The sequence below is a fragment of the Palaemon carinicauda genome, unplaced genomic scaffold (assembly GCF_036898095.1).
Source record: "Palaemon carinicauda isolate YSFRI2023 unplaced genomic scaffold, ASM3689809v2 scaffold16, whole genome shotgun sequence".
Classification (NCBI taxonomy): Eukaryota; Metazoa; Arthropoda; class Malacostraca; order Decapoda; family Palaemonidae; genus Palaemon; species Palaemon carinicauda.
In genome coordinates this window covers 296,121-418,016 of record NW_027169147.1, presented here as the reverse complement: position 1 = coordinate 418,016, position 121,896 = coordinate 296,121, and the positions used below count along the sequence as shown (strand labels likewise).

The 121,896-nt window shown below is 44.3% G+C and overlaps 2 protein-coding genes across 2 annotated transcripts; one reads left to right on the top strand and one right to left on the bottom strand.

Annotated features, from left to right (window-relative positions):
* The first annotated feature begins 14,690 nt into the window (after nt 1-14,690).
* Nucleotides 14,691-18,100, top strand: LOC137635685 (uncharacterized). Its single transcript, XM_068368138.1, has one exon. It carries the CDS (start codon nt 15,342-15,344, stop codon nt 16,941-16,943), a length of 1,602 nt encoding a protein of 533 aa, XP_068224239.1. The 5' UTR covers nt 14,691-15,341; the 3' UTR covers nt 16,944-18,100.
* Nucleotides 18,101-19,427: 1,327 nt separating this feature from the next.
* On the bottom strand, nt 19,428-92,519 carry LOC137635682 (zinc finger protein 665-like). The gene is made up of 3 exons (XM_068368135.1): nt 92,412-92,519; nt 91,796-91,842; nt 19,428-22,268 (listed from the first exon to the last, which is right to left on the bottom strand). Exon 3 carries the CDS (start codon nt 22,045-22,047, stop codon nt 20,227-20,229), a length of 1,821 nt encoding a protein of 606 aa, XP_068224236.1. The 5' UTR covers nt 22,048-22,268; nt 91,796-91,842; nt 92,412-92,519; the 3' UTR covers nt 19,428-20,226.
* Between the last annotated feature and the right edge of the window lie 29,377 nt (nt 92,520-121,896).

Genomic DNA, 121,896 nt, shown 5'->3' with positions numbered 1-121,896 from the left:
ACAATACAGTAGCTAGCATTCCTGCAGTAAAACAATACAGCAGTTGGAAAACTACAGTACATAATGATACAGTAGTATGAAATTTCTAACATACTCTGTGAATCCTTTCACAGTCCATTGTTGAGACCATTTGGAGAATGTTGTGGTGAAGTATTCCTTCAACATTCTGATGTATCCTAGATCATCGGGACACCATTGATTACCCTTCAGTATTAATATTCTACAAGTGGTGGAGTTAGTGTTAGTATACACTGACTCCGGCTCTACGTACGAGAGTTATTCCCTAATAAGGAAATGGAAAATATTAATATTGTAGGAGGTCATAACAATTGCCTGGAGGGGAAACACAGACATGTATCTTTCATATTTCCTTGTTAGCTTACTATCCTAAGCTATAATAATAATAGTAATGTATACTATTTTATGCAAGTGAAAATTTATCAGCGAGATAAATTACCCCATACTCATTTTACTCTTTCTTTCCTTACAGGAAGATGCTAAGGTGAAGTGTGCAGTCCTGTTCTGCAACCACAAAAGCAGGGACTTTTGTGACCACAAGATGTGTATGTCTCATGGCCCCTGCTCCATTGCTACTAAAACCCTGAGGTATTGGGATCCGAAGGGTTGCACCGTCTTCTCGGCCTTGATGACCGATGGTTTTGGTGATCCTGAGACGAAGGAGTCGAGGGATACTACGAGGGAAACGCTTCGGAAATGGGTAAGAGGGTTCCAGAATAATTCTCCGGGACCTTACCTGCCAAACGAAGCTATGAGATGCCTTCTGTTCCCTAAGGCCCAATCCAACGCGGTTGTGCTTCAGGCACAGGTCAATCCTCCCTTCATCCAGCTATCGATAGAGGCTGACATTAATAAAGCTCTTGAAGGCATGGATATCCATTAAGAACTGATGTCGGAGGTGTCCTCAGACACCGAAAAGGATCTTCTACAAGAAAATCCTGAAGAAGAGGTGGCCCAGTCACCCGCAGAGGAAGAAGGATCCGCATCAACGATAACGGAAGACCCTCAGTTTTCTGTGACAGCATATCAACTTGTGCCGTCAACCTCTTCGGCCCCAACTCCTCATTTGGATCCGCTGATAAACAAGGGCGAGGCGCTCCTGGAGCAGCTGCAACAGATGATGAAATTGTTCCGCAAGGACAAGAGATAAGGAGAGAATTCAGAGAAGCGAAACGCTTGGGCGTTCTCAGAGGCTCCCACAAGCCTATCATAGTCTCCGACTTACCTCAATGCTCTGAAACCAACCCCTGGAGGTATGCGGAGTATATGACCATGATGAATGGGAAACTGTACATCTCTGAGAAGATGGGGGCCAAACCCCTCGAAGACCTCCAATTCTGGCCTAACATTTCGGCTTACCCAGAATGTTACGTGAGATTGCGGGATGAACCAGCATCTCGAGAGGAGACGGAACCTAAGGAGGTCATGATCTTTGAACATGACAAGGCGCAGGCTCTCTTGACTAGTACCCTAAATAAAGCCGGCTATACCAACTCGAAGGTTTCAGCTTTGAGCAAGAGGCACCCTACCTTCCTTGCTCCTTCCTCCAGAGCTTTCCCCTTTTCGGCCAAAGCTTTCAACTGCGTGCTGAAAGCAGTTGACGCGGGCAAATCATGTCCTACGCTAGAGGAGTGCAGACCATTGTCTCTAGCTCTGCCTACCTGCGAGAAGGAATGGAACGAGGTTCATCTAACCTTCTCAGTCTCAAAATTGGATCCAGAGATAGCAGCACAACAGTTCAACGAGAACCTTCAAAGTTGTCGGAACATCTTCTGAGAAGGGAACAAGAGACAAAAGAGAGACTAGCTGCCTCTTTGTCTCTCCAGCACTGTTTGGAGATGTGTGCAGGCCTTTCAAATACCCCAGATATGTACATGGTCCTAGCCAAGATGCACATGGCTACCCTGGTTAAGGACATGTATGCTTTCGTAAAGGCCAGGAGGGCCTGTAGAGAGCATGTGTTTGCCAATGCAACGGTTAAACATGAGCCCAGGAAGTTGATCACTTCATGCATCTGGGGCAAGGACCTCTACCCAAGTGTTGGTCCAAGAGGTCATTGCTAAAGCCGCCACAGAGAATAGGAACCTTCTCCAGAAGTGAGGCATGTCTTCCAAGAGGAAATCATCCTCTGACGCTGGTCCCCAACCCAAGAACAGGAAGACAAAGAAGCCACGTGTGTCTCACAGACCTGCACAACATCCTACTGTCACCATGACCACAGTCCCCCAAATGGTTGCCCAGCCACAAACCACCTTCCAAATGGTGCCCCAGCAGCTGGTAGCTCAGTTGCCAGTATTTAACCCAGGCTTTGAGAGGTACACCACTACCTTTTGCTCTAAAGGCAGAGGCTCTAGAAGAGGCTCCACAAGAAACCCCTCAAGGGATAGAGGAGGACGTGGTCAGGGGAACAAACCCTCTGGAACATCTCAGCAATGAGATGCTCCAGGTAGGAGGAAGACTCTTCCACTTTCGGGATCGTTGGACCTTCGATCCCTGGGCCCACAGCCTAATCAAGAATGGACTCGGGTGGAAATGGAACAAAACTTCACCCCCTTTTCCTCAATTCTTCCAACACTCCACCCCCTTATTGGAAGAATATACCTTAGAACTCTTGAACAAAAAGGTAATAAGGAAAACGAAGTACATCAAATTTCAGGGAAGGCTGTTTTGTGTTCCCAAGAAAGACTCAGACAAACTCAGAGTCATTCTAGACTTGTCTCCACTCAACAAGTTCATCGAGAACAACAAATTCCGAATGCTAACCCTACAACACATAAGGACCCGGTTACCAAAAGGGGCGTACACAGTCTCAAAAGACCTGGCAGATGCTCATTGGCACCTACCAGTCAGCCGCCCCCTCTCCTCCTACCTAGGATTCAGGCTACAGAAGACAAACTATGTCTTCACAGCCATGCCCTTAGGACTAAACATAACCCCAAGAATATTCACAAAACTTGCGGACACAGTTGTCCAACAGCTACGCTTAGAAGGCATTCAGGTAGCGGCATACATGGACGACTGGCTGGTGTGGGCAGCATCCAAGACAGCTTGTCTGCAGGCAGCCACGAAGGTGATTCAGTTCCTGGATCATCTGGGCTTCAAGATCAACTACAAGAAGTCTTGCCTCTCTCCAGCTCAGGAGTTTCAATGGTTAGGAATCCATTGGAACTTGCAGTCACACCGCCTTTCCATTCCACCGAAGAAGAGGAGAGAGATTGCGGGATCTGTCAGGAGCCTACTGAAATTCAACAAGATTTCAAGATGCCAACAGGAAAGAGTACTGGGCTCTCTCCAGTTTGCAGCAGTGACAGATCCAGTGCTAAAAGCACAACTAAAAGATGCGTCAGGAGTCTGGAGAAGATACGCATCAAACGCTCAAAGAGATCAACAGAGATTGACACCGACCTTACTGCGATCGCTTCTAAGGCCGTGGTCAAAGGTCAAGAGCCTGACAAGGACAATTCCCTTACAATCACCTCAACCTTCAGTAGTCATCCACACAGATGCCTCACCAGAAGGATGGGGAGGCCATTCCCATCAAAGGAAAGTGCAAGGGAACTGGTCGCACTAGTTCAAGACCTTTCCCATCAACATTCTGGAAGCCATGGCAGTCTTCCTAATGTTGAAGAAACTATTCCCTCACAGATCAACTCACCTCAGGCTGGTCTTGGACAGCGAAGTAATAGTGAAATGTCTGAACCGACAAGGCTCGAGATCGCCTTACATCAATCACGTGATGTTAGCCATCTTTCGCTTGGCAAGGAAGAAAAGATGGCACTTATCAGCAGTTCACCTGCAAGGGTTCCGCAATGTGACGGCAGACGCTCTATCCAGGCAAAAGCTGATAAAGACAGAATGGTCACTGGATGCAGACTCATTCTCCTTCATCTTGGAAAAAGTCCTGGAACTGCAGATCAACCTCTTCGCAACGAGCGACAACAAGAAACTACTTGGATATGTGGCCCCTTACGAGGACCCTTGGGCAGAAGCGACGGACGCCATGTCCCTCGATTGGAACAGATGGAATCATATCTATCTGTTCCATCCAACAAATCTCCTGCTGAAGGTCTTCAAAATGCTGAGATCCTTCAGGGGAACAGCAGCAGTAGTGGCCCCCAGATGGCCCAGGAGCAATTGGTTCCCTCTAGTTATAGAACTGAAGCTGAAGCTGTTTCCTCTACCGAATCCAGTTCTATCCCAGCTGGTTCAGAAGTTGACTGTCTACGCTTCATCATTGAGAATCTAAAACCTACATCTCATGATTTTCTCGCCTTAGCAGCCAAGAAAAGGTTCGGGATCTCAAAAGGCAACATCGACTTTATAAAAGAATATAAGTCAAAGTCAACCAGAAGACAATACGAATCATCTTGTAAGAAGTGGGTTTCCTTTGTAAAAACAAAGAGACCGACAGAATTCTCAATAGACTTCTGCCATTCCTTCTTCATCAACCTTCATGAACAAGGCCTGGCTTCCACCACAATAACTACGTGTAAGTCAGCTCTGACAAGACCTCTTCTTTACGCCTTCCAGGTGGACCTGTCAAACGAAATCTTCAATAAGATTCCGAAAGCATGCACTAGACTGAAACCAGCAACCCCTCCAAAGCCCATATCATGGTCCATGGACAAAGTCTTACACTATGCTTCAAATTTGAACAACGAAGATTGTACCCTAAAGGATCTAACACAGAAAGTGATATTCTTGTTTGCTATAGCCTCAGGGGCTAGAGTTAGTGAAATAGTGGCCCTATCTAGAAACTAAGGCCATATTCAGTTCACAGAAGAGGGAGAACTGAATCTTTTCCCCGATCCTACCTTTCTCACCAAAAACGAGCTGGCCACCAAAAGGTGGGGTCCTTGGTGAATCTGCCCTCTGAAGGAAGATGTCTCTCTATGTCCATTAGTGTCTTAAGGTCTATCTTTGAAGAACTTCAGACTTCAAGGAGGGACAGCTCTTCCTAGGCGAAACCTCAGGATCAAACTTATCCCTAAAACAACTGAGGGCAAAACTCACCTACTTTATTCGCAGAGCGTATCCTGACAGTACACCCGCAGGTCACGATCCTAGAAAAGTTGCTTCCTCGTTGAACTTCTTTCAACATATGGACTTTGATAGACTCCGCTCATATACAGGGTGGAAATAACCTACAGTTTTCTATAAACATTACACAAAGCAAGTGCATAAAATAAAACACTTTGTGGTGGTGGCAGGTAGTGTTATAAAACCTGTCGTTTAGTGCTGCGATGGACAGTGGACTGTTTTGGGACTTAACAGTGTATTGGGTGAACAGGTATTAGCACTTTCGAGTGTAATACCCTTTAATGAAAATCACTATGGTGATTTTTGGACTGTTCTATATAAGTGCAGAATCTAACCAATAACACCAGTGCCGTGTGAACATTTGTACACAGTGTTGAAACATATCCAACATCTAAGTGAAATCAATTAAGTAATTTCTGAACGGATAATTTACGAAGAAAAAACTCGTAAAGAGCGAACGCCAACCTAATGGGGAGGGTACTAAACTATAATAAAACCCCGAACGCTATTCTTCGTAACAATAAAAATGGACTCAAAAGCGACATAAGTACTTAAAAGTAGCATCGGTTCAAATAAGGGCACCTGGCCAATAATCTAACTTAGGATTAAAAAGAACCTAGCATGACAAAACAAGACCTCTAGGGCAAGTAAACAAGCGATAACAATGGCCGCGTAGGACGCGGGGCGGCAACAAGCCAACGCACTAAAACACTCGCAATAAGTAAATAAGGCGAACAAGCCCGGGTCACAAATAATGCCAAAACAATATATGGTACTTAACATTGGTGCAGGAGGAAGGAGAACTTCAGCCATAGCGAAGTAATCCAAAACAAGTGAAAACACAAAGCACAAAACAACAGGGGAAGCGTCGCTGATGAGTCCAAAAAGAAGGATGTGTAGATGGCGCTCGAGTCGGGCGTCAGTGGTGTGGATCAGGTGAGTTTGGTTAGTGACGCTGTAGCGGCTCACCGCTTATTGATGAAGGATTTATCTAAATGGAAGACGACCTGTGAATAGTGGTTTTCACACGCCCTATCTTTATACACGACGCCCTTTGGGTGCTCGCGCGAGGTAGTAACCTCTGCATTCCATGCTTTAACTTTCTCTGGTATATTTGGAAGTATTTATATCAGAAAAGAGATAAGAAGGACCTTTTCACCGGGCGTCACAGGAATCTCCCCAGAAATAGATTTTTCCTTCGTCAAAATCCCTTTTCACAATAGTGAGTGGCATTTACAGATGATCTAACATATATGTATTTCTTCCCTTACAGGTTAAAAATATATATACCCAGAGATGTAGCTATGTTACAAAGATTCTTTTTGGGCTCAAGCCATGTCGTCCTGATGAAAGTTCCTATAAGTAGCTTCCTAAGGGATATATGTACTACAGTGATATTCCCAAAGAATTTTACCTTTAGGTATCCAGAATTCTAACTCCTGGAGCGAATATCCTTAAATTTCTCTCAAGGATATCGCATAATATCAGAGGACGTATTCTTGACACGCCACATAGCAATCTGCACCCCTAATAGCGTTAATGCTTCGAGGGGGGAAGTGGCAGAATAGAAGGGGAGCCGTATCAAGGTTACCCTTGTTCTCATACTATTGAGAATCACAACAGCGCCATATCCAAGATGGCAACCATTCCTTATTTTGTAGCAATTTCGCTCGGTGGTATTCCCTGTTGATCTGACATTTTCGATCAATTTCCAAGGATATTATTATGCTTTCTCCAGCTTCTTTCGCTTCTGAGAAGTTGAGTATTGAATCTTTACAATATGTGTTTTTAGTTCCTGTCTCACATTGAAATTGAAGTAATTTATTGTGATTATGAGCTAGGCCTGTTACCGGAGGCGCCATGGGCGCTGTCGTTCGTTGGGTGTGTTATTTAGTTAGTAGAACGACATTCCCGGTTTTTAAAAATAGCATTAATAATTCATTATGAAGCTATTTAGGCATTTTTATAATTGTAAAGATATCTAAAAGCATAAAAATTTTCCTTTTCCTGCTTCGATCGTATATGTCAGAGTTTCGGTGATATAGGTAACCGAGATCTCGCCTTGCGTAGGTAACCTAACCTAGGCAACATATACTTTCGACATTCCCCGGTTACCCTTGTGTACTGGTTATCAATTCATTGGAGATAGATATCTCCTGAAATTATTATATAACCGATATTCGTCTCTATTAGAGATTTAAGGGTAATCCCTCTTCCCTCTGAGTGTAGCCTTTGGCTACAACCCTAATGGGTCGGCCTTCAATTTTTAATTCAGGCATGACTAACCTAGGGTTTTTCTATCTCGTCCCTTAGCTACAGATGGCAAGTTTTGGGATTCGGTCAGGAAATCCGAGTATTTAGTCTTGTGTCGGCAGTCGGCTGGCAGGGTGAATAGTCATTCCCCTGCCAGCTAAGCTGCCGGCATAGGAGGCTATCCCTCCCTAGGCTACACCTGAAGTGGTTGTATGATGCCGCCATCTTCTCCCTGTGGCCAAGTAGACTACTCCTATGCTCGCTGACCCTAGGCTGAAGTGTAGTATCTTCTTAGGCCTAGGATGGCGTGGCACTGGAACTCTGTTTCTCCCTTGTTGAGAGGAGGTGGCACTGCTGCCATCCCCTTAACTGTATTGGCACACCCTAGGCTGGAGAATAGATGATTCTCCTGCTGCCTGGGATGGTGCCGATACTGAAACAGAGTTTCTTTAAGGTGTTTAGGTTTGGCAAAATTGCCAGCTCCTACCACACCTCATATAGGACCCTTTTTCCTCCCCCTCTGTCCTTTCATGGTATCGGTATCCTGCAACCTTACCGATGCTGGTGAGTTGCCGGTGACGGCCAGACTCCCTCCCCACTGCCGTTGTCTGGATGCTGGCGGCTATGACAGCTGCATGCAGCCATGACACCTGCCAGCGGCCAAGTTGGTTGCCGGCGACCATGTGTCTTTCATCTGTCGGCGGATATGACGGCTGGCGGCGGCGATACATACTGCTAGTAGCCATGCCAATTGCCGGCAGCCATGACGGCTGTCAGCGGCTGGAGGCAGCCATGATGACTGGGAATGGAAAGTCTCTTCTGTCTCTAAGGTTCTTCAGTTCTCCCTTGAACTGCTAACCACAAGTTCTATTGCCGGAGTAACGCCGGCCAGACTGGCACAGATAGGTGCTGACTCAGCCGGCAGCATGACGACTGTACTAGTACTGCCGGAGGCTAGCCTACCGGCAGTGTGTCGGCAGCACTTTGCGGGCAATAGTACTATGGCTGGATGGAAGCCTGAATGTTACATTCTCCCCTTCCATTTGAACCTTATTTCTGGGGAAAGGCAGTAAAATTAGACTTTACATCCTTAATTACTGTATACACAGTAATAGGTAGCCTTCACTCCATGCTATCTCTCTCACCTTTAGCTATCATGCTGTATGTGCCGGCAAGAACTAGCTATGCCGGCTGATCTACAGTATATGTTTATACAGGTAGTCGGTATATTTGCAGTGTAGGATATACTGCAGATAAAAAACTACTGTATATATTATGATAGTAGTTATCTCCAATATATCTTGGGTATCCCTACCCCTGTATTTGCTGAGCCCAATCCTATATTGAGAGAATATAACTTCTTCAATATTCTGATTAGAAATCAGTTTTTTAGATCACCTTACAATATTAAATATTTCAATGGCTGGGGTGTTACACTCCTAAGCCTTAAAGTGTGGAACCCTTATCTTGAGTCTCCCTGATCAGGAAACTCTATGATTTAATATTGTAAGGGAGGTCACAGCAAATAGGTTGGGTGGGATACAAAAATATATGTCTTTTATTTTTCTTAGTCCAGTTAGCATCATGCCAGCTGGACTGTGCCATCAGATGCTTGCCACAAAGGCAAAACGATGGCTGAACTACTTTATATATAATTATACAGTAGCCAGTAATTTGCAACATAGCATATGCTGCAAATAGAAAACTATAGTATGATTATACCGTAGTTATTTCTAACATATCTTATGTATCCTTGGTGAGCTTCTGCTGGTACCGCTCCTATATTGAAAGAATAGTATTTCTTCAATATTCTGATTGAGGGATCAGTCATCCTTACCCCAGAGTTAGAAATAAAAAGGGACAGTGACATACACTTTTTTACCCTTAAGAATTAGAACCCTTTTAGTTGGAGTTACCTCGGTAGAGGAATCTCCCCATAGCTAACACTGAGGGGAGGTAACAGCAGTTGCTTGCATGGGATACACAAGTATGTGTTTCCTACTATCCCTTTATAGCTTACTGTCCTAAGCTACTTTGTTAAAAAATGACTTTTACATATTGATTATCAGTGAGATAATCAATTATACTCATTTTGTTCTCTTTTCTTTACAGGAAGAACACCAGATGACTTGTGCTGCAGTCTTCTGCAAGATCAAGAGTGAAGGTTTTTATGGTCATAATACTAGCAGGTTTCATGCCCCCTGCAATATTATTTCCGAATCCCTACGTTATTGGGAGCCCGCAGGTTTGTAATGTATGTCAGACCTTATTGTCCGAAGGTTTCGAGAATCCCAAGTCTACAGAGACTAGGGATACAGCTCAAGACAAATTACGCAACTGGGTGAGAGGCTTCCACAAGATCTCTCCGGGACCTTACCTACCTAATGATAGGATGCGTAAGCTACTATTTCAGAAGGCAAGTAAGGAAAATGTGGTGCCCCAGGCACTAATTACATCTCATGATGGCCAGATAGCCTTTGGGAAGGAGGGCAGGAAGTGCCCAGGGGAAGAAGGGAAAAATGTCGTGTCGGAATTGTTTCCGCCTATGCCGGCTCTAGAGCCATTGACGTCGACATCCTTATCTTCTACCCCTCTATTAGAGGGAATGGACCAAGTATGGGCACATGTGAATAATCTATTAGAGAGCTTTCACAAACAACACAAAAAGCAGGAAGTAAAATGCAAGATAGAGCCTAGTAAAGCTCCACCTGTCACTTCCCAAGGGTCATACAAACGACCCATGGATCAAGACCTCCCGACATGCTCCAAAACCAATCCCTGGAGGTTTGCGGAGCTGACGTCGATTTTAAATGGCAAACTCTACATCTCGGAGAAGATGGGTGCTGTTCCTTTGGACAAAATCCAATTTTGGCCAACCTTTGACGCTTTTCCTAATTGTTTTGTTCGACTGAAGGATGAATCAATGTCAAGAAAAGGAACGAAATCGAAGTAAGTCGTGATTCTCGACCATGATAAGACACAGGCTATCCTGTCAAGTAGCCTGGAAAATGCGGGTTACTCGGTGTCGAAGGTATCTACACTGGGTAACAGGCACCCTTCCTTTCTTGCTAACAGGCACCCTTCCTTTCTTGCTAACAGGCACCCTTCCTTTCTTGCTCCTGCTTCAATTTCATTCCCCTTTCATTTAAATCTGTAGAAGATTAGATGCGGATGTCGCCAGTCGACAATTTGACGAAGTTCTCCCTAAACTATCAGTTTCTCTTGTATAATGAACAAGAGACAAAGGAGAGACTTGCAGCCTCCCTATCCCTACAAAACTACTTAGAGTTTCGTTCATCCCATCGGAGTACCCCAGACATGCTCATGGTCTTAGCCAAAATGCATATGCTACCTTAGTAAAAGACCTTTACGCCTTTATGAAGGCTTGGAGAGCATGTAGGGAGTTTACATGAGACAAGAAAGCTAATATCTTCCAACATCTGGGGTAAAGACCTCTTCCCAGATGAGGTAGTTAGGGAAGTGATTAAGAATGCCACCACGGAGAACGTAGGTCTTCTCCAAAAGTGGGGCATCCTTTCAAAGAGAAAGTCTTCCATGGTTGTGGGTCCCCAACCTAAACGGAAGACGGGAAAGTCCGGAAATATACTTTGGGCTGTTCAACAACATCTCACGGCTGCAACGAACGTGATGCCACAGGCAGGTGGTCAAAAATTTAATACTACTGGTCATTCAAAGTGTGGGATATGGTACATTGGTAGGAAGTTCTATTAACCATAATAATTACCTGGAACATAGATGAACAATTGTTAGTAATTATTTCTCAGCTGATCCCATCTGATGTCGTCAATATTGGCTTGATGGGTAATAAAACGTTGGTATTCTAAAAATACGTTTAATGTATAAAAGACTACATTGTACTGTGTTTACTCTGTGACAGCTAACTCCCAAGTGTATATGGAGCGTCTTACACAATCTGCCAAACCAAAACATTGCTAAACAAAAGAGCATCGCTCTGAAAAGACTTAAATCCTACTCCAGTACAAATCATAAAGAATCACATCCTATCTTTGAGGTAATCAACAAATGTTTGAATCCTAATACCAAAACAAATCATTACTCTTATGTACAAAGCATAACATGTCTTATTCATGCAATATGATGCAATGTTGCGCAATACCTGCAACACTTGAAATAACATAGTACATTACAATAATACATAACACGAAGCATAGAGATGCTTCTGGTAGGAGGGAGGTTCCTTCAGGATCGTTGGACCTTCGATCCTTGGGTCCAAGGCCTAATCAAGATGGGACTATGATGGGAAGTAGAAATGCCTCCACCATCATTTCCTTAACCCCTCCTACAGTCCAAAACCCTCCTGGAGGAGTATACCTAAGAGCTCTAGAGCATACAGGTGGTAAGGAAACAATAATCCATCTTATTCCAGGGAAGGCTGTTTGGTGTTCACAAGAAGGACTCAAGAAATCTCAGAGTCATTCTGAACTTGTCGCCAATCGGCAAATTCAAATAAAACAGCGAGTTCAGAATGTTAATCCTTCTGAACCCTTGGACCCTGTGTCAAAAGGGGGTGTTTGTAGTCTTGCCAGACCTGAAAAATGTCCCTTGGCAACTTCCAGCCAATCCCGCCATCCACTCCAATCTAGGATTCAAGTTACAGAAGGTAATGTATATCCTAGGAAAGATACATGTTGGGCTAAACAGTCCTAAATATCTTCATAGGATTGGCAGACTTTGTCATGCAATAACCAAGCCTAGAAATGGTTCAGGCAACAATGTACCTGGACAAGAAGTTGGGGTGGGCAGCACCGGAAGTGGCTGGTCTATGAACATCCAAGGAGATGAACCGGTTCCCGGAACATCGCGGATGCAAGATAAGCCTCAAGAAGTCTCAATTTTCTCCAGCTCAAAGGTTTCAATGACTGTAAAATCATTGAAGTCTGTAGTCACACCAACTCTCCTTTTCCATAGGAATATAAAAGGAGATTGTAAGGTCGGTCAAGAGACTCGGGTAATCAGTCAGATTCCCAGGATGTTAACAAGGAGGAGTCCTGAACTCTCTCCAGTTCGCAATAGTGACAGAGCACAGCTGAAAGATGCGTCAAGAGTCTGGAGAAGATACGCATCGAACGCTTGAAGAGATCTAAAAAGACCAATATAGGTGCTTCCTTAATCTCTTCTCTAACAAAGGTTCAAGTCCGAAAGTCCCAAGACCATGTTGGTCCTGTCAGGAGTGGGGAAGCTCTCTCCACACAGATCAGACTTCCTTTGACTGATCTGGAACACAGAAGCGATAATGAGACATCGCAAGCGACAATGCTAGAAAATGTCTCATACGGTATAGGTAACGTTAACCATCCCTTACCTAAAGGAATGGCACCTATCAGCGGTTCATTTACAACCGATCCACAATGTGATAGTGGATGCTCTATTTCGGCTAAAGCCAATAGAGTTGGAATGGTCCACGGACGCAGACCTATTCCCTCCCAGATGGGATAAAGTCCCAGAACTGCAAATCGACCTCTTCATCACGAGCGTCTTCAAGAAACTACCACGATATGTAGCCCCATATGAGGACCCTCTAGTGGAATTAACAGACATCATGTCTCTGGTATAGAAGGGATGGAGTCAGATATCCTGATTCAGCCCATCCAATAGCCTGCTGAAGGTCCTCAACATGCTGAGATCCTTCCAAGGGGGAGTAGCTCTATTGGCTCCCAAGTAGCCCAAGAACAATCTGTCCTCTTTAGTGAAGGAACTGAAGCTGAGGCTGGCCCTAGTTCTGAACCCAGGAATATATTAGAAGGTTCAGAAGTGATTGCCTTCAATTTATCCCGGAGAACCTGAACCCTTCATTTCACGATTTCCTTGCCCTTGCGGTTAGGAAAAGATTTAGGATCTCAGAAGGCAATATAGAATTCTTAGAAGAATACAAATCTAAGTCAACGAGAAGACAATAAGAGTCTTCTTGGAAAAAGTGGGTTGCTTTTGTTAAAGCAAAAGGACCGAAAGAAATTTCAAAGAATTTCTGTCTGTCCTTCTTTGTCCACCTTCATAATCAAGGCCTGGCGGCCAACACGATAACTACGTGCAAATCAACCTTGACTAGACCTCTTCTATATGCCTTTCAAGTAGATCTGTTGAATGAAATCTTTAATAAGATTCCAAAGGCATGTGCAAGGCTTAGGCCTGCACCACCACCAAAGCCCATCTCATGGTCTTTGGATAAGGTCCTACATTATGCCTCATCTATGAACAATGAAGATTGTTCCCTTAAGGATCTAACTCAAAGTTATTTTTCTGTTCGCTATAGCCTCAGGGGCTAGAGTTAGTGAAATAGTGCCCCTATCTAGAGACAAAGGCCACATTCAGTTTACAGAAGCGGGAGAACTGAACCTCTTTCCTGATCCAACCTTTCTTGCTAAGAACGAGCTACCCACTAAGAGGTGGGGGCCCTGGAGAATCTGCCCTTTGAAGGAAGATGTCTCTCTATGTCCAGTAGAGTGTTTAAAGGTCTATCTTCGTAGAACTTCAGACTTCAGGGGAGGACAGCTTTTTAAAGGAGAAACCTCTCGATCAAACTTATCCCTGAAACAACTGAGGGCGAAGCTCACCTTCTTTATTCGTAGAGCAGATCCTGACAGTACAGTACTCCCACAGGTCATGATCCAAGAAAAATTGCTTTATCACTGAACTTCTTTCAGTATATGGACTTTAAGCGTCTTCGTTCATTCACTGGATGGAAATCATCCAGAGTGTTTTACAAACACTATGCTAAGCAGGTCCATGAACTGAAGCACATGTGGTGGCGGCAGGTAGCGTATTAAAACCTGCCGTCTAATTCTGCGATGAACGGTTAGTTGACTGGGACTGTCAATTAAAAGGAGAGGGGGGTCATCACTTGTAGTGTGAACTCCTTTTGAATAAGTGTTACCATGGTGACACTTACTCTGTTAAAAATCCCAGGTGTGGAATTATACAGGTATAGGTCCAACTCGGCCCATAACCATCTCGGCCCATTCAATGTAACCAACTCGGCCCATCGCCTGTGCCAAGTCGGCCCATTTGTGATAGCCAACTCGGCCCATTTTTGACAGGTCAGATCAGATCAAATGAAGTCGTCCAGTATAGCTTTTGCAACAGCACACGCACAGCAATATCCCGCAATGATAAGTGTAAAGGTTTTATTATTCATTTCCAAACATTATTTAATGGCTATAATAACAACTGCATTTAGAAACAATTATTGGACAACTCGTTTCCCTAAACATTATAAATCCTTTGGTTGTTGTTAAATTGTTTGAAAAGAAAGAAATACTGAGAGAGAGGGGACCGGATGGAGGGAGATACACACGCACACATACATACAGAGAGAGAGAGAGAGAGAGAGAGAGAGAGAGAGAGAGAGAGAGAGAGAGAGAGAGAGAGAGAGAGAGGCTGGTTAGGAACCTTCTTTATACAAGCACTTAAGTGTCTCTTAAGTGCCTCATTGCCTCATTGTAATAGTTGTTTCGTATATGTAGTTCAAGGCTTTGAATAATTTTCGAAACTGAACCATAGCTTATATAATTGATATGGTTATGAACCTACTGCTAGACTTCAAGCAGCTAGGACAACATGGCTGACCAGTGCTTGATATGCTGTGAAACTATCCGTCCCCGTCAGGTAAGAAGATTTACCTTTAAAGTAAATAAATAGTACTCCAATGACATATATTTTAATTTGTATAGAATTTTGGCATTATGCCAGTCACTGGGGTACTAAGGCCATTCAGCGCTGAAATAGAAATTGACAGTAAAAGGTTTGAAAGACGTAACAGGAGGAAAACCTCGCAGTTGCACTCTGAGACAATTGTTAGGTGTTTGTGGACAGTAAGAAGGAAATGTCATATATTAACTTTGTACTCACAATGTCATGTGTAACGTGTTCTTTACATATGACAGGAAGCACTGCAATGTGATGGATGTAGCTACTGGCAGCATCGGACCTGTGGAAGTGGGATCACCCGGGAGCAATACAGGGCTGCTGTTAAAGAAGGTTATATTGACTGGATGTGTCACATGTGTATTCAAGAAAATCAGAGTCCGGGGGAAACTTGTGTAGTTTCGAGCGCAAACACGGAATATTTTGAGGATGCAGTGGCAATGAGTAATGTGAATACCGAGAGTCTAGATTCATTTGAAGGTGGAGTGTCAAATATCAGTGGTGCTTCTTCAATTGAGGATCCTACACCAATGGTAATGTCCCCCTCAAGGGAGACAGTAACATATGAAAAGATTGAATCATCTTCACAAAGAGGAAATTCGAAACTTATTGACAGCACCGGCTACTCTTACACACTAAAAAGAAAAAATAACGTGAGTATTCATTGGCGGTGTGTGGTTAGAAACAAAAAAATCTCATGCATGGCGGCAGTAAAAGAAGTGGGTAACACTTTTATTAGAGGGCATGCTGAACACTGCCATCCACCTGAGACCAGCTGTACTGTAAAAAGTAAGGTGTGTACACTCGTGAAGCAAAAGGCAATGGAAGACGTCTTTCGGCCTGCTTCTGATATTGTTGACGAGGTACTTCGGGAGCAAGTAAATCCTACCATTCCTGTTTCATGTCTACCGGCTCCATTTAATCTTGCTAGGCAGGGAAATCGTAAACGGAAGGCAAATCGACCACGAGAACCACAAGACCTCGATTTCGAAATTAGCGATGCCCACATTCCTGAACACTTTTTGCAACGGGACATTACTGTCGGAGAAAGACGGCATTTGATATTTGCCACAGATGATCAACTTAAGTTACTATCTAAAGCGAAGCAGTGGTATGCTGATGCTACTTTTAAAATAGTACGCAAACCATTTACACAACTGTTCAGCATCCATGCATTTGTGAAATATGATGGGCAATTGAAGCAAGTTCCCCTTTTGTTTGCGCTTATGTCAGGAAAAAGGTGCAGAGACTACAAAAAAGTTCTCTGTGAAATAAGAGAACTGATAGGTGGGCATGCCCTTAAAGTTGAAGAAGTTTTAATTGACTTTGAAGGCAGTGTATGGCGTGCTATTCCCGACATTTTACCAAATGTTACGATCCATGGTTGTGCTTTCCACTGGGGCCAGGCTGTATGGAGGAAAGTGCAAGAATTAGGCCTTCAAAGTTCTTACACAAACGACGTCGGCACTTACAAGTTTTTAAGGCAGTTGTTGTCGCTCCCATATATGCCACAGGAACATATAGAAGAGCTTTTTATCAGGTTTTATAGGAAAGCTGCAGGGGTGAATGAACTCATAAGCCTTTTAAATTACGTGAAAAAGACGTGGATCAATTCTGCAATATGGCCTCCTCACACGTGGTGCGTCTTCGGTCGGAGCATCAGAACAAATAATGATGTTGAGGGATGGCATAACAGAATAAACTTAAAGGCAAGGAAAGGAAACTTAAATTTTTATTTACTTTTAAAGCTCCTACATGATGAGGCAAACATAGTTAATTTACAGGTGTGGCTGCTGTCAGAAGGGAAGGTTTTGAGAAAGCAGCAACATAAGTATAATAAACACCACGGCCAACTTGTAAAACTATGGGACGAATATAATAATAATGAAAGATCGGCCAGACAATTACTGAAGGCAGTTTCTCATCATATTGCTGTCTATGTTTCGTAATATGTACATTATTACTTTTAGAAGCTTTTAGCAATGTGCTTTACTTTTTATTATCATATTATTTAACAAAGACTACTCTTTCTATTTTCAAACTGTTTTTACTTACCTCAGAGATTTATTTAGCAATGTGTTTTACTTTTTATCATTATATTATTTATAAAGACTACTCTTTCTATTTTCAAACTGTTTTTACTTACCTCGGAGATTTATTTACAAAGTTACTTGGAAAGAGATAAACGAGACTTTTCTCAGGTCTGATCTCGAAATAGAACAAAACATAATAAAAGAAAATAACACACAATATAATGATATAAAATAGCTTTAATAACATAAATTTGGATGTGGGCCGAGTTGGTATATAGAGGGCCGAGCTGGTAGTGGGCCGAGATAGCAATGGACCGAGTTGGTAGTCAAAATGGGCCGACTTGGCGATGGGACGAGTTGGCGATGGGACGAGTTGGACTACAATAATTATACAGATAGCATTAGTTCCGTGTGTACGTAGTACACAGTGTTGATAGAATGTAACCGGTACAGAATTTACGAAGAAAAATTTTATTATAAAATTTTTTTCAATCAGAGTGGCCCTCACCATATCTTTTCCTTTCAAGAAAGAAATATAAATTCTGTATATGTTACGTGTATAATTCCGTTATCATGCTACATTCGTTTGACTGGTTAAGTCATTTAGTCATTTATTGGGAATAAATGTCTATTAGAATGTATTTGCGTCCTAATTCGCCTGACAATTGCATGTGTAAAATGGCAGTTCTTTATCTTACTAAAGTAAGTATTCTTCATATAGTTGTATGTTCACAAACAATAGATATAAGAGACACTGATATTGATTCGGCAATATATACAAACTATGAGACGGTTTGTATATTTAGTGTATCCTTATGTTGGTTCATACAATATATGCTAACCTTGAGGCCCCTTTCCTACTGTCTAGTATGACTCTTCCCTGTAGAGGGCAGGAAGCACTAACATCGTTTATGATTAGTGAAGATGACGGATAACGGTAACCTCATTTGTCTCAATTGGTCCATATGACCATAGATATGTTGTCCCAAGATTAAGGCACTCATGAAAATCAACAGATACATTAATGCTCTGGTACGCTTCCATCAGGATGACATGGCTTGAGCCCAAAACACGGATTTTGAGCGAAGCGAAAAATCTATTTTTGGGTGAGATGGCCATGTCGTCCTGATGGACCCACCCTTCTTTTATAAAAAGAAAAGACCTTCACAGTATCCCTCCCGAAGTACTGTATCTGTAGCACCTTGCTCAATGCTACAAGGAATGTTCGCCATCTTAGATATGGCGCTGTTGTGATACTCAATAGTATGAGAACTAGGGTAACCTTGATACGGCTCCCCTTCTATTCTGCCACTTCCCCCTCAAAGCGTTAACGCTATTAGGGGTGCAGATTGCTATGTGGCGTGTCAAGAATATGTCCTCTGATATGCGATATCCTTGAGAGAAATTTAAGGATATTCGCACCAGGAGTTAGAATTCTGGATACCTAAAGGTAAAATTTTCTGGGAATATCACTGTAGTACATATATCCCTTAAGAAGCTACTTATAGGAACTTCCATCAGGACGACAGAGCCATTTCCCCCAAAAATAGAATTTTCGCGTCCGTTTTTATGATACATTTTGCTTTTTGCATTTTTATATTTGTCTATAAAAATAAAATACATATAAATGTATCTGTGCCTTTCATGAATACGAATAAACGATCCAAAGCCCTTTTTTTTTTTCTTAAAATAATATGCTTGAGAGTAAAACCTCTGAAAGAACAACCTGGTAATCTTTACAAGTTCCACATTGTTCTTACAGAATACAAACTTTGACGCCTTATAGTCGATATCGACAATTTCCCTGCAGGGGGCAGGAAGCCCTAAGTTAGTTCCAAAATTAATGTCTTATATATAAGGTCTGGGAGACCATATAAGGAACTCAGTCAAAGTAAAGGCACTTATACAAACCCACATATGTAGTACTTTCAAGTAATTCTCTGGTAAACTTCCATCAGGAAGACATGGCTGAGCCCAAAAAACAAATTTTGAGCAAAGCGAAAAATCTACTTTTGGGTAATATGGCCAAGTCATCCTGATGGACCCTCCCTTCTTTCAAAAAGGAGTATACAACTATGTAATGAAAGACCCCACCCGAAACTATTCTATCTGCGGCTATCCATGCTTAAATGCAACAAGGAATAGTTACGCCGTAGTAGTACTGGGAGCGGAGCCACCGGGTAACCTTGATAACGGCTCCCCTTCATTTTCGCCACTCTTCCCCCTCTAAGCGTAAAATCTATTCGGGGTGAAGATTGCCATGTGTCGTATCAAGAAATACGTACCTTGATATTATGCGATATCCTTAAAATTTATATTAAGGATACTCGCGCCAGGAGTTAGAATTCTGGGAACCTATGGTTAATTCTCTGGGAGTATCACTTTAGCCAAATATCACTTAGAAAGCTACCTAAAGGAACTTTCCATAAGGACAACATGGACATATCACCCAAAAAAATAGATTTTTCGCTTTGCTGAAAATACGTTAATAATGCTAAAACAAGAAATTTGAAAATACTTTTTATTTTTCCTAACTATACAAACCTGGAGCTCTTTACACTGGAGCTGCCTTTTGGGAACAGCTGGAATTAGCTGTAAAACTTTGAGCTACTTAGCGAAGGGAGAGCAAGAGTTGGACCAACCACCCTGCCCACACCAGCACTTGTATCTGAACTTCACTTTGCAATTGGGGCAAAACTTCCTGGGGGGAAGGTGATGGCAGGACCAGTGTGTGTTCAGAGCTTCATGATTGTATATAGGAAAAAATAAAAATGATTTCCAAATCTGTCATTTGTTACAGTGCTATATACAAACCCCTACGATCTTTACAGTGGAGACTCACCGTTAGGTGGGTGTAAGTCCAAAAAACTAACTGGCTAGTGCCTGACCTGAGGTGCTACTCTAAGCTTAGCATAAGCGGTTTAGAGGCACCATGTCACCTCGTCGACTCTGAGAGCTAACGGCCTGGGCAAACGTGCGAAGGGGTGTGAACTTTCATCTGTAATCTCTGCTGTTTTTTCTTTTTTATTCCAGATCACAATATCAGATTTTATAGCAGCTCCTTCTATGATGATTCTTGAGGAAACCTTCCGACCAAAAAGCTTTACCACAGTCCTTGCACTTGACTGGTTTCCCTTCCATGTGAGTTCTTCTTAAATGTTTATCGAGTCTTTCTTTTATATCAAATGTTTTGCCACATTCATGACATTGGAATAGATCTCTCATGTGATTTCTTATGTTTAGTGAAACAGTTTTTCGAAGTAAAGAATTCGCTACAGACATTGCACTTGTATGGCCTCTCTCCTGTGTGAATTCTTAAATGTTTAGTGAGAGATTGTTTTGTAATAAATGTTTTGCTACAGATATCGCACTTGTATGGCTTCTCTCCCGTGTGAATTCTTAAATGTCCAGTGAGATGGTGTTTCAAAGTAAATGCTTTGCTACAGACATCACAATTGTATGGCTTCTCTCCCGTGTGAATTCTTAAATGTTCAGTGAGCCTTAGTTTTGTAGTAAATGTTTGGCTACAGACATCGCACGTGTATGGCTTCTCACCCATGTGAGTTCTTAAATGTTTAATGAGTCTTTGCTTTATGGTAAATGCTTTGCAACAGACATCGCACTTGTAAGGCTTCTCTACCGTGTGAATTCTTAAATGTTTAGTGAGAAGTTGATTCATAGTAAATGCTTTACTACAGACATTGCACTTGTAAGGCTTCTCTCCCGTGTGAATTCTTAAATGTCTAGTGAGAAGTTGATTCATAGTAAATGCTTTGCTACAGACATTGCACTTGTAAGGCTTCTCTCCCGTGTGAATTCTTAAATGTCTAGTGAGATGTGCTTTTGTAGTAAATGTTTTGCTACAGACATTGCATTTGTATGGCCTCTCTCCAGTGTGAATTCTTAAATGTGCATCGAGATGTGCTAATCTAGTGAATGTTTTGCTACAGACATTGCATTTGTATGGATTCCCTTCCATGTGAATTCTTAAATGTGTAGTGAGATTTTGTTTTGAAGTAAATGTTTTGCTACAGACATTGCATTTGTATGGCTTCTCTCCCACGTGAACTGTTAAATGTCTAATGTGAAGTTGTTTTGTAGTAAATGCTTTGCTACAGACATTGCACTTGTAAGACTTCTCTCCCGTGTGAATTCTTAAATGTTCAATGAGACGTCCTTTTGCATTAAATGTTTTGCTACAGACATCGCACTTGTATGGCTTCTCTCCCGTGTGAATTCTTACATGTATAGTGAGATGTGCTTTTGTAGTAAATGTTTTGCTACAGATATTGCATTTGTATGGATTCCCTTCCATGTGAATTCTTAAATGTGTAGTGAGATTATATTTTAAAGTAAATGTTTTGCTACAGACATTACATTTGTATGGCTTCTCTTCCATATGAATTCCTAAATGTCCAGTGAGAAGTTTTTTTGTAGAAAATGCTTTGAAACAGACATTACATGTGTATGGCTTCTCTCCCGTGTGAATTCTTGAATGTAATGTGAGACTATATCTATCACGAAACATTTTCCCACATTCACTGCATGTGCATTGCTTTCTAGCTAGAGCATTGGAGTCAACATTACCAAAGATCCTTTTTTTCATCTGCTTCTCATTTATTTGATTCACCTCTTGATTCAAAATATCTTTTTGTAATAATTCTCTTCCACTGATCACACATGAAAGTCTTCCCTTATCTTTTCCTTTATCCTCTTTCACAGCTGTTCCTACGTAAGTGTCTACACTTTCCTCCTCGTTGACGTCCCCTTTACAACTTAATGAACCGTTTTCACTCAATGATGCATCGTACTCGTAGGAATTTTTCAAGTTGCTTTCGCTGGAATCAAATATTTCTGGCTCTACTTTGACTTCCATTTTTGGATCCAAGAAAAGAGCGCCATCATTAAAGAGAGCAACACTGCCAGACATATCATTATTTTCTGGATTGACTGCAAGTGAAAGTGGATCTTCAATTTCACTTTTCATTGAAAATTCAAAAGGTGGTTCAGAATTCATCATCCTCTCCCTATCACAAAATGAAACACCCCTAAATATTATTTTCAATAGACTTCAAAGAGGAAATTTAGACTAAACTTCCCATTCTCAGACATCATACGGTACAACATATACTTCCAACATGACCCTTTCTTTTCCCGTCTTACGTCTCTTGCATATACCTTCGGTAGCTTACAAACTTTAGCAGCAAGAGGTGGATGATTCCTTCCTTTGGGATGAAAAGTCTGAAATAATAGAAAACTATAATCAGCTGGAGAAGATTACAATGAAAATATGAAAAATTTATAAGTAATTTGTATATTTCATAAAATACAAATCTTTAACCCTGGATAGGTACGGTGGGTCGTTCGCGACCCCGAGCGTCAAAAAAAAACAGGTTTTTCTCACGTGACTCAGCCCCGTGACTGAATTTGTGGGTGATCGACCTGCAGGAGGTGTCTCCCCTACACGCTCTAGTAGTGTCCAGATGTGCATTGCTGTAGCTGTACTCCTTCCCCGATTTCTGAGACGAGTCGGGGTCGTTCGCGACCGAGTTTACCCTTCTAAGGTAGTTTGCATAATTATCAAAGTTATTACGTATTATGAAATTGTCGTAGAATGGTGCAACTTGTATAGGTTATCAGTTGTGGAAAGTGTTGGTGGATTGTTTGGCTACCATGTGCATGATTTTTTTTTTAGTTAAAATGTCGTTCATCACCACGAGGACCATTTTACCGCGATTGCCCCTTTTTCATTTTTTTTCATTTTTTTGCCAAGTCATTTTTCCGTAAGATATTGCCAAATAGTGTCGTAAAACTTTTGCTTGTTTAGTGTTGGAAAGTGTGTCTAGATGATCTGGCTACCCATGCATGACTTTGTTTTTGTCAGATACGACGTAGTTATTGGTATATCGGGTATTTAACTGCGGTTACCAATTTCTGTTTTTTTTCAATATTTGTAAAAATTACTACGTAGTAAGGAATTGCCGTATATTATTCATTTTTTTTTCATGTTTATGTGTTAGAAAGTGTGCCTTGATGGTTGGGCTAACACGTGCATGTCTTTTTTTTTATCTGAGATGCCGTATATTAGAATGTCGGGCATTTTACCGCGAGTACCCCTTTTTCATTTTTTTTCATTTTTTTGCCAAGTCATTTTTCCGTAAGATATTGCGAAATAGTGTCGTAAAACTTTTGCTTTTTTAGTGTTGGAAAGTGTGTCTAGATGATCTGGCTACCCATGCGTGATTTTGTTTTTGTCAGATACGACGTAGTTATTGGTATATTGGGTATTTAACTGCGGTTGCCAATTTCTGTTTTTTTTCAATATTTGTAAAAATTTACTACGTAGTAAGGAATTGCCGTATATTATTGATTTTTTTTTTTCATGTTTATGTGTTAGAAAGTGTGCCTTGATGGTTGGGCTAACACGTGCATGTCTTTTTTTTTATCTGAGATGCCGTATATTAGAATGTTGGGCATTTTTCCGCGAGTGCCCCTTTTTATTTGTTTTGCATTTTTTTGCTTAGTCATGTTACCGTAAGGAATTGGCAAGTAGTGTCGCAAAACTTATATTTTTATAGTGTTGGAAAGTGTTTCTAGATGATCTGGCTACCCATGCCTATTTTTTTTTTAGCCAGATATGGCGTATATATAAGTATGTGTTCGATTTTCCTGTGATTGCCATTTTTTCGTTTTTTCCCATTTCTTTCAAAATTACTACGTACTAAGGAACTATCACAGAGTAATGATTCATTTATATGTTTATTTGTCGGAAAATGTGCCTTGATGGTTTGCCTAGCACGTGGCTGAAATTTTTTTTTTCTGAAATGCCGTATATTAGAATGGCCATTTTTCCACGAGTGCCCCTTTTTATTTGTTTTGCATTTTTTTGCTTAGTCATGTTACCGTAAGGAATTGGCAAGTAGTGTCGCAAAACTTATAATTTTATAGTGTTGGAAAGTGTTTCTAGATGATCTGGCTACCCATGCCTATCTTTTTTTTTTTTAGCCAGATATGGCGTATATATAGGTGTGTTCGATTTTCCTGTGATTGCCATTTTTTCGTTTTTTCCCATTTCTTTCAAAATTACTACGTACTAAGGAACTATCACAGAGTAATGATTCATTTAGATGTTTATTTGTCGGAAAATGTGCCTTGATGGTTTGCCTAGCACGTGGCTGAATTTTTTTTTTCTGAAATGCCGTATATTAGAATGTTAGCCATTTTTCCGCGAGTGCCCCTTTTTATTTGTTTTGCATTTTTTTGCTTAGTCATGTTACCGTAAGGAATTGGCAAGTAGTGTCGCAAAACTTATATTTTTATAGTGTTGGAAAGTGTTTCTAGATGATCTGGCTACCCATGCCTATTTTTTTTTTAGCCAGATATGGCGTATATATAAGTATGTGTTCGATTTTCCTGTGATTGCCATTTTTTCGTTTTTTCCCATTTCTTTCAAAATTACTACGTACTAAGGAACTATCACAGAGTAATGATTCATTTATATGTTTATTTGTCGGAAAATGTGCCTTGATGGTTTGCCTAGCACGTGGCTGAAATTTTTTTTTTCTGAAATGCCGTATATTAGAATGGCCATTTTTCCACGAGTGCCCCTTTTTATTTGTTTTGCATTTTTTTGCTTAGTCATGTTACCGTAAGGAATTGGCAAGTAGTGTCGCAAAACTTATAATTTTATAGTGTTGGAAAGTGTTTCTAGATGATCTGGCTACCCATGCCTATCTTTTTTTTTTTTAGCCAGATATGGCGTATATATAGGTGTGTTCGATTTTCCTGTGATTGCCATTTTTTCGTTTTTTCCCATTTCTTTCAAAATTACTACGTACTAAGGAACTATCACAGAGTAATGATTCATTTAGATGTTTATTTGTCGGAAAATGTGCCTTGATGGTTTGCCTAGCACGTGGCTGAATTTTTTTTTTCTGAAATGCCGTATATTAGAATGTTAGCCATTTTTCCGCGAGTGCCCCTTTTTATTTGTTTTGCATTTTTTCGCTTAGTCATGTTACCGTAAGGAATTGGCAAGTAGTGTCGCAAAACTTATATTTTTATAGTGTTGGAAAGTGTTTCTAGATGATCTGGCTACCCATGCCTATCTTTTTTTTAGCCAGATATGGCGTATATATAGGTATGTGTTCGATTTTCCGGTGATTGCCATTTTTTCGTTTTTTCCCAATTCTTTCAAAATTACTACGTACTAAGGAACTATCACAGAGTAATGATTCCTCTAGATGTTTATATGTCGGAAAACTTTGTTTACTTTTTTTTTTGATTGAATATCATCAAATTTTTTTAGCTAAAATATTATATTGTTTTACATTTTTTTTTTTCGATTTTATTTCCCTTCAAAAAATTTTTTTTGGGTCAGAATTTTAATTTTATAGTCTTAAAATAATCGACAATTATCCAGCAACCCACCATACAATTTTTATGCATATCCAATAATAATTAGATTAGTAAATAACACCTTGAAATTGACATACCCTTCCTACATTTCAAGTGGCAGATTAGGGAGTCTGAGTCAGTGTGGTTGGCGGCCATTTTGTGGACATATCCGAAGCGTAAGCTGCCCTATCTATATATATTCTTGTTCCCTATAGAATTTGTGATATTTTGGTATATTTTTACCTGCATAAATATCATATTATATATTAAATATATGCATTTTTTTACGAAATTTCTAAGTACTCAAAAAATTACCTTTAGATATGGCCCCTGATATAAATGTAATTTACAAAATAATGAAGATTTTTTTACATATTTCTATTTTAGGATAACATATGTTTATTCCCTAAAAAAATTAGCCACTTCCTATTTCATTTGGGTACCCAAAAAAATTCATGAAATTTGGACAAATTTTTTTGGCCAAAAAAAGTTACCCTTTTTTTCTCATTTCAGATCTTCACCTCCATGGGTCTGACTTCATCCAAAATACATCAAGATGTGTCCTAAACATTCAAGAATCAATTCCTAAAAGGATTTGTGTATATATGTATAAACTTTTTTTTTATGAATTTTTATGTCAGGTCTTTTTTTTTTTCTACTTAATTTTTTAAAATATTTATAATAAATAGTTTTTCTGCAGATGAGTAGTATTTATCTTTACAGTTGTTTTAAGCATTCATTGAAGTTTTTTTTGGCAAAAGAAAAAAGGAGGTTACTGCAAAAACTGATTTTTCAAGAATTTTTTTTTGGCGTCGGGGTCGTTCGCGTCCGAGTATACCCTTAAAGGGGTGTCCGAGGAGCGTACCTATCCAGGGTTAATTATTTAATGGGGATTATCTTTCAGAGAAGCTGGAAGATTAGCCATTAGGACTTTAATGCAACGTGGCAACCACCCACCCACTAGGTAGTGGGAGGGTCGAGGGGGTATCCGGGATAACCGGGTACACCAACTAACACATTAGTGATATGTCACCATTTTTCATTGCAGGAAGTTCTTACGGGGGAGAAGTGATGGAGGGACAATTTGTATGATTAGCTAAAGATATGACAAATTCGTAGATAATTTGTATTTTACCTAACGATACAAACCTTGGCTATTTATCTACGGGTATTACTTTCTGCGATGCTGAAATAACGAGCCATTAAATTTTAACGAGGATTAACTACCCACACCGCTAGTTAGCGGGGATAGGGGAGGGTAGCTTGCTACCCCCCCCCCCTCTCACACCCCTGTGCTTGAGCTCACTTTGCTTGGAGGTAGGACTTCAAGGGGGATAGCGCTGGCGGGCAAGTTTGGTTAAATAGCTAAGGTTTTTATAGTTAGGAAAAATACAAATTATCTGCAAATCTGTCATTTGTTCCGTAACTGGAATACAAACCACACTATTTAATAGAGGTGACTCACCCATTAAGAAGGGTGGACATCCCAGCCAATCTGGCTTTTGGCTTTACCCAGGGGCTCCTTATCTGAGTGTATCAGTACTCAAAAAATAAGGAGTCCCTGCACCTCTCTAAAACCTTGCTATGTAAGGTCCATGGCGTACGCAAGCTGTGTGTTGAGGTATGCAGAAGTGTGACTGTCCTGGTATAGTTATTCTGAGTTCTTTAGAAGGAAACTGTGTAACTAGGACTTTCCCACTTATGATTTGCTCACAGCCTGATTCAAGGAACAATTAATTACAATGCAGCACGCTAAATTAATTGTGTATTCATTGCCAACGTATTTTTAAAACCTTTTTATTTTAAAAAAATTCCATGATAATCCATATATGTTTTGCTACGTAACGTTTTTTTATAATCTTTTCATTTTTCTGAACTGACTCGAATTCCTCCTTCCTGGGAATCGTGATTGAGGGAACAGGAAGACTTGGAAGGAATTCCTCTTCCTCATTGTCCATGAATAAATTGCTCACCTAATTATCGCCATTCATTTCTCTTTCTTTTCCCCGATGCGATTATAATACCAGCAGACCTAAAGGGCTGCGAGTTTAGGTCACTCAAATGAGACTTCTGAAATTTCCTGGGTCGCATAATTTCTCCATGTCGAATGTTATTACTTATGATCTGTTCTATTATGCTAAAATCTGTTTTCACTTATATAACGGTAATTGTAATGTGCACATTCCTTTGCTCTTTAATGCTTGTTTGTTTGTTCTGATGTGCAATTATCATTATAATTGTTATTCAAATTTATTCTTTATTATTACTACTATTTTATTATTATTATTATTTTCCTCTTCTTTGTATGAGGACGCAACAGTATTAGCCTTAATACTAGGTACACAAGGGAGCATGGTTTACCTGCAGTGGTTTGAGGTCACCTATGCATAGAACACAGGATGCTGCTTTCCCCAAGAGAGGGAAGAATGAAGAAAAGAATAAGGGCCAGTCAAACCTTTTCATTCACGCAGACTAAAACCGGGTAAGAATACCTCTCAACCCTCTGCTAGTTGTCCAATAAGGAGCTTGAGGTTTTAAACCAGCTGTTGTACAGCCAACACACGACCGATAGAGAACGTATCGGGTCTCCTGTGGGTTATGTCTTGCAAGTAGTGGGATGTGAATGTGGTCTGACGATTCCACACCCCAGCTTGAAGAACCTGCGTCACTGAGAAGTTTCTCTTAAATGCCAGGGACGTAGCTACGCCCCTGACATCATGAGCTCTGGGGCGACGTGACGGAGAAGGGTCTGGATTCACTGCATGGTCTATGACCTTGCAAATCCACGCTGAGATGGTGTTCTTGGTGACCCTCCTTTTGGTCCTTCCTGTGCTGACGAATAGTCCAGACACACGAAGATGGGCTGTGGCTGTTCTCTTAAGATACAGCCTCAAACTCCTCACTGGGCATAGTAAGAGATGGTTTGGGTCATCTGTTACAGTACGGAGACTAGAAATCCGGAAGGAGTTGAATCGTGGATCCGCTACTCCCGGGTTCTGAGTCTTAGCAATAAATTCAGGAACGAAGCTGAATGTTACTCTCCCCATTATTATTATTATTATTATTACTAGCCAAGCTACAACCCTGGTTGGAAAAGCAAGATGCTATAAGCCCAAGGACTCAAACAGGGAAAAATAGCCCAGTGAGGAAAGGAAATAAGGAAATAAATAAATGATGAGAATAAATTAACAATTTATCATTCTAAAAACAGTAACAGCGTCAAAACAGATATGTCCTATATAAACTATTAACAACGTCAAAAACAGACATGTCATATATAAACTATAAAACGACTCATGTCAGCCTGGTCAACATAAAAACATTTGCTCCAACTTTGAACTTTTGAAGTTCTACTGATTCAACTACCCGATTAGGAAGATCATTCCACAACTTGGTAACAGCTGGAATAAAACTTCTAGAATACTGTGTCGTATTAAGCCTCATGATGGAGAAGGCCTGGCTATTAGAATTAACTGCCTCCCTAGTATTACGAACAGGATAGAATTGTCCTGGGAGATCTGAATGTAAAGGATGGTCAGAGTTATGAAAAATCTTATGAAACATGCATAATGAACTAATTGAACAACGTTGCCAAAGATTAATATCTAGATCAGGAATAAGAAATTTAATAGACCGTAAGTTTCTGTCCAACAAATTAAGATGAGAATCAGCAGCTGAACACCAGACAGGAGAACAATAATCAAAACAAGGTAGAATGAAAGAATTAAAACACTTCTTCAGAATAGATTGATCACCAAAAATCTTATAAGACTTTCTCAATAAGCCTATTTTTTATGCAATTGAAGAAGACAGACAATGTGTTTCTCAAAAGTAATTTTTCTGTCGAGAATCACACCTAAAATTTTGAAAGAGTCATACAAATTTAAAGAAACATTTTCAATACTGAGATCCGGATGTTGAGGAGCCACCGTCCTTGACCTACTTACAATCATACTTGAGTTTTGTTAGGATTCAACTTCATACCCCATAATTTGCACCATGCACTAGTTTTAGCTGAATCTCTATTAAGGGATTCACCAACCCCAGATCTACATTCAGGGGATGGAATTGATGCAAAGAGAGTAGCATCATCTGCATATGCAACAAGCTTGTTTTCAAGGCCAAACCACATGTCATGTGTATATAGTATGAAAAGTAATGAGCCAAGAACACTACCCTGTGGAACACCGGATATCACATTCCTATACTCACTATGATGCCCATCAACAACAACTTTTTGAGATCTATTATTAAAAAATCAATACTAATGCTAAGAAACGACCCACCCACTCCATACTGTTTGATTTTTAAAACAGGGGCCTCATGATTAACATGGTCAAAGGCAGCACTGAAATGACAAATTCATAGATAAATTGTATTTTTCCTAACTATACAAACCTTAGCTATTTGATAGGGGTATTACTTTCGGCGTAGCTGAAATGATGAGCCATTAAAATTTAACGAGGGTTTACTACCCACACCGCTAGTTAGCGGAGGTAGGGGAGGGTAGCTTGCTACCCCTCCCCCCCTCACACACACCTGTGCTTGAGCTCACTTTGCTTGGAGGTAGGACTTCAAGGGGGACAGGGCTGGCGGGCAAGTTTGATTAAATAGCTAAGGTTTGTATACTTAGGAAAAATACAAATTATCTACGAATTTGTCATTTGTTCCGTAACTGGAATATAAACCACGCTATTTAATAGGGGTGACTCACCCATTAGGAAGGGTGGATGTCCCTGCCAATCTGGCTTTTTGGCTTTGCCCGGGGGCTTGTTATTTGAGTGTGTAAGCACCCAAGAAATAAGGAGTCCCTGCACCTCGCTAGAACCTTGCTACGCAAGGACTGCGGCCTACACAAGCTGTGTGTAAAGGTATGAAGAAGTGTGACAAGTCCTAGGAAGTTGTCCTGAAGTTCTTTAGATGGGAACTTATAGCCTAGGACTTTCCCAATGCCACCTCGTCAGGGCATGGGGACGTAACAGTATTAGCCTTAATACTAGGAACACAAGGAAGCATGGTTTACCTGCAATGGTTTGAGGTCAGCTATGCAGAGAACCCAGGATGCTGCTTTCCCCACGAGAGGGTAGGATGAAGAAAAGAATAAGAGGCAGTCAAATCTTTTCATTCACGCAGACTAAAACCAGGTAACAGTGCCCTCAACCTTCTGCTACTTGTCCAATAAGGAGCTTGAGGTATACTGTATAACCAGCTGTTGTGCAGCTACCACTGGACCGATAGAGATCGTATTGAGTTCCTGTGGGTTACGTCTTGCAAGAGAAAGGTTGTGAAAGTCACCTGGAGCATTCACATCCTTTCTTGTAAAACCTGCGTCACAGAGTAACCTGCTAAGAAGGACCAGGGGCATAGTTATGCCCCTGACACTTAGTCGTCATGCCGAGATGATGTTTTGGCGATCCTCCTCTAGTCTCTCTCAGTGTTGACAAAAGGAGGGGCCCGGGCAGGCTGTTGCAGTTTTCTTTAGGCAAGGTCTCATACCTCACCCTGAGGTACAGTAACGGATGATCTGGATCGACCGTTACCTAGTTGAGACTTGTGTAGGATCCGTCACCTCTGGAGACCGTGTCTGGTGACATACTCAGGGACGAAACTGACGCTTGCCTTTCGCCCTTCTCATTAATGGGCGATGTCGAAAGAGAGACCATGAAGTTCCTTAACTCGTATGGTTGCTGTCCGAGTGTGAAGGAACATTGTGTTCTTAAATCAGGAGGAAATTTGTTGCCTGGTGAAGTGGAACACAAGGAGGTCCCTTTAGGGATCGGAGATTGAACCGTGTTCTGAGAGGAAGGTCTCAATTCCGACTGGGGAAAGGCAAGTAGTAAGTCCATATGAGTTAGGAAAAGTCTATAAATGAAAGGGTGTCCTTTTCTTTCAGTATGAAGGTGAAGGATCAAGGTTGAGTGATCATCTTTACCTATCGAAACTGAATAGGGGATCTTTTCCTCTTGCATATACCTGATGATTCCGCTATTGCTGGAATCGAAGTATCGAGAGAAGAGACACTTTCCCATGACGCCCACCCCACAAGACGTGATACTACCTGGAAGACTGATGCTGAGGAACTCCTCCAGTATCTATACATCCTCTTCGCAAAGAGGTATTGGGTAGTCTTCAGGCATACACTAATAGCAAAGCTATAGCTTGTAGTAGGTGTCGAAGTGGGTTGTCTGATATGCGGAGAGGGTTCTCTTGGAGGCTCTATCAGGAGCTGCAAAAGGTTTGGAGACCTTTCTGCATAATGCCATAGCGGAGCTAGGAGCATCCTTGATAGGTTGACCAATGTTCTAGCCTTGTTGAGTGCCCTTCTTTAGATAAAACAGGGACGAGATGTAAACGTCACTGTTGTACCCACCGTTGTTGCCAGAGAGTCTTGGGGTCTAGGGCTGGTGAGCAGCGGTAGCCTGAGGTTCAGGGGCATTAAGAACAGACCCCCTAGTTGTAGGACCTCGTAAAGTCGGGACTTTGTCAGCTACATGGCGATCCAAAGTCCATTCGGTATACCTATCTGAGATGCTGTGCACAGATTGTTGGCAAGCCTGTTCTTCCAGTCTGGAATGAAGCGGGCTGAAAGTGGTACCGAACGGGCTTTGGCCCATCTTAGTGTTTATACTATTAGATGGGAAGATTCTACAAGCCAGATCCTATTTGCTTGTCGATGTGAGTCTCTATGTGGTGTGCGGTGTGTCGTCCTTCACATCACTGAGTGGTCTGTTAAGAACCGATGAGGCTGTTGAAGGAGCGGAAAGTTGGCCTTCATCTTTTAAGAGATCTAAGTGAAGGTAATTTCGGGCTCTGTCCAGAGGGCTGAGGTCGTGTGGTGCAGCACTATGGTCCTTCCTTTCTTCTTTTTCCGCTTCCAGTCTCCTGGAATGGAAGTCGTTCTCGTTTCGAGAAGTTTTGGTGGAGATTGGTGTTAAGAATCATTCCCAGATACACCAGTCTCCTTGGAGGGAAGTAGGGAAGATTCCGTAGGTTTACCCTGATCACTGGATCTTGGTAAAAAGACTTCAGAAATTCCAGTGTTAATGCAAGGTTGCAACTGAGTCTGCTAAGGTCAGTCAGTCGTCCCGAGAGAGCGGAGACGGAAGCCGATCCTGTGAGACCAGGATGGGTGTAATGGAAAGACTGAAGCACAGTGCCTTGAACTGGTGTTTCTTATTTGTCTAGACTGAATTTCCCAACCTTCCTAGATGGATGGTTTGGACCTGGGAGTAAGTGTCCTTAAGGTCCAGTGTGCATAAGAAGACCTGAGGTCTTAACCCTCAATCGAACTCCAACATGGAGTGGGCATCGACCCAATGGGACAGCTCCTTGGGGATCCTTTTGTATGGAAGATTGTCGACGCTGGAGTCTTGGCTCGTGTCGTAAAGGAACAGGAGCGATATCCAGTGTAAGGATTCTTCTCTGAGAGAATTCTTTAGAAGGAAGGCCACGCTTAGCCTTACCACGCGCCCTGATGGGATTGATGCTATTCCTTAGAATAGAATTAATCTGGCGAATGTTAATCACTGATTAACCGTTGGGCTGTGCAGTTGGAGAGTGCTCGCAAGTAGTTCCCTGTTGGCAAGACGTTGATGAGGGTTGTCGAACGTTTACTGATCACTTTAGCGTAATGGTAAATGGCCAGTAGCGAGAAGTATGTTGTATAACTTCTGATCTAGGAACTACAGGAAGCGGTTGACTAGTAAGTTCGAGTCACGAACTGCTGGCAAATAACAGATGACCATGAATCGGTGGTCTGTGCACCGATGGTGAATTCGAGAACAGCCAGCTGATTATGATCCCTCCTGTTTGGGCTGGTCAGAGATCAGCGAGCTGAGTTCAATGATCGAAGAAGGATGAGCTGCCCATCGGTGATCTAGTGATCAGCAAGCTGATGACTGGTTATTGACAAGCAATCGATGATTGGAAATGCTAGCAATTGGAGATCGTTAGTCATTGGGGGGACTAGAGGTCACAGATCAGCATTGAACTAGCAATTGGCGATCTGGTGATCGGCGACCTAGCGATCAGTAAACTGTGAAGTAGCCATCAGTAAACAGTGATCTAGAGATCAGTCTGTTGATGCTTTCCTGTTTGCTGCTGCTGGTCTGTCAAGGAAAAAAGAAACTAGCAGAGACAGGGACCAAGGATTCCCCGATTCGATTCCCTTGTAGGATGGAATCTTCGGGATCTTGAATCCTCTGCGGAGCCTTATTCCTCTTTTCCCGGTGGCAATGTTTATGTGCTTGCGGGGAGGAGTGGGGCAATGGTGACCTGTCCAAAAAGTTTTACTCCTTTTTACTGATAATTGCGCGCGTAGGTGAATCTGGAGCGATGGCACACAGGATGGTGCTGGTGCTTAATATCTGTCTGGAGAGCAGGCAAGCGCTGGTTCTTAGACAAGAGCTGGTGCATTGGATTTGCGAGCCTTGACTTTTTGGCAAAAGCTGGCGTATGAATCCGGGGACCGTAACTGCGCAGGAGGGCGCAGGAAAGTGAGGAAGATTGCTGGCGTGCCGTAAGGCACTGTGTAGTTTGTGCATTCTACCTAGAATGCTACGAAGCGTGTGATTGGTTGCGCAAGAGTGGGAGCATTGGCGCGTGCGTGAGAGTAATACGTGGAGATTATTGGCACGTGCGTGCGGAAGACCATCGGCACCCGCACGTTGAAGACCGGAAGGCTGTGTGCTTGCACTCAATATTATTGGAGCGTGCACACACGAAGGCCGTCGGAGCGCGCCCGCGTGTAAGGTCGTCGGCGCGCGTGCAGGGTAGACTATTGCGCGCTTGTTGGTGCTAGTATGCTTGTTGGTGCTAGCGCGTGTGGAAAATCATCGACGCGGGCGCGGGAGCCCATCGACACCCGCGCGCAGAAGATTGTCGGCACGTTTTCGCGTACCAGAATGTTGGCACGCGCGCGTACGAAATTGTTGGCGCACGCACGGAAGATCGTCGGCGCTTGCGCGTGTATGAAAATGGTCGGCGCTTTCAAGCGGATGAAGATCGTCGGCGCTTGCGCGCGTAAGAAGATCGGCGAGCGCGCGCGTGCGAAGGTAGCGGTGCGCGCGCGGAAGATCGTCGGTGCTTGCGTGCGTAAGAAGTTCGTCGGCGCTTGCGTGCGAAAGAAGATCGTCGGCGCTTGCGCACGTAAGAAGATCGTCGGCGCTTGCACGCGTAAGAAGATTGGCGAGCGCGCGAGCGCTTCACACACTAGTAGGTTGAAGGGTCAGCTGGCAGGACGATCAGGAACTGGGATGTGCCCTTTAAAAAAGGGCGAGCATCCCCCCGATGAGGACTGTAAGCAAGTCCAGGACCGAAGTCCTTCGTTGCCGCGCAAGGTTGCGTTGGTGGATCGGTAGGTCAGCTGGAAGGACGATCAGGAACTGGGATGTGCCCTTTGGAAGGGCCAGCATTCACCGATGGGACCGTAAAAGGTCTGTGTTAGAGTCCAGGACCGAAGTCCAAAGGATCACGTTGCAGCACAAGGTTGAGGTAACTGGAAAGTCTGCTTGATCATCCAAGGAAGAGTCTCTATGAGAGGCCTCTCCCGCGAACGAGAGAGGTGGCTACTTCGTAGAAGAGACTTGAAGACACTCATGATGACGCTCCTTAGGGCCGTTGGATCAGCAAGCTGACCTTATCAGTAGCGATCCTCTGAAGAGGAGTCTCTATGAGTGGCCTCTCTCACGAAGGAGAGAGGTGACACTTCGTAGAAGAGACCTGAAGACACTCGTGGTGACGCCCCTTAGGGCCGGTGGATCAGCAAGCTGACCTTAGCAGTAGCGATCCTCCGAAGAGGAGTCTCTATGAGTGGCCTCTCTAGCAAACGAGAGAGGTGAACACTTCGTAGAAGAGACTTGCCAAGACTGTGCCCACCCCTAAAGGAAGAGAAACTCAGCAAGGGGGGAGAAAAGTCTGGCCGAAGGGCAGCCACCGTAGTCGAAGGCGATGAATTTATTAAGGTATGGGAAGTTCTCCCTCTGAAGGGAGAAAACCTCACACCTGGGGAGGAAACCTCCCTCGGAAGGGAAGTTGTCCAACCCCTGGAGGCGAACCTGGCATGTTGTCATGGTAATACTTCTAAGAGAAGGGATAACGCCCATGACGACGTCCTCTGAGGGACGGCAGCGACAGCAGATTCCCCAGGCATGAACAGGACAGCTCTGCTTCGTTGGCACTCTTTAGTCGAACGAAGATAAACTGCATAGTTATCTGGGAAAAAAAAATTAAATAATTATTTTAACAGAAATTCCCAGGGAGGAACTCCGAAGAGGAACCCCGAGGGAATAACATAAAATAAGAATCAAGTATGCGCCCTCCTTCCCCAGATGACATCCACAGGAGATGGGGGGGGGGGGAGCGGAGTAACTGTAATAAAAACAGACTTATAACAAAATTATAATTATGTTATTTTGATTATAAAATAAATTTTTGAATATACTTACCCGGTGATTATATAGCAGCAACTCTGTTGCTCGACAGACAACTCTACGGTAAAAACTCGCCAGCGATCGCTACACAGGTTGCGGGTGTGCCCAACAGCGCCATCTGTCGACCAGATACCCAGTTCTCAATGTAAACAAAGACTCAATTTTCTCCTCGTCCCACTGCGTCTCTATTGGGGAGGAAGGGAGGGTCATTTAATTTATAATCACCGGGTAAGTATATTCAAAAATTTATTTTATAATCAAAATAACATTTTTCAATATTTAACTTAGCCGGTGATGATATAGCTGATTCACACCCAGGATGGTGGGTAGAGACCAGTAATATATGTTTACACTTTTATGAGCTAAGAGTTTTTTATTTCATTTTAAAAGTTATCAAAATAACAAAAACAAAATAAATAGGTACCTGGTAAGGAAGTCGACTTGAACAATTACTCTGCCTTTTAAGTACGTCTTCCTTACGGAGCCTCGCGATCCTCTTAGGATGCTGATCGACCCCTAGGATCTGAAGTATCAAGGGTTGCAACCCATACAACAGGACCTCATCAAACCCCTAATCTAGGCGCTCTCAAGAAATGACTTTGACCACCCGCCAAATCAACCAGGACGCGAAAGGCTTCTTAGCCTTCCGGACAACCCAAAAAAACAACAACAAAAACATTTCAAGAGAAAGATTAAAAGGGTATGGAATTAGGGAATTGTAGTGGTTGAGCCCTCACCCACTACTGCACTCGCTGCTACGAATGGTCCCAGTGTGTAGCAGTCCTCGTAAAGAGACTGGACATCCTTTAGATAAAAAGACGCAAACACTGACTTGCTTCTCCAATAGGTTGCGTCCATTATACTTCGCAGAGATCTATTTTGCTTAAAGGCCACGGAAGTTGCGACAGCTCTAACTTCGTGTGTCCTCACCTTAAGCAATGCTTGGTCTTCCTCACTCAGATGTGAATGAGCTTCTCGTATTAACAGTCTGATAAAGTAGGATAAAGCATTCTTTGACATAGGCAAAGATGGTTTCTTAACTGAACACCATAAAGCTTCAGATTGGCCTCGTAAAGGTTTAGTTCGCTTTAAATAGAACTTACGAGCTCTCACAGGGCATAAGACTCTTTCTAGTTCATTGCCTACCATATTCGATAAGCTGGGAATATCGAACGATTTCGGCCAAGGTCGAGAAGGCAGCTCATTTTTGGCTAGAAAACCAAGTTGTAGCGAACATGTAGCTTTTTCTGACGAAAAACCGATGTTCTTGCTGAAGGCATGAATCTCACTGACTCTTTTAGCTGTGGCTAAGCATACCAGGAAAAGTGTCTTTAAAGTGAGATCTTTCAGGGAGGCTGATTGTAGCGGCTCAAACCTGTCTGACATGAGGAATCTTAGTACCACGTCTAAATTCCAACCAGGTGTAACCAAACGACGCTCCTTCGTGGTCTCAAAAGACTTAAGGAGGTCCTGCAGATCTTTATTGTTGGAAAGATCTAAGCCTCTATGCCGGAAGACCGATGCCAACATGCTTCTGTAGCCCTTGATAGTGGGAGCTGAAGGGGATCGTCCTTTTCTCAGGTATAAGAGAAAGTCAGCTATTTGAGCTACAGAGGTACTGGTCGAGGATACAGAGACTGACTTGCACCAGTTTCGGAAGACTTCCCACTTCGATTGGTAGACTCTAAGGGTGGATGCTCTCCTTGCTCTAGCAATCGCACTGGCTGCCTCCTTCGAAAAGCCTCTAGCTCTCGAGAGTCTTTCGATAGTCTGAAGGCAGTCAGACGAAGAGCGTGGAGGCTTTGGTGTACCTTCTTTACGTGTGGCTGACGTAGAAGGTCCACCCTTAGAGGAAGACTTCTGGGAACGTCTACTAGCCATCGAAGTACCTCGGTGAACCATTCTCTCGCGGGCCAGAGGGGAGCAACTAGCGTCAACCTTGTCCCTTCGTGAGAGGCGAACTTCTGCAGTACCTTGTTGACAATCTTGAACGGTGGGAATGCATAGAGATCCAGATGTGACCAATCTAGGAGAAAGGCATCTATATGTATTGCTGCTGGGTCTGGGACTGGTGAGCAATAAATTGGGAGCCTCTTGGTCATCGAGGTTGCAAAGAGATCTATGGTTGGTTGGCCCCAAGTGGCCCAAAGTCTCTTGCATACATCCTTGTGGAGGGTCCATTCTATTGGAATTACTTGCCCTTTCCGACTGAGACAATCTGCCATGACATTCAAGTTGCCTTGGATGAACCTCATAACTAGTGTTATGTCTAGACCTTTTGACCAGATGAGCAGGTCCCTTGCGATCTCGTACAACGTCAGTGAGTGGGTCCCTCCTTGCTTGGAGATGTACGCCAAGGCAGTGGTGTTGTCCGAGTTCACTTCCACCACTTTGCCTCGAAGGAGAGACCTGAAGCTTTTCAAGGCCAGATGTACTGCCAGCAGCTCCTTGCAGTTGATATGCATGATCCTTTGACTCGAGTTCCACAGTCCTGAACATTCCCGACCGTCCAATGTCGCGCCCCAGCCTACGTACGATGCGTCCGAGAAGAGAACGTGGTTGGGAGTCTGAACAGCCAGGGGAAGACCCTCTCTGAGGTTGATACTGTCCTTCCACCAAGTCAGACAAGACTTCATCTTTTCGGAAATGGGGATCGAGACCGCTTCTAGCGTCTTGTCCTTTTTCCAGTGAAAAGCTAGATGGTATTGAAGAGGACGGAGGTGTAGTCTTCCTAATGACACAAAAAGTTCCAGGGATGATAGCGTCCCTACCAGACTCATCCACTGCCTGACTGAGCAGTGTTCCTTCTTCAGCATGTTCTGGATGCATAACTGGGCTTGGCTTATTCTGGGGGCCGACGGAAAAGCCCGAAAAGCTAGACTGTGAATCTCCATCCCTAAATACACAATAGTTTGGGATGGGACCAGTTGCGACTTTTCCATATTGACAAGGAGACCCAATTCCTTTGTCAGATCTAGAGTCCACTTTAGATCCTTCAGACAGCGACGACTGGAAGAGGCTCTGAGAAGCCAGTCGTCCAAATAAAGGGAGGCTCGGATGTCCGATAAATGGAGGAATTTGGCTACATTCCTCATCAGCCTCGTAAACACAAGAGGAGCTGTGCTTAGGCCAAAGCACAGGGCCTGAAACTGGTAGACCACCTTTTCGAAAACGAATCTCAGAAAAGGTTGGGAGTCCGGGTGGATGGGGACGTGGAAGTAGGCGTCCCTTAGGTCTAATGAGACCATCCAGTCTTCCCTTCTGACCGCTGCTAAGACTGACTTTGTGGTCTCCATGGAGAACGTCTGCTTTGTGACAAAGACATTCAGAGCACTGACGTCTAGCACCGGCCTCCACCCTCCTGTCTTCTTTGAAACCAAGAGGAGGCGGTTGTAGAATCCCGGAGATTGAAGGTCCGAGACTTTGACCACCGCTCCCTTCTCTAGTAAAAGAGACACTTCCCGTTTCAAGGCTCGTCTCTTGTCTTCCTCTCTGTACCTGGGAGAGAGATCGATGGGAGACGTTGCTAGAGGGGGTTTCCGTACAAAAGGGATCTTGTACCCCTCTCTGAGCAACTTCACAGATTGTGCATCTGCGCCTCTCTTCTCCCAGGTCTGCCAGAAGTTCTTGAGTCTGGCTCCCACTGCTGTCTGAAGAAGCGAGCAGTCAGACTCTGCCCTTAAAGGACTTGGATCCTTTCTTCTTCCCTCGTTTCCCTTCGGCACGAGCACCTCCTCTGCTGGAGGCTCTGCCACGAAAGGGCGGAATAAAACGAGACGCTGGAGTGTCCATCCTTGGTCTAGCTGACAAGGTAGGCAAAGGGGGAGCTTTGCGAGCTGAGGACGCAACAAGATCGTGAGTGTCCTTCTGCACTAACGAAGCGGCTATTTCCTTAATCAGGACTTCTGGAAAAAGGCACTTGGAAAGAGGAGCAAAGAGAAGCTCAGATCTCTGGCACGGTGTAACTCCAGCAGAAAGGAATGAGCAGAGATTTTCTCGCTTTTTAAGGACTCCGGACACAAATGAAGCAGCAAGCTCATTAGACCCATCACGTACGGCCTTGTCCTTGCAGGACATAATGAGCAAGGAAGTCTCTTTATCTGTCGAAGAGATCTTCCTGCTTAGGGCTCCTAGACACCAGTCTAAGAAGTTAAAAACTTCGAAGGCCCTAAAGATTCCTTTCAAAAGGTGGTCCAGGTCCGAAGATGACCAACATATCTTTGAGCGTCTCATGGCAAGGCGGCGGGGAGAGTCTACAAGACTTGAGAAGTCGCCCTGGGCAGAGGCAGGAACTCCCAAGCCGAGAACTTCTCCCGTGGCATACCAGACGCTCGATCTAGAAGAGAGTCTAGCAGGGGGAAAAGCAAAGGCTGTCTTCCCTAAACTCTTCTTGGACTGCAACCATTCTCCTATCACCCGCAAAGCTCTCTTGGACGAGCGTGCGAGGACGAGTCTAGTAAAGGCAGGAGTGGTAGACGGCATGCCTAAAACAAACTCTGAAGGCGGAGAACGAGGAGCCACAGAAACAAACTGGTCAGGAAACAGCTCTTTGAAAATGGCCAAAACTTTTCTAAAGTCCAAAGAGGGTTGAGTAGACTTAGGCTCGTCCAATTCTGATTGTGGTTCATCTATATGTGCAGCAACATCATCATCAGAAAGTTCCTCATCCGACAACTGATGAGGAAACGGCAACGGAGTGGGTAACGGCTGGTTCGCTGAGTCCGGTCGCACTGGTGCATGCGTGACTGAGCCGGACGCAACGTCATGGAACTGCTGCCCAGTCTGTGAGCTGGCAACAACCATGGTAGCGCGGGGACGCACAGCGTCTACTCCAGACTGTCTAGACTGATGTGGGTGCGCAGTGGAAACCACACTGGGTTGCGGAGGTTGACGCACCGCGTCAAAACAAAGCAACTCTGACGGTTGTTGAACATCCAGAACGTCAACGGCAACCTCCGTGCGTCGCTTAACGTCAACATGCGGCTGGCAGATCAAACTGGAACGCATGGGTGGAGGAACTCTCTCAACTGGTGTGCGTGAGAAGGTTACCTCAGCGTCCACAGGACGCACAACCGATCGCATGGAGGGTTGTAGGCTAGGTACTGCACTAGCTGGTACGGCAGCAACCTTCTCCGCACGAAAGTCCTGCATCAGAGACGTAAGTTTAGACTGCATGTCTTGCAGTAGAGACCACTTAGGGTCTACGGGAGCAGGTGCGGCGACAGACGGTGTTACTGTCTGAAGCGGTACCGCTTTGCCTCTCTTAGGCGGTGAGCAGTCATCGGATGACGGCAACGAGTCCGAACTGACCCAGTGGCTACAACCGGGCCGTTGGACTTCTGCTGAAGGGACCGATTTATGTTTTAACGGTCGCGAGACCTTGGTCCAAAGTTTCTTGCGAGAAACACCTTCAGAAGACGAGGTATTAATGGGCTCTCTCGTCTTAGTTAGGTAGGAGCGATCTTGGGTAGGTACGCCCGATACCACGGAGGGAACGTCTGTTCGCTGATTAAAGCCTCTCGAACCCATGCGTCGTACGACATTGCTTCTCCCCTGGACTTGGGAGCTTGCAAGAGGTCCCGGACTAGGAGGACGACAGGCTCGAACAGACGAACCCTCAAGCGCAACACTGTCCACAACACTATCACTTGGCACTTTAGCACTTCCCACTGCACTTTGGCACTTAAGCTCCTTCACATCCGCCATGAGCTGATTACGGTCACTAGCAAGAGACTCAACTCTCTCACCCAGAGCCTGGATGGCACGCATCATATCAGCCATCGATGGTTCCTGAGTGCTAGGAGGGGGGTTAGGAGCAACCACTACAGGGGAAGGAATAGGTTGTGGGGCATGAGGAGAGGATATATCAATAGAACGAGAAGAACTTCTCCTAACTCTATCTCTCTCTAGCCTACGTGTGTACTTTTGAAATTCGATAAAATCGAATTCCGAAAGGCCAACGCACTCCTCACACCGATCTTCCAATTGACAGGTTTTATCCCGACAATTGGAACAAACAGTGTGAGGGTCGATAGAAGCCTTCGGAAGACGCCTAGAACAGTCCCTAGCATTGCATTTCCTAAATTTGGGGACTTGTGAAGGGTCAGCCATTTTGAATTGGTCAAGGGAAATTCCAAAAAACGATCAAAAAGTCATCAACAAAGAATCCGTTATCAAAAAGAGTTCAAGGATTTGTGTGAAGAAAAACCCTGCACAGCGAAAGCTCAAAACTAGAATATAGTACTTCACCAATTAGATGTGAAAAACTCCAGTTTAGCAACAGCGAGTAAAGTACGTATTGCCGACACGGCGACAGAGAGAAAATTGAATCTTTGTTTACATTGAGAACTGGGTATCTGGTCGACAGATGGCGCTGTTGGGCACACCCGCAACCTGTGTAGCGATCGCTGGCGAGTTTTTACCGTAGAGTTGTCTGTCGAGCAACAGAGTTGCAGCTATATAATCACCGGCTAAGTTAAATATTGAAAAATGTTATTTTCATTAGTAAAATAAATTTTTGAATATACTTACCCGATAATCATGTAGCTGTCAACTCTGTTGCCCGACAGAAATCTACGGTCGGGATACGCCAGCGATCGCTATACAGGTGGGGGTGTACACAACAGCGCCATCTGTGGTCAGGTACTCCAGTACTTCTTGTCAACACCACCTCAATTTTTTCCTCGGTCCACTGGTTCTCTATGGGGAGGAAGGGTGGGTCAATTAAATCATGATTATCGGGTAAGTATATTCAAAAATTTATTTTACTAATGAAAATAACATTTTTCAATATTAATCTTACCCGATAATCATGTAGCTGATTCACACCCAGGGTGGTGGGTGGAGACCAGCATACATGTTAACAAAGAAGCTAAGTATCCCGTATTTTATTTTATTAGTTATTCAAAAATAACATAAAATAAATAAGTACCTGGTAAGGAAGACGACTTGAACCATTACTCTGCCTTTATTAAGTACGTCTTCCTTACTGAGCGTAGCGGTCCTCTTAGGATGCTGAACGACTCTTAGGTGCTGAAGTATAAAGGGCTGCAACCCATACTAAAGGACCTCATCACAACCTTTAACCTCGGCGCTTCTCAAGAAAGAATTGACCACCCGCCAAATCAACAAGGATGTGGAAGGCTTCTTAGCCGACCGTACAACCCATAAAAAGTATTCAAGAGAAAGGTTAAAAAGGTTATGGGATTATGGGAATGTAGTGGCTGAGCCCCCGCCTACTACTGCATTCGTTGCTACGAATGGTCCCAGGGTGTAGCAGTTCTCGTAAAGAGACTGGACATCTTTGAGATAGAATGATGCGAACACTGACTTGCTTCTCCAATAGGTTGCATCCATAACACTCTGCAGAGAACGGTTCTGTTTGAAGGCCACTGAAGTAGCCACAGCTCTCACTTCATGTGTCCTTACCTTCAGCAAAGCAAGGTCTTCTTCCTTCAGATGAGAATGTGCTTCCCTAATCAGGAGCCTGAATTAGTAAGAAACTGAGTTCTTAGACCTTGGAAGAGAAGGCTTCTTGATAGCACACCATAAGGCTTCTGATTGTCCTCGTAAAGGTTATGACCTTTTTAGATAGTACCTAAGAGCTCTAACTGGGCAAAGTACTCTCTCCAGTTCGTTCCCCACCAAGTTGGACAGGCTTGGGATCTCGAACGACTTAGGCCAAGGACGTGAAGGAAGCTCGTTTTAGCAAAAAACCGAGGTGCAAGGAACATGTAGCCGTTTCAGATGTGAAAACTATGTTCCTGCTGAAGGCGTGGATCTCACTTACTCTTTTAGCTGTTGTCAAGCACACGAGGAAAAGAGTTTTTAATGTGAGGTCCTTAAAAGAGGCTGATTGGAGAGGTTCAAATCTTGATGACATAAGGAACCTTAGGACCACGTCTAGATTCCAGCCTGAAGTGGACAACCGACGTTCCTTTGAGATCTCAAAAGACCTAAGGAGGTCCTGTAGATCTTTGTTGGTGGAAAGATCCAAGCCTCTGTGGCGGAAAACCGCTGCCAACATACTTCTGTAACCCTTGATCGTAGGAGCTGAAAGGGATCTTACGTTCCTTAGATGTAACAGGAAGTCAGCAATCTGGGTTACAGTGGTACTGGTTGAGGAAACTGCATTGGCCTTGTACCAGCTTCGGAAGACTTCCCCTTTAGACTGATAGACTCTGAGAGTGGATGTCCTCCTTGCTCTGGCAATCGCTCTGGCTGCCTCCTTCGAAAAGCCCCTAGCTCTTGAGAGTCTTTCGAAAGTCTGAAGGCAGTCAGACGAAGAGCGTGGAGGTTTGGGTGTACCTTCTTTACGTGAGGTAGACGTAGAAGGTCCACTCCTAGAGGAAGAGTCCTGGGAATGTCGACCAGCCATTGCAGTACCTCTATGAACCATTCTCTCGCGGGCCAGAGCGGAGCCAACCAACGTCAGCCGTGTCCCTTGCGAGAGGCGAACTTCTGAAGTACCCTGTTGACAATCTTGAACGGCGGGAATGCATACAGGTCGAGATGGGACCAATCCAGCAGAAAAGCATCCACGTGAACTGCTGCTGGGTCTGGAATCGGAGAACAATACAACGGGAGCCTCTAGGTTATCGAGGTAGCGAACAGATCTATGGTTGGCTGACCCCACAGGGCCCAAAGTCTGCTGCAAACATTCTTGTGAAGGGTCCACTCTGTGGGGATGACCTGACCCTTCCGGCTGAGGCGATCTGCCATGACATTCATATCGCCCTGAATGAACCTCGTTACCAGCGTGAGCTTTCGATCTTTTGACCAGATGAGGAGGTCCCTTGCGATCTAGAACAACTTCCACGAATGAGTCCCTCCCTGCTTGGAGATGTAAGCCAAGGCTGTGGTGTTGTCAGAGTCCACCTCCACCACCTTGTTAAGCTGGAGGGACTTGAAGTTTATCAAGGCCAGATGAACCGCCAACAGCTCCTTGCAATTGATGTGAAGTGTCCTTTGCTCCTGATTCCATGTTCCCGAGCATTCCTGTCCGTCCAAAGTCGCACCCCAGCCCGTGTCTGATGCGTCCGAGAAGAGACGGCGGTCGGGTTTCTGAACAGCCAAAGGTAGACTTCCTTGAGAAGAAAGCTGTTCTTTCACCACGTGAGAGTAGACCTCCTCTCTTCGGAAACAGGAACTGAGACCGTCTCTAGCGTCATGTCCTTTATCCAGTGAGCAGCTAGATGATACTGAAGGGGGCGGAGGTGGAGTCTCCCTAACTCGATGAACAGGGCCAGCGATGAAAGTGTCCCTGTTAGACTCATCCACTACCTGACTGAGCATCGGTTCCTTCTCAGCATGCTCTGGATGCATTCTAGGGCTTGGTAGATCCTTGGGGCCGACGGAAAAGCCTGAAAAGCTCGACTCTGAAGCTCCATACCCAGGTAGACAATGGTCTGGGATGGGACGAGCTGGGACTCCTCAAAATTGACCAGGAGGCCCAGTTCCTTGGTCAGATCCATAGTCCATCTGAGAATCTCCACAGCGACGACTTGTGGGAGCTCTTAAAAGCCAGTCGTCTGACGGAGCCGGACACAAGATCATGGTACTGCTGCACAGTCTGTGAACTGTCAACCATGGGGAAGCGAGGAAGTACAGCGACAACCCGAAACTGTCTAGACTGTCTGGGTCGTACAGACAACTCCTTATCGGGTTGCTGAGGTTGCCGCACTGCGTCACAACAAGTCACTTCTGCTGGTTGTAGAACGTCTTCCCAGTGACACACTGACTCCGTAAACAAAAAATCCTCTAACAAGGACTAAGCTTGGACTGCATGTCTTGCAACAAAGCTCAAGGTCTATGGGAGCAGGTGTGGTAACAGACGGGGTTAGCGACTGAAGCGGAACCATTACCCTCCCTGGAAGCATGTTATGCTTAAATAAAAGTCCATAGGAGGCTAAGCAGCTTAAGGCTCCTCTCCAAATGACAGAGTCCTCAAGGGAATATCAGAAGGAGGGAGAATAGCACTTTCTCATCTACAGGAACCATATCCGAGAAAAGCTAAGTTCTCTCAGTGAGGGTTTCACTGGTGCAAAAGCAGCAGACCAGAAGGCAACGTTATGAAACTGCTAGACAGTCTTGTGAGTTGGCAACAACCAAAGATGTGTGACTGAGGAGCATGCGGTAAGGTATGCAGAGCATGCTGTATGCAGAGCATGCTGTATGTAGAGCATGCTGTAAGGTATGCAGAGCATGTTGCATGGCGTGCGGCTTATGCTGCATGGGATGAGGCTCATGCTGCATGGGATGAGGCTCATGCTGCATGGTATGAGGCTCATGCTGCATGGGATGAGGCTCACGCTGCAAGGGATGAGGCTCATGCCGCATGTGTTGAGGAGGATGCCGCATAGTATGAGGCTCCTGCCTCATGGGTTGAGGAGGTTGCCGCATAGCATGAGGCTCCTGCCTCATGGTTTGAGGAGGATGCCGCATAGCATGAGGCTCCTCATAGCATGAGGCTCCTGCCTCATGGGTTGAGGAGGATGCCGCATAGCATGAGGCTCCTGCCTCATGGGTTGAGGAGGATGCCGCATAGCATGAGGCTCCTGCCTCATGGGTAGAGGAGGTTGCCGCATAGCATGAGGCTCCTGCCTCATGGGTTGAGGAGGATGCCGCATAGCATGAGGCTCCTCATAGCATGAGGCTCCTGCCTCATGGGTTGAGGAGGATGCCGCATAGCATGAGGCTCCTCATAGCATGAGGCTCCTGCCTCATGGGTTGAGGAGGATGCCGCATAGCATGAGGCTCCTGCCTCATGGTTTGAGGAGGATGCCGCATAGCATGAGGCTCCTGCCTCATGGGTAGAGGAGGTTGCCGCATAGCATGAGGCTCCTGCCTCATGGGTTGAGGAGGATGCCGCATAGCATGAGGCTCCTCATAGCATGAGGCTCCTGCCTCATGGGTAGAGGAGGTTGCCGCATAGCATGAGGCTCCTGCCTCATGGGTTGAGGAGGTTGCCTCATAGTGCTGGAACCCGGCAACTCCCGATGCGGCAACTCACGCATGAAAGCAGGAGGCGCAGCAAGAACATGCGTCTGGCAGGGTGGACTGCGCATCGGAGGTGGAGCTCTCACAGGTGGAGGGTGGGAGCAGGCAGCCGCAGTATCTGCTGAGCGCACAACCTCGGCGGGTTGTAGGTTAACAGGCTACATTGTCAACCTTCCTGCATGATACTCCTGTATGAAGGAGCAAGCTGAGACTGTATAGTCTGCAGCATGGACCACTAGGGTCTATGAAAGACAACAACAAACGGAGCTACTGTCCGTTGAGACTGAGGGTCTAAAACAGCTGGTGCGGCAACAGACGGAGTTACTGCCTGTTGCGGTACCACCTTGCCTCTCTGGGAGGTGTGCAGTTGTCGTACTGCAGCAAGTCCGAACTGACCCAGTGCTAATGGCTACACCTAGGAGTTGGACTTGCGCGGAAGGGACCGACTTGCACTTAAAAGCTGCAAGATTTGGTCCATGGTTTCTGCGAGAAACCTCTTCCGCAGACGAGGAATAAATGGGCTCTCTCGTCTTTGTGTGGGTGGGGTGATCACGTCGGCTACGTGAGTTGGTTACACCCGAAACCACGGAGGGAAACGTCTGTTCGTCGATCAAGGCCTGATGAACCCATAAGTCCTTCGACGTTACTTCTCCCCTGGGCTTGGGAGCTTGTAAGAGGTCCCAGACTAGGCGAACAACTGGCACGAACAGACGAACCCTCGAACGCAACACTGTAACACTTTGCGCTTATCACTTTATCACTTTTGATTTTCTGTTTGCACTTATTTCACTGAACTCGAAACTTTAAGTGGTTTGTACCTGAAACACGCAATTCTATCCTTCATTAAAAGTTAGTAATTGCGAAAACAGTATTACAATGTAACAGAAAAACATAATGAAAGATAAATAATTCAGTGGCTGGAAAAGAGACTAAACACTAGATCAAATAAACTACGTTTAAAATCTCTCACCGCATAAAGCCTGGGAACAAGAATAAAACTCTAGAAACGTTTACCTTCTTCCCCTAAAGAGACTAGGGAGAAGAGCAAAAACGATAACAACGTTACCCGCTTGAACGAAACGTTTATCCTCCTCTCTCTCCCTCCGTCTCTATCTCTGTCTCTCTCTCTTGACTTAGAACCTGAGAGATGAGCCCAATTATATATATCGTTAAAACATATTATTGTTAAAGGAAAAAAACTGAAAGATTTCCCAAATAAAAAGTTCCTTTATTAGAATTAAAACCATTTAAGCTAAGAAAGAATGAACAAAACGCTAGAATCGGTTTACTCTTACTGCAACGTGAAACCGTGAATACTCTCTCTCTATCGTAACGATAGAGCGCAAGTTGAACGTTCTGAACGTCAACAACTGCAGAGACAAAACAAAACGTTAGTTCAACTTTGAAAACAGTACGAGACTACCAAAGAAATTCTTTCAAAAACATTAAAATAGCATAAAATGTTAACAGGTAAAAACGAAATGACGGGCTCAATGTTAATTAACTTCGGTTCCAAGAAAAGACCGCCTACTATTAGGAAAGGTCACATATAAACAAACATAAAAATCAATTTCAATAAGTTTATAATAAAAGGAAGTTAATCGAAGAGGCCTGTAAAAGGCGGAGAGATATAAAATAAATCTATAACTTTGTTAAGCAAAATAAAGAAAGAGAGTCTATACTCTCTTCGACACCAACACTTCCGTCTAAGGGAAGGGTCGGCCATTTAAAACTGAAAGAGAGTTCATACTCTCTTCGTCACCAAAATTAAATCAAATTAATTCCAAAAACTTGCTAAGCTAATGTTAAAGCTTCCTGAATAGCGAAGGCTAAACTCTAGAGCAAATACATCACCAAATCGTGAACAATAACTCCAGAATCAATAGCGTATCCATGTAGGTCTTGCCGGCGGCACGACAGAGGAAAAATTGAGGTGGTGTTGACAAGAAGTACTGGAGTACCTGACCACAGATGGCGCTGTTGTGTACACCCCCACCTGTATAGCGATCGCTGGCGTATCCCGACCGTAGATTTCTGTCGGGCAACAGAGTTGACAGCTACATGATTATCGGGTAAGATTAATATTGAAAAATCTAAATCATCTAAGAATATTCACTAATAGTGAGAACCACTGACCCCACGAAAGGAAGTGTTCCCCGAGGAGAAAGCTGAAAAGTTAAAATACAATTAGATTTCACTAAAAATAATTGAGACAAACAAACGGAATAGCAACCTAACCCGCAACGGGAAAGGAGCTTCCGTAATAGTACGTAGTTGTAGTAAAAGTGAACGACCTCGAGTAGAGAGAGACTGTAGTCAATCTTAAAAGGCCACATTCCCTTTGCTCAGAATCCAAGTTTCCCGTAGGAAAAGAGGAAAAGCGAAGATAATAGATGATTGAAGAGGGTCCAGGTGATGACGATTCCCCTGCGGCGGCCGAGTTAACGGATATATGTCGACGGGAAGACCGATGGACCAGGGGAGAGGCCATTCCCCACGAAGTGGAACTGTGCTGGCTTTGCTACGCAAGTGACGTCGTATATCACACACACAACACAAACACTGAAAAGAAAACTCACTACATTTCTATACACATATATATACATAAACATTAAGAATGTTTATATATATATATATTTACAAGCTGATCCCCCTGCCGGGCCCAGTTCTCTCCCAACAGGTACAGAAGTCGACTGTCTTCGCTTCATCACTGAAAGTCAAGGACCTTCATCTCATGATTTTCTCTCCCTAGCCGTGAAGAAAAGATTTGGGATCTCGAAGAAAAGTTTAGACTTCCTCGAGGAGTACAAAACAGAGTCTACCAGAAGGCAATACAAATCTTCCTGGAGAAAGTGGGTTTCCTTCGTCAAGGCAAAAAATCCTACGGAAATCACCATTGATTTTTGCATGTCCTTCTTCATTCACCTTCATGGACAAGGCTTAGCGGCCAACACGATTTCCACTTGTAAATCGGCCTTGACTAGACCACTCCTATACGCCTTCCAGATTGATTTGTCCAGCGAAATCTTCAATAAACTGCCAAAGGCATGCGCTAGACTACGCTCAGCACCTCCACCAAAACCTATCTCCTGGTCCCTGGACAAGGTGCTCCATCTTGCTTCTAGCCTGGACAACGATTCTTGCCCTCTGAAAGACCTGACTCAAAAAGTTATTTTCCTTTTTGCTCTCGCCTTGGGAGCCCGAGTCAGTGAAATAGTGGCATTATCAAGAGAAGAGGGCCATATACAATTCTCCGACACGGGAGAACTTACCCTCTTCCCCGACCCAACGTTTCTCGCAAAGAATGAGCTACCCACCAAGAGATAGGGCCCCTGGAGAATCTGCCCCCTGAAGGAAGATGTCTCTCTATGCCCAGTGGAGAGTCTTAAGGTCTATCTTCGAAGAACTTCAGACTTCGGTGGAGGACAACGCTTCAAAGGAGAAACCTCGGGTAGTGACCTGTCACTGAAACAACTAAGAGCGAAAATCACCTACTTCATTCGCAGAGCGGATCCTGACAGTACACCCGCAGGTCATGATCCTAGGAAAGTCGCCTCTTCCCTGAACTTCTTTCAAGGAATGGATTTCGAAAGCCTCAAGAGCTTTACGGGCTGGAAATCATTGCGTGTGTTCTTCAAGCACTATGCGAAACAGGTGCACGAAGTGAAACGTTTTGTGGTAGCTGCAGGTAGTGTAATGAAACCTGCTGCTTAAATCTGCATAGAACAGTGAGTTATTTCGGGACTCTAACTCTACGGGTGCCTGTGTTGACCCTAACGTGATACATAGTGATTCAATGAACACTTAGTGTTTCTAATAGACTGTTCTTTATCAAGGTGAAATGTCATAGAAATTTTGCACGTGTGCCACATGCTCTCGAGCATGGAGTGTTATTTGAAATCTAAAAGACTGGCGTTCCCCCGGGAACTTGTGTTTCTAAAAAGCAAATTTCCTTTTCAGACTCAAGATCATCGTCTTTCTATATTTCTATGTACATTATTCATTATTATTGTAAATAAATTCTATAATCATTATTGTAATTAATTTCTATAATTACTTGCAATCTTAGAAATAAAATGTCTATTTTATTTACCATGTGCGTCTCCTTTCGCTCCTATTCTTTATTAAGAAATATATGATTGTTATAGTTTCATTTACCCCTTTTCCTCTATTGATAACGAGAATAATATAAGTATTTTATATTATATACTTACCTAATGACTTAATAATGTTCCTACACGAATATTAACCTTCGATCTGTCTCCGAGACCGGCATGATCTCTCCACCAGGTGAGTAGTTCTTTAACCGATCACTTCGAGATATTCCTCTTGTCCACCAGGACTTCCCTGCCAGCGGATCAGGAAGCTAGAACATAGTAGAACCTCTGGTAAGGACATCTACTAAGATTGTCACAGTCTCTACGGTCACCAGACCATAGGAATATTGCTCGAAGACCTAGGCACTTGGATTGGGGAAAAATCCACGATACATTAATTCTCTGGTACACTTCCATCAGGACGACATGGCTTGAGCCCAAAAAACAGATTTTGAGCGAAGCGAAAAATCTATTTTTGGGTGAGATAGCCATGTCGTCCTGATGGACCCACCCGTCTGTTCCAGTTCAAGCCTTCCAGGCCCCTCCCTGACATACTGTATCGTGGAGATTGGTAGGAGCTGAGCTCAGGAATAAAGACGGACGTGACGTCATTAACAATGGCGCCCGTTTGTTTACGTCTCGAGTACCAAATGTAGCCACGAATGAGAGTAACTTTGGAATGGCTCCTCAGTTACTCAGTCACCTTTCCATATTGAAGCGTTAACTCTATATGGGGTGCAGATAGCCATGTGACGTGTTAATACATGCGTCCCCTGCTGATATACGATATCCTAGAGGGAAACCTTTAGGATACTCGCACCAGAAGTTACAATTCTGTGATAACCTTTAGTTTAATTCTCTGGGAATATCCACTGTAGTCAAATATACCCTTAGGAGGCTACTGAAGGAACCTTCCATCAGGATGACATGGCTATCTCACCCAAAAATAGATTTTTCGCTTCGCTCAAAATCCATTTATTAATATTATTAACCAAGCTACAACACCTCCATAGAAAATATGATGGAAAGGCACGTTTTCTGTGAGCCCGGTAGGGGTGTAAGTAAGATAGCGGCCGCCTGTATGTATCGTGAAGGCAGACTATGAATACGGCCGTGTAAGGGGGGTCGCAGGGGGGCATTAGCACCCCCAATAAGTAAGTAGGTTAGGACACGGCTTGTAGGTTAGCTTAGGCTAGGTGGGAGAAGTTTGGGTTAGTTGTTGTCTATTTTCTATACACACAGGAGGAAATGGCCGCTGATATAAAAAGGCTACCTCCGGTAAGTCCTGGCAAATAAAAACTCCAGTGTTTTAACCGTGTTTCATTAGTATTACTCGGTAGTTAACCCACCATAACTAAAAAATTATAGCTTTCCACCAGAAATCATTATCAAAAACATTCAAAATACCTATAATTATGTTAATATTTCGATAGAATCTAATGGATTTTGCTTTGTTCGCGAAAAAAGAAAAACTTCAAGCTCCTATGTACTGGCAAGCGGTACATGCAGGGTGGGACTTTATCGAAATATCCCCATAATTACACCATGCACCCGTTTTTTGAAGCCATAAAAGATATTGTTTTCATGGTAAACAATAGATACTTTACAAGGAAACTGGAATGAACGAGTGCTGGCTAGTTTGGTATTTTTCTCTATATGTTTAATAGGGGCTGGGGCATAATAACTTACATATTGGTCTATTAAAATGTGAAATATGTTTTTCACTCCAAGTCCATTGTTTACATCTGAGAGACAGAAGGGAACTTTTTGCGCATACATTGTTTCCCATGGGTTTGGGGAGCTTTCTGTACATTTACTATGATGTATTTGTCAGCTGGTTTCTTTATACCAATTAAGGGATTTTGACGAAGGAAAAATCTATTTCTGGGGAGAGACCTGTGGCGCCCGGTGAAAAGTCCTTCTTGTATACCTTTTCTGATAAAAACCTTCCAATTATACCAGAGAAAGATAAAAGCATGGAATGCTGAGGTTACAACCCTCGCGCGAGCACCTTTTGGGTGTCGTGTATAAAGCAAAGGCGCGTGAAATCCACTATTCACAGGTTGTCTTCCATTTAGTTAATTCCTTCGCCAAAGGGATGGGCCGATACAGAGGCACTAGACACACCCCCATCGCCGCACCACCACGCCACGACGCGAGCGCCATCTGAACAACATCCTTCTGTATTGGCCATGATGGCTTGGAAAGGAAAGGGTGGGATCGTGTAAAATAAGGGGAAGGGTTTCACCGGGCGCCACAGGTCTCTCCCCAGAAATAGATTTTTCCTTCGTCAAAATCCCTTTTCTGGGTCGAACCTGTGGCGCCCGGTGAAAATGTACCAGAGAATGCCTTCCAAGCCCAACAATAACTACTAATTTAATAAGGGGAGAGAAACAACACCATGTAAAGAAAATCATATATAATTAAGGTAAGTAGGCATAAAATATAAACTAGCCCAGGGCATAGTGAGAGTAAGGATAAACAAACATGATAACAAGGAAACCTCTGAGTATCAGAGGAAAACATGCAACAAAACTGACATGGCTAAGAATATCCCAACTTTATAACAAGGGAAAACAATAATAGTTACAATCATATTAACCTAATATGTAATACACTTAGGGCTAACGAACCACCAAGGAAGCGGCGTCGTGGTGCGAGTGGCGGGTAGGAGGGAGAAGAGAAGAGATGGATGAAAGGAAGAACAAAAGATCAATGGGGAGAGATAAGGCTCCCAGCTGCAACCGTTGGGTATTTAAGAGCCTGTAAGTTCTTTAGATAGTGGCGTTTGAAGACCATAGGAGATTTCCAACCCGTGTACTTCTTAAGGTTATCAAAGTCCATATTCTGGAAATAGTTGATGGAGGTAGCTATCGATCGGATATCATGAGCATGGGGAAATGATCCCGGATTGGCTTGTTTAATGAAGTATAGGATCTGTTGCCTAATGCCACGTATGGAAATGGTACCTCCTTGTTCTCTGATAAACAAGGGGCCAGACGATCGGGTAGCAGTCCTGGCTAAAAAGGCCCTGAGAGTGGTGACCGGACATAGAGAAGTATCTTGGAGAAGAGGAATAATCTTCCAAGGGGACCACCTATTTTGGGGGTCCTCGTTCTTAGCTAGGAACGCCCTGTCTGGTGAAAGAAGTACCTCGCCTGAAGGGAGGAAATCCATGTTCTCTGAGTTTCGTGAGAGAGCTGCTAGTTCTGAGATTCTGGAACCCGAGGCCAAAGCTGTTAGAAATAAAGTCTTCCTAAGAAGAGTGATATAAGAGCAGGATTCGTTGTCCGTGTCGGAGGCCAGTTTGAGGACATCATTTAGAGACCAAGAGACCTTTTGAGGACGGACCGAAGGTCGAAGCCTAGCACATGCTTTTGGAATAGACGAGAAATAAGACTCCGCCAGGTTAATGTTAAACCCAACCAGGAAGACTTTCCTCAGAGCTGACTTAATGGTGGTTATAGTGCTAGCTGCTAGGCCTTTGTCAAAAATGGACCTAAAGAAGGAGATGGCTAAATTAGGAGTCATAACCGAATGGTCTGAAGTCCTTAAGAAATCCGCTAGTTTCTTAACCGCCGAATCATATTGGCGAATCGTTGAGTCCCTTTTGTCTGATTCTATAAAGAGGACATTATCTGGGTCGATGTTTGCGTCCCTACGTGCCGCAAACTTCATGAAATCCACAAAGTTAGGGTTTTGGCTATCCTTGAGGAATCTGACACAGTCCGTGTTTGGACCACCTGGGTCAGTTTGGGGAATGGGATCCGGAAGGGACGGAGTTTCAACTCGAGGAGGAGAGGAAACCAACTGCTCTTTGGCCAGTGAGGTGCCACTAAAGCTACTGCCCCGTTGAAGGAGCGGAGTTTGTGCAAGACTTTCAGTAGAAGATTCACTGGAGGGAATAAGAAGATCTTCTGCCAATGGTTCCAATCCAGGGTTAATGCGTCCATGGCATAAGCCTGAGGGTCCAGGTTCGGTGTCACATAACACGGGAGTTTGTGATTGAGTCGGGTCGCGAATAGATCTACCTGGAGACCTGGAACCAGCCTGAGTATCCACCGGAAGGAGTGCATGTCCAGGGACCACTCCGATTCCAGTGGGCTCGTCCTGGATAATGCGTCTGCTATCACATTCTGGACTCCTGCTAGGCGAGTTGCTGACAGGAACCAGTCTTTGTCGGCTGCCAAGGTGAAGATAGTGACCAGGATCTGATTCAGGTTGGGTGATTTGGACCCCCCTCTGTTGAGGCAGTGGACTACGGCCGTGCTGTCTGAGACTACTCTGATGTGGGTCGACCTCGGAGGGGAGATTCTCTTCAGGGTCAAGAACACCGCCATGGCTTCGAGAACATTGATATGGAACTGTCTCATGGCGGGTGACCAAGAGCCCTGACACATCTGATGTTGGGAGTAACCCCCCCAACCACTCAGAGACGCGTCGGTATGAATTGTCACTTGTGGAGAGGGGAACTGTAGAGGAACCGACTTGGAGAGGTTCCTCCGATCGGACCATGGTTGTAGTCTCATTTTCAAGACAGAGGGGATCTTCGAGGTCTTGTCTCTTAAAGGTATTGTCGCCCTCTTTCTCCAAACTCGATTGATGTCTTTGAGTTTGGCTTTTAATAGGAGATCGGTCAGTGAGGCAAACTGGAGTAGGCCGAGGACTCGTTCTAAAGCTCTTCTGGACACCTGTTTGTGTTTGAGAAAGTTCCTGACCTTGGAAGCTATCTCCCTCACCTTCTTGGGAGGAAGGGAGAGCTTGTGCTTTGAGAGGTCCCAACGGATGCCTAACCATTCGAAGAGGCTTGATGGTTGTAGGCGGGACTTCCGGAGGTTGACTTGGAAGCCCAGTTTGGCGAGAAAATGGAGTACCTTCGACGTAGCTCTTTTGCATTCCTGGTGCGACTGGGCCCAAATGAGCCAATCGTCCAGATAGGCGACGATTTGTATCCCTTGGTGTCTGAGTTGCTCGAGCACCGTCTCCCCCAGTTTCGTGAATACCCTGGGGGCAATGCTGAGACCGAAGGGCATGACTTTGAATGCGAAGGCTCTCTTGCCGAGACGGAAGCCTAGGTAAGGAGAGAAGTTTCGAGCTACTGGGACATGATAATAGGCGTCGGTAAGATCGATAGAGGTGGTGACGGCCCCACGGGGAAGTAAGGTCCGTACCTGAGAGATAGTCAGCATACGGAACTTGTCGCAAAGGATGTAAGAGTTGAGCTTCGACAAGTCCAGAACTACCCTCAACGCCGACGAGTCTTTCTTCGGGACTGTAAACAGGCGGCCTTGGAATTTCAGGGATCGAACCCGCTTGATTGATCTCTTCTTGAGTAACTCCGCAGTGTACTCTTCCAGGATGGGAGTGGGTCTCTGGAAGAAGGTCACCGGTGGAGGAGGGGATCCCTGTGACCATTTCCAACCCAAGCCCCTTGATATTATGCTGTGAGCCCATGGACTGAAGGTCCAATGATCCCGGAAGTGATAAAGTCTCCCTCCTACCGGCATCACATCATTGGAAGGGAGTGAACTTAGGGCCCCTCCCTCCACGGGAACCCCTTGTTCTGGGCCCGCCGCGTTGGCGGAACTGTCCTCTACCTCTGGAACTCCCTCTTTGGTATCCACGAAAGGAACCGGAGGGTTCGTAGGCAGGGTTGTATGCAGGTGAGGGCATCCAAGAGGGGTTGGGCTGTGTACCAGGGGGAGCAGCGAGGTAGACTACCTGCTGAGGAGGCGCCTGTTGTCGAGAAGTCGAGGCCGCGGAAGGCTGTGGGGACGAGGTACCCCGGGCCACTTTGTAAGGACTAAACCTCAGCTTCTTCTTGAAGAATGTGTGTCTCTGGGGTTCGAACCTCTTTTTGGCTGAGAGACCCCACCTTACCTGCAAATTCTGGTTTGCCCTCGCTGCGTCCTGAAGAACCTTATCCACCTCGGTCTGAGGGAAGAGGGTCTTACCCCAGCAGGAGGAAGCTATCAGTCTGTTCGGCTCATGCCTGATGGTGGCCTCCGACAGAACGAACTTCCTGCAACTAACCCGTGCTGACCAGAAGTCATGGAGATCTATTTGGTAGGATAGCAGCTGGTTCTTTGTGGCGACTCTGAACAGCGTTTCCTCTGGGTAAAGAGATGCAAGGGACTCCATGGAGGTGATGGATTGGAGGGACCTAGCAAGTCTAGTACGGGTCTCGAACTCAGTTTTGAGAAGAGTCTCTATTAATCTGGGAAGCTTCTCAGAGAAAAGAGTAGAGGCAAAGTCCGGGTCTAGTTTCCCCACCGTGAAGGTAGAGGCCGCAGCATCCCAGGCTGCCGAGGAACCCGGAATAAGCAAAGAGGTGGGGTCCGTCTCCTTGAGAGCCGGCATGGAAGAGCCTTCTTTGATGGCCTGTATAGTCAGCTCTGTGACTTTGTCTATGAGCGGCAAAGAGATGGAGGCCGCTGTCGTAAAAATAGTGTAGGAACCCTTGTGAGGGGTGAGCTTGGAGTTAATACACCCCCACTCTGATAGTGTTCTGGCCCAGATAGCCTGGGCCTGCTCTTTTGGAAATATGACCGTTTCCTTCGGTACCTTGTCCATACGGACCAATGCATGTTCCTTTAACCGTACAAAACCATTGAACGGGAATGCTAGGCCCGGGGGATAGAACTCCAGGTCCTCTAGAGGGCGGGTGCCCATGCCCTCCAGAGTTAGGGAGCCATCTACGAATGGAGCATGCAAAGCAAACCGCCAAGGATTGTTTTTATCGAAGGGCGGCAGCTTCGATGCGTCTGGGGCAGAAGGGGGAGGGAACTGAGTTCCGGCGCGGATCAGAGTAGCCATCATATCCTTAATCTCTGTTATTGCACCAGAGTGATGTTGAACTTGATCCCTGACCAATCCTTTGATCAGTTGGATGGGGAGGAGATCAGCCCAGGGTACCTGAAAGTCACCCGTTGGTTTTTTCTTGGATTTGGTACACTTAGACTTCTTAGGAGTAGTGGTTTTACGAGGAGCAATATGAATATCAGGAGCTGTCAAGGGTCCGGGGACCGGTGACGTTGATACTGGCAAAGCTGAAGTCTTATAAGTTCGAAGTGGCTTCACCTTGGGTCGTACGGAGGCAGAGGGATCCCGAGGAGAAGCCTTAGAGTTATCAAAACCTAGAAAGGAAGAGGTAGAAGAGGGAGTAGGAGAGAAAAGGGTTTCCACCAACTCGGCACCACTTACCTGCTCGTCCCTGGGTTCTACGTCTATATCCAGACCAGCCATGTCCATCGGTACGAGGGTTTCGTCCTCCACGGAAATGGTAGCCCTGACTTCTTCAATTAAAGGGGCAGCAAGGTCAGGAGAGACTGCAGCAGTAGTCGAGCCTGGGAAGAGACGGGAGGCCATATCCCCATCGAGGAGATAGGGTGCGCCAGACGGGGCATTCCTGCCAAAGCCCGACACCCACGGACGAAGAGTAGCCCTTGCTGACCGAAGAGAGACATCATCGGCCTGTAAGATTTGCAGTGATTAGTGATGGAGGAGGGGGTTTGCCCTCCCAAATATACTGTGTATATCATAATCATGTCTATATTAGTGTCTGCCAACGAGAAATAAGGAACAAAGGGAAAACCCACTTACATCATCATTCAGCAGAACTGACGACAACTCGTAACAGAACGAGCACAAATCCGGGAACCACACTGGGTATTGGGCCTGTCCCGGTTCCTGGATAAAGGGAATGGAGCAGTGAGCATGAGACCGGCAGAGGTCATGCCCAACGGGGTCGCTGAACGAGGCAGAGCATCCTTCAGCAGTACAACGGGCCTTCTGTAAAAGAAAGGAGACATGAGTCTGGTGATGCTTGAAACTCTGATAAGGGATAAAAACCTATTATTTTAGAGTTCTGGCACTCACTGAATTACCTAAGCACCCATATTGCATTGACCAAACAACTGACTATTAACTTTAAGTTGATACTGCCCCATACCATTGTTGGCACTTTAAAATTCAATTGTCTGTATATTTGTAATGCACCCAATGTCTGTTAATGACATAAGGATAATAAGCTTAAAGTAATCCGCCGACCTCCAAGGGTCGGGGAAGCAGTGACATGCCCTTAAAATAAATACAAACACCAGCCTTAGCTAAAGGCAAGGCAAATATAAGTGTGAAGTGTATGGGCGACCTCCGGTGAAGCCGGAGCTCCGGTGAGGCCGGATCGTAATGAAATGTCCTGAATAAAGGAGCCTTAGCTAATTAGCTAAGGCAACTTTAAGTGTGAAGTGTTTGGGCGACCTCCGGTGACGCCGGAGGATAATGAGATGCCCTGAATAATTCAATTGTGGCTAATAATTCAATTGTGAAAGATAAAAAGCTAAGTCGTAGCTAAAGACTAAAGCTTAGATTATAGTAAAGCGTATTTACGATCTCCGGTGAGGCCGGAGGGAGAAGAAAGGTCCTGAATAATTATTGTGAATAACAACACAGTTGTAATAACAAAGGCTATTGTGGATATGGCCGTGGCCTGAGACCGAAGTAAGGGCCACCGGAGGGTCGTATCTAAACAATATGAAGCCCGTCCCATGTAGTAAACAATATAAATATAACAATAGAACGAAAGTTATTGAGAATCCCTCGTGGCGGAGTATAACTCAAGGCGGAGTGGAAAACGTTCATAACTACTCCCGAGCCGTAACGGGGAGAGGACGAAACACGGACCAAAATAACGCTAACAATTGAAAAGTCACGAAAAATAAATAACTCGTAAGTTATCATCCACCCAGAGGGGGAGAGGTGAGGGAGGGAGAACCCGCTGAACGCACAAAACGGAAAACGGGAAATCCGCTCCCCCACCGGAGCTAAGAAAGAAAACGAGAGAAAGGGGTAACTCGTGACTGCGAACAGAAAACGGGGACCCCAATCTCTCGCTCTCTTGGACACAAAAACAGGACTAAAAATCACAAAACACTATTATAAACGTATAAAATAAAAATGTACATCCATATAACACTACGATCGAAGAATAGCATCCGTTAAAACTTAAAATAAATAGCACAGTCGAGTGACGAACGCCTCGGGCGGTTACTAAACAAAAACAAAGCTAAATCGCTATCTCGTTCGTAGGCTGGACTTACTAGCAAAAAGTACCATGAGCATAAATACACAAAAAAATAAAAATAATAACGGTTCTAAAGGCATAAGGCCAGGGACTTAACCAAGAACCTAAGTGACAGAGTACTAAACGGGCAGATAAAGATGAATTCCCAAACAAGTGAACAAACAATGGCCGCCATGAAAGGCCAGACGGGAATAATAAAACAGACTATACTGGATATAAAACAAAAGCCCGGTACAATAAAATACTGTCAAAACAAACTATGGTACTTAACATTGGAATGTGTGAAGATGGAGCTTCGGACATGACAAAATAAATCCACGATAGATAAAAAAGACCGAGAGCACAACAAAACCATTCAACACTTTGTATTCCAAAAAGAAGGATGATGTTCAGATGGCGCTCGCGTCGTGGCGTGGGTGGTGCGGCGATGGGGATGTGTCTAGGGCCTCTGTATCGGCCCATCCCTTTGGCGAAGGAATTAACTAAATGGAAGACAACCTGTGAATAGTGGATTTCACGCGCCTTTGCTTTATACACGACACCCAAAAAGGTGCTCGCGCGAGGGTTGTAACCTCAGCATTCCATGCTTTTATCTTTCTCTGGTATAATTGGAAGGTTTTTATCAGAAAAGGTATACAAGAAGGACTTTTCACCGGGCGCCACAGGTTCGACCCAGAAAGGGTAATTAGCGAATGATTGTTTGAAGTTGGAAAGATTGTTGGTATATTTGAGGTTGTTTGTTTACCTTTTTAGCTAGGATAGGGTGGTGATGAATGTCTTGGGCGAAAGCATGGGATCTCGAACGATAGAAGGAGTCGGTTCTGCATTTTTTTGTTCTTCGGAAGCCGGCTGTTTAGTGTTTTTATGTTCTGAGCCGCGATTCCTCCTTTGGGGAGAAGATTTATTTGAATTTGACTATTGATGACCTGGCTTACTTAAGGAACTTGTGTTTAGAATGCTCTAGTGGATTGATCAACTGTTGACGACCTGGCCTGTTTATTACAATTACGATTTCGATTGCTTATTGATGAGGATGATGATGACGATATAGACTGCCAAATTAAGTGAGGCAGTTATAGCAGCTTGTGCCAGTGTTACGTCTGCCAGGGAGTTGTGGCTTTGGCCGAAAAGGATTGTCGGCCCTAGTGTGGATAAAGAGTTCCACACATAAACAAATATTGATTTATTTCTGGGTTGTGGTATACGATTGGGTTTAATATTAAGTGATTTATTTAGTGTGTGGGTAAGTGTCTTTCGGTACTGTGTGTGGGTAAGTGTTTTTCGGTACTGTGTGTGGGTAAGTGTTTTTCGGTACTGTATGTGGACTGACGGTGTTGGGTTTATGTAAAGGATATTATTTTTTTTCGATTATTGGTGAGTTCTGTGTACCCACACACACAGCTATATATATAAATATAAAAGTGCTATTTTTGTCTGTTTTTGTGTCAAGTTTAATGATTTGTGTTCTGTTTTTGGTTGCGTTAATATAGTTTTAAGGCTATGTTTTGTTTTCATTTTCCTTCTGTCCAAGAGTCTAGTTTGAAGTAAAGTAAGGGGAAAGTTTGTGTTGTGGGATATTTTGGAAGTAAGAGTGATCAAGGGTGTGGGGGTTGTGTTTTGTTGACATCCCGCTACATAAATTTGGCGCCCGAACAGGGACGACTGTTGAAGGTGGGATTGAAACTGGACTGTTGGACAAGGGTAAATAGGTTTTGGAATTACTTAAAATATTAATGGTATTGAGATGGAGTTAATGGAAGAACAGTTGCATATTTTAAAGGAGGAATTGCGGTTGTCTAATGAGCGAGAGGAGAGGTTGTTGTTGGAGAATGCGAGGTTAAGTAGTGAGAATGAGGAGATGCAAAGGAAACTTAGGGAACTTCAGAGAACTGTAGAGAGAGTGGAAGAGGGTGTTGAGATGAGGATGCGAGAAAATGAGAAACGAATGGAAGCTATGATAGGGCAAGTAATGGGGATGATGAAAACTGTTATAGGTGAAGGTGCAGTCGGAGGAGTGGCTTCTGCTTCTGGTAACGGGTTGATTGTGGAAGAGGATAGGGTAAGTGATAATGGGGACGGTAGTGATAGTGATATTGAAAGTAAAGGGCCTAGACATAGTAAGATTGGAACGAAGGGTGATAGGAAGAAGGAGAAGAAAGGTAAAGATAATGTGAAGAAAGAAAAGAAGAAAGGTCAGGGTGTGAGTGAGGATGATCATGATTGGGTGAAGGTGGTAAGTAAGAAAAAGGTTAAGAAGGGAATAGTTAAAGATAGGACTTTGAGTGTAGAATTAGATTCATTGTATTCAAATGAAGAAGGCAACAAGAAGGGAGTAGACAGTGAAGATAGTAGTGAGAATGAAGTAGAGGAAGTTTGTAAGACAGTGTTTATGAGAGAGGTACCTAGGTGTGAAAGGTTTAATGAACATAGCAGTAGGGATGTATATGACTTCTTTAGGGAATATGAAAAGTTTTGTCAGGCTAAGTATGGGGATAGTAAGAGAGTTTGGGCTAGGGAGTTGGGAGAATTTTTGTCAGGATATTTGTTGACGATGTATGGGGTGATAATGAGTGTAGGAGAGGTTGAGTATGAAAGTGTAAAGAAGAGGATAATTGAACAGGTAAAACGTATGAAAGGTAGTGTTAGGTATAAGTGAAAAAATGATTTTGATGAAGCAAGAATGAAGGTGGGTGAAGCAATCTCGATGTATGTATGTCGGTTAGAAACATTGGCTAGAAAGAAGTATGGGGACGAAGGAATAAATGAAAATAAGGAACTAATGAAGAAGTTTTTGGGTACAGTACCAGAGAGTGTGTGTGAGTTTATTAATTTGAAACGGAAGGAGAAAATGAGATGGACTAGAGAGAGATTGACTTGGGATGATATTTTAGAGATAGTTGAGGATTACGAGTTGGATAGGTGTATGAAAGAAAGTAAATCTGTGAGTGTAAGAACTGGAATGGAGGAATGTGTGCCAGAATTTGGTAGTTTTAGAGATGCTGTTATGAGAGGGCCAATGAGGGCAGCTGATAGTGTAATAGATAGAAGTGTTAGGGTGAGTAATGTAGGAATACCCATGCCGAGAAATGACGGGTTTAGACAGGGAAATCAAGTTTGGAGAGATAGAAGTGCTAGTACGCAGCAAGTTAGGTTAGGTAGTGGTATCCGTGAAGAGAGGTGTTATAGGTGTGGGAAGGTAGGACATAAAAAGAACGAGTGTAGATGGGCATTAGGAGCATGTTTCGGGTGTGGAGAGACAGGGCATCGTATTAGCGACTGTAAGAAAGAGAAAGTGGTTAAGTGTTATCGGTGTGGTATGACTGGACACATAGCGAGTGGATGCCGTAATAACCGTATGAATGTAATTTGTGGTAATTGTGGTAAGGATGGTCATTATGCTAGAATGTGCAAGGAGCCACGGGGTAAGTGTACTGAATGTGGTGCAGATGGGCATGTAGCTAGGGTTTGTAGAAAGAAGGGATCAAGTCAGCCAGGATGTTCGGGAAACTAATTAATCAGAGGGTTCAACTGGGTGAGTCCTCGTGTGTGTGGGGAGTGAATGTGATGCATGTTCGTGAGGGTTTATTGCATGAAGATGTGATGGGAGAAAGAGCACATGATTGCATGAGTGTGAAAATGATTTTTAATGGTATAGAGTTGGTTGGTTTGATTGATACTGGTTGTGGTGTCAATTTAATGTTTAGGAATGCATATGATAAGGTAAAAGAGGTTTGTGAATTTAAGGGATGTAACGGTGAAGTAAAAGGTATTGGTAATTTGCGTATGCCTGTGCAAGGGAAGTTGCGGGAAAATGTTATGATTGGGGGGCTGATAATGGAGGATAATGATTTTTACGTGGTTGAGGGAGCGAATGAGAAATATGACGTACTGCTTGGGTATAAATTTCTGAAAAAATGTGGTATGATTGTACATCCAAGTGTGAATATGATTGAAATAAAGGTTAAAGGTAATATTTGTGGGGAATTTTATTTAAAGGAAGACGGCAGAGTGAGTACGAAGGTGTGGAAGGGAGTGCCGTTGGTAGCAAAGGAAAGTGTAAAGTTATCGGGTAAGAAAGGTGAGGTGATTAGTGTAAAAGTTGCATGGCCGGGCAGTCTGGGAATTTCAAATAGTGACGAGGATGAATATGTAGTGGAAGGTATGGAAGCAGGAAATTTGGTGAAAACGAGTGCGTATATATATGATGGTGTTATGAATATGCAGGAACCCAAGGTGTATGTAAGGTTGTTGCCGAGTGTTAGGAGGAAGAGAGTACGTGGAATACGTGAGGGCGATTGCATGGGATGTATGTATACACTGATCAATGTAGAGGATGGAAGATATGTTAAGGCGAGACAGGTAATGGCTGGTAAGGTAAAGAACGATGACGATTGGGATTACGATACATTGAAAGGAAGAATTAAGTTAGATGAGAGTGTAAGTGAGGTCGAAAGGGAACGATTGCTTAAGATGTTATGGGATAAGCGGAGAGGTATGAGTCTCGGTGACGATGATTGTGGGGGGTCAGACCTGCTAGAATTTAAAATAGTTCTCAGTGATGATACCCCCATATATCAGCGTCCCAGGCATTTTTCTCCGCCTATTGCCAGGGAGATAGAGGAGCAGTGTCAGGAATTAGAGCGTATGGGTGTAATAGAAAGGAGTGAGAGTGCCTGGAATAGCCCTATTGTCCCTGTACGAAAGCCTGATGGAAGTTTACGCATGTGTATTGATTATAGGAAGGTGGATGAAGTGACTGTTAAAGAACGTTTTCCAATGAATGTGGTGTCTGATTGTGTTTATAAGATGCATGGAATGAAAGTTTTTACTAAATTAGATTTGGTGCGGGGCTATTATCAGATGCCTCTGGCAGAGGGGAGCAGGCCCATTACCGCATTTTCAAGTACAAATTGTCACTTTCAATTTAAAAGGTTGAGTTTTGGTCTTGCTAATGCGCCTGCTGCCTTCCAAAGAGCAATGAATGTAGTTTTGGCTGGGTTTGATAGACAGAAGGTGACTGTTTTTATAGATGATATTCTGATTGCGAGCGAGACTGTTGAGGAACATATGTGGTTGCTTGAGGCAGTGTTGATGCGGTTAATTGAAGTTGGTGTGAAAATTAAGCTTGAGAAGTGTACATGGTTGTCCAGGGAGGTGGAATTTCTTGGGCATGTAGTGGGTGAATCTGGTATAAGGAAGAGTGACAAGTTTGTGAATAAGGTGCGAGAATTTCCACGTCCCCGGACTGTGCGTGAGTTGCGAGGTTTTCTTGGTTTGGTTGAGTTTGGGCGCAAGTTTGTTAGAGATTGTTCAGGTATAGGGAAGCCTTTGAATGAATGGACGGGTAAAAGGAATAGTACAAAATTAAAATGGGATGATCGGATGATAGAAGCGTTTGAAAGGTTGAAGGAAGAGGCCGCGAAAGACGTCACTTTGGCATTTCCAGACTACAGTGAAAATGCGAATATGCTAGAGTTGTATACGGATGCGAGTGGGGTTAGTATGGGTGGTTGTTTGGTTCAAATGCAGAGAGTAAATGGAGAAGAGCAATTGAGAGTAATAGCGTATGTTAGTAAAGCGTTTAATAAAGCTGGGCGGAAGTATTCGACGATTGACAGGGAATTGGCTGCAATACGATTTTGTGTGAAAGCATTGAAAATATTTTTGTATGGTGTAAAATTCATTATGCGTACTGACCATCAGCCCCTAGTGTATATGATAAGGAAAGAGTGTGTGAATGCAAGGGTTGCTAGGACCATAGAGGATCTGAATGAATTTGATTTTAGGTTAGAATATGTACCGGGAAATAAGAATGTGATAGCGGATGCGATGTCGAGGATGCATGGGAGGATGGAAGATAAAGAGAGTAATCAGAATTCTGAAAGGTTGCCTGAAGGTTTGGTTGTGGAGCAGAGTTGTGAAGGGGAAGATATGGTATATAAGTGTATCCTAATGGGTTTAAGTAAATTAATACAAGAGGGGTTAAATACGGAAATACCGGGTAGCGTAAGCGAGCTTAAAAGAAGGGTGATGAATGAAGTGTCAAAAGAAATGGTGTATGAGGAGGAGAGTAGTGTACTAGAAGGGGAATTATTATCAAAGATATTAATGGTGGTAAGTATGTTGTATGGTGTAACTGTGTATTTGTATTTTGGATGGAATAGACCGATGGAATATAGGGCATGTAAGGAGAATGATAGGGAATATATCTTGAGGATGCAATGTAATGAGGAATGTTGCAAATTGTTGAGTGAGAAGGATTATGGTGCAAGTGACCTTAACCTAAGATATGACTGTATAGAGGACAGTGAATATGATGATGAACATATTGGTGAAGTGAGCGACAGAATTGAAAGGAGAGTAAATGTATGTATGCATGGTGTAAAAGGAAGGATGATGACATATGTGAATATAAATGAGAATGAATATTGTAGTTTAATTGATACGGGTGCTCAAGTGTCATTAGTAAATGAGTCGGTTATCAGGGAAATTGAGAGGTACAATTGGGAAGTGAAAAGACAGTGTACGAGTGTGAGAATTCATGGAATAGGTCAGGGAAGTTTACTTGTTTGGGAAGAAGTAAGGTTGAAGGTGAAACTAGGGAGTATGGAAGTTGAACATAATTTTATTGTAATGGGAGAGAATGAAATGCCTAGTTGTTTTTTGATGGGAATAGATTTTTTGAGGTTGCACCATGTGTCAGTTGATGTTGGTAAGGGTTTGCTTTCTAAGAATGGCTGTAAGGTAATAGTAATTGAGGATAATAGTGTATTCATGGCGAATTTTGTTGGCATGATTGATATTGCAAAAAGTGAAGATGATTTGTTGAGCAAAGAAGAGGTGGAAGAAATGCAAGGTGAATGTTTAGAGATAAATAGGTTACGTGAATGTATTTTAAATGGTATTAGGGTGGAAAAATGGCCGTGTGATTTGGAAGCGTATAAGAAAGTTGTTAAAAGATTTATTGTTTGTAAGAATATTGTGTATTTTTTGCATAGGGGAATGGATGAAGATATATATGTTCCTGTATTTCCAATGCATGCAGCTGTAAGTATGTGTATGGTAGTGCATGACAGGTATGGGCATATGGGGAAGAATAAATTGTGGGAGTGCATGCGAGAGAGGTTGTTTACGCCTGGGTTGAGTCAAATTTGTAGGGATGTAGCGACCACTTGTGAGGATTGTCAGAAGGGGAAGTATCAGAGCATGCATGCAAGTCCGCCTGTTCTGAGATTACGTATGAAAGAGCCATTTGAGATGTTTGTGATTGATTGTGTTTCGTTGCCTGTGACTGCGAGGAGACATGTGGGAATGATTGTCATGGTCGATCATATGAGCAAGTTTGCGTATGCAGTGCCCATCAAGAATAAAAGAAGTGAGACTGTAGCGAGAATGGTAAGTCAAGTGATGTTGCCGATGAGTGTGTGTAAGCCTGCGAAAATGTTAAGTGACAATGGTCCGGAGTTTGTTGGATGGGAGTTTGAGCAGATGTTGAGAGAATGGGGCATTGAACATGTGTATTCGACTCCGTATATGCCAAGTGCGAATGGTTTGGCTGAAAGGACTGTAAGAACCTTAACAGAAATTTTGCGGATGATGAGTACATGTGATAATGATTGGGATTTATATGTTGGGCGTGCGTTGTGGGCGTATAATGCGACGGTGCACAAGAGTACTGGTATGTCTCCGTGTAAGTTTGTGTTGAATTTTGAAAAGATAGTAAGACCGAGATTGAGTGTGTCCGAGAATGATAGAGATGTTTGGAAGAAAGCAAATGAGAGGTTTGAAAGCTACAAAGTGGGAGAGAAAGTGTTAAAAGAAGTAATTGAAAAAGGAAGAATGAATGTCAATAAGGTACGTGATAAGTTTGAAGGTCCATATGAGGTGTTAGATGTTGGTTCTAGTGGGTTGAGTTATGTTTTAGGTAAGGTAAGTGTGGATGGTAGTGTGGAAAAGGTTAGGGCACACCACAATCAGTTGCGAAAATGGAAGGAGGTACCAAGATATATTCAGGAGAATGGTATGAATAAATGGCTGAAAACGAACAAGTATGAACCGAGTATGTGTGAGGCATTAGGTTTAGAAGATAAGCAATTGGTGTTAGTAGAGTATGGAAAGAAAAAGAAGTCTGAGAATTTTACTGGGGGTAAAAGACGGGAAAATTTTGTAGTTGTAGGCGGGAATCAGAATAAGCAGGACAAGGGTGTAAATGTACAGGTGAGTATGGAAGATAAATGTATTAATACAGATGAAACTTGGATGAGTATGAATGATACTTATAGTGTGTGTGGTTTTTCGTTAGATGAGGCAAGAGAACGTATGACGGACACGAGAATGAAAGATAGGAGAATGATAAGCAGTATGAATGATTCTTTTGTTAGAGTAGAAAATGGTTTAGATGTAATGGATGAATTGTTGACAGAAATTAGTGGGATTTTCGGGCCAGATGAAACTGAGGTAGATGAAATAGTGAATGATATCTTAGACGAGCAGAGCATAGACGGGAATCGTAATAGTACGTTGAATGAAAACGACATGGAAGAAGTGAATGAGAGAGTGCAGGTATATGAAGGCCCAGTTACTCGAAGCCGAGGCCCTGTTCCTGATTGCGACTGGGTAATGAGAAAATAGGTAAGTGTTGTGTGAGGATTTGGCAAAGTAAGGGGGGAGGAATGTGGAGGATTAATTTTATTTTAATTTATTTTTTTTGTTTGCCAAATCAAGAGTGAGAGAGAGAGAGAGAGAGAGAGAGAGAGAGAGAGAGAGAGAGAGAGAGAGAGAGAGAGAGAGAGAGAGAGAGAGAAAGTGTTTACAGTATTGGCTTTAGTTTTGTCAGAGAGAGAGAGAGAGAGAGAGAGAGAGAGAGAGAGAGAGAGAGAGAGAGTGAGAGAGAGAGAGTTTCATGTGCTTTAGTTTTGTTAGATCGCGCGTGCGCGAGAGAATGTGTGTGTATGTGCGTTTGTGTGTGCGTGTTTTGTGTGTCCGCGGTGCGCGCTGAAGAAAAAGGGTAATTAGCGAATGATTGTTTGAAGTTGGAAAGATTGTTGGTATATTTGAGGTTGTTTGTTTACCTTTTTAGCTAGGATAGGGTGGTGATGAATGTCTTGGGCGAAAGCATGGGATCTCGAACGATAGAAGGAGTCGGTTCTGCATTTTTTTGTTCTTCGGAAGCCGGCTGTTTAGTGTTTTTATGTTCTGAGCCGCGATTCCTCCTTTGGGGAGAAGATTTATTTGAATTTGACTATTGATGACCTGGCTTACTTAAGGAACTTGTGTTTAGAATGCTCTAGTGGATTGATCAACTGTTGACGACCTGGCCTGTTTATTACAATTACGATTTCGATTGCTTATTGATGAGGATGATGATGACGATATAGACTGCCAAATTAAGTGAGGCAGTTATAGCAGCTTGTGCCAGTGTTACGTCTGCCAGGGAGTTGTGGCTTTGGCCGAAAAGGATTGTCGGCCCTAGTGTGGATAAAGAGTTCCACACATAAACAAATATTGATTTATTTCTGGGTTGTGGTATACAATTGGGTTTAATATTAAGTGATTTATTTAGTGTGTGGGTAAGTGTCTTTCGGTACTGTGTGTGGGTAAGTGTTTTTCGGTACTGTGTGTGGGTAAGTGTTTTTCGGTACTGTATGTGGACTGACGGTGTTGGGTTTATGTAAAGGATATTATTTTTTTTCGATTATTGGTGAGTTCTGTGTACCCACACACACAGCTATATATATAAATATAAAAGTGCTATTTTTGTCTGTTTTTGTGTCAAGTTTAATGATTTGTGTTCTGTTTTTGGTTGCGTTAATATAGTTTTAAGGCTATGTTTTGTTTTCATTTTCCTTCTGTCCAAGAGTCTAGTTTGAAGTAAAGTAAGGGGAAAGTTTGTGTTGTGGGATATTTTGGAAGTAAGAGTGATCAAGGGTGTGGGGGTTGTGTTTTGTTGACATCCCGCTACAACCAAACCAGTTAAGACTTAGGGACCACGGCTAGATAAGATCCCTAAGGAGACCGTTACCTTCCCAAAAGAACAGGCTCAGTCTGTTTGGGTTAGAACCCTGAACGAGTGGGGTTGCACGAACACCATGCTGACTCCCCACAAGAGCACATACACTATGTTTCTTGTGGACGAGCAGACCCCTACTCCTGGCGTCACCAAGATGGTGGACTTAGCTCTTCAGGCAGTGGCCGAAGACAAACCTTTGCCCCAGCTTCGGGAGACAGACCCTACATCTCTTCTGCTCCCATCAGATAACGAATGTTGGCTTAACATTCAGTCAACATTTACCTCTGGTAAGTTATCTGCTGATTGTGCGTCGACGCGATTTAGCGAACGACTTCCAAGACTTCCTGAAACCTTAATTCGACTCGAGTTCAAGTCCCGGTCTAGGTTTAGCAGGAGCCTAAACGTCTCGACGATGGCGGAGATGTTTTCCCTCAACTATGATGGGGAACACGCTTTTAAGGTCATGACAAAGGCCACCTTACAATCCTTGTTATCGGATTGCTATGACTTCTTGGTAGCCAGAAGACGTTGCCGTAGACATGTTCTATCAGAGGCTACTATCCGCCATGAGCCGAATAAACTCATTAAAGCCTCCGCTTGGGGCCCGGACCTGTTCCCAGAGGACATGGTCAACTCGGTGTTAAGCGAAGCTGCCAGGGTGAACCAGAGCCTCAAAGTCCGTTGGGGTCTCACTCCCAAACGGATGTTCGAACAGTCGAACGTTCAATTCAGGGGCAGGAAAAGGCTACGTCCTTATAACTCTGCCCAGTTCCGCCAGCCTCTCCAGGTAGTCCAGCCGGTCCCGGTTGCTCAGACCATCCAACCCTCAGCCACAAGAGGAATATGTTCTCGTCCCTAAAAGCCAAGTGGCTTCGAGTTCGTTCACCTCACCGGCTTATAACCCTGCCTATGAGTCCCGGGGTTCCTCTCAAGGATACCAGCGAGGCAGGGGCCTTGGTTCACGAGGCTCCTTTCAGAACAGAGGCAAGGGGAGATATTTCTCCCGTGGAAAGGGATCACGTGGAGACCGTGGCAGAAAACCCTCCACCTACTGAGATTCTTCAGGTAGGAGGGAGGCTTTATGCGTTCAGGGGTCTCTGGAGGTTCAGTCCTTGGGCCTTCAGCATAATTTCCAAGGGCCTGGGGTGGAGTTGGATAGAAGGGCCTCCTCCACCGAACAAATTCCATCAACTCCCGCCACCGGATCTGACCCTGTTTACCCAGGATCTATTGCGCAAGAACGCGATGAAAGAAACAAAACATCTGAAGTTTCAAGGTCGCTTATTCAGCGTCCCGAAAAAAGACTCAGACAGCCGGAGAGTCATCCTCGATCTTTCCCGGCTAAACTTGTTCATTCAATGCGACAAGTTTCACATGCTTACCGTCTCGCAGGTACGGACCTTACTTCCCCGTGGGGCCGTCAACACCTCCATCGATCTTACCGATGCTTACCATCCCGTTCCAATAGCGAGACATTTCCGCCCATTCCTAGGATTCAGACTAGGCAACAAGGCTTACACGTTCAAAGTGTTGCCTTTCGGGCTCAACATCGCGCCCAGAATCTTCACGAAACTGGCAGAATCAGTCATTCAAGAACTTCGAACCCAAGGGGTCCAAGTCGTCGCGTATCTGGACGATTGGCTAATCTGGTCAGACAACGTCGAGGATTGTCTCAAAGCGACAAACAAAGTGATCCAGTATCTTCAGTCTCTGGGATCCAAAATAAATTTCAAAAAGTCCCGCCTAACACCGAAGACCAAGTTTCAGTGGCTGGGATTACAATGGGACCTACGCTCTCACACCCTATGTCTTCCCAGGTCCAAGAGAATAGAGATTGCGAAGAATACCAAACGCTTTCTCGGGGAAAAGATAACATCCAGAAGGAACCAAGAAAAGATCCTAGGATCCCTACAATTCACTTCAGTGACAGACATTCTTCTGAAAGCGAAACTGAAGGACATAAACCGGGTTTGGCGCTCCAGAGCGAACAACAAATTTCGAGACAAGAAGACCCGTCTTCCTCCCATTCTTCGGAAGAGGCTTCTCCCATGGACAACCACCAAGAGCCTGTCGAAATCGGTCCCGCTACGGTACCCTCCTCCAAAGATAGTCATCCACGCGGATGCCTCCCTATCAGGTTGGGGAGGTTATTCCCAACACAGGAAGGTTCAGGCTTTTGATCCACAATGTTCCAACAGTTCCAAATAAACGTCCTAGAAGCCAATGGCGGTCTTACTAACTCTAAAACGTCTTTCCCCGGCCAAGAAGCAACACCTGAGACTAGTTCTCGACAACGAAGTTATAGTTCGTTGCCTAAACAGAGGGGGCTCCAAGTCAGGCACCATCAACCATGTGATGGTAGCACTCTTTTCCCTAGCAGCCTCGAACCAATGGCACCTATCAGCTGCCCATCTGGCTGGAGTTCGGAACGTTGTGGCAGACGCACTCTCAAGGACGACCCCGTTGGAATCAGAATGGTCACTAGACCGAAAATTGTTTCAGTGGATCCTCTCCCAGGTACTGGACCTCCAGGTAGATCTCTTCGCGACGGAGTCCAACCACAAACTGAAATGTTATGTGGCCCCCAACCTGGACCCTCGGGCTTATGCCACAGATGCCATGTCTCTGAACTGGAACACCTGGGAAAGGATTTATCTTTTCCCACCGGTGAACCTATTGATGAAGGTGCTGGACAAACTTCGAACCTTCAAAGGTCAAGTAGCCCTGGCGGCCCCCAATTGGCCCAAGAGCAATTGGTTTCCTCTTTTATTGGAGCTGAGTCTCCGCCCTCGCCAGATTCCCAACCCGACTTTGACCCAAATAGTACAAACGCGCACTGTGTTCGCTTCCTCAAACATTCGGAACGCCCTAACTTTATGGACTTCATAAAGTTTGCGGCCCACAAAGGGGCTAACATAGATCCCTAGAATACTTTATTCTTAGAATCAGGTAAGAGAGACTCCACTCTTCATCAATATGACTCAGCGGTCAAAAAACTAGCAAAGTTTTTGAAGGATTCTAATGTTGTCTTTATGACATTAAACCTTACGGTTACCTTTCTTAGAACTTTGTTTGAGTCAGGTTTGGCAGCTAACACTATTACTACCATTAAGTCTGCCTTGAAGAAAATTTTTCTGGTCGGGTTTAATATAGATCTAACAGACTCATTGCTAGCTTCAATTCCAAGAGCTTGTGCCAGACTGAAACCATCCATTCGTCCTAACTCGGTTTCCTGGTTTCTCAATGATGTCCTCAAACTGGCGTCAGAAACCATCAACGACTCATGTGAATATATACCTCTACTCAGAAAAACTCTATTCCTTATGAGTTTAGCATCCGGCGCTAGAATTTCGGAATTAGCGGCCTTGTCAAGAGATCCAGGCCACATCGAGTTCCTTCCATCAGGAGAAGTTCTCCTCTCCCCAGACAGTCTTCTTGGCCAAAAATGAAGACCCTCAGAACAGGTGGTCCTCCTGGAAAATTATCCCGCTCCCTCAGGATCCTTCCCTGTGTCCTGTTACCACTCTAAAGTCCTTTCTATCGAGGACTTCCTATAAGACCTCAGGACCCTTGTTCGTCAGAGAACAGGGAGGGACTATAACTTTAAAAGGGATCAGACAACAGATTTTGTATTTTATCAAACAGGCTAATCCCGAGTCTTTCCCTCACGTCCATGACATACGGGCGGTAGCAACCTGAATAAATTTTTTCCATCACATGAACTTTGCAGATCTTACTAAATATACCGGATGGAAATCCCCGTCAGTGTTCCGGCGGCACTATCTTAAACATCTAGAGGCCCTTCAGCTCGCTACCGTAGCCGCAGGGAGCGTGGTATCCCCCGAACAAATTAATTCCTAATTAATTCCTGGATGTACTATGTCTTGCCATCTTCTTCCTCTTACCTGCCTCACTTACAGTTCCTACCTGAGTTCAGTTTGTTATGTCACACCCATGGGTGTCCCCATGTCTTAGATATTGTTTATCTCTATTATTAATTGTCATATTTACATTTTGTCCTGCGAACTGTATTTCTTTTATGTCCAGTTTTATATGGTTTTATCTAAGACATTCTGACCTCAGATCCAATTTTGATTTCAAGTTTGATTTTTACATTTTGTCATCCCTTCCTGGGATATTATACCCTGTCAGTTTTTGATGTTATAAAAGACTATCGTCTACTACTACAACTCTTGATTAAACTACTGTTATGTTATGTTGATTTTAATTCGTTCCCTTATATTTACTGAAGTTTGGGTTCGTTTCTCTGGTACTATTTCACTGGCCGGCACAGGTTGAGCCCAGAAAAGGGATTTTGACGAAGGAAAAATCTATTTCTGGGCGAGACCTGTGCCGCCCAGTGAACCCACCCTAGTTGTCCCCCCCCTGATCAGACCCCAAACTTAGGGGTGCTATAGGGAGTGCTGGGCAAGCGTGGGTAGAGTTAGTAGTACTAGTCTGCGCGGCAGGGGAGGTTGATCCGCACCTCACTATTGAGGGATTTTGAAGAGGAGATATCTAAATGGTACGAGACCTCTGGTCATATTATATTACACCCTAGATTATACCGACACCAATAGGTGAGCGAGCTAGTTCAACCTAGCATTCCTATGCATTTTTTCTCTGGTAATATTTTAGCAGTTATATTCCTTAGAAATGGTGCTTTAGGAGCATTTCACTGGGCGGCACAGGTCTCTCGCCCAGAAATAGATTTTTCCTTCGTCAAAATCCCTTTTTTGGGTGAGATAGCCACGTCGTCCTGATGGACCCGCCCTCCTTTTCTAAGAAAAGGGCCATACATAAGTAACAAATCCCCACCCGAAACAATTCTATCTGTAGCCATCCATGCTTAATTGCAACAAGGAATGAGTTGCCATGCGTGGCCCTGTAGTAGTACAGGAAGGGGATCCACCGGGTAACCTTGATGACGGCTCCCCTTCATTTTCGTCACTCTTCCCCCTCAGAGCAAAAACTCTATTTGGGGTGAAGATTGCCATGTGTCGTATCAAGAAATACGGCCCCTGATATTATGCGATATCCTTAAGAAATTTTTTAAGGATACTCGTGCCAGGAGTTAGAATTCTGGAGACCTATGGTCAATTCTATGGGAGTATCACTGTAGCTAAATATTCCTTAGAAAGCTGCCTAAAGGAACCTTCCATCAGGAAGACATGGCTGAGCCCAAAAAAAGTATTTATGGCATACGACAGCGGTCCAAAATGGCCGCCTCCGGTGATGGCTCTGCTCCATTAAACACATCTAAATTATGCTAATTTAACTGTGAGAAGGGAGCCAAAAATTATAAACAGGAAAGATTAAATACTCAACTTTCCAGAGGATGAAGATGCTGGAGATTGCATGGTAACAATCCTTGAAATAGTAACAAAACCGAGAGCAGTTGGGAGATACACCGTGCTTAATTCGCTACTACAAAAGGAATAGTTCGCCATAGTAGTACGGGAAGGGGATCCACCGGGTAACCTTGACGGCTCCCCTTCAATTTCGCCACTCTTCCCCCTCAGAGCGAAAACTCTATTCGGGGTGAAGATTGCCATGTGTCGTATCAAGAAATACGTCCCCTGATATTATGCGATATCCTTAAGAGTTATCTTAAGGATACTCGCGCCAGGAGTTAGAATTCTGGAGACCTGCGGTCAATTCTCTGGGAGTATCACTGTAGCCAAATATCCCTTAGAAAGAGGCCTAAAGGAACCTTCCATCAGGACGACATGGCTGAGCCCAAAAAGGGTCTTGCGACCTTTCTCAGCCTCGATATTCTGTCGTTTGATGGGAAGGCTTAGTGGAGATTGGTGTCTATCATCATGCCTTGGTATACCAGTCTCTGTGTAGGAAGCAGGGAGGACTTCTCCATGTTTACCATGATCCCAGGTCTTGGCAAAATCTCAGAAGTTTGTCTCAGTGTTGAAGAAGGGTTGACACAGAGTCTGTTAGGACTTGCCAGTTGTCCATATAACGAAAGAGAGGAATGCCAATCCTGTGAGCCCCAGATAACACTAGGGCAAACTCTCTAGTGAAGACTTCAGGTGCTGTGGAAAGACTGAAGCACAGCATCTTTGACTGGTTATTTCCTGTTGTCTAGGCTGAATCTTCAGTATTTCTTTGCAGACAGAGGGATTGATTGATTGATTTAAAGTTTTTAGGCATCCTGACATCTAAGGTCATTGACGCCGATATCATTTAGTTTACAGCATATATAATAAAAAAATATTCAATTAAAACCATACAAGTTTAATGTCATTATAAAAGTTACATAGTTTTCAGAAGACCTGCTTCTGAAATGAATCTAAAACTGCCACTGGCATAGTAGGACACATCATGTCCAAGAATCTTGGCAAGGATGAACAAGTACGCATCCTTTAGGTCCAGTGTGCATACGAAGTCCTATGGTATTACTGTTAGTCTGACTGTGTTTGACGTCTCTATGCTGAATGGAGTTTGTTTCACAAACTTGTCTAGAGCTGAGAGGTTGATGACTGGTCTCCAGCCTCCAGACACCTTTTACACAAGAAAGAGTCGACTGAAGAAGCCTGGAGACTCGTCGAGGACTTCCTGGAGAACGCCCTTCTTCAACAGTGTTTGGACTTCTGCCCGGAGGGTTGGCCCCTTTGCTTATCCCATCACAAAGGAGTCTATTGACATTGGATTCCTGGTCAGGGTAGGAAGAAATGTTATGAACAGGATGCGATACCCCAAACAAATTATGGAGATAGCTTCCACCGCTACTCCCGGGTTCTGAGTCTTAGCAATAAACTCAGGAAAAAAACTGAACTTACCTCCCCCCATCCCCTTGAATCGGCGATGTCATCATATGAGAGACCATGAAGTTCACTGACTTACTTGGCTGAGGTCAAAGCTAGCAGGAACACCGTCTTCCAAGTTAGGTGGCGATCTGATGCCTGGCGTAATGGTTCATAGAGAGGTCTCTTAACCCTTTTACCCCCAGGGTATTTGGAAATTTCCAACCTTTAACCCCCAGGGGGTTATTTTTTTCCCATCACATTTTGCAGTATATTTTCTTTAAATTGCTCTAACAGCCTTAATTTTTGTCATAGAGAGGTCAGGTAGGTCTCATTCTCTTAGAAAATGCCTGAATTTTCTCAAAAAATTATCAAAAAATATGAAAAACTAATTTTTATAGCATTTTTTTGCAAGGACATACCGGTACGTCCATGGGGGTAAAGGGATGGCTTTTGTGAAACGTACCAGTACGTCCTTTGGGGGTAAAAGGGTTAAGAGACCTGAGAACTTGAACCACGTTCCATGGGGGAGGCTTAAGGCTGAGCGATAGCCTTTCACTGCCGAGACTGATAGGCGCATTTCTCCACGCAAGTACATGAGGAACTCCGCTATTGCTGGAATAGTGGTATCGAGTGGAGAGATACCCCTTCCACAACACCAACCACAGAAGACTTTCCACTTTGCCTGGTAGACTCCTGCTGATGACGTTCGCAGGTGTCCAGACATCCTGATCGCAACTTATTGCGAAAATCCTCTCTCAGAGAGGAGATGCTGGATAGTCTCCAGGCGTGAAGTCGTAATGAAGCTAAGGCTTTGTGGAAGATGTTGGCGTATGGTTGTTTGAGTAGATTGTGTTGTGGAGGGAGTTCTCTGGGTGGCTCCATTAGGAGTTGCAGAACGTCCTGGAACCATTCTGCATGATGTCATAGTGGAGCTATGAGGGTCATTCAAAGATTGACCGATGTTCTGGCCTTGTTGAGTACCCTCCTCATCAGACAGAACAGGGAAAAGGCGTAAACGTCAATGTTGTCCCACCGTTGTTGGAAAGCATCCTGACAGAGAGCCTTGGGGTTTGGGACTGGGGAACAGTACAACAGGAGCCTGAAGTTCAGGGCCGTTGCAAAGAGGTCCACAGTCGGAGAACCCCACAAAGTTAGGACTTTGTTGGCTACTAGATGATCCAAAGACCACTCGGTACTCACAATCTGAGATGCTCTGCTCAGGTTGTCGGCGAGCACATTCCTCTTGCCCGGAATGAAGCGTGCCGATAGTGGTATCGAGTGGATTTTGGCCCATCTCAGTATCTCTATTGCTAGATGGGATAGTTGCTGCGAAAAAGTACCTCCTTGTTTGTTGATGTAGGCCACTACAATCACAGAGTGATTTGCCAGGTACTGTTGGAACTGTTGAAGGGCTAGAAAGACAGCCTTCATCTCTAGGAAATTTATGTGGAGGTACTTTTCTGACTCTGACCAGAGGCCTGAGGTCGTGTGGTGCAGTACATGGGCCCCCCAACCCTTTTTTTTTTTGAAGCGTCTGAAAACAGCATCAAATCTGGGGGGAGGATCCACTCCCTTTCGTAGGTTCTCGTCTGTCACCCACCCCTGGAGGTCCGTCAGTTCCGCAGGTCCCATGGGGATCTGGGTGTCTGGGGAATCCTAAGCTTGATTCCACCCCGACTTGAGTCACCACTGGAGGGATCTCATCCTGAGGCGACCATTGAGAACTAGACGGGCCAGCGATGAAAGATGACCGAGGAGACATAACCACGATTGGGCTGTAAGTTCTTCTCATCTGAGAAAAGGTCTTGTGACCTTCCTCAGCCTTGCTATCCTGTCGTCTGATGGGAAGGCTTTGTGGAGAGTGGTGTCTATAATCATGCCTAAGTATACCAGTCTTTGAGTGGGAAGCAGAGAAGACTTCTTGAGATTTACCATGATCCCCAGATCTTGGCAAAGTCTCAGAAGTTTGTCTCGGTGTTGTAGAAGGGTTGACACCGAGTTTGCTAGGCTTAACCAGTCGTCCAGATAACGGAGGAGATGGATGCCAATCCTGTGTGCCCAAGATGATACTAGGGTGAACACTCTGGTGAAGACTTGTGGTGCTGTGGAAAGACCGAAGCACAACACTTTGAACTGGTATTTTCTGTTGTCCAGGCTGAATCTTAAGTACTTCCTTGAAGACGGATGGACTGGGATCTGGAAGTACGCGTCCTTTAGGTCTAGTGTGCACATGAAGTCATGCGGTCTTACTGCTAGTCTGACCATGTCTGCCGTCTCCATGCTGAACGGAGTTTGTTTGACAAACTTGTTCAGAGCTGAGAGGTCGATGACTGGTTTCCAGCCTCCAAACGCCTTCTTTACAAGAAAGAGTCGACTGAAGAAGCCTGGGGATCTGTCAAGGACCTCTTTGAGAGCGCCCTTCTTCAACAGTGTCTGGACTTCTGCCCGAAGGGTTTGCCCCCTTGCCAATCCCATGGCAAGGGAGTTCAATGACACTGGATTCGTCTTCAGGGGAGGTAGAGATGTTATGAACGGGACGTGATATCCTAGATTGATCACGGAGATTGTCCAGGAATCGGCCCCGAGTTGCTTCCACCTGTTTGAGCAACTTTGTAGGGGTCCCCCTACTGGTGGAAATGCAGGGGGACTGCCTATCCTAGCGTTTGCGGCCTCGGCTGCTCCCTCTAGGATTTTTGCCTCCCCTGGAGGACTTTTTGACTTTCCTTTCTTTGACAAGAAAGGGCTTAGACACCATCGTCTTCGCTGCTGTTGTCATCGTAGTGGTCTTGGCTGGACGGGACTGCTGTGGTGCTGGAGGCTTATAGGGCTTGGATGTTAAAGACCTATGAAGGAGGGAGTCTTGATGCAACTTCCTCCACCTCTCAGCGGCATGTTCCACATCCTTAGGCTCGAAAAGAACAGACCCCTCTATGAAGGAATGCCTGAGCCTATTGATCTCGGCGCTAGGGACCTTCTGATGGAATCTCTCAGCTACTACATCCTGACATTTCAGGATGGTATTTCCCCACAAGTTCAAGACTTGGTGGGCCAGAAACTCTATCATGCGAGTACCTGAGAGAAGGAAGGTTTCCATAGCTTTCCTGGTACGTTCCTTGGAGAAATCCTCAGAACGTATCAGGTTACCTAAGGTCTCCAACCAGATATCGAGCCACGAAGTAGCTTGCATAGCACACTTCACAACCTTCTCCTGATTGAGGATCTCGGCTGCCGAGAACGAGACCTCCCGGTTGGAAAGTCTCTCAAGAGGGATTATCCTGGTTAGCTCTTCCAGAGAGTGGTGAAGTGGAAAAGCTAGACAAGGCTCCTCTAGGATCTAGAAGTACCTCCTCTGCTGTACGCGAGGTGCTTGTTGGTGGTACCGGAACGGTTGGAGGAGGACATCTCAGAGAGCTACTGGGAGATCTTGTCCCTGGTACTCTTTACCCCTTGAGACCAGGGCAGGGCTGCAATGGTCTTAGAGGGCTTTTGAGAACCAAAGACGCCGTCTAAGACCGTGTCTTTGCCCTCTCAAGGAGGGATCTCTGGGTCGGAAAACCCGTTGAGAGCCCTCATTAGAGTCAGAACTTTCCAAAATGCATGTTTTGACTCTTACTGGTCTCCTCCTGTTGTAGGACTTGCAGCGAAGTCTCCTTCTATCCCCGAGGGCTCTTCTTGGGGAGAATTGCAGACATTCCCTGAGTGGCTAGCTGGCTCCATCCTAGCCCTAGTGGAGGACTTAGGCAATGGTTTGGAATCTTAGGATTCCTTCCTGGGAGGATGTAAGACTCCAACATTTAAGAGGGTGGCATTTTCCTTCCAATCCCTGACTGTGTGGAACTCTCAACACGAAGAGAGGTTTCCTCCATTGGTGCGATGGGGGAAAGTCTCTCCTTCCGTGATTCCCTTGGAGACGGGAAATCTTTATCTGAAAGGGAAGGAGAGGCAGTCCGAGGAATAGAAGGAATTTGCCTCGAAGGTCTGCGTGGAGTCAGCTTCGCCCTCGGGGAAGTGATCGCGTCTAGAACTCCTCTTTTTCTCTTCAGTGGGGTAGAGGAAGCCATGGTTCCGTGTCCCAATTCAGAGAGGACAGGCTTGAAAGCCTGAGTTACGGCTCTGATCAGGGCACCGAACCAGGGCTGTTGGCTGACAGACGCACTGTCAGACATACCCCTTGAAGGGAAAGGGACTGAAGGATCCATGGGAGGAGTCACTGGAATAGGTGGGTTCGCCTGTGGTAGCTTTGGGATCCTGAACCCCTCTGGAAGTTTCCCTTCTCCCACAATGCGCGGTGGTATGCGCTTGCGGGGAGGGGAATGAGGCGATGGCGACCTTGCCGGACGTCGTTCCTAGTGATGCGTAGGCTCCCGCGTGGGAGGATATTGACGCTCGCGCGAGGGAGAATATCGGGGCTCGCGTGCGGGAGAATATCGGGGCTCGCGTGCGGGAGAATATTCTCGCGAGCGCGGGCGCTCAGGAGAATCACGAGGTGCGCACAGGCGCGCGGGAAAGTGTTCGCGCGCATCTGTAACAGCCGTAGGGCGTGCCGCGCAGGAGAACATCCCCTATCGCGCGGGCGCGCAATATATTCATGCTGGGCACGCGGGAGAATGTTGGCGCGCATCCCTAGGAGAGGGTTGGCCAGCGTGCATATCCTTGTAGATGCGCGCAGAAGGCTGGCGCGCAGGTAAGCGCTGGCACGTTGGTAAGGGATGGTGCGCGGATGAAGGCAGCATGGCGGACTTGTCTGTAGGCCTGCTATCAGGAGAAAGTTGGCGCGCAGGTTTTACCTGGCGCGTAGGATGGTGCGCAGGAGAGTATATTGTAGGGCTCGTATGCACACGTGCAGGAGATGTAGGAGAGCGCTGGCGCGCAGGTAATTTGCGCGCAGGAGAACGTTGGCACGCAGGTGAGCACTGGCGGGCAGGTGGGCGCTGGCGCGTAGGCGCAGTGTGCGCAGGGCGTGCAGGCGATCCCTGGTGCGCAGATCATTGGCACATGTGCGCATGAGGGCGCGCATGGCACGTGGTGGAGCTATGCTCTTGTTGGAGCGTCTGCGCATGTTGGCGCGTACGCTCTTGATGATACCCTGTGTTAGGGTAAGAAGGAAAATCAGCACGCTGTAGTGATGGGGCCTGACGAGCTACTGATGAGCGCTTGTCAGGTTTCGTGGGCGCGTAGCGCGTAGACTGTTGGTGCTCAATAGCACATTCTGTTGGAGCCTTATTAGGCCCATACAGGAACGGCGACAGCAGGAATGGCGACGGCAGGTCGGCAGGTCTGTTGGGTGGAAGGTCGACGTGTCCTTTAAAAGGACGACCTTCCACCGAAGGAGATCGCGAACGATCTGCAGAGAGGTCCAGGACCAATGCATGTGCACTGACTGATGATCAGTCTAGAGGATCCTCTGCGGGGGACTGCATAGAAGACGTTGAACCAAAGAGGCGCCTCCTTACCGCAGGTGAAGGAAGGCCTCTATGGCGAAGAGGAAGGTGAGCCTTCCGACGGATGCGCCCTCCGGGGGCCGTTGGATCAGCAAGCTGACCTTCAACAGTCTTCCAAAATGGAGTCTCTGTAAGTAAACTCCCCCGAGGGGAAGAAAGACTAGCAAAAGAGACTGACGATGGACTTAGTTTCCCCCTCGTAGGTTGATCAGGAACGGGCGAAACTAAGACGTCAGCTACCGTAGAGTCTGGAGTGGAAGAGGAGATGGGTGAAACCGCATTGGATACCTCTGACACCACAACGTCGACAAGAGACACAGGATCAACCTCTGATGGTGACGACGATTGCTTGACAGCAGCACCCAATTGGATGTAGTTAAGCAAAACCTCCTTGGAGGGCAAACCCGTAAGCCCCAAGGAGGACCAAAGCTGAAACAGAGAGGTTAGTGACATGTCCTCCCCCTGGGGAAGAGGTGGAGCTGCTTCGCTAGGAGAAGCAACGTCATCTCTCGAGACCCGAGGCTGGTTAACAATAAATCTGTCTACGCTAACACCCGACGGTCTCTCGAAAGAGACCGACTGAATGGGAGCTTCGGAGGAGGTTTGGGCAACGGAAGAAGAGACCTTGGGTTTTCCTCCTTTCGAAGCAACCTTCGAAGGAGAAATATCCCGTTTGGACTTCTTCCGGCATTGCGAAAACCTCTCTCACTGGGAGGCAGACCACTCCCTACACTCACTACACTTGTTGACACTATAACACCGTTGGCCCCTACAAGAAGGACAAAGGGCGTGAGGATCAGTCTCGACCGCCGATATGAACGTTCCACAGGGACGGTTGGGAAAACCAGGGCAGGTGCGCATGGTCGCAGAGGCCCACTTCACATACACAGAAACTAAAAAAAGAAAGAACAAAAGCAATTAAATGGCTGCCAATAAGACGGCGAGGATGAGAGCGGACACGTCCGACCACCATCCAAGCCGAGAGTTAAGTGAGCTCAAGCACGGGTGTGTGAGAGGGAGGGGGTAGCAAGCTACATTCTCCTACCCCCGCTAACTAGCGGTGTGGGTAGTATACCCTCGTTAAAAATTAATGGCTCGTCATTTCAGCTACGCCGAAAATAATACCCCTATTAAATAGCGTGGTTTGTATTCCAGTTATGAAATAAAAGTGTGTTTAGATTACGATGACCTATGATCTCTACGATCTTCAGATTGTCGAGAACGACGCTCAGGAGAAGAGTGTCCAGAAGGACGAGAAGATGGAGAATCTTGTCCTCGTGTGCCATCGGTGGAAGAAGAGCTGGTCTCATGAAGATCATCTCCTGCAGCCCAAGTATTCCTGTGGGGAAAAACAGAGTACTGGGGGTTAAGAGACGACGATGTCCCAGGATGGCGATCAGGACCGTCCTAAGCAGGAGGCCGTTGGAGGGGTAAACGCGAGCGATCGCCTTGTTCGTGCGTGGTAGGTCCAGAAGAGGGCAACAGATATACCTTGCATACCTCTAAAGCATTAGATGTTGAGGGCTCTTGAGTAGGATCCTTCCTAGCCCCATGGTGAAGGGGATGGAGAAGCTCTTCCTTTGTAGTGGGTGCAGAAACCCCTAGGGATGGCCACGCCTGCAACACATCTGCAAGGGAAAATGGCTCCTTGGTGGCTGGAGGTGAAGTTGCTCCACTAGGGGAAACAACTAACCCCCCAGTACCCAGGGGATGCCAAGCAGTTATCCGGTCTACGCTCCTGCTCAATCGACCCTCGGAGGAACACAAGCGAGATGAAGGTTTAGAAAGAGGTTTGGGGTGCAAGAAGAAGAAGAACGCGCTTTCCTCGCCCCTAAGGGAGAAAGATCGTGCTTAGCCTTCTTCTTTCTATGCTGTCCAAACTTTTTCCATTGGGAGGCAGGCCACTTCCTAAACTCTTCATGGGGTGAACCATGCTCGTAGCGAAACCCTCTACACAAAGGACACAAAGAGTGCGGGTCAATATCCATCAATGACATGAAGGTACCACAAGCAGCAACCTCACGCCCAGGACATGTTTGCATAAGGGCGATCAGAAGAAGCACAAGTACACCTGAAAAGGGAAAGCAAACAAATTAAATTGTCCAATGACAGCCTTTGTAGAAGAGAGAGGAGACATCCGCTCTCTACAAGCCAAAAGAAAATAGTGACACAGCTCACAGCTGTGAGAGTATATATAGGCAGTTGGGTAACCTCCCCAGCCACCCCCGGTCTTCCCACTCAAGTGGTTAGGCAGGATTGCCACCTCGCACTTTTAGTCTAATGGCTACCTTCCAGCTTTGCCATAAGATAATCCACATGAATAATGGAAGGTTTGTTAATATGGGAACAAATCAATTTTAATATCCCTCCAAAAAGACTGCAAGATCTTTAATGTACAAACTAAAATAAAAGAACAAAATCAGAACAGCCAATTAAGGGAGCCTTGTACAGTTGTACTCACAGATGGCCCAAGTCTAAGTGTAAGTTGCTCTGCTTGCAAGGTAAGCTGTGTCAACTTTGCCAATGTCATGCTCCCACTAATTAATATTATCATTACAAGCTAAGCTATAACCCTAGTTGAAAAAGCAAGATGCTATAAGCCCAAGGGCTCCAACGGGGAAAAAAGCCCAGTGAGGAAAGGAAACAAGAAAATAAATAAACTGCAAGTAATAAACAATCAAAATATGGCAAATTTTTAATATTTTGTATTTTTCCTAACATACAAACATTCCACTATTTACATTGGGTATATTGTTTTTTTTTTTTTTTTGCGCAGCTGAACTAGCCATGATAATTTTAGTGAGGGATAACTACCGCACCCACTATTTAGCGGGTGGGGGTAGTCAGCTACCCCCTCTCACTCATACACCTGGGTTGAGTCACCACTTTTCTTACTGGCAAAGACTTCTTGGGGGACAGGGTGGCGGGACAATGTGTATAAATAGTGGAATGTTTGTATGTTAGGAAAAATACAAATTATTACAAATTTTTCATTTGTTCCTGCACAAATACAAACCTTCCACTACCTATATTGGGTAGACTCACTCTTAGGAGGGAGGAAGTCCTTTACCAACTGGCTTTGGTATTTGACCCAGGGATCTCCTTACTTTGGTTGAAGAAGAAGATTCTTATGCTATGCTGTAATAGGGGCAAGCGCTCTTAGCGGCCTGCAAAAGTTTGTGTTCAGCAACACGGCTGGTCTCTAACGTAGGAACTCAAATACAATACCCGAGGTATTGGGGGAGGAACAAAGTATTATTTCTATACTTAGGATACTGTACACAAGAAAAATGAATCTTACCTACAGAGAGGTGAGGACAGCTTGTGCTGAAGGACCATGGTGCTGTTTTTCTCCATAGGGGGGATAGGGTGAAAGGAAGAAGGACCCAATCATTCTACTCATTCATCCCAGATTAACCCAGGGAACTTTAGCCCTCAACCCTCTGCTACTTATCCAACAAGGAGCTTGAGGGGTTTAGACCATTTGTTGTGCAACCACCACAAGACCTATGGAAAACGTGTCTAGGTTTTTGCAGGTTACGTCTTGCAAGTAGTGGGCGGTGAACATTGTTTGACGTTTCCACACACCTCCTTGCAGTACCTGTGCCACGGAGTAAAGAGTAGTTCTTTTTGAACGACAGGGATGTTGCAATGCCCCTGACACCATGAGCTCTGGGTCGTTTGGAAGGGGGAGGATCTGGATTGAGGGCGAACTCAATCGTCTTCCGTATCCAAGAGGATATGGAATTCCTTGTGACCTCCTCTTGACCTTTCCGGTGCGTACAAACAGTGCTTGTACATGGGGTCGAGCTACTGCTGTTCTCTTAAGGTAATGCCTTGGACTCCTTAGCGGACAAAGTAACAGTTGGTCTGGATCTTCGGTTACAGAACGAAGTCTCTCTATCCTAAATGGGGCAAATCTAAGATCCAGCACACCCGTATTTTGAGTCTTAGCAATAAACTCAGGGACGTAGTTGAGAATTACTTCTCCCCATCTCCTTTAGTTGGAGATGTCAGATGATAGACTGTGGAGTTCGCTCACTCTTTTGGCTGAAGACAAGGCGAGTAAGAACACCGTCTTCCACGTGAGGTGGCGATCTATTGCCTAGCGTAATGATTCGTAAGGTGAGCCCTTCAGGGACTGATGGACCCGAACCACATTCCAAGGAGGAGGTCTAAGTTCCGACTGAGGACAAGTAATCTCATAACTCATAACTCCGAATGAGTAAGGAAATTTCCAACGAGGAGGAAATATCTACTTCTTTCAGTTTAAAGCCAAGACTCAAGGCTGAGTGGTAGCCTTTCACAACCAAAACTGAGAAAATCATTTCTTCTCAAAGGTGTACCTGAAACTCCGCTATGGTTAGAAAAGTGGCATCGAGGGGAGAGATATCCCTTCCACAAAACACTACCAACTTACCTTGGTAGACTGACACTGCTGAGCTTCTAAGGTGTCCAGCCATTCTTTCTGTAATTCGTAGCAAACAGCCTCTCTGTGAGAGGAGGTGCTGGACAGTCTCCAAGCGTGAGGCTGAAGAAAAGCTACGGCTCTATGGAAGATGTTGGTTGTTTGAGTAGATCAGGTTGTAGAGAGAATTCCCTCGGAGTTTCCGTAAGGATTTGCAAAAGGTCCGGAAACCATTCTGCATGATGCCACAGCAGAGCTTTAAGCGTCATTAGTAAGTTCTTACCTACTCGTACTTGGTTGAGGACATTTCTCATCAGACAAAATAGGGGGAACGTGTACGTACAGTACACGTCCATATTCTCCCATTGATGTTGGAATACATCTTGCCAAAGAGCCTGGGGGTCCGGGACTGGAGAGCAATACAATGGGAGCCTGAAGTTCAGGGCCGGTGCGAACAGATCCACAGTCGAGGAACCCCACAAAGTCAGGACTTTGTTGGCTACTAGATAATTCAAAGACAACTCGGCTCCCACTATCTGAGTCACTCTGCTCAGATTGTCTGATAGCACATTCCGCTTACCCGGAATGAAACGACCCAATAGGGACACTGAGTTGTCTTCTGCCTATCTGAGAATCTCTACTGCTAGATGGCACAGCAGCTGCGAAAAGGTACCGCCTTGCTTGTTTAGGTAAGCAACTACTGTGGTGTTAATGCACCCTCAGAAAGACGATGAACCTCTGCAGAGGAAGGAGAAGAATGCCTACTCTCCGCTCCCTTTGAAGTAGGTTAAAAAGAACCTCCTTCGAGGGGAGGCCACCAACACCCAGTGATGGCCAAAAAGAAACCTGAACATAACCAAGGTGCCCCCTGCGGCAAGGGGCGGGGCCGACTCACTAGGGAAGGTGACACCGTCCCCCACACTGCAAGGTTGACCTGGGTTAACCAGGACTGCGTTGCTACTCAGTGGTTCTTTGGAAAGAACCGGCGGAGGAGCAGCTTCGGGAAGAGATTGGGGAGTAAAAGTAAAATTAGACCAGTGCTTCTTCGACTTCGAGGAAGAAGGAAGACCCCGAAGGCGAAGAATCATGCTTGGACTTCTTCTTCTGTCGCCCGAACCTCTCCCACTGGGAGGCAGACCACTCCCTACACTCTATACAGGTGTTGTCCCTCGACTATCGGTGGCCCCGACAGGTCGGACACAGCAGGTGGGGATCTGTATCAATGCCGGACATGAAGGTACCCTAAGAGCGGCCTTCGGAACCTAGACAAGTACGCATGGGACTAAGTCGCGCACACAACCTGAAATGAAAAAGAAAAAGCATATAAACAAAACCAGTATAAATCGGGAGAGCGCAGGCAGTATAACCGTCTCTACCGACCCAAGAAAGCAAAGTGGTTACTCAACCTAGGTGTGTGAGTGAGCGGGATAACTGATTATCCCCAATCCCACCCGCTAACTAGTGGATGTGGTAGTTATCCCTCACTAAAATTATCATGGTTAGTTCAGCTTTTCCAAAAACAATATACCCAATATAAATAGTGAAAGGTTTGTAATTATGCAGGAACAAAAAATATTTTAAGAATATTAACATTAAATTAGATCTTCCATATACAGTACTGTATAAACTATAAAAACTTCAAAAAACATGAGGAAGAAAATAGAAATAGAATAGTGTGCCTGAGTGTACCCTCACGAAAGAGAACTCTAATCCAAGACAGTGGAAGGCCATGGTACAGAGGCTATGGCACTACCCAAGACTAGAGAACAATGGTTTGATTTTGGAGTGTCCTTTTAAAAGAGCTGCTTACCATAGCTAAAGAGTCTCTTACCCTTACCAAGAGGAAAATAGCCACTGAAAAAATATATTTCAGTAGTTAACCATTGAGTTAAGAAGTTCTGTTTAGTAATCTCACGTGTTGTCAGGTGTATGAGGACAGAGGAGAATATGGAAGGACTAGGCCTGACTATTCTGTGTGTGTAGGCAAAGAAATAATGAACCATAACCAGAGAGAGGGATCCAACGTAGTACTATCTGGCCAGTCATAAGATCCAATAACTCTTTATTGGTAGTATCTTAAATGGTTGATGGTTTGCATTATGTGCAGGAACAAAGCCAAATTTGAGAGACAGTTATAGTATGCACAAAGTCAAAAGTGGCAATCTTAATGACTGGCAGGTGAGCGGCTCTTATATGCCACATCCCTGTACAGTAGTTATGCAGTAATTACTTTGTCAAATTCTTAGTGACCGTTCCAGCTTCACTGAAGTCATACTCCTATTAACCCTTTAACCCCCAGGCTATTTGGAAATTTCCAGCCCTTAACCCCCAAGGGGTTATTTTTTTCCCAGCACATTTTGCAGTATATATTCTTTAAATTGCTCTAACAGCCTTAATTTTTGTCATAGAGAGGTCAGGTTGGTCTCATTCTCTTGGAAATTGCCTGAATTTTTTTCAAAAAATTATCAAAAATATGAAAAAAATAATTTTCATAGCATTTTTTTGCGAGGACGTACCGGTACGTCCATGGGGGTAAAGGGATGGCTTATGTGAAACGTACCAGTACGTCCTTTGGGGGTAAAAGGATTAAAGGACAATGGTTTGCACTCGTGTGGGAACTACTTCAACTTTCACCACCTAACCTAGTACAGTATACAGAACCATTACTTATGGGGGACTGTGGGAGATCTAGTAATTTTGTAACCCTTTTTTGGTTGTTTCATAACCTACAAAAATATGTGATTTTTTTATTGGTTTGTTCTATTGTTCTTTGTTTTTGGTGGTAATATTGGTAGTAGTGAGGTAAACTGCACTGTTGTCAGTCATTATTGTTACAAAATAACTCGTCCGCTAGTTCTTATCGTTTACAAAGTGACCAAACATATACGGTTATGATACGGCGAGATTATGATGAGCTATTTCATAAAAAAAAAAAAAAAAACTATTGACAAAATCAACTTACAGTAGCTGACCAGTTTTGTCAATAATAAGGACTTTAATTAGTTAATTATTAAGAAAAGTTTGTGTTTGCAAGTTATTACAAACAACAGAGCAAGTTTATTATCAATAAAGAGCTGACTAATAATAATTAAGAGACCTCGAAGAGCAATTATCAACATTCTATAGGTAGTAGGTTGGCCATGGCACCAGCAACCCGTTGAGATACTACCACTAGAGTTATGGGGTCCTTTGACTGGCCAGACAGTACTACATTGGATCCTTTTCTCTGGTTAGGGTTCATATTTCCTTTTCCTACACATACACCAAATAGTCTGGTCTATTCTTAACAGATTCTCCTCTGTCCTCATACATCTGACAACACTGAGATAACCATACAATTCTTCTTCACCCAAGGGGTTACCTACTGCGATGTAACTTTTAGTGGCCACTTAATTCTTGGTGAGGGTAGAAGAGACTCTTTAGCTATGGTGAGCAGCTCATATAGAAGGACACTCCAAAATCAAACCATTGTTCTCTAGTCTTGGGTAGTGCCATAGCCTCTGTACCATGGCCTTCCACTGTCTTGGGTTAGAGCTCTCTTGCTTGAGGGTACACTCGGGCACACTATTCTATCTTATTTCTCTTCCTCTTGTTTTATTAAAGTTTTTATAGTTTATAAAGGAAATATTTATTTTAATGTTGTTACTGTTCTTGAAGTATTTTACTTTTCCTTGTTTCCTTTCCTCACAGGGCTATTTTCCCTGTTGGAGCCCCCGGGCTTATAGCATCATGCTTTTCCAACTAGGGTTATAGCTTAGCTAGTAATAATAATAATAATTAAATTACTAAATATATTTTGGAAGATTGTACTGTGGTTAAGGCACAATGCAATAATTAACAACACTTATTATTTAAAAAAAAAAACCTTTTTAGGATTTTCCATTTCAAATGTATTAGAATTGATATACTGTACTGTGTAACAATAAAAATCCTGGATGTTTGTGTTGTGTAACAAAATTGTAGGCCTCAAACACCAGGCCATCTTATGTGTGATCAATGTGAAAGATGAACTCATGCAACAAGTGGTACAGTGACAGTAAGTGGGCTTTTCAATTTACTTTTGTTAAATTAAGATCTTATTTCTACCTATAAGTATGTATGAATGTATGCATGTATGTTTGCAATAAAGATATGATAAAATGTTTTCTCTTCTAACGTAATCCATAAGTACAATTAGTCTTGACCTGACCAATTTAGACATGAAAAAAGCTAAGAAAATGATCAAGAAATATGTGATACAGTTGGCATACATACACATATTCTAGACTAACTACTTGATTCTTATATTCTTATAAGTGACATAAGCTCTATGTACATTACACAATTACAATATATAGAGGAAATATTTGCATCCCGCTGAAGAAACAGAGAAACACATATAAACTAACAGTATATCAATGCAGTTTACAGGCAACAAAAAATAAAACAATAAACAAATCACAAAGTTACAAAACGACCAAAATACAGTTACGAAATGACCAAATTCTCAGATATGAAATGACTACTGTCAAACTCATGGCAAGGCTACAAAACTACTATAATTGGACTGAAACCCTAACCTTACCTAACCTGATCCATAATAACTTCTTAATCAGCAAACATCATAGTAACTTTGAGTGGTGCATGGGTAAATATATACTAAACTACCTAAGTATTCATTTATTTTCTAGATGAACAGTATTTGCTGCACAACATTTTATGCAAAGGTGAGAAGTCAATCTCCTTCTGCCGACACAACCGTTGTAAATATTTACCAGTTTATGATTCAAGTACTGTAATCAAAATTTAAAGTTGTCCTCATGACTCGCCATTCAAATTAAGGATGTTATTATCCAGATTAAAGAGAAGCACGGAAATCTAATTTCTCTTTGAAGCATCTAAATATTCTAATGGATACTATTTATGATTAGATAATCTGAATCTGGAAGGTTTGTAGATTGGGGGACACAAGCTAGCTAAGACACTTTTTGCTCTATCAAATAGATACTGGTATCTGTTAACATAAGATGACCTCCAACCCCTAAACAATTTGTACCTATATCACCTTGTTATTTGATGTCATCAGTTTTAGTATATACATAGATGGTTTTAACCTATGTTAATATGACCATTTAGGCTTTGTTATTTTTGCATTCTTGTACTTACCAATTGACTGTCCTCCATGCAACTCTTTCAAGAAAGGCTTTGTTGTTCTGTAAAGAAAAAAAGAAGCCTTTGTATTTCAGCAGCCAGTTCCTCCAGCTAGCATAAAATATGGACACCAACTAGACTAAACTACAAGCCGTTTCCTTACCTACCTACCTAACAGGGGGGCTAACGCCCTGTGACCCCCTTACACTGCCGTATTCTTAGTCAGCCGTCATCATGCATACAGGTGGCCACTATCATACATACACCCCGGAAAAAAACTTTTACTTATTATTCCCTAAATAATGGAACCTAAAATTAGCGTGTAAAGTTAAGGGGAGGGGTTCATTGCTCAATTAAGTTAGGCCACAGCAATTTTGGTCAGTGTTCTGAGTAGGCTATAGTTAGTAATAGGATGAGCCATAAAGTAAACCATGGTTTCTAAGAAACTTTATATTTTCAGAGGACGCGCTTACTTATAATCTCAAGTAACAAAAGTGTTCGTTGATGGAAGAGAGTACCTGAGTACCGAAGGGGAAGGGTTGTGGGCTGAAAGTCACAGTCAGGACTTACTTAAATTTATCGCCTCTACAAACTCCTAGAAATTCCTATTACTATCGTAACATATACTTACAATAACTAAAAACTTCGTAAAGTGAACTTCAGTGAAAACGTTGGGTTGAGGATCTTTTTATCGTAAGCTCGTCGATCGGCTCAATAACAAGACAACCATTTTGTCAACAAACATTTGGAGGCGTTCGGTCTTACTATATATTTGTTTCCTTCATCTCTTTCATATTTTATTCATATATTTAGAGATTGAAAATATCTAATTAATTTAGTCAAAATTCTATTATTTTTTTTATCCAAATATATATAATATATTTTCGTAATGAATAATTTAAGACTAGAAAAAATTACTAGTTCTATAAGAAACATATCTCTCTTTCTCGTTCTGTGCTCAAATGAGTTCACAAACATTATAAAAACAGTTAAAGCATAACAAGGAACCAGCTTTCTGAGTCAGGATCCTAAGCATAACTATGATGACTTCAAACAAGCGATATCACCAATTTAATAATCCAAGGAAAATTTGGATATGAAATCTCATCGTCATCTTATTCTTGTCATTTGTTGATTTAAAAGAATTTAAAATCGATGTTCTTGATAAATTTGGGATAGTTTCCTTTGAGTGGTGGGCATCAATGACCTTAGATGTCAGGATGCCAGAAAACTTTCAATCAATCAATCCTTTGAAGGGTTTTGAACTTGTTGATTATTCCAGACGTATTATTGAAGAGCATAGGTTAAATAAACGGATTTTGAGCGAAGCGAAAAATCTATTTTTGGGTGAGGTAGCCATGTCGTCCTGATGGAAGTTCCTTCATAGGTAGCTTCCTAGGTATATTTGACTACAGTGATATATTCCAGAGAATTTACCAAAGGTATCCAGAATTCTAACTCCTGGAGCGAATATCCCTTAAGATTTTACGAAGGGATATCGCGTAATATCAGAGGACGTATTCTTGACACGTCTCGTGGCTATCTACGTCCCCAATAGAGCTTTCACTTCGAGGGGAAAGAGAGGCAAGAATAAGGAGAGTCGTTAAAGAGACAACGTTCTCGACGCTCCTACTGCTCTGCAAATAGTGTGCCAATCCGCCACCGCGAGGCGCCTCCAAATAATTCTTTGTAGCTTTGTAGGTGTTGCAGATACAGTACCATAGGGAGGGATTCGTTATCCTTTTGTTAAAAAGAGGGTGGGTCCATCAGGACAACATGGCTACCTCACCCAAAAATAGATTTTTGTGCACACCACATGTCGTCGTGATGGAAGTTTACCAGAGCATTAATGTATCTGTGGATTTTCAATAGTGCCGTTCATCTCGAGCTAAATCTTTCCTTTTGGTCTTTAGACCTAGAGACACTTGATGTTACCGTTATACATCAATCAGCTGATCATGAAATATGTCAGTGCTTCCTGCCCCCTACAGGGAAGAGTCTGGGTAGACTCGAGGAAAAAGCCCGAGGATTGTGAGTTCAAGGAACAATCTAGCAAACAGTTTGTATATTAGTGTCATCATATACGTAAAGCATAGTCTGTATTAGGATGGTATTGGTCTGGACAGGTTACTGTACCTCCCAGGTCTGCCGATAAAGAGACGGACAGGTTTATATACGTGTAGGAAACCTTAAACAGTAAAATGAACAGTCTAGTACAATAAGATCTTACCTGTTTGCTTGGAACAATATGAATCTTAGTTCTGATATTTTACTTAAATATCAAAAGAGTCAAGGATGCTCTGACTTATACATACACTGGAATAATTCGGGCGAAAAAGACGCAAAGATTCGTTCTATTTATTACAAAAATAGAAATCATGGTTGTATTCAATTACAATGTATGCTGAATAATTCTGCATAAAAGCATAAACAGTAATAACAGAAATAAATAGGGTTCACCTGAAAAGGAAACATTAGCCACTCTAAGGGAAATATAAAAATTTCACTATACATTCTGTTGTTACTAGGAACACTGTGCATATAAGAATGCCTGGCACTTTTGTCAGTCTATTATGCTTAATGTCACCTGTGTAGGGAGAACAGTCTATAGTGTCATCACTTAAACACAAAACTCAACATGATATGCCTTACGAGTCTATCATGTACATCCTTCACTATAAGTCCCAAATAGTGCACTGTTCTTCGCAGTAATCAAGCAGCAGGTTTTATTACACTGCCCGCCGCCACCACATGAAATTTAATTTCTTGTTATTGCTTCGCGTAGTGCTTGAAGAAGACCCTCGAGGACTTCCATCCAGTATAAGCACGGAAACTTTCAAACGACATCGTTTGGAAGAAATTCAGAGACGAGGCAACTTTTCTCTGATCATGACCTGCGGGTGTACTGTCTGGATCCACTCTGCGAATAAAGTAGGTGATTTTCGCCCTTATCTGTTTCAAGGATAACGTTGAACCAGAAGTATCTCCCCTGAAAAGCTGACCTCACTTAAAGTCTGAAGTTCTACGAAGATAAACCTTTAGGCATTCCACTGGGCAGAGGGATGCGTCTTCCTTCAGAAGGCAGATTCTCCAGGGACCCCATATCTTAGTGGGCAGCTCGTTCTTGGCGAGAAACGTCGGGTCCGGAAAGAGATTCAGTTCTCCGTTGTCTGTGAACTGAATGTGGCCATCATCCCTCGAGAGGGCCACTATTTCGCTAACTCTGGCTCCCGAGGCTAGTGCAAATACGAATATCACCTTTTAAGTCAAGTCTTTCAGCGAGCAATCCTCATTGATCAGGGTTGATGCTAAATGAAGAACTTTGTCCAAAGACCATGAAATGGGCTTAGGAGGAGCTGCGGGCCGAAGTTTAGCGCAGGCTTTAGGAATCTTGTTGAAGATATTGTTGGAAAAGTCTACCTGGAAGGCGTAAAGCATTGGTCTGGCCAGGACAGATTTACATGTAATCGTATTGGCTGCTAAGCCTTGTTTATGAAGATGGATGAAGAATGACAAACAGAAATCCGTAGAAATCTCCTTAGGTTTCTTCGCCTTGGCAAAGGCCACCCACTTCTTCCAGGAAGACTCATATTGTCTTCTTGTTGACTTTGACTTGTATTCTTCTAGGAAGTTAATACTGTCCCTAGAAATCCTGAACCGTTTCTTGACCGCTAAGGCGAGAAAATCATGAGATGAAGGTTCTGGGTTTCCACTGATGAAGCTGAGACAGTCAATTTCTGCACTTGCTGAGTCAGAACTGGGTCCGGCAACGGGATCAGTTTCAGGCGTAGTTCCGTTACCAGGGGGAACCAAACGCTGTTGGGCCACTTGTGGGCCACTATTGCTGCTGTCCCCCGAAAGGATCTCAGTTTGTCGAGGACTTTCAGCAGATGGTTGGTTGGAGGGAATAGGTAGATCTTGGACCATCTGTTCCAATTTATGGACATCGCATCCATTGCTTCCGCTAGAGGATCCTCGTACGGGGCTACATACCGGGGTAGCTTCTTGTTGTCGCTCGTTGCGAAGAGGTCTATTTGCAGTCCTGGGACTTTGCGTAAGATGAAGGAGAACGATCCTGCGTCTAGGGACCATTCTGACTCTATCGATTTGGTCCTGGATAGAGCGTCCGCTGTCACATTGCGGAACCCTTGAAGGTGGACTGCTGACAAGTGCCATCTCTTCTTCGCTAGGCGGAGCATGGCTAGTATCACTTGGTTTATGTGAGGCGATCTCGAGCCCTGTCAGTTTAGGCATCTCATTATGACTTCGCTGTCTAGAACCAGACGGATGTGAATTGAGCAGCGGAGTTTTAGTTTCTTTAGGGAAAGAAAAACTGCCATGGCTTCCAGGAAATTGATGTGGAAGGTTTTGAAGAGGGGAGACCAGGTTCCTTGGACTTTCCGATGATGAGAGTGACCTCCTCACCCCTCTTTCGAGGCATCCGTGTGAACGGTGGCTGACGGTGGAGGTGGTTGTAAGGGAACCTTGTTCTTTAGGTTTTTAGCCTCCGACCATGGCTTGAGTAGGGATCGCAGACGATTTGGTGTCGGTCTTTGTAGATCTCTTCGAGCGTTTGATGCGTATTTTCTCCAGACTCCTGATGCATCTTTTAATTGGGCTCTCAATACTGGATCTGTCACTGAGGCGAACTGGAGAGAACCCAACACTCTCTCCTGTTGCCTTCTTGATATCCTTGTGGACCGAAGAAGGCTTTTGACAGATCCTGCTATCTCTTTCCTTTTCTTTGATGGAATGGAAAGGCAGTGCGACTGCAAGTTCCAGTGGACGCCCAGCCACTGAAACTTTTGAGCTGAAAACAGTCGAGATTTTTCCAAGTTGATCTTGAATCCCAAGTGTTCCAGGAACTGGATCACTTCCTTGGAGGCTTGTCTGCACTCTTTTTCTTCGGATGCTGCCCACACCAGCCAGTCGTCCAGGTAGGATACCACCTTGATTCCTTTTAGGCGTAGTTGATGAATGACTGCATTCGCAAGCTTAGTGAATACCTTTGGAGCTATGTTCAGTCCGAAGGGCATGGCTCTGAAAACATACTGTCTTCTTTGTAGTTTGAATCCCAGGTAGGGGGAAACTTGACGGCTGATTGGAACATGCCAGTACGCATCCGTCATGTCTATGGAGACTGTGTATGCCCGTTTGGGCAACAGGGTCCTGATGTGTTGAAGTGTCAGCATTTTGAACTTGTAGTTCACTATGAACTTGTTGTGTGGTGACAAGTCCAGAATTACTCTGAGCTTTTCCGAGTCATTCTTCAGAACACAAAATAGCCTTCCTTGGAATCTGACAGACTTCACCTTCCTTATAACTCTTTTGCTCAAGAGTTCCTGAACATATTTTTCCAATAAGGGGGTTGAGTGATGGAAGAATTGAGGGAAAGTTGGTAGAGTTGAGCTCCAACTCCACCCTAGTACGTTCTTGATTAGGCTGTGGGCCCAGGGATCGAAGGTCCAACGATCCCGGAAGAAGAAGAGTCTCCCTCCTACCGGTAGCATCTCACTTTGAGTGCTGGGTGGAGGATTTACCTCCTTGGACACGTCCACCCTTGTTGCCCCTACCTCTAAAGGGGCGTCTGGATGAACCTCGAAAGGAACCTCGAGACTTCGGCCGAAAGGTCGTAGACTGCCTTTCAAACACTGGTGACTGAGTCGCCAGTGTTTGGGGCACCAGTTGGAAGGTGGTGGGTTGTTGTCCCACCATCTGGGACACCGTGGCCACGGGAAGCTGTTGCTGTTGCTTAGGCCGCGAGGGCACTTTAGGTCGTTTTGGTCTATTCTTCGGCTGGGGACCCTCATCAGCTGAAGATTTTCTTTTAGAGGTCAAGCCCCATTTAGAGAGAAGGTTTCTATTCTCAGTGGCGGCTTTGTCCACGACCTCTTTGACCACTTCGCTTGGGAAGAGGTCTTTTCCCCAGATGTTAGAAGCTATCAGCTTCCTTGGTTCGTGTCTCACTGCAGCCGAGGCGAACACGAACTCTCTGCAAGCCCTTCAGGCTTTAATAAAGTTGTACAGGGCTTTGGTTACTGTCGCCAAATGGGATTTGGCGAAGACCATGTACATGTCCGGGGTATCTGGGATGCTTGCCATTGTCTCCAGGCCAGTCTGCAGAGACAAGGAAGCAGCAAGACGTTCTTTCGTCTCCTGTTCCCTACGCAGGAGAAAGTCCGACAGCTTGGGGAGGTCTTCGCCGAACGGTCGTCCGGCAATATCTGCCTCAGCTTCCCTACTGTGAAAGTGTTGTGCACATCCTTCCAATCCGCATCGTCTGATGGGAAGGCAAAGGAGAAGGGTCTACACTCCTCCAGTGTAGGGCACGGTTTCCCTGCCTCAACTGCCTTTAGGGCTGCCTTAAGCCCTTTGTCCATAAAGGGAAAGGCACATTTAGGGTCAGCAATGAAGGATGGGTGCTTCTTGCTGACAGCCGGCACCTTAGAGCGAGTAAAGGCCCTCTCCTTTAAGGTGGTGGTATATAAGGCCTGAGCCTTAGAGAGTTCAAGGACAATAGTTTCCTTCGGCTCTGTTTCCTCTTTGGATGCAGGTTCCGTCTTAAGACGGACATAGCAATCCGGGTAGGCCCCTTTGCTGGGCCAGAACTCAATTTCTTCCACTGGGACAGTGCCCAGTTTTTCTGAGAGGAAGATCTCCCCCTCCCCCCCCCCCCGACATGGGCATGTGCTCTGCGTACCTCCATGGGTTAACGTCAGAGAAGGTGGGGAGATCTTTAATGTTTAGCTTCTTCGGGGCCAAACGTGCTGCAACTAGCTGATGCATTTCAGTCCGAAGAGAGGCCTCCTTTTCGGACGATTTCTTTTGAATGTCCTGCACCATGGACAGCAATGAGTGCAACGTACTTGTGATAGAATCTAGTTGGGGTGCAGTGGAAGAAGTCGAAGGCACCGGCTCATTCACTGTGGCCGATGATACCGAAATCGTTTTGGCTTTCTCGGTTTCTGTCTCAGGTGGATCGTCATCCGCCTGATCCAATTCCTCCACTAGGAGATTGTTCTCAGTCTCCTCTGAGACAACTGACATGTTGTCCTCTAATTGGATGCTCTCTAAGGCATCCGAAACCTCAGATTCAACCGGAATCTGAACCAGGGGAATCTCAGGCTGAGCCTGGGGAATAACCGCATCCGAAGATGCCCTAGGGAAAAGACAAGCCCTCATCTTTTTGTTAGGAAGGTATGGGCCAGAAGTGTTCTTCTGGAAGCCTCTAACCCATTTCCGCAGCATTTCCCTTGCTGCGTCCCTTGACTCAGTGGACTTTTGATCGTCAAAAGCCTCTCTTACCAGTTTTTCACAAACGGTACATACCTGCGGGTCCCAGTACTTGAGAGCCCCCCTTGGTGACTGCGCAGTGAGCATGGGCCCTGCACATGTCGTGGCCGTAGAAGTTCTTGCTACGGACCTTCCAAAAACTATTCCCGCACTCGGGATGCTCCTCCTGTAAAGAAAGAAAAGCATATAAGTATTCGGTGAAATTCTCAGATTTCAGCACACATAATATAATTTATATTAGCTTGGATAGGGTAAGCTATAAACAGGAAAGACACCTACATGTGTTTCCTGTCCAGCCAATTGCTATGACCTCCTCCAATATTGAAGGTAGAATTCCTAGGAATTCTTAGGGGAAGATGATATCCTATGATATAAAGTGTCTTCTTGACACAATCTTCCAGTTTCAGCATTGGGGATTAAGGACAATAATGGATAATAACCATTAATGGAAGAGAGAATCACTCTCTTATATGTGATGGTCTCACAATAGGCTGCCCATGAAGCACTTTGTAGGTTGGAAAAACTTTGGGCTACAGCACTGACTGTTTGGTAACAAGTTGCCAGTCCTGTCAGGCCTGCCAGCAAGTGCGGGCCTGCCGGCGTCTGCCGGGTAGGCCGGCCTATTCTAGGCTATTGAAGGCAATTATTGTCTTCATAAAATTGGGTGGTAGACCGTCGGCAATGGTCTGCCGGCTGGCAGTGGTTCTGCCAGCCGGCGGCGGCTCTGCCGGCCGGCAGCCGAGGATCCTTCCATCAAGTAGGACCCGGCGGCAGTCGGCGGCAGATGACCAGGTATGGGTGGCCAGCTGTCGGCCGGCAACTCAGCAGCCGGCAGTCGGTCCCTGAATGTCTATTGTCTTTGGGTTGTCGATCAACGACGTTCCCAGTAAGCGGCGGCAGGGCAACTGCCGGCCGGCAGACAATTGACATGGCCCAGTACGAAAGTAAGAGAGAAAGAGAGGATGGAGGAAGGTAAGGGCTCAGCCTTGCCGGCCTGCATCCAGAATGAGGGTTCAAGTGGAAGGGGGAATCAAATTTGGGCTTCCACCCAACCATATCCCAGTCATAAGGGCTATGGAAGGCAGTCCAAGGGAGGACTGAAGAACACTCTATAGAATATGAGGGTACCCGCCGGCAGCCGGCTTGGCCGGCGGCAGACGGGGAACCTTAGGCCAGTCCTACAATAACCCTTAGGGTCAATGTAGAACGACGGCCAGGAGGGTGTTGATTCATTCAACACGAAAGAGATAGAGGGGAGGGGGAAGGTATCCTACAGGTAAGGTTATGCCCGAAGGCACTACTTAACCTAAGGGATTCTGGTCTCATGGAGTAACCTCAGGTAGGAGAAATCATTTACCCAGGTTGGGTTAGTCAAGTGAGAGGGCGTCCGTAGGATACCATCTCACAGGAGAACAGAATCTCATGCCAGAGACCTTAGGCAGTGAAGAAATCATTTCTTCGGTCTAAGGTCTACCAGCACAGGACTGTCTGCTAGGCCAAGGAAGGGGGAATTGTCATACAAAACCCCCAAGTATGGTCTAGGGAGGTCTAGCCTCCTGTAAGAGCAGCTTAGCCTGACATGGGAAATCATTTCGCCAATACAGGAAGATGCCTAACACAGACTGATACTCTGATGTCCCGTTCTAAACTCAAAACTGACTCAGTGGTTAGGAGAAAGAAAACGGAACGTCTCAGTAAAACTTTGCCAGAACTCGGTTCACAGCAAGGAAAACTGAGAATAGCCTAGGCTAATCAGAGGGAAGGGGGATTGCTCTTAAATCTTCTAGGAGATTAGTATCGACTTAAAAGGTATAGGAGGTGTCAGTCTCCCCTTAAAAGACAATACAAGAGCAATGGGGACATGTATGAAAGTATACTAAAGCCCCTAGGCTAGTAGCCTAGGAGCATGAGAATCGTTCACTGAAACTCTCTGTCTACTATCTTGGAAGAGGAAAGTATAATTAAGTAATATCATGTGTAAAATATTGCCTGTGCTTCAATAAAACTTTACCAGGAAGGTTATATCATGCGTGAAGTGTGTAGGTGCCTAGGCTAGGAAGCCTATCACTCGTGAGGCTCGAAATAAATGGCCAAATCCACGACAACAATGACATAATATAAGAATCCCTAGCTAAATTTCTTAGTAGCTAATGTTATTAAAGCGAATAATGCCGGGAAAGGGTCGTTCTGGCTAACTAAATGTACAGAGAGAGCGACCGCGTCCATGACGCCATCCGGCTGGCAACAGCTCTTGTTACGTTAATTACGATCTCAATCGAAATGCAAAACTGGCAAGAGCTTACATTTACACAAAATAAAGATATTACTTAACTTTTCAGAAGCTGATGAGGCCGGTGAAGATATCATAGTATCCAAAAACTCCAAAATAGCTAGAGAGAACACGGGATAACACCTGTCGGGAATTTCGACCTGATCAATCGAAATTCCCGCCATTTGACTCCGCCTACGACTACGTCAAATTGGAGGGAGAAGAGAGGACTCGCGGGCGAATGAATGTCGTTCAAGACGAGAATGTTTAGAACCAAAAAGAGAAACCGCCTGGTAGGGGAGGCGCTGAGACTAAAGAAATCAATTACTAGTAATTTAAGATTAAGAAAAATAACGTCATTCTATTGTAACATGATAAAAAAATCCAATCTAGAAATTTAGGTTCAGGACAAATCGCGCCAAAAAAGTGACGTCGGAGGTTGCATGGCTTGCTCGCCCTCTTTGATCCGACGTCCCCAATCACAGTAAGTCCTATCTAATTGTTCTCTCTCCCCAACCCTAGTGTACCCAGGACGGTTTCCGTGGAGGTCTTGATAGAGTTATTGTAAAGTTTGTATCTGTTAATATTTTGTCGATCCTTGTGCCAGGGGATCAGTGTTATTGTGTAAAGCATGTCTAAGGGTCTCGATAAGGGGTTTATCGAGATAACTTTATAAATGTTCAATTAATTTTGTTGATATCTTGAGTCCGAAGTGGACATAGTTTTTTTTCGGTCACACATGTTCTTGTATGTCAAGTAAAGGTTAATTTTTCATGTTTCTTTCGTATTAGATTAATATTTTTATAATAAAACTTGTTAAAATATAGCCATATTCTATTTACTCCCCCGATGGTTTTGTGAAGTTTGTCCCTCAGACATTGTGATCTGCCCAGTACATCGGGTTATTTTGTATAAACCGGTGAAATTTCGCCACATTTGGTCCTTCGAACCGGATCACAAGTGCTTCTCAGAGCCGGACGGGACTAATTAGAATATGAGCTTTTAAGGGTGGGAGAGAAGTAACAATTAAAGGTTCGTCTACGTCCCGATGTGCGATCGCCCACGTGGGTCAGTTTCTTTGAGTCCCTTCCTAACGTAAAGTTACCTTTCTTTCCTTGCCAAACCCCCCCAAACGTAAAGTAAAGTTAATTAAGATGGCTGTGTCCACGATCGTTCATATCGAGGCGTCGATGGGCCTATTGGAGGATTTACTAAGCGAAACGCAAAGGGCGCTGATAGAGACCTACTCCGAGTCCGTTTACCAGAATTTGGTAACGGAGTTGCAGGCAGAGGTCCGACAGCTTAAAGAGCTATACAAAATCCAGCTCGTTAAATTAGAATCTAATATCGAAGCCCGAATTAGGCATATGTTAGGTGAAGCGACACGTGCTTCCACCCTATTGTATAATAGAATAGATAAAGTGAAAGGCCCTTCAACGGGGAATGTTGCCCTCCCCAGGTTGAAGCCGCTGCCTCTCCCCACGTTTGAAGGGGAAGTGCAAGAGTACGCATCGTACCGTGAACTATTCACGATCCACGTGGATCGAAGAGCTGATTTAGACGAAGTGTCTAAATTCACATATTTATTGAGGAGGTTGGGCAAAGAGCCGCTTAGGATCATCAAATCTCTAAGTGTAACTGCCACGAACTATAGTGTAGCATTAGACCTATTAGATAAGCAGTATGGCAACGTGCACCAGACACTCGTGATTCTGCACCGTAAATTAGCCAACATCTTTGTGCCGTCACTAAACCCAGTAGAACTCAAAAGGTTCCGTTTTGAGTTGACCATCATTATTGAACAAATTAAAAGACTTAGTACCAATGACTTAGGCCAAGGCATGGTCATGAGCCTCATTAATCAAAAACTTTCAGAGGGAAAACTATACCGCAAAGTGGTAGAACATTTGAGGAAATGCGACTATACGTTGGACGAGTTTTTTGAGGCAATAGATTTTATTGTGAGAATGTTAGAAGACGATGCGTTGCAGAGAGGCGACAGTCTTGAGAGTGACAAAAGACCAGACAGTAGTGTAAGACCGAAAACCCATCCCATCCACCATAATTCCTGCCCATTTTGTAGCGAACGGCATCCGCCTCACGGATGTCGCCAAGTGACTGACGTAGCTGCTAGACGTCGCATTTTGCTAAAAAGGGGTCTTTGTTTTAATTGCACGAAATCAGGCCATCGTAGCGATAAATGTCCCGTTTCAAATTCCTGTAGAAACTGTAATGCTAAGCACCACACTGCAATTTGCGATGCGGGTAGACCGCAATCAATCCCTAGTCATAGTAGTAATAGTCAATCAACAACGTCCCGCCCCGTAGTAAATGCGACGCCTGCACAGAACCAAACTGCCCCCCGTCCATCCAAAGTTAAAGTAGAATCTAAACCATGCACGAGCGCAAAGATCGCGCAGAGGTCTGATGTGGACCTCCCATGCACTATCTTGCCAACAGCCATGGCAGGTATTCAACAAAAGCAAGGTAGTAAGCGGGTCCGCCTATTTCTCGACTCGGGAAGCCAGAGGAGCTTCATCTCAGCAAAAATTGCCCGTCAATTAGGCCTACCGGTGGTAGGAAGAGTATCCTTGAATATAGCTCCGTTTGGTTCCGAGGAAATAAGCGGACAATACGATGTAGTAAGTTGCAGGGTTGAAATGGGGAAAAGAATCGTGCGTATGAAGTTGGTGGCACACGAACACGTGGACGTCCCGATACATAATGTGGGTTATGTAAAGGTCAGACAGCATCTGTTGACCAAGGGAGTCACGTTAGCCGATCCAGCAAACCAATCAGATACCATGAAGAACGTTCACATTTTAGTTGGGGCAGATTATTTTAGCTATTTTATCATAGGTGTTGAAAAAGTAGATGGGATAAATCTTTTCTTGACGCATAATGGTATGTCCCCGTACGGGAAGGTGCCACAGTGGCTGTTCCAAGGGGAAAAGGTCGAACAAGTAAGAACGTTGAGAGTGTGCAGAATCACGGACGAGCCATATCTGTATGATGTAGATGAGTGGTGGCGATTAGACCGTGTTGGCATCGCCCCATCTGAGCAATACACTGTTCGCGAGGCCGAGGCCGTGCGAAAGGTATCGCAAAGCGTTGTAAGAAAACCTGAGGGATATCAGGTTAGCCTACCATTCGGGTCGGATGCTAGGCCAGAAACAAATTATCGTAACGCTGTGGCGCAGTTAGAGTCGTTGCAGACCAAATTCAGAAAGGATAGGAAATATTTTGAACAATATCAGGGAGTGATAGATAAATATATCGAAGCAGGTTTTATATCAGAGGTGAAAAATCCCATAGTGGAAGGTTATTAAATGCCACACTTTGGTGTTAAGAAAGACAGCCGTACCACCCCCCTTAGAATCGTGTTCAATGCCTCGGCAAAGTCAAAGGGTTGCAAGTCATTGAATGAATGTCTCTTACCTGGGCCCAATTTGGTAGAGGTAGCATATAGTTTAATTATAAGGTTTAGGTTGAACCGATATGCCATGTTAGCCGACATAAGTAAAGCATTCCATCGTGTTTTGTTAGATCCTCGTGATGCCAAATACACACGATTTCTGTGGCGCGAGGCAGCTGGTCGAGCGCTTACCTTCGCCTTTTTTGCTACAACAAATATTAAATTGTCATTTTAAAGAGGAAGGGCGCCCAGATTTAGTAAAATCCTTTTATGTCGATAACTATCTAGCCACGTTTGAAGATATAGAACATATGAGGCAAGAGCATGAGTCTGTTCATAACATCTTAAAAGGGGTGGGTATGCCCTTAGAAGGGTGGGCAAGCAATCACTTGGCCTTCGATAGCGAGAAACAGTGGAGTGAGCCCGTGAGTGTGAACGTGCTCGGGCTGCGATGGGCCCGGGACGTGGACAGATTGTGTGTGAAAGAAAGTAAAAGGATCTGTGAGTTGGGGGAGGGATGGGTGCCTACGAAGCGTAGGGTACTTTCCCTATTAGTCTCCATTTATGATCCGATAGGTTTGATAAGCCCATTATTTGTAAGGGGGAAGCTATGGGAGGATAATGTAGGTTGGGATGATGTGTTAGGAGAAGAAAGGGCTAAAGAGGCAAGTGAATTGTTGAATGATTTGAAAGCGGTGAGCGACATCACTTTTCAAAGATCGATAGGAAGAAGGGGCTTACAACTTCATGTGTTCACCGATGCCAGCAGTAAGGCATATGGAGCAGTGGCATATACTAGGGACGAATGCAATCGAGTAAGTCTGGTTACGAGTAAAACCAGGATCACTCCGAAAGGGATGAGCAAGCTGACGATCCCTAAGCTAGAGCTACTGGCCTTGTTGTTAGGCAGCAGACTAGCAAGAACGCTCAAGGAACTGATCGAGCCACGGGAAATAGTAATGTGGACCGACAGTAAGGTAACGTTGGCATGGGTAGCATCTCCCGATGCCAGTTCTAATAAAAATGTGTTTGTTTCTAACAGAGTGGCAGAAATTATTTTTATTCAGCAGGTTTGTAGTTTCAGTCTGAACCATGTCCCTAGTCATCAGAACCCTGCCGATATCCTATCCCGAGGTGCAACGGCTCAACAATTGCAAGCTAACTCCCTGTGGAGGAACGGTCCAGAATTCCTCAGGACCACGGGAAAGCCTGTTCCTTACAAGGAGGAAGATCCACTACATCAAACTCACGTAGTAGTGGCGGTGCAGGAGTTGAGGGAGGAGATGTGTCCTACCCCCCCAGGCGAGATTTGGGACATCCTGAAAAGGGAAGTAGGGTTCCAATTCTTGTTGAGAGTAGCCAGACTAGTTTTAAAGTTTGCTAAGGTAGAACGGCATCCGTTCAGTATTGTTGTACAATTAGAGCAAAAACATTATTTGCCTACTGTTTATGCCTACTTAGAGGGCGGAGTCAGACCCCCTCGTGAAGTTGCTAATTTTGTCAGACAATTGAATTTAGTTTTAGTAGATAATCTCATCTGCACCAGGGGACGAGTGTCCCATGTAGGAGAAACTGATCATTTAATTCTCTTGCCAGCCAAAGGGCATTTAGTTAGGATGTATTTAAATTATTTACATCAGTTACATTTGCATTGTGGGGTGAATACTCTAATAGGTATCTTTCGACAGAAATGTTGGGTGGCGGGTCTAAGTTCCATTGCGAAGCGAACCGTGCGGCAATGCCCTGAATGCAAGCTAGCCTTCCAGCCTCTAACGAGACAGCCACCACCACCCCCCCCCCCCCTGCCAAAGGAAAGGATCACCCTCACAAAACCCTTCACAGCGGTCGGAGTGGACCACACAGCAGCAATTCACACTGAGACACGGCCAGGATATATACTTATCATAACCTGCATGGCTAGCAGAGCCGTGTACCTTGACTTCTGTCCCTCTTTGGAAGCAGAAGAATTCGTGTTGGCACTTAGATGGTTTAGTGCCACCCATGGTGCCCCACAGCTCATCATGTCCGATAACCATCAAACCTTCAAGGCTGCCAGCCACCTCCTGCAGGGACTTTATGAAGAAGATGAAGTCCAGCAGTTCCTGAGGAAAACTGGCATAATGTGGCGGTTTCAGACCCCCTGTGCACCTTGGAAAGGTGGGTTCTTCGAGCGTTTGATAGGAGTAACGAAACGGACCCTCCAGATAGCCCTCGGAAAGAAGTACCTGCCGGACGCCCACGTGCTAACCCTCGTGAAAGAAGCAGAAGCAGTGGTGAATAATCGACCGCTTATGTACAGCGGTGACGAGCGCGAGGATGAAGTCCTCACCCCCTACCATTTGATAAGAGGACACCAAGTCCACCTCAGGGCACCAATCTTACCGGACGACCATCGCAACGCAACCTTCACCTCTCGGAAGCTACGTGATCGTTACATAAGATTGACAGATTCATTAAGAACATTCAGAGAACGATGGAGAAGAGAATACTTGAGTGCCTTGAGAGCCCGGCACGACTGTCGGCCCGGGGAACCCTCCAAGCTGCACCCCGGAGACATCGTGCTAGTTAAGCAGGAGAATAGGAAAAGAGCGACATGGCCTCTGGGACGTGTCGTGGAGACGTATCCTGACGACGACGGAGTCGTACGTTCGGCGAAAGTGTTGTTTGAGGGTGTCGAATCGCTGCGAGCTGTCAGCCACCTGGTTCCCCTAGAAATAGCCCCCTCTGAGGATGACAATGGAGGAGAAGACGGCGATGACGGAGAAGAGGGCGCGTACAGTTCGACAGCCGGAATGCCAGGGATAGCGGAGACGTCTGGGGACGACCAGGGTATGGCAACAGCTACGACAACTCAACAACCAGCCACAGGAATGGACGAGAACGACCAGAAAGTTGAGAACTATGCAGTTAGTGAAAGAAGTGAAAATGAAAATGAAACTGAATCAGAGCAGACGAACGTACAAAGACGTTCTGCACGCCCATTGAGAAGGGCTGCCGCGAAACAGCGAGAACTAATGGACTGTCTGCTGAAAGGTGACGACATTTAAGATGTAGGCTAGCTGTAAACAATGAGTGAAAAGGGGGCGTGTCCTATCTGGAAGATAGGGAGGGTGGAGTTTGTGAGGTGTGCATGAATCTGCAGAGGTTGGAAGTGCGTAGGGGTGGAGAACGGGGACGGGATGGTCTCTCGTGCGTACAGACCGAGCGTTGCACAGAACCAACCCCTCCCTCTTGTACTCCATTAAGTAACAGCCTGCATGTAGCAGCGCTATAGAAGTCTCGATTATTGTGAGTTGAGACAGACTGAATTTGAATTGTCATGTATGCATTTCTGCCATTTTCTGAATTGTCTTAGGCTCATTGCCTAATTGCCTTTGCACTTGAATTGTTATGTATGCATTTCTGCCATTTTATGATTGTCTTAGGCCCATTGCCTAATTGCTTTTGCACTCTAATTGTTATGTATGCATTTCTGTCATTTTCTGATTGTCTTAGGCCCATTGCCTAATTGCCTTTGAACTTGAATTGTTATGTATGCATTTCTACCATTTTCTGAATTGTCTTAGGCCCATTGCCTAATTGCCTTTGCACTTAAATTGTTATGTATGCATTTCTGCCGTTTCTGATTATTTTAGGCCCATTGCCTAATTGCCTTTGCATTTGAATTGTGTGCATTTCCATTGTCATTTTCTGTTTGTTTTAGGCCCATTGCCTAATTGCCTTTGCATTTGAACTGTAATGTATGCATTTCCATTGCCATTTTCTGTTTGTTTTAGGCCCATTGCCTAATTGCTTGCCATTTGAATTTTGTAAAATGTGTGTGTACATTATCACTGATTTCTGCTGTTCCTTGTGTGTATTATACACGAGTGCATTAGAATTGCTAGGCCCATTGCCTAATTTGAACTATTGTATGACTATGTATATTATTGATTGTGTTTATTACCCCGGGGTAACATTGCTGTTGTATATTGTGCGTACTCTGTTCGAGTCGTTGCGGAGCGCTACGCAGCGAGCCTAACAGAGTCTAGGAGTAAGTCACTCCCCCCACCCCGAGTCCAGCTCCATCCAATTGACCGACGTTTCATCGCTCCTTATTTTGGGGCGTGGAGGATGTAGGGAATTTCGACCTGATCAATCGAAATTCCCGCCATTTGACTCCGCCTACGACTACGTCAGATTGGAGGGAGAAGAGAGGACTCGCGGGCGAATGAATGTCGTTCAAGACGAGAATGTTTAGAACCAAAAAGAGAAACCGCCTGGTAGGGGAGGCGCTGAGACTAAAGAAATCAATTACTAGTAATTTAAGATTAAGAAAAATAATGTCATTCTATTGTAACATGATAAAAAAATCCAATCTAGAAATTTAGGTTCAGGACAAATCGCGCCAAAAAAGTGACGTCGGAGGTTGCATGGCTTGCTCGCCCTCTTTGATCCGACGTCCCCAATCACAGTAAGTCCTATCTAATTGTTCTCTCTCCCCAACCCTAGTGTACCCAGGATGGTTTCCGTGGAGGTCTTGATAGAGTTATTGTAAAGTTTGTATCTGTTAATATTTTGTCGATCCTTGTGCAAGGGGATCAGTGTTATTGTGTAAAGCACGTCTAAGGGTCTCGATAAGGGGTTTATCGAGATAACTTTATAAATGTTCAATTAATTTTGTTGATATCTTGAGTCCGAAGTGGACATAGTTTTTTTTCGGTCACACATGTTCTTGTATGTCAAGTAAAGGTTAATTTTTCATGTTTCTTTCGTATTAGATTAATATTTTTATAATAAAACTTGTTAAAATATAGCCATATTCTATTTACTCCCCCGATGGTTTTGTGAAGTTTGTCCCTCAGACATTGTGATCTGCCCAGTACATCGGGCTATTTTGTATAAACCGGTGAAATTTCGCCACAATAACACCGGTCAAACGAAGCTACGATAGAAAGAATGGAGTCGCCTCGCGGTGGCGGATTGGCGTACTATTTGCAGAGCAGTAGGAGAGTCGAGAGCGTTGTCTCTTTAACGACTCTCCTTATTCTTGCCTCTCTTTCCCCTCGAAGTGAAAGCTCTATTGGGGGCGCAGATAGCCATGAGACGTGTCAAGAATACGTCCTCTGATATTACGCGATATCCCTTCGTAAAATTTTAAGGGATATTTGCTCCAGGAGTTAGAATTCTGGATACCTTTGGTAAATTCTCTGGGATATATCACTCTAGTCAAATATACCTAGGAAGGTACCTTTGAAGGAACTTCCATCACGATGACATGGCCTGAGCCCAAAAAAACAGTAAACATGAGATTGATAAAAGCAGGTGGGCTCCCTCCTATTCTTAAGCGCTTTAAATGTGAAGATTTTCGTTCCGAATTTAATTCAGTGGGCAGAATTTAGAGTAAATGAAAGAATTGTAGTGTGGGGCGGAATAAGGGGAAGGGCCTCTTGCCACCCACCGAGAGGGGCCTCCCACCAATAAAAACAATAGATTTTAATTTAAGGACGGGATTGTAATCGGCACACTTATATTGCCAATACTAACCAAAATGAAAATTATATTATTGAATTTGACAATAACATGTTTGAGCAAAGCGAAAAATCTATTTTTGGGTGATATGGCCATGTCGTCCTGATGGAAGGTTGCTTTAGGCAGCTTTCTAAGGGATATTTGGCTACAGTTATACTCCCAGAGAACTGACCACAGATCTTCAGAATTCTATCTCCTGGCACGAGTATCCTTGAAATAACTCTTAAGGATTGTGAAGAAATTTTCTTCACTCTTCTTCTCTCATTCATATTTTTAGCTCTCTTAATGATACTGTAGCTACCCCTTAAACGTTCTCTCTTACATTGAGTTTTCTTTACCTAAACATCGGGAAAACTATTCTAGATAGAATAAATCCGTTGACTGGCGCACACCAAGCTCGTGACGTCAAAGGGGCCTTATCCCGGCGAATGTTGGTTCTTTCTTAAAACTTTGTGGGTCGAGTTAAAATATTAAACTGGTTTGAATATACAGTAATCTTAATACAGCTGACTTTAATGCAGCTTTTATTTCTCAGTTCCAATTAAGGTTTGTTAATTTTAAGATGTATGCCCATCGCACCAGCCCATTGCTAATTCTCATTTCAACTATTAATTTTTAGCAAGCCAGAATCAGTAGGATTGTTGTATATACAAACTCCATTAGAGCAGCAAGATTTCTCTAAAGTATTTAGTACAAAATCCTGACTCCTATGCACTCCTTGCAAAAATATATTGCCCTGTCCTAGAGTCCCGATATGACACCTCAGATGGATTACCCTGTGCATTGTGACCCTCACCTGTCTGGAAAGGTGAAGCGAGGTGATCCCTCTTAACACTAACCTGTTCCCATTCGTTCGGAAGTCGTCGTGGCTGTCTGACCTACTTGGCCGACTGGCCAGTGAGTGGATCTGTGCACCTCTGGCTAACCCCCCCCCCCCCCACCCCGCCGTCCCTCTTCCCAAAACTCGACTAACAGAGGAGTCCTGCCGGTCGGAGAGATAGAGAAGAAGAAGAGCCTGTTAAACCACATCTTCCTAAGTGAGAATTTTAGGGGTGAGCTAGTCAAGAGTGCAAAGTGCAACCAGGTCAACAGACAATTAAGGGCAAAGGACTGTCTTCCAAGGAGTGCAGGTGCCATATTGTGGCCACTCAGTTTTCCCCTATTTTTAGTTTAGTTTAACTTTTAACTTGTTTAGTCTATCTGGCTATTACATACTTCAGACTGTGTGCGGTGGGATTGTGTGTATATATTTTTTCGATATAATTTTTTGCTTTTGAGACTAGCTTCAGGTAGGAGGGAGGCTCCAACAATTTCAGTATTGTTGGACCTTCAATCCTTGGGCTCACAGCCTAATCAAGAACAGACTTGGATGGAGCTGGAGCGAGGCTCCACCATCATTTCCTCAATTCTTCCAACACTCCACCACCACATTGGAAGAATATACCCTAGAACTATTGAGCAAGCGGGTAATAAGGAGGGCAAAGTCCATCAAATTCCAAGGAAGGCTGTTCTGTGTTCCTAAGAAGGACTCAGACAAACTCAGAGTCATTCTGGACTTGTCGCCACTCAACAAGTTCATAGAAAACATCAAGTTCAGGATGTTAACCCTTCAGCACATAAGGACCCTGTTACCAAAAGGGGCGTACACAGTCTCGATAGACCTGGCAGATGCTTACTGGCATATTCCAGTCAACCGGCCCCTTTCCTCCTACCTAGGATTCAAGCTACAGAAGAAAAAGTATGTCTTCAGAGCCATGCCCTTTGGACTAAACATAGCCCCAAGGATCTTCACGAAACTTGCGGACGCAGTCGTTCAACGACTACGGCGAGAAGGCGTTCAGGTAGCAGCGTACCTGGACGACTGGCTGGTGTGGGGAGCCTCCAGGACGGCTTGTCTGCAAGCATCCAAGAAAGAGGTCCAGTTCCTGGAACATCTGGGATTCAAGATCAACTACAAAAAGTCTCGCCTCTCTCCAGCTCAGGAGTTTCAATGGCTGAGAATCTATTGGAACTTGAAGTCACACCTCCTCTCCATTCCACCAAAGAAGAGGAGAGAGATTGTGGGTTCTGTCAAGAGACTACTGAAATCAGACAGGATCTCAAGACACCAACAGGAAAGAGTACTGGGCTCTCTCCAGTTTGCAGCAATAACAGACCCAGTGCTAAGAGCACAGCTGAAAGATGCGTCAAGAGTCTGGAGAAGATACGCATCAAACGCTCGAAGAGATCTACAGAGACCAGTACCGACCTTACTACGATCACTTCTCAAGCCGTGGTCGAAGGTCAAGAGCCTAACAAGGACCGTTCCCTTACAATCACCTTCCCCATCGATGACCATTGACAGAACCTCAGAGTATTCAGTCTTTGCAGGTGGCCGAGCAGCAGGGTGAGTAGTAACTCCCCTGCCAGTCTTCAGCTGCCGGCATAAGAGTCTATACCTCCCTAGGCCACACTTGAAGTGGTTGTATGATGCTGCCACCTTCTCCCCTGCGGTCTGGAAGACTAGTCCTACGTTGGCAGACCCTAGGCTGAAGAATAGACATTCTTCTATCGCCTAGGATGGCGCTGACACTGAAACGATGCTTCCCTCCTGTTGAGAGGCGGCGGCAATCCTGCTGCCCCCTCTTAACACTGTTTCGGCAGACCCTAGGCTGAAGAATAGATATTCTTCCGCCACCTAGGATGGTGCCGATACTGAAACAGAGTTTCTCACTTGTGTGGGAAGAAGGCAACCTTGCCGCCTTCTTCCACACTTTATATAGGACCCTTTTCCCTGTCCCTTCTGTCCTTTAGCGATGGCGTAGCCATCGCAGCCCTGTGGCCGTCATCCTACAATCTCCCCGTTTGCCTGGTAGGTTGCGTGGCTAGCCGGGCTCTTACATAAGCAGTCGCCTAGTCTCTCAGTCTTCCTTTAAGGACGCATAGCTCCGGGAAAGTCTGTGTTGGCTGTGGCAGCTGCCGGTGGGAGACCCCTGTTCTGTCGAGAGTTCTTTAGTCCTCTCTTGCAGTGCATCCACATACCCAGGGCTGGCAGTGACCGACAGCGGTTTTGTGATTGGATGGAAGCTTGAATGATTCATTCTCCCCTTCCATTTGAACTCTCATTCTGGAGAAAGGCGGTAAGATTATATTCTTACACCCTTAATAACTGTTAGCAAACATTTAATAAGGCAGCCCTTCACTTCATGCTGTCTCTCTCTCTGTCAGCTAGTCCCACCAGGTGTTAACCCAGTCGGCGAAAGCCATCTGGGCCGGTGCTGTCAGGTACTAGCCCTGCTTCTCATAAGTCCTGCTATCAATGTGGATGTCATGAGATTCAGGTAATAAAAGTTTGTGGCAGGCATAACAACTTTTATTTGTGTTCGATCTACCGGAATCCAGACATGGATGATTCTATCTTCGATTGTCTTCTTACCATTATGGCTAAGATACAAGAAGATGATAGAAAGGCTTCTTTTGTCTTTGTTGGTGATTTTAATGCTCACCATAGGGAGTGGTTAAGTTCTATCTCTCCTACCGATCGCCATGGCTTAAGAGCTTTAGACTTTGCCTCTGAATCAGGCTGTGAGCAAATCATAAATGAAGCTACTCACAGGTCTGGTAATTGCTTGGACCTCGTATACACTGACTCCCCTGGCGTTATAACTAGTAAGGTTGGTTCTCCAGTCGGGACATCTGATCATGTCTTGATTTCATTATTAGTGAAGACTGAGCAGCCTGTCCCTGATATATCATATTCTTGTAAAATTTATATGAAATCCCAAGCAGACTGGGATGGGATTTTACACGATCTTTTGTGCTTGAATTGGTCACAATTATATAATAGTGTAGATCCTGTTGTCCCTTTGAATGAGAATCTAGTCAACATAATTGATAGGCGTATCCCTTCTCGTGTGCTAAGGTACCGAGTGAAGGACAAACCGTGGTTCAATGATGATTATAGACATGCTTTTTTGGAGAAGCAGGAGGCCTATCAACTTTGGAAGGGTAACAGATCAGATTTGACCTGGAACAACTATACTCAGCTTCGAGCTTTTGCTCAGAGAGTTTATGCCTCAACTGAAAAGGAGTACAATTTAACCATAAAAGAAACACTTTCTGGTACAACTCAGGAACATAAATGGTGGTCTACCCTTAAATCTGCACTCTTTGGTGTCGATGCAACAGTTCCTCCTTTACTTAAACCAGATGGCTCAGTCACTCACTGTCCAAAGGAAAAGGCAACCCTTTTGGCTGATGTTTTTGACAGTAAACAGAGTAATGAAAAACTTGAACTTCCTCATTCCTGTTTTCCTGAGGCTAAACTAACTAGTTTAGCTTTTCGATCTCGTGAGATTAAAGCTCTGTTGGTGGACCTTGATGCTTATGGAGGTGTAGACCCAAATGGTATTTTTCCTTTGTTTTTTATAAAGACAGCAGATTTCTTAGCTCCAAAGTTATCTGTTATTTTGCGCAAGTTAGCAAGAAGAGGAGCTTTTAGCACTAGTTGGAGAATTGGTAATGATACTCTTCTATGTAAATGTGTTCGTGGTAGCTCAAGTCCCACTGATTACCGCCCAATTTCCATAACTCCCATATTATCTAAAGTTTTTGAACGTCTTCTGGCAAAACGTCTTAATAGGTTTGCTGAAGGTAATCATCTACTCCCTAGTTTGCAATTTGGTTTTCGTAAAGGCCTTGGAGCATATGATGCCCTTCTTACAATCTCCAATGCTGTACAGAAATCCCTTGATTGTAGTCGGGAAGTTCGTATGATTGGCCTTGATTTTAGTGCTGCCTTTGACCGTGTTAATCATGAGGCCCTTGTTTTCAAACTGAAACAGTTGGGAGTGGGTGGGTCGTTTCTTAGCATCATTATTGATTTTTTAAGTAATAGATCTCAAAGAGTTGTTGTTGATGGGCACCATAGTGATTATAGGAATGTGATATCCAGTGTTCCACAGGGTAGTGTTCTTGGCCCATTACTTTTCATACTATATACACATGACATGTGGTTTGGCCTAGAAAACAAGCTTGTTGCATATGCAGATGATACTACTCTCTTTGCATCAATTCCATCCCCTGAATGTAGATCTAGGGTTGGTGAATCCCTTAATAGAGATTTAGCTAGAATTAGTGCATGGTGCAAATTATGGGGTATGAAGTTGAATCCTAACAAAACTCAAAGTATGATTGTAAGTAGGTCAAGGACGGTGGCTCCTCAACATCCAGATCTCAGTATTGATAATGTTTCTTTAAATATGTACGACCCTTTCAAAATTTTAGGTGTGATTCTTGACAGTAAATTTACTTTTGAGAAACATATAAGGTCTGTGTCTTCTTCAGTTGCACAAAAAATAGGCTTATTGAGAAAGTCTTTCAAGATTTTCGGTGATCAATCTATTCTGAAGAAGTGTTTTAATTCTTTCATTCTACCTTGTTTTGAGTATTGTTCTCCTGTCTGGTGTTCAGCTGCTGATTCTCATCTTAATTTGTTGGACAGAAACTTACGGTCTATTAAATTTCTTATTCCTGATCTAGATATTAATCTCTGGCACCGTCGTTCAATTAGTTCATTATGCTTGTTGCATAAGATTTTTCAAAACTCTGACCATCCTTCACATTCAGATCTCCCAGGACAATTCTATCCTGTTCGTAATACTAGGCAGGCAGTCAATTCTAATAGCCAGGCCTTCTCCATCACGAGGCTCAATACTACACAGTACTCTAGAAGTTTTATTCCAGCTGTGACCAAGTTGTGGAATGATCTTCCTAATCGGGTGGTTGAATCAGTAGAACTTCAAAAGTTCAAAGTTGGAGCAAATGCTTTTTTGTTGACCAGGCGGACATGAGTCTTTTTATAGTTTATTTATGACATATTTGTTTTTGTTGTTGTTAATAGTTTATATATGACATGTCTGTTTTGACGTTGTTACTTATTTTAGAATGATTTATTGTTAATTTGTTCTTTTCATTTATTTATTTCCTTATTTCCTTTCCTCACTGGGCTATTTTTTCCTGTTGGAGCCCCTGGGCTTATAGCATCTTGCTTTTCCAACTAGGGTTGTAGCTTGGATAGTAATAATAATAATAATGCCGGCCAGGCCAATGCCACCAGGTACTAATCCAACTGGCAAAATGCCAGCTAGACTACAGTATAGGATTATACAGTAGCCAGTATATTTGCAGTACAGATTATACTGCAGATAGAAAACTATAGTATATTGTTATACAGTAGTTATTTCTAACATACCCTGTGTATCCTTACACAGTGTATTGTTGAGACCAATCATACACTAAAAGAAAAATTTCTTTCAACACAGACAATTAACAATTTACCCTACATTATTAAAACCTTGAGAAAGGTTAGTGTTGTTACACTTCTTTACCCCTAGGGGTTAAAACTTTCCCTAGGGTTTCCTGAATAGGAAGACTCTGGCTTTTAATATTGGGGGAGGTCACAGCAATTGGCTGGACAGGAAACACAAGTATGTGTCTTTCCTAGTTCCTTTCTAGCTTGTCTATCCTAAGCTATAATGTTTAAAATATTAAGGGTAGGCTCCACTTTCAAGGGGTGCCAATCGTAAAAAATATTTCCCAAAAATACACTAATCAAGACACGCTAATGAAATTTTCAGGCATTATTAGCACCAGGAGTTAGAATTCTGGAGACCTAACATTTAATTCTCTGGGAATATCACTGTAGCCAAATATCCCTTAGAAAGCTACCTAAAGGAACCTTCCATCAGGACGACATGGCTTGAGCCCAAAATTCCAACATTTACAGTGAAATTATCTTAATAATTTTCCAACTGATTTTGAGTGGCAATTACTCTTTTCTTCCCTTTCAGGTAGAAAATATTCTTATCTGTTATATGTTGAATGTATAATTCTATTACATAATTTTAATACACCATCTGTTACATTTATTTATCTATTCAATAAAATGTAGAAAGTGTATTTGCATCTTATTTCGCCCCAAATGTAGCTAAATGAATTTAGCCGGAATTTTTTCTTATTTTCCTAAGTAAAGTTCATGCTTGAGGGTACTTAAATATATGAACAAAAGGATCTGAATGATATTTATATTTGTTCCTATATGAATACAAACCTTGTGCTTCTATCGTCGATTACGACATTTCCCTACAGGAGGCAGGAAACCCTAACATTGTTCCATGCTTAGTGGTGATGATGTTTAATGGTATCATCATATATTTCTGTGGTCTGGATGACTATATAGAAGCTGACCCAAGGTTGAGGCACTTATACAAACCCACAGATACAGTACTTTCAAGTAATTCTCTGGTAAACTTCCATTAGGAAGACATAGCTTGAGACCAAAAACCGGATTTTGAAGCAAAGCGAAAAAGGGATTTTGACGAAGGAAAAATCTATTTCTGGGCTCGACCTGTGTCGCTCCGTGAAATGCTCCTTATAGCACCATTTCTAAGGCACAAATAATGCTTAATATACCAGAGAAAAAAAGATGCATGGAATGCTAGGAATAAACCCAGCTCGCTCACTCTAATGAGTGTCGGTATAGTAACTGGGGCGTGTTAGAACCACGACCATAGGTCCCTCACCAGTTAGACCACTCCTTCTTCAACATCCCCCGGAACTACGAGGTGCCAATCTACACCTGACTGCTGCCTTCTACTATGAATATCCTCCCCTCACTCCTACCCCTCCCCACGCTCCCTCCTTTATTCCTCCTAGCACCTCAAGCTTGGACCAGCCTAGGGTGAGGGAAAAAGCGAGGGGTAGGTTCACTTGGCGACACAGGTTCCTCACCCAGAAATAGATTTTTCCTTCGTCAAAATCCCTTTTCTGGGCTCAACCTGTGTCACTCTGTGAAATCATAACAGAGAAATGGTCCCAAGCTTGGGAATACACATAAAAATAAGGAACTGAAATAAAAACAGAACATGGAATTAATAGTTTAATAACAAAATGTAAGCTAGCAATACGCAAAGTACAGAATAGAGAAAACTTCCCAAAATAAACAGCCAGATATACTGGGGAAACTCTCAAGAACCAAAATTTAATTATAAAAAACAAAGGCATAAATACATAATATACATCATAATCAGAGGGTAGGATGCAAACCAAATGAATAACAAAGGGACGGTAGGGAGAGTAGGAAAGGCAGGTTACGGCCCGCTCCTTATAAGGAGACAAGGCATGGAAAGAAAAAAGGGGGGTAAAAAGATAGGACCTAATTATAATGGTTCTTCTATATCCGGAGGAACTACATTCCTTGCTGCCACTGTTGCAAATTTAAGGGCCTCCAAAGATTTCAAATAGTGGCGTTTAAAGACTGTTGGTGACTTCCAACCAGTGTATCGTTTAAAGTCTTCAAAGTTCATGTAATGGAAATAATTAACTGAGGTCGCCACTGCCCGGACATCATGGCCATGTGGGACTGAATGAGGATTGGCTTGCTTAATAAAGTAAAGAATCTGCTGCCTAATCCCCTTCAGGGAAATAGTTCCTCCATGTTCTCGAACAAACAAAAGGCCTGAAGACGTATTAGAAGTTCTATTCAAGTAAGCTTTCAGAGTGTTAACAGGGCACAGGGAGAGATCCTGAGAGAGTGGAACAATCTTCCACGGAGTCCATCTAGACTGGGGATCCTCATTCTTTGCTAAGAAACGCCTATCTGGAGAGAGCAAGACCTCGCCAGATGAAAGAAAGTCAATGTGACCCAGATTATTATTATTATTATTATTATTATTAAATGCTAAGCTACAACCCTAGTTGGAAAAGCAGGATGCTATAAGCTCAGGGGCCCCAACAGGGAAAATAGCTCAGTGAGGAAAGGAAACAAGGAAAAATAAAATATTTTAAGAATAGTAACAACATTTAAATAAATATTTCCTATATAAACAATAAAAACTTCAACAAAACAAGAAAGAGAAACTAGATACAATAGTGTGCCTGAGTGTACCCTCAAGCAAGAGAACTCTAACCCAAGACAGTGGAAGGCCATGGTACAGAGGCTATAGCACTACCCAAGACTAGAGAACAATGGTTTGATTTTGGAGTGTCCTTCTCCTAGAAGAGCTGCTTACCATAGCTAAAGAGTCTCTTCTACCCTTACCAAGAGGAAAGTAGCCACTGAACAATTACATTGCCGTAGTTAACCCCTTGGGTGAAGAAGAATTGTTTAGTAATCTCAGTGTTGTCAGGTGTATGAGGACAGAGGAGAATCTGTAAAGAATAGGCCAGACTATTCGGTGTCTGTGTAGGCAAAGGGAAAGAACCGTAACCAGAGAGAAGGATCCAATATGGTACTGTCTGGCCAGTCAGAGGACCCCCTAACTCTCTAGCGGTAGTATCTCAACGGGCGGCTGGTGCCCTGGCCAACCTACTACCTAGATAATGCCGAGAGTTCAGATATTCTGGCTCAAGAAGCTAAACTTACCAAAAATAACGTTTTCCTGAGAATCGTTATGTAGGAGTATGTGTCATTATCAGTGTTAGAAGCCAATTTAAGGACATCATTGAGAAACCAAGAAACAACGTGTGGACGGGTTGACGGTTTTAGTCTAGCACAAGCCTTGGGAATAGATGAGAAATATGAATCGGTAAGGTCAATATTGAATCCGAATTGAAAGATTTTCTTCAAGGCGGACTTAATCGTGGTAATAGTACTAGCAGCTATCCCCCCTTCAAACAAAGTTCAGAAAAAGGTAACTGCCAGATTGGCAGTCATTGTCTGAACATCAGAGTCCCTCAGAAACCTCGCTAACTTCTTAACAGCAGAATCATATTGCCGAAGGGTGGAATCCCTCTTATCCGATTCCAGGAACAATGTGTTAAGGGGTTTGATATCAGCATCCTTCTGAGAGGCAAATTTCATGAAGTCCACAAAGAATTCTTGAGGAAGCTGACATATTGCGAGTTTGTACTGTCTGCGTCAACATTGGGTTGGGAATCCGGCGAGGACGGAGACCTAGTTCCGCCAAGAGGGGAAACCAATTGCTTTTTGGCCAGTTGAGAGTCACGAGAGTGATCTGGCCTTGGAAAGTCCTGAGCCTGTCCAGAACTTTCATCAGCATGTTTATGGGAGGAAACAGGTAGATCCTCTGCCAGGTGTTCCAGTCAAGGGACATGGCATCCGTGGCATAGGCCAGAGGGTCCAGGTTGTGGGCTACGTAACATTGAAGTTTGTGGTTTGAGTCCGTGGCGAAGAGGTCCACTTGAAGATTTGGAACCTGCTGGCAGATCCAACGGAATGATGCTTGGTCCAGGGACCATTCCGACTCCAGGGGAGTCATCCGGGAAAGTGCATCGGCCACTACGTTCCTGACGCCCTCCAGGTAAACTGCTGACAAATGCCAATGGTTCCTTGTTGCCAAGGAAAAGATGGCAATCATCACCTGATTGATGTGACCCGACTTGGAACCTCCCCTGTTGATGCAGTGAACTATCACCGCGCTGTCCAGAACTAATCTGATATGTTGATTCATTGACGGGGAGAGTCGCTTCAGAGTCAAGAGTACCACCATGGCCTCTAAAATATTGATGTGCATATGACGAAAAGTTATCGACCACAAAACCTGGCTTCTTGAATGGAGAATAACCCCCCAAACCGCTTAGGGAGGCGTCCGAATGGACTACTAATGACGGCGAAGGGAAATGAAGAGGTACCGACTTCGCCAAGTTCCTGACCTTCGTCCATGGGAGAAGTCTTTTTCTTAGGATAGATGGAATCCTTTAAAACCTTGTCTCGAAATTTGTTGTTTGCCCTGGATTGCCAAACTCGATTGATGTCCTTCAATTTGGCTTTCAGTAGGACGTCTGTGATGGAAGAAAACTGGAGATGTAAATTTGGCCCCGAGAAATGTTCTCATGCCCTTTGCGATCTCTTTCCTCTTTCGCCGGGGGAATCGACAGTTTGTGGGTGGTCAGATCCCATTGGAGACATAACCACTGGAAGCACAATGCCGGAATCAGGCGGGACTTTTTGAAATTCACTTGGAACCATAATTGTTCCAGAAACTTTATAACCTTGTCCGTCACCTCGCGACATTCCCTGTTGCTGTTGGCCCAAATAAGCCAATCGTCTAGATAGGCCTCTAACTGTATTCCTTGAGTTCTCAACTCTTGGACCACTGCTTCCGCTAACTTTGTGAATACTCTGGGAGCGATATTGAGACCGAACGGCATCACCTTGAAAGCGTATGCCCGTTTGCCAAGCTTGAACCCCAGAAAAGGACGAAAATGACGCGCTATTGGAACATGATAATAAGCGTCTGTAAGATCGATAGAGGTGGTAACGGCCCCACGAGGAAGTAAGGTCCGTACCTGCGAGACGGTCAGCATATGGAACTTGTCGCATTGAATGAATATATTCAAACGACACAGGTCTAAAATGACCCTTCGTTTGTCATAGTCTTTCTTTGGCACCCTGAATAAGCGACCTTGAAATTTTAAACACCTGACCTCCTGTACCGCATTCTTGAGAAGAAGATCTTGGGCGAAATCTGTGAGATCCGCCATTGGACTCTGATAAAAAGTGACCGGTGGAGGGGGGCCTTGAATCCAACTCCACCCTAGGCCGTTGGATACTATGCTGTGTGCCCATTTGTTGAACGTCCATCGTCTTCGAAACAGATATAGCCTCCCCCCCTACCCGAGGAGTCT

Excerpts from the sequence above, each read along its gene's own strand:
- LOC137635685 (XM_068368138.1), top strand. The coding sequence starts at position 15,342 with ATGTGTCACATGTGTATTCAAGAAAATCAGAGTCCGGGGGAAACTTGT.
- LOC137635682 (XM_068368135.1), bottom strand. The coding sequence starts at position 22,047 with ATGATGAATTCTGAACCACCTTTTGAATTTTCAATGAAAAGTGAAATT.